The 144,179-nt window shown below is 44.4% G+C and overlaps 1 protein-coding gene across 2 annotated transcripts; it reads left to right on the top strand.

Annotated features, from left to right (window-relative positions):
• Positions 1-41,034: 41,034 nt before the first annotated feature.
• AMPD3 (adenosine monophosphate deaminase 3) lies at positions 41,035-142,551 on the top strand. Of its 2 annotated transcripts, none has more exons than XM_069223619.1 (15): positions 41,035-41,123; positions 60,281-60,506; positions 70,431-70,644; positions 75,165-75,330; positions 77,383-77,602; positions 82,047-82,176; positions 91,203-91,397; positions 92,826-92,957; positions 96,379-96,542; positions 99,130-99,256; positions 110,115-110,278; positions 114,468-114,588; positions 126,734-126,907; positions 135,128-135,238; positions 138,581-142,551. In XM_069223619.1, exons 2-15 carry the CDS (start codon positions 60,286-60,288, stop codon positions 138,758-138,760), a joined length of 2,319 nt encoding a protein of 772 aa, XP_069079720.1. In that variant the 5' UTR covers positions 41,035-41,123; positions 60,281-60,285; the 3' UTR covers positions 138,761-142,551. The 2 variants fall into 2 exon arrangements, with proteins under 2 accessions (XP_069079720.1, XP_069079719.1); XM_069223618.1 differs by lacking the exon at positions 41,035-41,123 and adding an exon at positions 50,139-50,620.
• The last annotated feature ends 1,628 nt before the right edge of the window (positions 142,552-144,179 follow it).

Here is a 144,179-nt window from a genome sequence, read left to right as displayed (position 1 = left end):
TTCAGTGAAACAAGCTGCCGTCATCTATCTTACCGAGCCCTGAAGGCGGAAGAGGACATGGGGGGCTGGACCTGGAAGAGAGGTGGGGGACAAAATCGATCTTTCCTCAGTGTGGAGGCTTTTCTTGGTAAAATCTGCATAAACCCTTTCCTGGCCTTTCTGCATAGGCAGCTTTTGTGGAAACAAGGACAACACGCCTTTCTTGGAAATGTGAAAAGGTCTACATTTTCTACTCAGCAAGATGGCTTTACGCGTTGCACACTCGACCGTGTCATCTGCTTTAACAGGAAGGCCAGGACGTCTGGGAAGGCCAACCTAGCCTTCCATCCTCCTGAGGTCAGGATGTTGAATACTGTAGGAAGTTGGCGCTGTATATACTATCTCAAAGTAAGAGATAGTGTGCACAGAGTCCAAGGGTTCCCCTTAGAGGTAAGATAGTGGCAAAATTAGATAATTCGAATGCTCTTTTTTGTGGTAGTGTGGTTGAGCAGTAGGCTTATCAAAGGGTAGTGTTAAGCATTTGTTGTACACATACAGGCAATAAATGAGGAACACACACTCAAAGACTTAACTCCAGGCCAATAGTTTTTATGTAGAAAAATATATTTTCTTAATTTATTTTAGAACCACAAGATTCAAGATTTGAAGTAAATACATAAAATGCAACGTACTCCACACAGGAAAGTAAGGAACTTTGAATTAGAGCAGTAACATACATAGATTTAGTTAAAATGGCAATAAGCTATTTTAAAAGTGGACATAGTGCAAAAATCAACAGTTTCTGGGGGGGAGGTGTAAATAATGGTTAATGTTTCAGGTAAGTAAGGCACTTACAAGTTTAAGTTTCTGGGCACAGGCAGCACACCGTTGGGGGTTCAAGGCAACCTCAAAGTCACTGCACCAGCAACACAGGGCTGGTCAAGTGCAGAGGTCAAAGGAGGGCCCAAAACACATAGGTGCCTATGGAGAACAGGGGTGCTCCCCCCCTGGTCTGCCCTCCAAAGACGCAGGTACTTACCTGTTGGAAACTCCCCTGGTTGTGGCAGGCTGGCAGAAACTGGTCAGCCTAGCACTAGGAGTTGGACTGGTATTCAGGGGGCATCTCTAAGATGCCCTCGCGGTGCATTTTACAATAAATTCCACACTGGCATCAGTGTTCATTTATTGTGCTGAGAAGTTTGATACAAACTTCTAAGATTTCAGTATAGCAATTATGGAACTGTGGAGTTCGTATTTGACAAACTCCTAGACCATATATTCTTTATGGCTACCCTGCACTTACAATGTCTAAGATTTTGCTTAGACACTGTAGGGGCATAGTGCTCATGCACATATGCCCTCACCTGTGGTATAGTGCACCCTGCCTTAGGGCTGTAAGGCCTGCTAGAGGGGCGACTTACCTATGCCACAGGCAGTGTGAGGAGGGCATGGCACTCTGAGGGGAGTGCCATGTCGACTTAGTCATTTTATCCCCACCAGCACACACAAGCTGTGAAGCAGTGTGCATGGGCTGAGTGAGAGGTCTCCAGTGTGGCATAAGACATGCTGCAGCCCTTAGAGACCTTCCCTGGTATACAGTTTAGGGAAAGAACACTGGTGCTGGGGCCTGGTTAGCAGGGTCCCAGTACACTTTCAATCATAACTGGCATCAACAAAAGGCAAAAAGTCAGGGGGTAACCATGCCAAGGAGGCATTTCCTTACAAATACTATCTGATTTACCATACAAGCACTTAGAACGGCAGCCCGAGGGTGGTAAAACACTACTTGAAAAGTTATTCCGTTTGTTCAGGGAGACAGCGCACTGCGCACCGTGAGCTGCATTCTTACAACTGAGGCAGGTAACAGAGGTACTTCTTCCTACACAGCACCTGGGGTACACATTCTCTCACACAGTGGCTTGGCTTGGAGTGTGCCCGCAGGAATGCGGCAGGCACTTCTGAGGCTAGCACGGTTTCACTTACCCACCCACTGGAAGTACGTTTACAAGTGACTTAACAGGGCCCTCCTTTCAAACTCCCCGAGCTTCAAAGAAGAGCACATTGTTTGTGTTCGAACCACTGTGACCGTGTGAAAACAGGCCGCCACCAGTGGCTAAACTTAGGCCATAATGCACAGCTTATCCATTTACCTGCAGAAGTTGAGGGCACTCCAGTTTAGAATACATTGCCGCTCATTATTGGAAACACAATGTGTTCCTGTGGTATGAACACAGAGAGGGTGTGCTGGCTCTCAAGAGGCATGTGGCAAGAAAACGAAACAACTGATGTAAACATTGAAAATAAGCAACTGTGAAGGAAAAGAGACGGCCTCATAATGACGTCAATGATGTCATCGCGCATGACATGTCGCGTCCATCTTAAATTGGGTGAATATATAGTAAATATTGTAACAGTAGCGATTTTCTCTGCGCATCGGCAGCGCGCAAGAAAATCGATGTAAACATAGTCATGATTGTCTTTGCACCGTGGCGGCAGGGGTCGGAAATAGGCGCCCTCATATACAGCCTCTAACATTTGACCTCCCTTTGAATGCTCAGCACATGTAACCAGAGAAGAACATGATTTAGAGCCCTGTTAACAGAAACAGACTGGAGCTACTGAAAACATCCAGCTCTCTGGTCAAATGCTATTAGCCTTTGAAAAAAGTAGTCCCTAAGCATATGCTACATTGCCACAAGTGGAAGGGTACAAGTACTGGGGCCATGCTCTTGGGGAGTGTACAGCTGTGGAAAAGGTGGGACAAAGAGGTAGGATTGACCACTAGCAAGCAAGGATTTTTTAAGGGCACTGAAAAAACGCCAGTGAAAAAGCAGAGAGTCCACAAAGAAGTATATACTAAAGTATATACAAGAGGTCTCAAATGCTCGACCTAAAAAATTAAACTGAGTTTTCCGAATGCCCGACAATATATCAGCCAATCCTATAGTGGCTCGAGCCCAGGGGATAATTCCAGAGTAGAAGGAGGTTGTGGGCATAAGAATATAGGCTCCGGGTGCGACAATCTTCATTTTTACCCTGCTGTGATTTTTAGGGATTCCCTCACTACCACACTCCAACTGCCCCCCATCTCTCCAGAGCCCCTCTCTCACATGTATCTAATTTCTTTTATGGTTGTCAGGGCAATTTATAGCACACAAACATTAAACAAAGACAATGAATCATAAAAGTGTGCAAATTGTTGCATAGGAATTGTTACATGAGATAATGAGGACTACAAGGTGTAGGAGTTACATGTAATCTATAATGGTAAGAAGTATATTTTTAAGAGGGCTTGATCTGGAGAAGCACCTACTCAGGATTTAACACAGTGGTTGGGGTTTATTTAACCAATAAGAATTTATTTTCACCAAAATTATATAGCATTTTTCGAAATATGAAAAATGTGCAAATGTTGTGTGAAAATTGTTTTTGAAATGTTTTAGTTCTAATGATTTATAGAGTTGTAACTGATAAACTGATGAAGCTGTGCTTAAAATATGTTATCTAGGTCATTTAAAGATCTATACAATGCTATGAATAGTTATACTACATTTTCGTGTGGTACACCATTATTTTTTTTAATGGATGCAGTTTATTGTCTTTTTCCCAACTTCTGGTCATTCCCCATCCCAATCATTATCCAGCCGTAAAGCCATCTTCTCCTTGTTTTCTGCAGAGCATTAAGGGGATGACATCAATGTACTAGCATTGTATAATATCTTGTTAGAAAGTGTGTATTGTGTATTGTGAATGAGGTTTCCAAAATGTACCAAAAGAGTTATTTTTAAGAATGTCCGATGGAAGATCCGCTGAAGACGTGTTAGTTCTGTGATCCATTGTTAAAGAAATGTCTCACTTGCATTATACATTGCTGGCGTACAGTTGCTGAAGAAGCAATTAAAAAGTCCTTTTGCCTTAAGAAATGGGTTACTACTAAATATTTGAGAAGTTTTATTATTATTACCTTGTTGTTCCTGATTTGCCAAATGTGATCCTAACCATGATCATACCATGCTTATATTGCAGAATCTATTAAAATATTGTATTATTTTTCCAGAAAACCTCTGGGATCAAGAGTCTTAAAGAACTCTCACTTTGCCATTTTCCTTGTGGGTGTCCTGTTATGCTGTTGGTGCTCTACATGTGTCTTTATGATTTTGCATTTATTGTGTACTTTTGTATTGAGCCTTTATGGTGAGTCATGCATAATTCTCCATCATATCACTTCTTTGATTAATTTTGACCTAGAACTCAGTCCTTTGTGTCCAATATTTTATTTCAAATCAACTTTGAGGTTTGTATCAGAGTATGCTCTTTTTGTTTAAATCAGCAATAATCTGTAGGAAAACAATAGAGGGTGGCTAGTAATGATCTTTATGCTAATGGGCTTAATGAAGACCGGGTAACTGTGTGATTTCTGGATTGCTTTAATCATTTTATATTTCTAAATTGTTATTGTGTTCTTTGCTGGCTTGTTCCAAACCAAACAAAGATTGTTTAATTAATTGCTTGATGAGTACAAAATGCCACTAGACAAAACTCAGATCTCTCCAGCGGGTACATTAATTACTAAAGTTACTGTGGCTGTTTTATTACTGCCTGAAAATTACCAGGTACACAATGAACTCTCCAGCATGTGTTTTTTTAACCTATAAGATATTTCAAAATGCAGCATCCCTTGAGCTCCACACCAAGTTGGTGGCATCGGCACAACACCCTAAAGCTGGCCCTGTACGTACATTATAAATCACCAACAAAAACCTGCTGTTTGTGGGGTAGTCGTGCACCACAACTTAGTGGAGCATAGAGCAGAGGTTCCTAACCTGTGGAGTGCAGACCTCTGGGTGCCTGTGACCCCTTCTTAGATGGTCAGCACTATTTACAAAATTAAATAATATCCGTACACTAATAAACTAATTATACAGAAAAAGCAAAATTGACAATTTCACAACTTTCTCTAAATATGAAGAAATTTGGAACTGGAGATTAACAATTACACTGATATCCTTAGCATAAATCATGGGAGTGAGTACAGCAAATATAACCTAGTATGGATGATTGGTGCCCTTAATTGAAGCACTGGTATGTGCTGACAAAAACAGAGCATGAATTAGAGCAAAATAGACAAAGTGGAATGTGAGAAAGTTTCATATTGTGTCTTCCTTTAAGAATAAAATTAAAGTTTTAAAATGCAGATTTTCTATATTTTTTGTTTGTGGATTACAAACCATATTTCCTAATTTGTGTATTAATTTCATGTATGCTTGTTTCTGTATTTTTGTGTATTATTTTTAGGTTCAAATTGTAGGACTTTCTTAGGCTGAGGTTCCCCGCATCCAGTAGTGATTGAGTGGGGGCCAGATAAGTCAAATGTTAATAATTGCTTAGATAAACCTTTGTTTTTAAAATAGGTTCTTCCTTATGATACATGGAAACACAGGTGACATTACACCAGAATTTCAGTAGTAGAGCAAGTGGCCTCTCCATTCACTGGCCACCAATGATGTCCCTATTTTCTATAACTTGAAACATTATCAAGGGCCCTTCTGCTGCCTTCTGTTGTGATCACTAGTACATTCATTCACTAAAAGTCTTATTGTTCAAAAGTTTCATAGTAGCTAGAACATCTTTGAATGGCATTAGCATAAAGAGTGTTGAATATGTTTTTCAGAAAGGGATGATGTTTATGTGTTAAGGTAATGATGTGTATTTTTCTAGTGTTCTGATTTGCTAAAGAAATTATACTCTTGCTCACACCACAATACTATCATTGTTTTTCTAGATTGTTATGCAAGATATGTGTACAGGATCCCCTTGATTTTGAGGGGTGAGACATAATTCTTTTGGAGATTTTGAGAAGACTTTCCTTTGCTGCTAGGGATGCGGTCCGATTTCTTTCTAATTTTGGACTTAATATAATTTGTGTTATTATGTACTCTGTATAATTTTGCAATTGAGAGCCTTCATGAAAGTGACCCCGTATCATTTATTTTTGAATTTTGTAGTAAAACTCTTTAACTTTTATTGATCTAGGACTCAATTATTGTGTGGGTCCCATTACTTATGTGAACTGCTTTACTCTGCTAATTAATGTTTAGGAAGTATTCTACCGGGCAATTCAATCTGTGGGAGAACTAGATGAGGGAAAATTTTGGGGTGTCCGAATTTTGGGGTACAGTTTTGCTCCACAATCACAAGAGACCATCCTCCTCTGAAAGCAACACCCCGAATTGTAGCCACTGGAGAAATGCCAGAGTGGCAGAATGGCCTGTCCAGCTCTTCAGACCTCCAATGAGGAAGCATTATCATATGCTGTTCGCTCCTATGGGTTACATAGGGTAGGCAGTAGCAACTCCCACCAGGTGACATATTCCCTGTTCTTGTACACATCATAAGAGACCCATTCTAGACAAGAAATATTTGAAATGACAAAATACACATTTCTTTTGTGTCAGAATTATGGAGCTATTTGAAACATATCCTAATTTAAAAGAATACGTATATCTATATATCTATATTGACATTTGTCAAGCTGGTGCAAAGTGTGGGTGCCGCCCTTGTGTAATATCTATCTATCTATCTATCTATCTATCTATCTATCTATCTAAATATATATATATATATATATATATATATATATATATATATATATATATATATTACCTACTGGCAGTTGCCATTAGGTAGTTATAGTTAGGACCACGATTCCATAGGGAAAGTGTTTTTTGACTTGTTTATATCTTTGGCACCATTTGACGAATCTTCACGAAATTTTCCAAAAAAAGTGTACCAGTGATTCTTGATGCACGTGGGAAGCTTCAGGGTGATCTGTCAAGCAGGGGCCGAGAAAAAGGGGGAGTCAACAAATGTGCATTTCCCGTGTTAATTCCCATAGGAGTTTCAAACTGCTGGACGGAATTACACTAAATTTGTTAGTAAGCTAAATTGTGCTCGGCAGATTGTGCTTTTCGTTATTTGGTGTGTTCAGTAGTTTTTTGAGATATTAAAGGAAAAATAAATTTGTTTATCCTTGACCGCAATGACTTTGCGAATAATGGCAAGCTCGTGCAAAGAGCTTCAAAGCTTAGATTGGCTGCCAATACTTCAAACCAGGAAGTGTTGGCAGCCATCTTGCTACTCGGCTTCAGCCAAGCTCGGGAAAAAAGTGAGGACAAAAGAAAAAGGGCCAAGATAGGTAAACTATGGCCCCTTACCTCTGGTGCTGGAGTGCCAGAGGAACTCTGCCAGGGCAAAAACGTACTTTTTTAAAGGAAAATTTGCTGCAAATTTGCGACAACATTGTAAATTCATAGCAAAAATTAAAAACAAAACAAGCCTGGGCTCCCACGCTTGTTTTTATGAAACCTCTGTGTGGGCCAGGTCCTCGGGGCATTTTGAATTAAAGGAGTGGAATGCTCAGGGCACCCCCAGGACATTTTGATGCCCTGGGGACTACCACCTCCCTTGGGCTTATTTATGATGAATGCACTGATAATTACCCCCACAAATTACAGCATTTATGACATCTTTGATAACATAATTGATAATATTAATGTAATATTTGCACTAACATTTTTTACAAAAAAACTGTGCATGGTGGGGGCGCGAGTTATAGTTACCTTAGGGCATGAGTTATAATTAATTGAGATAACTCTAACAGGTGAATTTCTATGGTTTTGTACTGTTAAAATGTGAGCCTAACTATAACATCCCTGTAACCTGTGTTTTTTTCAGTGAATATACTGTATATATAAGTAAATATAGGTAGATAGATAGATAGATAGATAGATAGATAGATAGATAGATAGATAGATAGATAGATAGATAGATAGATAGATTGTTGCATCACTCAAATATTAAAACTCACAGAAATTGTATATTTCCACCAAAATGGCACAATTACTTCAAAATAACGGAACACGTCTCAGTCAGTTAATTGCAGCCCGGTTCCTTGTCATCTACGCAGGGTGCAGTTGATGAATCGTTGCTGCCTTCAACTGTCTCTTCTTCTTTTGATTCAATCATTCCCTAATTAGAGTAAGAAGCACATCTATTTTTAATAACGTCTGTTGACAAATGCAGACTTTGGCTACTTTCTTTTAGATCATTAGTGTTAGTCAGTTAATTAAGTAAGTATTTTTGTGGTGGGTCGATATTAACTCGGAAACAACGCACCCTTGCTGTAATGGCTCCTAGTGCCCAAGGAGATGCTGGCCTGCATGTCTGCTTAGGAATCTCCGCATTACTTTCATATGTAGGAGACAGTATTATATTTGGAAAGAAGTACTTGTTTTGTCCGTCCATTTTGTGATTGATTTCTTCTCCTATAGTCTACAATGATTGTTGCATTGTTTTCTCATGTTGTTCCATGGTAGAGAGGAAGTGACTCTTGCCACCCATATGCCTTGCTTGTGACTAGCGCTGTATTCAGCAGTAACAGGGGCTGTGGTGCGGCAAACATAGTCCTTAGCTCAGCGCCTCTTCTTCGCAGGGTGCTAGATTGCTCTCTAGCAGCTCAACTGCTGGCTCTGTGTGGCTGGGTAATGGGGAAAGGCTAGAATACTTTCCATTCTATCAGTTTGATCACGTCTCACAGCTCGTCTCTTGATAGGTGGGGCTGTAAAAACATTGCAGGAATACCCTTGGTATTAGGGCAGTGCTAATCTGGATAGATGATGATGGCCTTGCCGTTCCACCGTGGGTTGCTGTAAGCTTCATACATCTAATGGCTGCAATCTAGACGAGAGTACGGGAAACGCTTTGCCGCCGAGCCAGGCTCTTTTTAAATCGGGAATTCCTAAGAAGATATTAAAGGACCACGAGGACCCAGGTGGACAGGGCCACGTTAGGTTTTTGTGCAATGACATAGGGAATTTACGAAACAGAATTGTGTATGTCAAAAAAGTTCTAATGAAAGTTCTGACTGGTATGGGGAGTAAGTGTAGGATTTGTTCTCAGAATAGGGGACTCGCGACTGAACTTGGGAATTTGGTAATAAACTTGGATAGCCCATCTACAACTCCGGCGGTATGGTTCACCAGAATCTTGAGTCATTGAAGCAAGCCTTTGGCCTAGCCAATGTACGCAGCATTTACATAGCCCAGTGTGGATCCTATGAGAGCTAACGCTGTCTTACGCCCTCTCTCCAGAGTTCAACAAGTTAAGATTACTCAACTTATTTCGTTTTCCAAAAGACAGCATCATATTTAACCCCCAAGTTCTTTACCACTTTAACAGGATGTAGCAGAAACACATCTCTGTCCCCGTGAGTTAGGGCTCCAGAACACCTCACTTCCACCTACTAACAGAGTCTGTGGCTTTTCTGAGTTCAGTTTTTACCATTTTCTCCTATCCATTAACTTACTTTCGGTAAGCTACATTGGGAAGTATCTGCAGATGAAGCATTTGGCTCAGGCTGGAAAATAAACTACAGGAGAAACCTTAATGATTATTGCAGTTGTGGTCTGTTCATATTTAGGGGAGGTTTAGCTAAATCACAGCAATTTCACTTCGAGCCAAAAGTTACAAATATAATTTTTGACTACTCCTTAATTGTATGTAAACATAGGTAAATAGCAGGAATTTAAAAACCCACCTACAAAGTGCATGGTCTCTGCTGCGAGAAGAATTGTTTGCAATTCAGTGGGCTCAAAAAACATCCACAGCAAACAGTTAGTTGTTTTCATTGTCACTCAGATTTGCAATCTTTTGATCGCTTAGCTCCCATTGGGTTCCCTTCCTTTCTTGTGCTAACTCCTCACTGGAGCATGGACCAACTACATATATTCTTCCTCATCTTTTTGTAATGCACTTTTTAAAAATGTTATGTATGTATCAGTATTATTCGTGGATGTGCGATGTGCTTTCCTACTTTTAATACAGGCACGCACCTTATTTATGTTGCTTTCAACCTATCTATTATCTCTAATGAAGATTTAGCTACTTACACCCACACCTGTACCACTCTATGCCACTCTACTCTGCTACTACACTCTACACCATTCCACCCCACTCTATACCACTCTACACTACTTCACTCTATGCCACTCTACTCTATGCTACTCTATGCCACTACACTCTGCTGTAGCCCACTCTATTCCAGGCCATTCTACTCTGTGCCACGCCACTCTACTCTATGCCACACTAATCAATATCGCTCCATTCTACTCTACAGCACGCCACACAATGCCACTCTATGACACTCTACAACACTCCACTCTATGCAACTCTATGCCACTCCACAATATGCCACTTAACTCTATGCCACGCTACTCCACTACACCACTTCAATCTATGTCACTCAATTTTATGCCACTGTACTCTACACTATTCCAGTCTATGCCACTCTAAATCACGCCACTCTACTCTACTCTATGCCACTATACTCTATGTCATGCTACAGTATGGCACTCTACTGTACACTGCTCTACTCCACTATACACCACTCCATGCCACTCCACTCTACTCTGTGCCATTCTACCCTATGCCACTACACTCTACACCACACCACTGTGGGCCACTGTGCTCTGCACCACTGCACTCCAGTCTGCGCTACTCAATGACACTCCACTTCACGCCACTCTAGCCGCTCCACTCTACGCCACTCTTCACCACTCCTTTCTGCACCACTTTCCTCTATGTCACTCTGCACCACACTGCCCCACACCACCAACTCTTAGCCATGCTGAACAGCAGCCACACATTGCGGACAACATGGCCAAAAGACACTGGAAAAGCCAGTAGCTCTCAAATAGGTCTCACTTATTTGAGAGGTATTGGTTTTGCCAACGCTTGTTTCTTAGGGTGACCGGGGAACAAGTGCAATCATCAAATATGCTTTCTTTTTCAATCTGTTCCTCCGCCCACCTCTTGAGAAGGAGCCCTGTAGATATTACTCCACCGAGACAAAGCTGCATGCATTTAAAAACCCTTCAGTTAAGTAACTGGACTAATGAACAGTGAGTTCTTAGCACCATACTCATGTTCACGACGATCCGCCTTTCCATTAATGCCCCCCGTCACAGATGGCAAAGCTTTTTCAACATAAAACCATTCCTTTTCCGATCAATAGCGTGAATATTCACAGTGGTTCCATTTGTAGGCTGATCTCAGGAAATGTATTACTGAATAAAACAACATTACTTCACAGTTTAAAAGTGAGATAAATTGCTCAGTGGCTCAGCCTGCAAATGAACATGCTCTGAAGAGGAGTCATGTTCATGTTCACGTTTACGAGGTTTCTACAGCGCTGCACATGCCTAGGGGGCTCTATGAGGGTAGCCCACTGGATAAGTGGCGGAGAACTTTCAGATACATGCTTCTCCTGCCATTATGAGTGGTTCCAAACCCCTGTAGATGCGCTGCCTCAGAGAGATTGTCACAGCAGAAGAGTTAGCTCTCTGCATAATCTGCCAACACAGGGAGAAATGAGGCCCCAATCTGCTCCCCACCACTCTTACCACTTATCAAATTACCTTTAAACGTGGTGGCACTCCAGTGAGCCTTCAAGCATGAGACAGGGACAATCCTTCAGAAGATCCCAGTAAATCATATGGTAAACAGCTTGGCTGATCATCTTGTGGCAGGACTATAGGTGAGCGGACTGTGAATGGCTTGAGCTATTGGTCTAAATGGTCTGTTAGGTGAAGTGGCAAGGAGCGCCCGTGGAGCTTGGCATGAGGGCCAGCCACTATTGTGTAAATTGCCTGTAGCAGCATGAGCCCCTGAAAATACCATCCATACAAAACATTGATCTCAAACAAATCCAGCGTCTGAAGACAACTCCTCCGTGAAGGTTGAGTCACCAACATGGGAGAAGTAGCAGAAGTGACATCAGATCCATTTTCACTCTGCATGACATCAAGTAAAGTGACATAATATGACAAAGTGGTGTCACATGATCTTTGAACTCACTGAACTTACAAAAAAACTAAATTAAGTGATAAGGAAAAAAGGATATTAAAAAAGATAAAAGTGCAAACATAGCTTCAAGTGCTCTTACAGAGCTATCATGTGCTAACCATAACCATCATTTCTACAGGCACAATCACAATGTGCTTAGATTTAGCTTCAAATGCACACATACTGACTTAAAAGCCCAAGCAGAATATCCACGTGTAAAGCCAATATTCATCTAGGGCACGACCCCATATGGCTAGTGCTGGTCCATAAGAGCCTTGTCCTTAAACAAACTCTCAACTTTGTACACATTTATGATCTTTTTTCAGAACCAGTTTGTACACAGACTTCAAAAACACAACGTGGGACACAGTTGTGCAAACCAAAAAATCCAGCTATGGATTTCAAATACAATTCCCAATATTTTTCACTTATTCTGTTGTAACTGTGTGCCTGCGAAGACAACATGGTGTGTGTTCTGTGCAGAGCATGTTTATCTTATAAACTGATTTGTGTGCCATGTACCGAACCTTCAAATGCCAATAATTATGATTGTTTAGATTGCTATAAACCAGGAATATATAAAAAAGGTCCATGATGGCTTGATTTATGTCACATTTTCAATACAAACCATTGACTCTGTAAATATATTTAATGTAGATCAATTCCATTTAAATTTATTATATGCACTTATAAAAATCTGATATAGATCAATCTTTTTTGGGCCTGCATTGGACACCCCTTCTCCATACTACGTTTGTTAGCCATCTATGTAGCTCATTCAACAAAGTTAATTGGTACTTAGTACTTTATTAATAGCTTTCTTTCAACAGAATATTTTTTTTGTTTCAAATATGTGTCTGAACCACCTGTACACCTAACTATGTTTGAAATGTGCACCTATGCACTTCTTGCTTGTCCTAGCTCGCAGACAGTTGTGTAACGTTAGCCCACGCAGCCTTCGCAGTCTGGAATGCCCGAGCTCCAGGGGGTCCCCTCAGCAGAGTACCCTGAGCTGTGGGTCACACTCTCACATGTGTGCACCTAGCCTCATCTGACTTGTGTGTGCCTTTCTCCCTCCTACTTGCGCACACCATGTAAGTTTTAACTGCATAGCTAGTGGCATTACCTGCATCCATCTAACACTGCTCGTTTGTGTGCACAACCTTCAACTGTGTATCTTGGTTGGTCTCTCCTGAATGTGTCTAGCCACTGGTATAGTTTCCACAGAGCCGCTCCCACCTCTAAAACTTAAATTGGACATATTAATTTTTTAGGCTCACCTAGCTCTTCTCACGAAGCCCTATCTATCCCGCGTACACCCAACACAACTCTCTTGATAACTAGGTTTCCACCCAAACTCCCTTCATATGCAGGCACTTAGCCCTTCTTACTTATGTGCATATAGCCACTGTTAACCTGTAAGCACCAAGCCTTCCATGGACAGTTTGCAACTTGCCTCCATCACCTGGGTTTACCTTTTTATGTGCAGATATCCCGATATCACTTATGTTGTCGTAGTCCACAATCATAGGTATGCACCTAGTGTCTTTTCATGTGAATGCTCAAACCCTCTTCTAACCTATTTGCATCAATCCTGTTCATTATATTCTTCCGCAAGTGCTCCTTTCAGTAAACAGGCCTGAAAATCTTATTCTTATCTTGTTACATTTGCTGTGCATTCAAAGATAGAGGTCAAATGTTAGGCTGTGTCTTCTAATTAAGCTTGGTTTTTAATTTTATTCCTCTGACTTCAAAGTGAGGGGGTTTATGTCACACTCTAGCTGGATACAGGGGGTTGGAAAGATTTTTTTTCCTAGCATTCAACAATATTTAATTGAACTGCACGTATTTAGAGATTATATCAGAATTTGGAAAGCACAAATGAAACACATTTTTGTTAATTGTAACCGGTGTTGGAAACAAATACTTTAACATGATAAAAACAAATCAATGGACTAGGTGATGCCATTTCCACACATTATCATTTGTGCACTGTAGTTTGTAATGTGTTGTCTGTGATGGCAGTGTGCTACCAAACCATGTATACTCCACTCTACAGGGAGTGCAGAATTATTAGGCAAATGAGTATTTTGACCACATCATCCTCTTTATGCATGTTGTCTTACTCCAAGCTGTATAGGCTCGAAAGCCTACTACCAATTAGGTGATGTGCATCTCTGCAATGAGAAGGGGTGTGGTCTAATGACATCAACACCCTATATCAGGTGTGCATAATTATTAGGCAACTTCCTTTCCTTTGGCAAAATGGGTCAAAAGAAGGACTTGACAGGCTCAGAAAAGTCAAAAATAGTGAGATATCTTGCAGAGGGATGCAGCACTCTTAAAATTGCAAAGCTTCTGAAGCGTGATCATCGAACAATCAAGCGTTTCATTCAAAATAGTCAACAGGGTCGCAAGAAGCGTGTGGAAAAACCAAGGCGCAAAATAACTGCCCATGAACTGAGAAAAGTCAAGCGTGCAGCTGCCACGATGCCACTTGCCACCAGTTTGGCCATATTTCAGAGCTGCAACATCACTGGAGTGCCCAAAAGCACAAGGTGTGCAATACTCAGAGACATGGCCAAGGTAAGAAAGGCTGAAAGACGACCACCACTGAACAAGACACACAAGCTGAAACGTCAAGACTGGGCCAAGAAATATCTCAAGACTGATTTTTCTAAGGTTTTATGGACTGATGAAATGAGAGTGAGTCTTGATGGGCCAGATGGATGGGCCCGTGGCTGGATTGGTAAAGGGCAGAGAGCTCCACTCCGACTCAGACGCCAGCAAGGTGGAGGTGGAGTACTGGTTTGGGCTGGTATCATCAAAGATGAGCTTGTGGGGCCTTTTCGGGTTGAGGATGGAGTCAAGCTCAACTCCCAGTCCTACTGCCAGTTCCTGGAAGACACCTTCTTCAAGCAGTGGTACAGGAAGAAGTCTGCATCCTTCAAGAAAAACATGATTTTCATGCAGGACAATGCTCCATCACACGCGTCCAAGTACTCCACAGCGTGGCTGGCAAGAAAGGGTATAAAAGAAGGAAATCTAATGACGTGGCCTCCTTGTTCACCTGATCTGAACCCCATTGAGAACCTGTCGTCCATCATCAAATGTGAGATTTACAAGGAGGGAAAACAGTACACCTCTCTGAACAGTGTCTGGGAGGCTGTGGTTGCTGCTGCACGCAATGTTGATGGTGAACAGATCAAAACACTGACAGAATCCATGGATGGCAGGCTTTTGAGTGTCCTTGCAAAGAAAGGTGGCTATATTGGTCACTGATTTGTTTTTGTTTTGTTTTTGAATGTCAGAAATGTATATTTGTGAATGTTGAGATGTTATATTGGTTTCACTGGTAATAATAAATAATTGAAATGGGTATATTTTTTTTTTTGTTAAGTTGCCTAATAATTATGCACAGTAATAGTCACCTGCACACACAGATATCCCCCTAACATAGCTAAAACTAAAAACAAACTAAAAACTACTTCCAAAAATATTCAGCTTTGATATTAATGAGTTTTTTGGGTTCATTGAGAACATGGTTGTTGTTCAATAATAAAATTAATCCTAAAAAATACAACTTGCCTAATAATTCTGCACTCCCTGTATGTCACTCTGCTCTACACCACTCCATGTCACTGCACTCTATTCTGCACCACTCCACTTTACACCATGCCACTGCACTCTGCACCACTGAACTCTACTCCACTCTGCAACACTGCACTCTACACAACTGCACTCTTAGGGCCAGATGTAGGTAGCTGTTTGCATGTCGCAAACTGCGAAAAACGCAGTTTGCACCATGCAAACAGCTTAACGCGATGCACATCCCCAAATTGCGAGTCCGTACCGACTCGCAATTTGGGGATGCGACTCGCAAATAGGAAGGGGTGTTCCCTTCCTATTTGCGACCGCATTGCCATGCTGAGTTGCTTTGTGAACGCGAATGCGGTCGCAAACCAACTCGCAGTTACCACCCACTTGAAGTGGGTGGTAACTCATTTGTAAACTCTGGACCACTGCCTACTCTGAAAAAAACAAAACCAAATGGTTTCGAAAGTTTTTCTTTTTGCAACTCGTTTTCCTTTAAGTAAAACGGGCTGCAAAAAGAAAAAAAAACTGCTTTATTAAAAAAGCAGTCACAGACATGGAGGTCTGCTGTCTCCAGCAGGCCACCATCCCTGTGAGTGCATGGACTCGCTATGGGGTCGCAAAATGCGACCCATCTTATTAATATTCATGAGGTGGGTCTTTGCGACCCCATAGCGAGTCACAGAAGGTGTCTGAGACACCTTTCTGCATGCACTTTTGTGAGTTGCAATTTGCTAGTCGGTATGACTCGCAATTTGCAAGTCGCAAAATGTATTCTTGCTACATCTGGCCCTTAGCCACTTAACACTATGCTCTTCTACTCTATTCTGCATCACTCCACTTTAATGTACTCTATGCCACTTTGTACTGTACACTAATGCACTCTTCACCACTGCAGTCTACACCATTCAAGTCTATGGGGGTCATTCTGACTCCCGCCGGCGGCGGTAACCGCACGCCCAGCAGGAGCCGCCGAATGACCGCACCGCGGTCAAATGACCGCGGCGGCCATTCTGGCTTTCCCGCTGGGCTGGCGGGCGACCGCCAGAAGGCCGCCCGCCGGCCCAGTGGGAAAGCGCCTTCAACGAGGAAGCCGGCTCCGAATGGAGCCGGCGGAGTTGAAGGCGTGCGACGGGTGCAGTGGCACCCGTCACGATTTTCAGTGTCTGCTTGGCACAGACACAAACACACACCCACACACACTTACATATTCTACATATTCTACACACACATATGCAGACATAAGACACACATACAGAAATGCATTGCTTACACAGAAACACACACACCAAAACACATAGGCCAACATTCATTCCAAACATGCATCATAGTAAAATGCACATTTGATCCAAGCACAGATACTGTGAGTGTTCAGGACAGAAAACAAACAGTATTATAATATTCAATCATGAAGCCAAGGATAACAAGCAACACGCTCGCTAGGGGTTGCAAGCTGAAGTCCCTGATGACTCACAAAATGAGACCATCCTTTTCTTTGGAGAAGGGGCTGCCTTTGCCTGTTGGGGGTCTTCACCAATGAACGGAATCTGTTTCAGTATCTCAAGGGAGGTTTTTAGATAGTTTATTGAGATAGTGATTAGGGTATTGAAGTACTTGGCCAGGCTGCCCTTCTAATGATAGTGGAGGCCTTGCAGGGAAGCAACCACTGACACCAGGGTCTTGCTAAGATCCCAGGAAGGCCACAGTTATGCCAAAAGCCAACGTTGATACTGATGCTGTTGATTCCTACCATAAATGGTGGTACTTTCTGTAGATCTTCAGGGTGAGTCAATGAAAGCAAGCTTCTAGCAGATCAATGGAACAAAACCATTTAGGCAGTCATTATGAACATGGCGGGAAAGACCGCCGACCGCCGTGTCGGCGGTGAACAGAATCCCGCCAGTGGCGGCGAATGGAAACCCGCCATATAATGATAGAAAAACCCAACCCCGCCAAAAATTCCCAGACCACCGCTCCCTGCCAGGACCCTGTCGGCGGGAATCCCGGCCCACCCCACCCCGCCACCGCCAAGCACAACCACATCCCACCCTTCAAATAATGATGCACCATTGGTGGCTGCGACTGCCACGGTCGGCAAGTGGGCCCAACAGCAACAAGTGCACACATTGGCTAGGCCTATCACCCACACAGCTGACACACATCCAGAACACAATAAAACACCCCCAGACACACCCCATAATCCCTTGCAACAAAACCAGGACCAGGAGAGCACCAGAGCCAGACAGAGAACGCCAGCAGACAGGACACGCATATCGACCCACACAGGAGCACCCATACCTCGTCCCCAGTCCCGACGCCATCCACGCCCCTCACCATGTCCCCCCCCAAAAATCCACACTTCACCGAAAGGGAGCTAAGGACCATGGTGGATGAGATCCTGAAGGTAGAGCCACAAATATTCGGGTCCGAGGTGCAGCACACACCCGTAGCACGGAAATTGGAGCTATGTCAGACCATTTTCAACAGGGTGAATACAGTGGGACACCATCCACGCACCAGGGACGACATCCGCAAGAGATGGAACGACCTGCGGGGGAAGGTCAGGGCCATGGCATCCAGGCACCACATCGCAGTGCAGAAGACTGGGGAGGACCGCCACCAACACCACCCGACTACACTGACTGGGAGGAGAAGGTGCTCGCCATCCTGCACCCAGAGGGACTCACTGGACTCACTGGAGGAATGGACTTGGGTAAGTCATCAACAATTACCCCATATACAACACATCTGCAATGCATGCCCCTCCCCACCCCACCCACACCCACCTAGACCCACACCCCTCCAAGCCATTACCCACCACATCCACCACCCTGCATTACCCACAACTCACTAACAGGCCCACATCACTCCCGGTGTGCACAGCCACCCACCCCTGCACGTACCCACAATGGAATAATAACCCCCACCACAATGTAACCCCACCACTGCCACTAAATGCAATGTCCACCTCACAAAGGCACCCTGGAAGGCCACTAAAAAGTCACACCAGCACAAAATTGCACAGTTCTGTACACCTCAAACCCTCAGGCATATGAAACAGACATGTCTATGTCACCCAACAGGCACCACCACCCATCCAACCCTAATGGAGGGGACAAGGAGTGCCACAGCACTCCAGGGAGACAGAGGCACATCACAAGACCTTGGCGAAGGAGCCCTGGACACTGATGAGCAGGCAGGCCCCTCACACAGCCCTGGATGCTCACCATATAGCAGCCCCATCCAGGAAAACAATGTCACCCATAGCACCCAGTCAAGACCAGCAGGCCAGGGGACGGGCACCCACACCAGTGGACCCAGGGCACAGACAGGTGGAACACAGCTACAGAGGCCACAGTCTCCCACTCCCAACATGCAGGAAGGAGAGGGCCCCAGTACAAGTGGCACGTCAAGACCTGCGCAGGGGACACAGGCACAGGGGGCCAGGGCAAGGTCAAGTGCCCCAGTGGGTCAGGGGTTAGGGCACCGGGTGGATGCAGCAGCCCAGGACGTCATTGCAGAGGTATTGGGGGCCTACCAACATACCCAAGACAGGTTGGCACAGATTGTGTCAACCCTGAAGCAAAGTCAGAGGATGCAGCTGGAACAACACTAACAGACCATGGATCAGTGGAAAGAACACAATGCCACAATGGCCACCATTGCTGGAGCACTGCTGCAGTTGGTCAACAAACAGTCAGACACCAACCCGGACAATAGGCCCCCACAACAGCCCTGGACAACCAGCAACAGATGACCCAAGCAGCAGAAACAGCACAGTGAATACCCTCCCAGGAATCACAAGGGCCAACCATGCCACCCCAAGAAGCTCCACAGCAGGCGCCCAAACGTAGTCTCAGGCCAAGATATGGCACTGGAAACCCAGCTAAGAACAAGCCCCACTCCAACAATTGACACTGATACTACTGCAAAGCAACCATCCCACCCATTAACCAACTACACTTAGCTGAGGGCTAAATAAAGTACCATACTACATAATGGACCCACCTATGACATCCAACAGGGCTGCCACCAAGCCGGTTTAAAGGACACCCAACCCATACGACTTCCATCACTGTAAAAAATCAATTTCACTGTATTCGACCAATAAACAACATTTCTCACCTGTAACACTGTCCCCTGTCTTCAATGTTGAACAAAGTGGAGTATGGATGCAAGTGGCAGGTAACATCTTTATTGTCAATTTGTGCTTGGTGGTGGTAATGTATGTTTCAAGTTTTGCAAGGAGGGAATGCATATATTGTCTGTCAGTACCATGCTGAAGAGGTCCATGTCTCGCCTATCATGACCAATCCCCCGTATATGACATGACACACTTACAGTATCAGTCACTAACCACAATTACAGGCTTAAGTCCCCCACAGTTATTGGAAGTAGAGTTGTATCAGTTGGTTCCTGGAATTTACATCTTCCCCTTCCTCATCCTCACCATCACTCTCCTAACCTCTCTGAGGTAACTGATCAGGACCTATAGCACCCTCCACCTCCAAAAGGGGGATAGAATGTCACACAGCCACGTTGTGCAGCATGCAGCAGGCCACCACTATTCTAAACACCTTATCAGACCCATAGGCCAGGGAACCCCTAGAGATATGTAGACACCGTAATCTAGCCTTCAGGAGACCTATAGTACGCTTTATCACCCTCCTAGTACGTCCATGGGCCTCACTGTATTTCCTCTCTGCATTCGTCCTGGGATTCCTCACTGGTGTCAGGAGCCAACGCAAGTTTGGATAGCCAGAATCACCTGGAGAAATGGTCAATACAGAGTTGTCATTGTAATGTCCCTTAGTCAGACAGGCTGGTTTTCTGCAATGTGTCAGTGAGCGACAGGCAAACTTACCTATGATCCATATGTAGTTGTTCCATCTTCTGTGGCATACTACTGTTCCTCAAAACAAATGAATCATGGACTGAACCCAGAAACATGGCATTCACATGGGAAATGTACTGGTCTGCACTACATACCAATTGGATGTTCATGGAGTGAAAGTTCTTCCTGTTTCTGTACACCTGTTCACTCACTCTTGGGGGGATGATAGCTATGTGGGTGCCATCGATGGCACCTATGACATGAAGAATGTTTGCAAAGGCATAGAAGTCAGACTTGATGGCAGGGAGGTCAGCACTTTGGGGGAATCGCACATAGGACTGCAGATGTTGCACGAATGCATTCAGAAACCTTGTCAGTACCTGGCTGAACATTGGCTGTGAGAAACCAGCACCCATGCCCACTGGCACTTGAAATGAGCCTGTGGCCAGGAAATGGAGTGCGGAGAGCACCTGCACCTCAGTTGGAATTGCAATTCCCGGAGTCAGTGCAGGATCCAGTAATGCAAATAGGTCCTGAATAGTTGCACGTGTGAGTCTGTAAGTGATAATGATCTGACGCTCCACCATGGTCCCCATATCCACAAGTGGTCTGTACACCGATGGTGCCCTTCCTCGCCACAAGGGTCGGTACCTATGAGGGGTAAGAAAAAGGAGTGATGTGCACACATACATTGGCATATTTGCTAAATACATGCAGTGCAGTGTTCCTAGTAGTGTCTGTACAATAACTGCAACCTGACAGATGTACATGTACATCACTAGGAGGGAACAGAGTTAATCATGTGTGATTATATACTCAATGGATAGAGGCCTAGGTGCTTAATATGGCTAGTAGGCCCAGCATTGTGAGTATAATGAATTTCAAGATGCGTAGGTGATGGCAAAATGTCTGCCCACTGTACCTCTGCCCCTTTGTTGTGGATGTGACCTAATACCGCTAGCGGTTGACGTCACAGCGTACAGTGGTGTTCACCGCACCCTCATTGGCTAACATGGATGCCAATGGGGAATCATGGCGCATCATGATCGCCGCCGGCGGTGACGGTGCATACCGCCGCGGAACGTACACGCGTTCGTCATCGTTTGATGACTTGACTCCCTGATCTTGTGCGGACAGGTACTCCACTCTGTGTACTGCTGTGGCCTTCCTCTGGCTATGGATGTTCCATGTGGTGCAGGGGAAAGGGACCCGGCCTTCACCCAGGAAGAACTGGAGAAACTAGTGGAAGGGTTCCTGCCCCTGTACGACAGACTCTACGGCCGGCCAGAGGTACAGGTGAGCTCGGGTTTGGGGGGCACTGTGTGAGTAATGGATGGAGTAGATTGCACAGATGTGTGCTCCTGTGAGCCAGGATGGGCCATGGTGCATGGAATCCTGTGTGCCAGTGTCCTGCATGTCTGGGAGTACTGTCTGTACTATGGTTGACAATCTGCCAGCTGTTGCCATCGTGCAGGTGCCTGACCTATGTGTTCCATTTCTGTGTCACCATACTAGGTCAGCGCCCAACAGAAAAGGGCACATTGGCATGCCATCACCAAGAAGGTACGAACCCTGGGGGCCTACAACCGGCGGAGCACCCACTGTCGAAAGAGGTGGGAGGACCTGCGGCGCTGGCCGCGAAAGATTAGTGAGGCCCAGCTGGGGAAGTCCTCCCAACGTGGAAGGGGTGCCCGTCGGGCACTGACCCCCCTCATGCGAAGGATCCTGGCGGTGGCGTACCCAGACCTGGATGGGCACTTGAAGGCTGCACAGAAGTCACAAGGTGGTGAGTACTCACAGACCATACTTCAGCCTGGAAGGATGAGTGTGTGTGCGATAGGGCTCATGGTGCTTAGAGCAAGGAATTTGACTGGTGTCCATCTACTATCTGTTCCCCAAAGGGTGTAGGGGTGTCCCTGTCAGATTTCACCTACCTCAGTTCCAGTACTATTTCAGGGGATGGGTGTAGGTCAGTATACTGCTCAGTAGTTAGGGGCATGGCTATGGGCATAGTGCACAGTGCTGCCTGTTGGGTGTGTCTGCTGGGTAGGTGTATGTCTGGCCATTGTGTATCAGCATTCAGCTATTTACAAGTGTCTCTCCTGTTTTGTCTCCCCATCCCTGTTCTCTTGTGTTTGTTTGGTACAGCATCAACATCAGGCGAGGGAGCTGAGGCACAAGCAAGTGGGGAGGCAGCGGCCCACTGATCCTCAGAGGCAGAGACAACGGACGCCCAGGGGACCTGTGGGTGGGAGGGCGAGGGGACTTCCACCGGGGGAAGCTACTACCACAGGAGGTAGTGACTCTGAGACCTCCTCCGACGGGGGTCCTCTGGTGGTGGCGGACCCTAGTGGGCACACCACTACTGTTAGATCTTCCGCCACCACCCATACCTTCTGCTCCCCACCGAGTTGCCCGTGCCCGCCTACCCAGAAAGGTGGATGTCTCCTTCGCCCCAGGCACCTCCTCCCCTGCCCCAGTCAGCCCTGCTGCCCTCACAGAGGAGGCTATTGACCTCCTGAGAACCATCTCTGTAGGGCAGACAACCATTGTCAATGCCATCCAGGGTCTGGCTTCTGAGGTGCAGCAGACCAATGCCTATCTGGATGGCACTCATGGTGCCGTGTCTGCCCTACAGAGATCTTTTCAGGCTCTGGCCTCCTCTTGGATGGCAGCCAGTTTCCCTTGCCATTCCGTCCCCTCTCCAACCTCCTCTACCCCTTCCAGCACCCCACTCCCTTCACCCGTCCAAAGCACACAATTAGACCCGCTTACAGGCACATCAACAAACAAGAAGCACACTTCCAAACACAAGCACCACACCTCCCACCACAAGCATTCACACAGCCAACAGACACCTGCACACACAACAACGTCCACTTCCCCCAGTGTTCCCGCCTCTTCCGCCTCCCTGTCTGTCCCCTCTACATCCACAGCCTTATGCACTGCACCTTCACTCACTGTTACTGCTCCTCTTCCTGCACTCACCACAATAGCAGACAGCCATACATGCACCTCATACACCACACCTGCACTCACCACCTCTACTGTAGTTGACACATGCAGCACACTCACCAGACTTGTAGACACCCACCCAACATACATCCCCACTAGTTGTCTGTCTTCTCCCACTGTGTCCACCCCCACCTCCCAAAACACACAAACGCACCATGACACCCACCCATCAGACATCCACCACACCACAGCATACTGAGGAGTCACCTGCACCCACTATATGCACACCTACACCCCATACATCCACTCCCTCTGCCTCAACTCCCACGCCCTCATCCATGCCCACCCCAATTGCTCCCAAGAAACGTTTCCTCTCCCGTGCAGACCTGTTCCAACCCACTGGCCCACCCCATCTTGTCCCTAAACGTGCCCACCTCCTTGCCCTTTCCGCTCCTTCCACATCACAGCCCACCCTGGTCCAGCCTTCCCATTCCCGTGCCCCTTCTCCAGTGAAGAAGAAGGCCCGCTCAGAGCCTAAGGCATCCAGCTCCACCCAAGCCAAACAGCCTCCACCCCCTTCAAAGGAGAAGCCCACCCTCCCTCCAACCTCCTCACGCAAGTCTAAGTCCCACCCCGTTGGTAATCCCCTCCCCCCTACCCCCCTTCCGTGAGGTGCCTGGATCCCCATATGGTGTCCCGTTCGGTGGAGTACCCAGCACTTGTGGGAGTCAGGTGTGGCCAGTTGTGGCCAAGGGCAATTAGCTTTTTATAGACTGGCCTTTGGCCCTGTTGGCACTGTTTTGCTCAGTGAGCTACAAATTAAAGTTTCTGTGTGGCCTCTGTTTGAGCTGCACGCAGTTCCACCCTGGTGTTTGTTTTAATTTTTTATGGGTGTGGGGCTATTGTATGTATTATGGTCAAGTTGCAGTGGCCTTCGGTCTGGTATGTCCCTCTTGGTGTGGGGTGTCTGACTTGTGGTGCTGGGAAGGGTTTGGGGGGGCGTTGCAGAGTGGATGGAGTGGGTGGGTATGTATCTTTGCCCTTTCCTCCCTTGTGTCGTAGGTTGCAGTACTTACCGTCGTCGTCTTAGTCGGCGTCTCGGTGGTGTAGATATATGGCAAGGAGCAAGGCTGGCATGATCAGCAGCTCTTTGTCCATGGCTGCCGCTGCACATTTTGTGGAACTCCGGTGAGTCTTTCCTTCTATTTGTTTCTTTTCTGCCTGGCTTTGTGTGCCGGCGGTTCCCGCCCTGGAATTGACGGCGGAATGGTGGTTCATAATTTGATGGGCGGGTTGGGCCTTTCCGACGGCCTGTGGGCAGACTCTGCTGTCGTCAGCGGGACTCCTTTCCTGGCGGTGGGTGGTGCGCGGGATGTGTGTGTTTCGTTTGGTTCATTATTTGGTGGTCCGGCCCGCTCCTCTGTTGGTGGTTTCTACCACCACCGCTGGCGGAGCGGAACGGACCGCCATATTCATAATGAGGGCCTTAATGATTTGCACAGAAACTAGGATATGGGATAAGAACTTTGAGGTCCAGGATGAGCCACAGACACCAACCTTTTTTTGCTTAGAGCGAAGTAGAGGGATTGATATCCCTGCCTCGCTTAAGAGAATAGGACTGGCTTTATTTCTCATAAATGGAAGAGCCACCCTGTCTTCTGCAATGGTTCCCAAGAAGCCAAAGGAGGCAGAGGTGACTTGGTTGCAGGCAGGGCCGGCTTTAGGACTGGTGGTGCCCAGTGCAACAGTTTATTGTGGCACACCCCCACCCCATGACCTCCTCCTCGGTTTCACTCACTACCATCCGGCAAATGTGCACCTCATCTCTCAATCACTCCCCTTTTACATACATTCAGGTGTCTTAAACCACTTATAAACACTGGCTTTGCTAATCCACTTGCCTAGCCACATAAAATATAGGGGCATATTTAGGAGACCCTAGTGCCATTCTAACTCCACGTTAGGGTCATTTTTTGTTCTCGCCAATGTAGCGTTATAGGGCCAAAAGCACCGTGCCATATTTACAGAGTGGCGCAATGCATGCATTGCGCCACTTTGCATCCCTTTGAGCTATATTATGCGTGCGCCAGGCATAATGTATGCAAAGGTGGCATTCCCCAGTTATGGAGGGCCAAAAAAATGGTGCAAAAAAATCTGACAGATTTCTTTGTGTTCATTTTTTCTGGCAATTTTAATGCCTGCTCAGAGCAGGCGTTAAAAGGAGGCGTCTGTTGGTTACACCGGGCCTCTGGATTCTTTGCAGGATCCGCATCAACATTTTTTACGCTAATCCTGCAAAGCACCAGATTAGCATCAAAAATTCTGACACTAGTCTCTGTAACGGGGATGTCCTGACAAGTGAGTTCCCGGCACTCCCGGCATCACCCGTTACAGAGAGAGCGGAACCAGGAGAAGGAGCGGAGCAGGGAGAGAACTGAACCAGGAGAAGGAGATAAGCGGGGAGAGAAGGAGCAGAGAGAGAGCGGAACCAGGAGAAGGAGAGGAGAGGGGAGAGAAGGAGCGGAGAGAGAGCGGAACCAGGAGAAGGAGAGGAGAGGAGCGGGGAGAGAAGGAGCGGAGAAAGAGCAGAACCAGGAGAAGGAGAGGAGCACAGAAAAAAGGAGCAGAGTAGAGAGAGAGCAGAGCAAGGAGAAAGGGTGGAGTGGGGAGAAGGAGCAGAGCGAAAAAGGGGAACCAGGAGAAGGAGTGGAGTGGGGAGAAGGAGCGGAGTGGAGCGAGAGAGTGGAACCAGGAGAAGGAGCAGAGCGGAGAGACAAGGGACGGAGTGGAGAGAGAGCAGAGCAAGGAGAAGGAGCGGAGCAGGGAGAAAGAGCAGAGCAGAGAAAGAAGGAGCAGAGCGGAGACAGAGAGATAGCAGAGCGAGGAGAATGAGCGGAGAAGGGAAAAGAAGAAAAAATCCAGAACTCTACAGGCCCACAGCCCAGCCACGTTCCAGGAGGAACGTGGCTGCACAAGGTACAAGTGAGTTTTGGGCTGAATTCACCAATTGGGGAAAACAGGAGTGAGTGAGTAATAACGGAGGGGGAAAAAAAAGGGACTCACACCTATAGATAAAGAAGAAAACACCCCCACAGACACTTATGCATGTCTTGGACACATGTGAATGCACAAGACTTGTATCACCAGTGTGAACCCCCCACATCGCCACCCACTCCCTTCCCTATTATCCCTATCCAACCATTCTAGTAAATTCACGTCCCTGAGACCAGAATTCTTTCTTTTTTTTTCTATCCCAATGTATAATGAATTTCCCAGAGGAGACTGGTACTGGATTCAAGAGATGTACTAGTGAAAAGAGAACCTGGAGCACAATTGAAACGATGTATAAACTTTACCTATAAGATCCCTAAATCATTAAAAATCTATTAAATCATATGGCACCTAACCCTATAGTTCGTGTTTCATAAAGCAAAACTCCTTCAATTCCGCTACAGTCCCCTAACTACCGCCATGTTGCACCGTATTTTAAGTACAGCACACACATGGTGGCATTAGGGGAGCGCTAAGGGGCACAAGAAAAGTGGTGCAGCACTGTGTGCAGTGCCACTTTTTTTTTAATATGCCCCACAGGGGCTTATTTAAGAGCCCCTAGTACCATTTTAATGCCACATTAGTGTAATTATTTTGTAAGCTAATGTGGCTTTCGAAGGCCAAAATCGCTGCGCCATATTTACAAAGATGTGCAATACATACATTGCACCACTTTGTAACCCTTTGCACTACATTATGCCTGTGCCAAGCATAATGTATGCAAAGGGGGCATCCCCCTGTTAGGGGGGGCCAAAAAATGGTGCAACGAAATCTGACGGATTTCTTTGTGTTATTTTTTTCCGTCAATTTTAACGCCTGCTCAGACCAGGCATTAAAAGGAGGCTTCCATTGGTTACAATGGGACTCTGGGTGCTGTGGAAGATCAAAATATTTGATTGTAATCCTGCAAAGCGATGAACTAGCGGAAAAAAGTCTGACGCTAGTCCCCTAACTACCGCCATGATGTGACGTATTTTAAATATGATGCACACCTGGTGGCGTTAGGGAGGCACTAAGGGGTGCAAGAAAAGTGGCAGTGCACTGTATGCAGCACCACTTTTCTTAAATATGCCCCATAGTTCTGTTTCTTGCGGCAGGCAAATTAACCATCCATGCTACTTTATGTTGAGTCAAAGCTGCCACTTGACAAAACTCCCATCCCTCTCTCTAGCAGGAACATTAGTCACAAGAGGTATCTTGACATTTGAATTGTTTCTTAAAGACTAAACGCACAAGGAACTTTTCAGCAGGTGCTTTTAAATTGCAAGTTTCGTAAGTAATTGCTAAACACAACGCCCAGCTGAGGTCAGCGTCCGGTGCGGTTGCACCGCTCGCACAGCCCAAAAGCCAGCCATGCAGGAGTGTAAGGAAGAAGTAAATAGTACTGTTTCCATATCACTGAAAGTTCCATTTATTAATGATGATCTGACTCCAGTGGAGGAAAAGACCTCTTCCACACCAAGGTTAATGGAATCTCTTTAGATGAAGTGGAGGCAGATGGTGGGTCCCTGGGGAAGTTATTGGGATTTTTTAGATCTTGAGGATTGGCTTAGCCTTACCCTGAAGCATCTACGCTTGGAGTAGAATGGCAAGGCAGAGTGAAAGGTGGCCGATACTGGAGGCTTCCAGTGAATGAAGACAGTTTTCTTGAAAAGTGATTTGCATACTTTTGTTGGAAAGCAAGCCCATCTGCACTATTTTGATGGTGTTCACCAATTTGTATCTTATTGTTTGTTATACTGGGGGATCTAATTGGTGGAGGGGATGAAGAGGTTTTTATGGTTTATGAATTTCTCCTGGGCCCAGTCTTCAGATCCAAAGACAAAAAACAACTATGCAAAACCTTGAATGTAGAGAATGGTGTTCACGGCCTGGTAGAGATGTAAATAACTTTTTAAGATAGCTGCTTCCTTACCTAACTTGAACTTACACTTCTCCTGAACATACCTTGGAAGGAAGAAGGTGCATTGGCTGACATTAGGCCACAGTTGAAAACTATAGTTCCCTTAGATGTTTTGGGTTTAGCCTCACCAAGCAAAAATATCCTATACTGGAACAATACCTTGCTGTAGGTTGCCACATAGTTTGACTCATTTCAATATGAGAGAATCCCAAAGACCTTTTTTAACACTGAGCAGTATGGTGTATTTGGGTACAGATACTCAGGCTCACTTGTACGGGCACTGATACAGTTTCAATCAGCTTTGTACCTCGTTTGCTTTGAGAGGATTCAAGTTCTCATTCCAAGAGGCATGTAATTCACAATTCATCTGTAAGCAGGATTAGAAGACAAGCATTTTTGATGTTCCCTCCAGACATTTCTGCCAGGAGGTAACCAGCTAGAAAGTGGGGAATTACCATGGGAAATTGATTTGGTAATCCTGATTTTCACTGTAGTTTCCCATGTCACAGGGCACCCAAAGGGGAGAACAAGGGTACAGGAGTCAAAGTCCCTATTTCAATGTCCGTTGGTGATTTTGGCTACTACAGAGAATAGGCTTCATCATCCTTTGGATGTCTTTATTCATTGTTATACCAACTGGGGACATGTGCTTAATCCCTCAAATTGAGGGTGGACTGCCCACGTTATGAGGAGTGCACGAAAAGTAGGGGTGGAAAGGCTGGAAAATGTAGCTCTGTAACCTGGGGTTATCCTGTTGGACAACTTTCACTTGGACAGGCAAGTTGATAGTGCCTAAGGCTATCTGAGATTTTATATCTAGTACTGAGGGATGCAGTGGGATCAGCTCTGGCTATCTGTAATGGTAAGACAGTAAGGCCCATATTTATACTTTTTTAGCGCCGCATTTGCGTCGTTTTCTGATGCAAAAGTGACGCAAACTTACAAAATACAATTGCATTTTGTAAGTTTGCGCCACCTTTTCGTCAAAAAGCAGCGCAAATGCGGCGCTAAAAAAGTATTAATATGGGCCTAAGTGCTGTCAAGTACAGAAGAATTAGTTGTCATCAAGGGCTTGGTAAACTGCAAATAAAGGAGTTATGTGTGGGACCTCGTGCTGTACAGTATAAGGATATTGCTAGTCACCAAGGAGTTTTTGACAATAGAGAGGAACAAGGCTTTAAGAAAATGGATTATAAGTTGGGGAGGATGGTAGTCCACAACAAGTAATAATGTCACTACTCTTGTTAGGACCAGTAAAGGTTTCAGTAATTTAAACCTGAGCTCAACCCCTGATAGCTATGGCAAGGACCAGACAGACTTAACTTTGGAAAATGTGTAAGGCATCTAGAAGTACCACAACACAATAAAAATCCCACTCCAGTTTATAAAATGGAGCATATTTTAATAAACAAAATGACACCAAAACCACAAAAATTCAATACAGGGAGAGGGAGTTATGAATTTGTAATGTTTTTGATAAAAATAGTGTCAAAAAATGTAAAGCACCAACCACATGCAAATGGTTACTCTAGAGCGGGACAAAAGTAAGGTGTAAGGCCAACCACGATGAAATGTGTGTCAAAAAAAAGAGAAAAGTTTCATCTCAGTTAGAAATTATACTCCCTGACTTGTAAATAAAAAATGGTGAGCAGGGCAAGGCGGCAAGCTGTGCTGAGATGGTTCCAGGAGGCCAGATAGCCATCAGCCGACGTCTCAGTGAAAGTGTTGACTTTTGGCAGGAAAGCTCTGAATGGGAGAAAGTACAATTTCACACCAAAGCAAGGTTCCTTGCGGGTCGGATACTTTTGGCGGCCTCACCCAGTGAAGATTTCTACCTTTGGACTTAGTCACTTTTTTTGAGCTAGGATTCCTCCAGGGGGGTACGACTGTAAGCTGTAGCCAAGCATGGCTCATGAGGCTGGATACCTTTGCCACGAAGTCCTGGTGAACCAGATTTGCTGCTGCGAAAAAGCTCCGAGCTAGAACAACCTGATTTTTTTGGCCCTGTGTCAATGCTCTTTTGTTAGACTGACTTTGCAGGTTTGTCCCAGGTTTCAGCTGGTTCTCCAGGCAAAACATCTTGAAAACAATTTCAAGTCCCAGGTTTTAGGGTTAGGCACAAGGAGTATACTCTGACACCAGCAAGGGACCTCACAAACAGTAGTTGGGGGTCAGAACTCACTCACAGAAGCCACCAAAAGGGTCCAGTGCAGGTCCATTTGAAACTGGTTAGCTGGACTCCTCTAGGAAAGTGGTCTTCTTGCAGCTTTCGTGTCCCTGTAGCTTAACAGAAGTTCAGCCATCTGACCCTTGGAGTCCACTTTTAAGTCCTGGGCACTAGTGGAATAGGTCTAGCTCTTATGGTTTTCATAGGTCACAACAGCCCTTCTTCTGTCTTCCACAGGTCCTGTAGTGATATTTGGAACACTACAGGACCTGTGGAACACAGAAGAAGGACTGAAGAACAATACAGGACCTGTGGAATGGGGTGTCACATTTATACTTAATGCCTACATGCGGGTGGGGGAAATTCCTTACCACTCCCTAACTAACGGGGTAAATATTCACAGGGGTGACCCTGCCCACTTTTGCAGCTCTTCCTGTGTGTTTTGCCTTAAGCTATACCACAGTGTTCCTCGCTACCATAAAACCAACATAGCAGAACCGTTTTTCCCCTTTGCAGAACTCCCTCTGCCTACCGATAGATGTGACTATGCTAATGGGAAAGCCCTCCCTTGTGATGAAAAACCAGGACTCTGGTTAACTCCCCTCCCACTGCATTTGGAGATTGGCTAGTTAGCAAAAAAATAGAGGTGACAGACCCAGGTGTGAGCTACATTTGCCTGTGACTAGTTAGGCATCTTTTGAAGCTAATTAAGTTCCTGGGCACAGCCCATATTATCATCTTGTCAGGGGAAGGTCAGCCTCTCTCCCTTTGCCTCAGCTCTCTGACCTCAGTTCCTCCCTGAACCAGGACACAAATAATCCAAGAATAGTTTTACCCTTATTAGAGCTTATTAGTGGAGCGTAGCTTGGTTCCAGTAGCACACTGTGGATAGGACCCACTGGTGCCACTGAACTAAACTAAACCTGATTGATGAGCCCTAGTAAGAGCAGAACTGGTCTTGGGTTGCTTGTGTTCCTTTTAGGAAGGAGCTGGTCTGGCAGTTTGGCCTGGACCTTTTCCCATTGGAGCAGGGTTAAGACTGATTTGCAAATGGCTGGGTCCCAACAGAGGTGTGCAAAATAACAATGGACTAGAATGTGGCCTGAGTATTTACCAGTGGCTGTGATTATTAAAAGCACTCTTTCCCTCACTGTTTTGTAAACCTGTATGGCTTTTCAGGCCTACCTTAGGGGTGACTTATAAGAATTAAAATGGAAGATTTAAGCCTGGCAAAAGGTTTATTTTGCCAGATCGAATTGGCAGTTTTAAAACTGCATACCAAGTCTACAGGGGCAGGAATAGAGCATGCTTTGCATTAACACTGATGGGTGGCACACTCAGTCTGCTTAATTTACAGGCCCATACAACACTTTTGTACAATGTACTAGAGACTTATAAGTAGGTTAAGTGCTGCCAATTTCATCACATTTTAGGGGTCAGAGCACAGCACATGCACTAGGCGAGGTTATCAGTGTCCCAGTGTGCAGCGTCAAAGAATAAGCAGCAATATCAGTCCAGAAAAAATGGGGGCAGCAAGGCATTTTTTTTAAAAGGCTGAAGGCCAAATTACTTTTTACTACCCATTCATGGAATTTCCCGGTGACTTGCAATATCCTTTTAATATATGACGGAGTGTATTTAATTTCTTGTAATACAAGGTCACTCCATCACCCTTTCACAAACTGCTTAAACCCTTGGTGCCCAGTTTCTTTATGTGATTGCAGGCACAAAGAATAAATGTGGAATGTGTAAGGCAAAACCAAAAAGAAGCAGCTAATTTGTTAGAATCTGATTAACTGACTTGGAAAAATTGGCGGGGTTGTTAGAATGGCAAAATCTTAGCATGCAGATAGAGAAGAGGTCCTGCAATTAATCCTTTGAATTTCAGAGTTTTGTAGTGAAACAGATGTTTGTTCATAGAAGACAAACTCTGCCAGTTTTTGACAATTAACGTGGGCAATTGCGTTTCATTTATTATTCCTGAGATCAGCTGACTGGAAATTTGAACTCTGCTCATTAGAACCAGTGGAGACATATCCAGATTGGACTCATTTACTAATGGTGGCCAGTGCCTGACATCAGGTCAGTATGTCTTTGAAAGGTTATTCCTGTAGTTACTTGCCCAAGTCTAATTAGCTCTTGCACTCTGAAGCCTAAACATGTAGCCAAATCTGTTTTTTAATATTGTGAAATCTTTAGCTAATCCACCCTCTCTTTAAATCCAGGTCACCCTGTCTCAGGAATTTTCCAGGTATTCATCTGATTCTTCCATAAAATTGAAGCTATTAGTACTTGCTATTCCAGTGACTCATCCATTCCCACCTCACTGACCTCTGCTACCCTTCAGGGCCCCTCCTTATTCTTCTTACTTTCTTCACTCCACTGTGCCTCTGTGAACGCTGAATTTATTACTAATAATTGTATATACTGTGACTTAAGAATTTGCATAGAATTAAGCTAAGAGGAAATAATGTGCGACTTTGGAAATGTGCCTACTTGAGTGACCTCTATAATATACGTGATGCTTTTAGTGAATGCATATTAATCATTATTCAAAGTGTATGTGCAGAGAAATTATAGTAGTATGTTATAATAATTATTTTATGTCATGTATTTGCTGATTAATCATAGACCTTAAGTTAGTGAGGTTTGGACCTAGTTTGCACAGCCTCATATCAATCTGCAATGTCTGAATAAAATCCTGGGAATTTATGTCCAGAAAACTAATGCATTTATTGTTCACACTATGTTGACCAAACATTATCAGATTTCTTTAGCTTTCTCATGAGAACTGCTTACTAGAATGTCTTGTACTAGAAGTCGCTACTTTGTAAAGTTTGATGCGTGAGACAGGGATGTTCCCAGGAACCAGCAATGGATGCACTGAATGGAGTATGGATTGTTACAAGAAAGTTACCTGAGGAGTCAAACATGGAACAGGAGAAGAGGGTTAAATTCTTATAGGACTGACTGTTAACATATGAGTTTCTTGACTAATGGCAATGTGGGAAGCTCTTTTGGTAATTTTAACTTAACCCGACTGCACTGAGAAGAAGCGCACCTTTTCTACCTTGATTTTCCCTGTAGAGGTTTTGTTTGAGGAGCTGAACAGTTCCTGGGGACTTTATTTTCAAACTTTAACTCTATAGCTTAATAGCTAATAGTGGATGCTGTCCCTTAGAGATTGCTCTTAAATGGTTCAGATTGCTTAGAGTCCGCTGTACTTGAACCATTTCCTTTCATTGCCTTTTGCTGAAGATGACCAGATGGATGTCCAACTGATGAAGAGAATCGCAGCTTTCCAATCCATATTGAGGAGAGGTATAACAAATGCTATTGTCTTGGCAGTAGATTTTAATCTTTGTTTCTATGTACCAATCGCTATTTTGTTAGAGCCATAGTTAGATGTTTTTCCAAATTAACTTTTGACTAAATTTGTTTTGCATGAAGTCCAAATATGCTATTCTACTCAGAAGGTTAGTTAGGGAGACACAGAAAATGCTAACAAATTGTTGCTAACAAAAGAGTTGATGTTAATTTGCTGAATCTAGATGTATGCCATTTCTAATGCACAGTTATTCTTGATATTTAGTTGTACTGTGATCCTTGAATGGCTAATAGTCAATGCTTTAGCTAAATTGAGATTATTTAGAAGATTTGGTCAACCAGTGATGTTTGTGTATGTCTGTCAGTTGGTTTTGAGATTAATTTACGTAATATTAGCATTGTTAATCTAGGGAAATAAACATTTTAACGTTTACTAAAGGTATGGCTATTCATGGCTGAATGGGTCATGGTGCATGACAATCATTGAATCCAGGGATATTTGTTGATGATTATTCATTGCGATGTTGTGTCTACATTAAATAAGGGCTTATGGTGGAATCGCTCTAAGGATAGTCAAAAGCTCTATCGAAGCCTCGAACCTGTCCCTTATAAACCAAACAATAAAAGACCAAATAAGGACTGACGCGCTAACACCTCTCTGAGACCTCTGATCACTGTAATCTTATCAAATATCGCTGTCCATCGGACCCTGGTCCAGTCCATTTGTTTTTTTCTTTAGCCCCAGTTATGGCCCCCTCACTAACTGACCTGCAATATGTCACCAACCTCAGCTGAGATTGCCAGCATCTAGCAAAAAGCTAATTCATTGCTTCTTCTTTTAAACAAAAGTCTATAGTGGATCCTTCTGCTCTTGCCAAATTTTATTTTATTTTATCTCCTTTCTCCTCTCTTCAGCCAAAGTCCTAAAAAGAATAGAAGAAACAACTGTCTCACTTTGTTAAAATCAATAATATGCTCGACCCTTCCCAATCAGAATTTTGGTTGTTTCAAAGTACTGAGTCTGCTCCTGTCAGCCGTCTCAGATGAACTCCGGATGACCATTGGTCAGAGTAACATGACTGCCCTGATCCTCTTAGACCTTTCAGTCACATTTCACATGATGTCTCATTCCATCCTTACCACCTGATCATCCTCAGTTAGCATCTAAGGCACTGCACTCAAATAGCCCCAACCAATCCCCCACTCATCGTTCGCAGTTTTTTTCTCTCTCCGTGTATCAATGTTCTGCAATGTTGCTCCTCCATGGTGTCAATCGGGCCTCCTCGCGTAGTAAATCACTCTCAATGTTTATGCCATCCACCTCACTCACCCCATTTGCTCCTTTAGCCTTCCCCTCTTTTCTTACGCAGATGATTTTCAATTGATCATCAACATAGACAGGGTCACAGTGCCTAATCCTATTTCCATTTCTGTCTATCTGATGTATGACATTGGATGATCAACAATTCTCTTAAATTAAACTCGGAGAAGAGTGACGCTCTAATTTTCAGAGTCCCTATCCTTCTGTCTGGACAGATAGGCCATACTTCTACCTCTTGCTTCTACCATATTCACCTGCTATGGAAAATACTTCCTCCCATTCCCAGGAATTGTAGGAAAACTATTATTCAATCAATCTTTTTTTCTCAATTAGATTATGGCCACACCTTTTACCTGGGCCTCTCAAAGGTTTCTATCGCCTGTCTCCAGGTAATTCAGGAGGCTGCTCACTGATTGCATACTTTATCCAGACAATCATCACCTACTACCCAAACTGGCAATCAAGAAATTGATCCTACTCACAACTGTCCATACCTTCCACCGAGCCTGCTATAAAACTGTACCTCTCTATTTTCAGCATGTTTCCACCCTTACACTTTGAGGAACCACCTCCGTTCGTCCCATCTCTATTTTCTCTGATTACCAAAATATAAATAATTGTTACCTTTGGGGCTGCGTTTTCTTCTAGTTAGTGGTCCAACATTGGGATCTTCTTTCTGTTTCCATTAGGACTCTGTGCCCACACATAGTTAAGTAAATTTTAGAAAATTTTAGAAAGATTGGCTTGTCTCCCAGTGTGATTCACACATAATTTTCCCTTTTGCCTCTTTTCTAATGATGAGTGAAGAGCACCAGGACAACCTTTGGGGTAACTGCCATGCTTTAAAACAAATCTATAAAGACAGACAATGACATAATTGGGACAGTGTAAGAAGCTGACCTGGTGTGCGGTGGGTACCTATGGTACTTAGACCTTACACCAGGTCCAGGGTTTCCCTATTAGTGAAGTGTAGGCGGAGTCTAGACGCCAGGCTCTCTAGCGGTAGCTGTGGATGAGCAGCCAAGGCTTATGGAAGACATGCAAAGTTCATCCAATACCACTATAGTGAACCAACACTTACACACATGAAAGAACCACACTGTTAACAAATTAAGGTATTTTAGTGACCCAACTACCAAAAGTACTAGCTAGGCAACTCTCCAATAGGAGGTAAGTAAACACACTAAATATGTACACTAGTAATCGGAAATAGGCATAAAAAGCAATAGAAAACAGTGTAATAGCAAATGACAAAAGTGACCCTATGGGGAGCCCAAACCATATACTAAAAGAAATAGAATACGAATGCAGGACCCTCACCTAGGTAAGTGGAATCTGTTGAGGGAAGCTGGAGGAACTAGGAACCCCAAAAGGTAAGTACCACGGTGCCTCCCTGCGACCAGGAAGAAAGGAGTAAGTTACTGTTTTTCCCTAAACCAACAAAATGACTGAATAGAAGGATAATACACCACCCAGACAAGACTGCAAGAAACCAGAGGTGGACCCTGAAGAAGGAAGACCTGAAAAAGAAGGAGACCAAGTCCAGAACTCGTAGAAGTGTCCGCTGGTTGCTGGAGCTACTACCCACCTGTCTGTGGTTGTAGGAGTTGGTTGACGGTAGGACGAAGACTGTCAGCAATGCAGCCCTGGAGTTGGTAAAGAGTTCTAGAGGATGCAGTTGATGTCCCACGCCAGATGGAAGATTGCAGTTTATCTGTGGCATGGAAAAGCGACCAACAAGCCTTGCAAAGGCAAGAGTCGAGGTAGACGAAAACTGGATCTGCCGGGGAACAGCAAGGTCCCCCTCAGCAATGCAGAGAGTCCACAGAAGAAGAGTGAGCCCCCACAGAAGACCCACTGGATGAAGACCTAGGAGTTGCAGAGGAGCCCATGCAGCACAATTGAACAGAGGTCCCAAGCCGCAGGAGAAGCACACATAGGAATTTGTATCGCAGGAAACAGTGATGGTAACTGGGGCTATACGGAGCTTGAAGGTCCTTTGGGGGACATGCCAACAAGCCTTGATAGCTGCAAGAGATGTGGTGCACGGGGGTATTCTACTGCTTGGGAAGGCAAGTGCTTACCTTACCCAAAGTTGGACAGCTGGCAGAGAGGACCAAGGGGACCACTCCAGACCACCACCCGTGATGCAGGATCCATGCAGCTCAGGGTGAGAGGAGATCCACGCAACCGATTGTTGTTGCAGTTGTTGCCTGCAGAAGCACGAGAGTGACTCCTTCATTCCAAGGGAAATTCCTTCTTCCTTCTCATGGAGACCAAACACTTGCTGCCCCCAGAGGATACCCAGCCAGGGAAATGTTGCAGAAGCTGGAAGGAGCCGGAGAAACAATGTTGCAGGGCGAAGTCATCACTGGAGCTGCAGATTGTAGGTTCCTGTGGAGTCCAGTTGTGGTTTCAGTTGCCAGAAGTCAAAGTAGATGTTGCAGAGGAGTCCTGCTGGAGTCTTGCAAGTCAAATCTGCCGACCCACCTAAGAGGGAGACCGTCAATAGCCTTGGAAGGGGAATTGGTCACCTATCCAGGTGGCCACCTCTCAGGAAGGTGCTCTGATGTCACCTGCCTGACTTGGCCACTTAGATGGTCTCAGAGGCCTCTGCCCATCTTGGATCCAAGATGGCAGAATCAAGGGACCCTCTGGAGGAGCTCTGGGTACCAACCCTTGGGTGGTGATGGACAGGGGAATGGTCACTTCCCTTTCCCTTGTCCAGTTTTGTGCCAGAGCAGGGACTTGTGGTCCCTGAACCGGTGAAAAACTGGTTTATGCAAGGAGGGCACCAAATATGCCCTTCAAAGCATACCAGTGGCTTGGGGAGGCTACCCCTTCCAAGCCTTGTAACACCTATTTCCAAAGGGAGAGGGTGTTGCCTCGCTCTCCCAAAGGAAATCCTTTGTTCTCTCTTCCTCAGCATGAACTGTTCAAGCAGCAGGAGGGCAGAAACCCATCTGAGGGGTGTCAGCAACTTGGGCTGCACAGAATACCCCAGAAAGCTGGTAGGAGCAATACTGGGGGTCCTCTAAGGAGCCCCCAGAATGCATGAAATCATACTTCCAATACTGACAACAGTATTAGGAAATGATTCTGACATGTTTGATACCAAACATGCCTACGTTCGGAGTTACCATTATGTAGCTGGACATAGGTAGTGACCTATGTCCAGTAAACGTGTAAAATGGTGTCTTCGCACTCACGAAGTCCATGAAAATGGAGCTGGAGTTCGTGGGGCCACCTCTGCTCATGCAGGGGTGCCCTCACACACAGGTACCTGCACCCTGCCCTCTGGGCTCAGAGGGCCTACAATGGGGGTGACTTACAGTGACCTGGTGCACTGACCTGTAGTAAAAGGGTACATGCACCCTTACACGCAGGCTGCAACGGCAGGCCTGCAGATACTTTGCATGGGCTCCCCATGGGTGGCATAATACGTGTTGCAGCCCATGGGGGACCCTGGTGCCCCAATGCCCTGGGTACCAATATACTAGGACCTTTTACTGGGAACCAGTGTGCCAAATATGGGGTGTTTGTGGTCCAAGCAACCAAGTTTAAAGGGAGAAAGCACAGTCACTGGGGTCCTAGTTACCAGGATCCCAGTGAACACAGTCAAAAACATACTGATAACAGGCACAACATGGGGGTAACCATGCCAGAAAGAGGGTACTTTCCTTCAGACAGCACTAGTACATTATCCCCTTGTACTAGTCCTATAAAAGGTGGTTCAGGTGGTGTGGGCCGCTGGGGTACATGATGTGACCTGCCATTTGGGAACTAAAAACGTGACCATCCAGAAAGGCAGGTGTGTCAGAGAAGCCTTTGCAACCTGTACAATGTGGTTCCTATTGTAGTTTATTTTGTATCACTGCAACATGAGGAGGACTGTGTGTGTTCTTTAATTGCCTGTGTAGGTGACCCATAGCTGCTTAGTGGCTCTTTTGGATGCATCCTTGGATAGCAGTTTATTCCCAGAAGGCTCTTCTGAAGAACATGTCATTCTCAAGGATTCAGCTTTTGGGGCCTAACTGGTGGGCCTCATGTTTCCCAGCAATAGACCTCTGGAAACGCCCCATGTAAAGGAAAATTCAATTCATAAGACCTGACACAAGGAAGACTAGGGCTTGAACTAATGAAGATTACCTGTAAGTAATTGTGCACTTACACAGCTGGGCAGGTCATTTGACAGAATGTATGTTTCCTCTTGTTTATGTAACATTTTTGGCTTGACTGCGTCAGAAGTGGGATTCTGAGCTATTGCCTTGAAAATTTGAGTTTTCCTTTGACATTGTATGGAATTTTCTCAGGGATCTTTGAATGGTGTACTCCGGTACTTAGAGGATAACCTCAGCGCAATAATTGCAAGTGTCTAGATTATTGATAAATTTCCCCTCTGGTTACGAATCTCTAGCACTTCTGGCTACTTAATCCTTTAATGAAAGCACATTCATCTAGCAGGAGCAAGGGAATTGGGAATCTTTAGGTCTTACCCATATTGCGGCCTGAGAGGCAAAGTTTACCGCTTGGCCCATTTAAATGTTATATTTTGTTCACTGCTTGATGTTTCTAGGATTACTGCTCTCAGTGTTAGCCTTAGTTAAATAATGAGGGTAAGAGGTAAGAAGGAAGTGGTTTATCACATGGACCCTTGGCATACACATCAACAGCTACCTCTGACCACTGAGTCATTCTTAAATCACCATTAATATATGCTCCAAAGGAATGCGACCCGTCCTCTCATCTTTGTACAGCATCCCCAAATCATGCATGATACTACGGATAATGCACAAAAGGCATAAAACTCCACAATCCATCATTTATGCTCGTTTGCCGGTTAATCTTGCATTCATGCCCATGTTGCAAATCTGTATCATCTAAAGGGTCCCAGCTTTGTTTTATGCTTATGGACAAGCCAAAGGCAGTCGTGGTTTATATATGGTCAACCATGGACGACCATTGACAAACCCTTTTTTAGCTCTGGCTTTACAGCACAGCTGCTTGCAGACCCATTGTTACCAAATCTTGGAAATATACCCAGAGTGGGTTTTAGCTTCGCCCAGAGGAGTATTTAACTCTCTAACCTCATTCTATTGGCTGTTTGGTGTGTCATCCTAGAGAATGTTTTATTGGAATACATTAGGGGCTGTTTTACATCGCCAAGCTATTCTGAATCATGACACAGTATCTAGATAGATGAATTGTATACAGAATTCACTCATGCTTGTATTCTATTTTATACTGTAGCGGGGTTTTTGAACATTTTACTCAGCTCTCACAATACAAGCCAGACCTATTTGCTTTGCCAATGCTTGCTGGCTGCGCATTTGACCGAGCCAACGTCCACTAATTAATATTAAAAGCACTGGCACGTCTAGTGGGGCGAGTGGGTTCCATTTGAAGGGAACATGCAAATAAGCTCAGCCTCGCACCCACCAGGACCAGGAGGGCAGGAAAGGGTTTGCTTTGAAGGAGTGCAAACGGTTAAACGGCACTTTGAACCACACACAACTGGCGGGTGTTGGAGCAGAACTTTAGTGAGGGTAGAACTTTCACTGTGGCAGGCAGAGAGAGGCCTTGATTTTCCACTAAGTGCGTTTGGCACCGATAATTGTAACTACGCGCCGCCACCAATGGCCCCTGGGTGCCTCGCGGTGGCTGTGTGTTGTTATGAAGTCACAATTTTAGCAGGTGAGTACAATTAGCAGGGCCTCTTGAAATGCCTGGAACAATCATGCTGGCACCGTCATGTCTGACGAACCCTTCTCTGCTTTCAGCTGTCTCCCTGGACGGCGGCTATCGAGCTGATAACGAGGGCATTAAAAGGGAGAAAGTTATCTCCAGTTTCAACACTCGGCCAGACACGCCTGAAGAGTCTGGCAGCGCTCTCAGGGTGCCTGGGCGATACCGCGTCCACTGAAACCCGGAGCCTGGCAGACGTCCCCTGGCGCGGTAGTTAGGGCGGGGCAGTGCAGGTGTAACCTGACCCGCTCTGCAGCCGGGCGGATTCCCACAGAGGCCTGAGCGACTGGAGGAGCGCAGAGATCTCCAGAGGAAATCTACAGGATCGTGGACACAGGCTTTCCAGGTAAATCTTTCGTAGCAGAGATCTAGTCGGTCCTCTCGGAATGGGGCAAATGCGCGATCAGTCATAATAATGATGTCATATTAATAAGCACCGGCGAGGCAGTCTCACAGGCCCCGGGTACAGAAGCGCGTGCAGGTAGCTCGTTCCTCGCAGGTCATGCAATGTCATGTTTGGCATATTTACGGTTAATAAAAAGGAATGCATTTTTTCTCCATTCGGCACTGAGGTTGTTGCAGTGGTGGGCACATTGATGTTCGTACATGCCCTTAGTTGCAAGCCTCTGTCCGTGGCTTGATAGGTCTCGCTTTCGGTGTTTATTATACATACAATTACTTCTGTTTTGTTTCCTTGGGGGCCAAGATGCACTATTATTGTAAAAATATGCGGTGCTTTGGCATGTACCCACCTAATTGTAACTCTGCCATCAGTGGTGTAACATGCATCGCAACAGGTGCCACCTCAGAGGACACCGCGTAGGTGACGATTCTTCGAATGCCGGGGGAAGCACAAGTGACATCCTGTACCCCTTCACCGCAGATGACTTTATGGTCGACGACGTTTCCTAGGTGCAGCTCTTCAAGAGTCTCTGAGGGTCAGGAGAAGAGGAGTGAGTCGAATGTAACCAGAGCCGCTTTGTGTCCCTCCCTCAGCCTATCTGTCCTCTGAAATCAGCCACACCAAAGGCAGTGCCGGGAGTGCCAAGCAGCCACTACTCCTGGTTACCCCTTAGTGATGTCCAGGAGATCCTGGCACGATGTTATCTCCCGAAGGCCTCAGACTCTGCTCACAGGCAGAAGCGCATTAAAACGTAAAGATTTCTGAGAGGGAGTTGGGGTGGCACTGTTTGTGGGTGTCAGGAAGCACAGGGCACCCCACCGTATTTTGTAGGGACCTCATCATTCTGTGTAACGTCGCTGCCTTCCCTGAATGTGAGCTGAGTTTCTGGGTCCTGTGGCCTATAGTGATTGGAAGGGTCAGTGAGTTCCCACTGATTTGCCACAGCCTATTTAAACAAGCAATGGCAAAGCCAATAGGTCTTGCCTACACAAGAGCTACTGGCTTTGGCAATGCAGTTTTGTCATGTGGTACATCAGTGTGACTGCTGTTCAGCATGGCTAAAGGTTAGTGGTGTAGAGTGACCTATAGTGGACTGGGGGAGTGGAGTACCTTACACTTGATATGTTCATGTATATATATTGAAGTAGGGGGTGTAAAGTGTTAAAGAGTTAAGTAGAAGGGAGTAGAGTTCAGTGGTTCAGTGGCAAAGAGTGTTGTAGAGTGCAGTGTCATAGAATGGAGTGGAGTGGGGTTGAATAGGGTGGAGTGGGTTGGAGTGGATTGAGGTCGTAGAGTGGATTGAATTGGAGTTGATTGGATTGGATTGGATTGGGGTAGAGTGGGTTAGATTGAATGGAGCGGGATGGATTGTTTGGATTGGAGTGTGTGGACTGAATGTGGTGGATTGGAGTGGGATGGATCGAAATGGGGTGAGGTGGATTGGATTGGGGTGAATTTGAGTGGGCTGGATTAGATTGGTTTAGGGGTGGGGTGGGGGATTGGATCGAGTGATAGGGCTGGGGTTGGATAGTTTGGATTAGAGTGGGGTGACTTGAAGTGGAGTGGATTCAATTGTACTGGCGTGGGGTGGACTGGGCTGTAGGGGGTGGATTGGATTGGCCTGTAGGGGGGTGGATTGGAGTGGACTATAGTGGGATGGATTGGAGTGGGGTGGACTGGACTGGGGTGGGATGAATTGAATTGGATTGCATGAGTTGGACTGAAGTGGGGTGGATTGGAATGGGGTGGATTAGATTGGATTGGGTGGGGTGGACTGCACTGGGGTGAGGTGGATTGATTTGGGGTAAAGCGGACTGGACTGTAGTAGAGTGGGGAGATTGGAGTGGGGTGGAGTGGAGTGGAGTGGAGTGAGGTGGACTGGCGTCAGGTAGACTGGGGTGGGGTGGGGTGGACTGGATGGTGCAGATTAGATGGGAGTGGGGTGGATTGCAATGGGGTGGGAGGATTGGATTGGGGTGAGGTGGAGTGGTCTGGAGTGGGGTGTATTGGAGAAAATGGGTTGGATTGGGTTGGAGTGGGTTGGATTGGGATAGGGTGGGGTGGAGCGGGATGGATTAGAGTGGGGTGGATTGCATTGAAGTGGGGTGAAATGGATTGAATGGGGTGGATTGGATTGGAGTGGGGTGGACTGGTGTTGGGTGGACTGAAGTTGGATGGAATGGAGTGAGGTGGAATGGAGTGGGGTGGAATGGAGTGGGGTGGATTGGTGTGAGGGGGGTGAATTTGAGTACGGTGGATTGGATTGGAGTAAGGCAGATTGTTTTTGATTGGAGTGGAGTAGATTGTTTCAGATTGCTTTGGGGTGGACTGAAGTGGGGCTTATTGGAGTGGAGTAGATTAGAGTGGGGTGGGTTGGGAGGCTTGGAGTGTGGTAGATTGAAGTGGATTGGATTGGAGTGAGTGGTTTGGATTGATTGGAGTAGGGTAGGGTGGGGTGGATTAGATTCGGGTAGGGTGGGGATTGCTGGATTTAAGTGGGGTAGTTTGGATTTGGCTAGATTGGGGTGGATTGGATCGGTGTGGGGTGGGGTGGATTAGAGTGGAGTGGTTTTAAATTAGAGTGGGGTGGCTTGGATTGTGCGGATTGTTTTGGATTGAAGTGGGGCAGATTGGCCAGGGGCAGCTTGTTTTGGATTGGAATGGAACAGATTGGAGTGGGGCTTTTTGGACTGGGACATATTGTTTTGGATTGGAGTGGTGCAAATTGGAGTGAGGAAGATTGTTTTGGATTGGAGTGAAGCAGATTGGACAGGGTCACGTTGAATTAGATTGAGTTGTGCAGATTAGAGTGGGGTAGATTGTTTTGGAATGGAGTGAAGCAGGTTGGAGTGGAGTAGGTTGTTTTGGGGCAGATTGGTGTGGGGCAGAATAGAGTGGGGCAGATTGGGGTGGGGTAGATTGTATTAGATTGGAGTGGGGTGGATTGTGGTGGGGTGAAGTGGGTTGGAGTGGGGTTTATTGAATTGGTGTGGATTGGTGCGGGTGGATTGGATTGGAGTGGGGTGGCATGTGATGAATTGGAGTGGGGTGAATTGGGGTGGAGTTGATGGACTGGGGTGAGCTGGATTGGATTAGATTGGGAGGCTTGGGGTGGGGTGGATGGGAGTGAGGCATATTGGAGTGGGGCAGATTGTTTTCGATTGGGGTGGGACAGGTTGGAGTGGGGTAGATTGTATTGGATTGGAGTGGGGTTGACTGTGGTGGATTGGACTGGAGTGAGGTGGATTGGATTGGGGTGAGGAGGATTGGATTGGAATGGGGTAGATTGGATTGGTGTGGACTGGATTGGTGCTGTGAATTGGATTGGAGTGGGTTGGATTGTGTTGAATTGGAGTGGGGAGTATTGGGATTGAGTGGGTGGATTGGGGTGAGGTGGATTAGATTAGATAGGGCAGTTTGGAGTGGGGTGGATAGGAGTGAGATGTATTGGAGTGGGGCAGATTGTTTTCAATTGGAGTGGGGAGGATTGGAGAGGGGCAGATTGTAGTGGGGCAGATTGTTTTAGATTGGAGTGAAGCAGACTGTAGTGGGGAAGTTTGTTTTGGATTGGAGTGGAGCAGGTTGTTTTGGACTGGAGTGGGGCAGATTGGTGTGGGGCCGATTGGAGTGGGGCAGATTGTTTTGGAGTGGTGTGGATTGGATTGGAGTGGGGTGGCTTGGGTGGATTGGACTGGGGTGAGGTGGACTGGGGTGAAGTGGATTGATTGGATTGGAGTAGATTTGATTGGGCTTGATTGGGGTAGAGCGGATTTGTGTGCGGTGGACTGGATTAGAGTGGAGCATATTGGAGTGGGTGAGTTGAGATGGAATGGGTGGATTAGGGTGAGGTGAACTAGATTGGATCAGAGCAGATTGGACTGAGGCAGATTGGAGTGGGGTGGATTGGAGTGGGGAAGATTGAAGAGGGTTGGACTGGAGTGGGTCAGATTGTTTTGGATTGGAGTGGGGCAGATTGGAGTGGAACAGATTGGTGTCGAGCAGATTGGAGTAGGGCAGATTGAAGTAGGATGGATTGAAGTGGGGCTGATTATTTTGGACTGCAGTGGGGGAGATTAAGTGGGGCAGATTGGAGTGGACAGATTATTTTAGATTGGAGTGGGGCAGTTTGGAGTGGAGCAAATTAGAGTGGGGAAGATTGGAGTGGAGAATATTGTTTTGGATTAGAGTAGGGAAGATTTTTTTGGATTGGAGTGGGGCAGATTGGAGTGGAGCAGTCTGTTTTGGATTGGAGTGGAACAGATTGTTTTGGATTGGAGTGGGGCAAATTGGAGTGGGACAGATTGTTTTGGATTGGAGTGGGGCAGATTGTTATGGATTTGAATAGGGCAGATTGGATTGGGACAGATTGTTTTGGATTGGAGTGGGGCAGATTGTTATGGATTTGAATTGGACAGATTGGATTGGAGTGGGGCTGATTGGAGTGGGGTAGATTGGAGTTGGGTCGGTTAGGAGGTTGGAGCGTGGTGGATTGGAGTGGATTAGACTTGGGTGAGTGGTTTGGATTGGAGTGGGGTAGACTGAATTGGTCCTGTGTGGATTGGATTGAGTGGAGTGGATTAGGGTGCACTGCACGACTATGTGTTAAAGCATCATTTCAGATATTACACATAAGAAAGAAGCAATGCCGCTTTGCAATATTTAGAACGAGTTAATTGTCATCTTTTGAGAGAAGCACCCACAAGTAAAAACAAAAAAATATGAGTGCAAAGTGAGAAAAGAAGACTTGGCAAAATAAAAGAAAGTTAGCTATTGAAAATACATCTTTGCAATTTTATTTGTCCTGCTGGGCACATTTTTGCCAGTCACATGTCTTCTGTTTGCATGACACCAAAAGTGAAAAAAAAGAACAAAATCGTACCTCAGTCACGTCAGGAGCAGAGGACAGACACAGATTAAGTTGGATCAATCTGTGCTTGGTCCCTGCTTCACTGTAAGGAACAGATGTGGCGTTTGCAGTGCACTAGTCAATTAGAAGGCTGTAAAGAAGAACAATAAAAGAACTTGCACAGAAAATCCCACCCATTCCACCCACAATTGAAATGTCAGGATGCATACCCTACCACATATATTCAATTATCATATGTAGCAATCTCTCAGTGTTTTTGCCCCATGATCATGTATTTCCTTCTCAAAAAGGGCCCCAGGGGAACACACCGAGCCCAGGATGTTGCCCCAATAGTCAGCCCACCTCTGACAGATTTGGGGGTGTTTCTGAGGGCACTCCCTCTTGTGGCTAACAGCAATCTCCAACCCCATGCAATTGTCCAACCCTTTCTTCCATGCACCGATAGTATAGGGTAAGTCTGCCTTCCACGCCCGGGCTATGCCCCCCTTCGCTAGTGTCAAACCCAGAAACAAGAGTAAGTGCTTGGACCTATTCCCTCCTATACCATCTGTGGTATGCAACAGGATCAGCTTGGGGTCTAGTGGAATTACCCAGGAAAGGACCTCCCTCAGTCAGGCCATCACCCTTCTCCAAAAAGAGGCAAGGGCTGTGGAGCAATAAACTGTATGAATAAAAGTGGCCCCTCCCCCACACAACAGAGGCATGTCGGGGAGTTGATCATGCCCATGCACCACAATCAATGTCTTAGGTAATATACTCTGTGAAGGTATTTCCATTGAATCAAGTGGAGACGGGCCGAGATCGCCGCCTCACACGGCGCACCCAAGGCCTCAGACCAGTCGTCATCATTGAGGGCTCTAAGTCGGTCTCCATGGCCGTTCTAAAGGCAGACAACATGCTATTACTGTTCGTAATAGGTGTTTGACATATTTTGGCTGTTTTGTGAGCGCCCAGATCCCCTTAAAGTAATTAGTACTCTAGCGGATTATATTCCAGAAGAATCTCTATGTCTTTAATGTACGGAAAAGCGCATGACAGAGTTGTAAGTAGCGATTAAATTGACTATGGTGCAGTTGATATTCGACCTGCATCTCCTGGAAGAATTTCAGAATCATGCCCTTCGTCACGTCCCCAAGAGTGATATTCCAATAGTTTCCCACCTACGAAAGCCCCCAAGTTGGTTCACCTGCCGTAACATATTGCCCCGCCACAGCGGCGTCCACTCCGTAAGATTCCCTCACCAACCCATCTGCTGCAGGGAATGTCACCATAGGGTAAGGACCACCTGTGTGGCAGGCAAGAGGAACCGCATTCCCCTTCCTTTGTACAAATAATCAAGTAAGGCGGTGGAGCCCATCGCCCTTTTCGCCACTGTATATGCTGGTCCGCACTGACTGTTGTACCACCATTCACTGATAGTCAGCAAATGTGATGCAGAGTGATACGAGTAGACATTCGCTGGCGCAATACAGTCGTGTCACGTAGATTGGAAACATGTCCTCAGAAACACACGAGCTTACGAGGGAAATTCTGTAGTTGATACAGGAGGTGGAGCAGAGAGACCATCTTAAAGATTGCTGATCTGCCCATCAAGGACAACCGCAAAAGGGACTTAACCCGTACTTCCTCTTTTACCTGTGCAATGGCTGGTGCTAAGTTACGGGACCATGACAAAGTTGTCCCCGAGGAGATGTATACCCTCAAATATTTAAAACCTCCTTCTGCCATTGACGTTTCCGATGCCCATTCCTCGAAGCTGTTCCTTTACATTGTTATCAAATAAAGTTATTTAACCAAGACACAAGGGACTCAATAAGTGCTAGTGAATAGACTTTGTGAATATTAGGAGAGCTGTTTCCCTCTATAAAGTCATGATAACATGCAATCAATGAGGCATATCCAGTGGTTTCTCTCATCAATGAAGCTGTACTTTGATAATAACATGGTATTCTCATGTAGTTTTAATGCACAAAAGTAAACTCATGAATGCATTTGTTCTTTAAGAAACATGTTTTTTTGGCCCTTCCAGGCATCCACAAAGAGTACCGGTTTAACCCCCTCACAAGGAGTGCCACCCTAATACATATATAGACTGTGTAATGGATAACCGTGTAACAAGGTCAAATATTGCTATCAAGGGGTTCTTCTGCTATTATATATCGTGAGGTTGAAGGCCAAGTGGTTTGGAAAAGTCAGAAGAACCCGGAGATGGAAATATAGGCATATATGTTTCTATTTCAAATGGATGAAACATATTGCCAGATAATGTGCTGCATAATTAGCATTTTGGTCACATAATTTAGATAACCTTGCTGCATAATTCTATGGGCTTTGATAATTGTAACACTCTACAGAGTGGCTTGGGGTTGTCATTATGATGATAAAACATGTATTTAGCAGGAACTTGCCAAATATTTTCCACATTTCATGGTACTGTGAGCAAAGCCATTGCCTGAGCTGAAGCGCTTCGGGTTGCTCAAAAAAGGAATTACAATAAATGCAATTTGCACGAGCAGAATATATATGTTTGTGTGTGTATAGAGCAGCTGCACTAATAATTACATGTTTACACAGATTTCATTGTAGTCCAAAGGTACTATGTACAGTAAATGGACAAAAAAAGCATGATCCCTATTTTGTATTGTATTGCATGAAACAGTTACCTTACGCAGAAAATCAACTTTCCTAACAGGCACCAGGCTTCTTCAAAGAAATCTTACCCTTCTGCACAAATAGACCCCCTAGCATCCTGGTTTTGGTTAAACACATTCTAAATATATACATGAAACAATTCCAAGGCTTAAACTATACATAGAAATATCCTATTTATTACCATTGTTGAGGGAGGTGAGGAGCATAAAGATCCACTTGAAGCTTCATCTATGGAGTCATGGCCCCTGCACAGCTTCAACAATGTCACACATAGCCTTTTACACTCTGAACATCTGTCTATACGCCACCCATGCCATGGCAGTGAACTCATCCAAAACCCCTCCTGCTACTATCATCTCCTTAACCCTTTCCACAGACTCTTCCCTCCTCCATCCCCCCTTTACTCATCCTAAGGCTAAATCCTATTACTATAAACTCACAATTAACACTTCTGGATTCTTCCCTCCTCCACCCCTCCATTACTCCAGTCAATCCAACTAACAAACTCACATATCCCCAGCTCAAATTAACTCATAATAATACTAAAACTGTACTCATATTTCCCTATTCTAATCCACCACTAATTCCTTTTGGGTTCTGGAGGAGTGTGCTACTTGACAAAAAGTGCTTTGACGCCTCGGCAGGGTTAGTAAGCGCTATATAAATACTATTACAATATAATGCAATACAATAAATGTGGCTCCATAACATGTTATGTAGAACACATCTAGTAACGAACACACATCCACACATGTATTAATAGAGTGCAGAAGTCAAATTTGAGTTTATTGCCATTGTAAAGCATAGTTATGATTAAAAAGGACTTTTGACTGTCTCACAGATAGCATGTAACACTTACTTTACACACGGACACACCTCTCCTAATAGCCACAAGATCTTATCAGTATGATTTTACAATACTACACACAACTAATCCCCTTTCATCCTGGCTGTTCATAAATAAATGTTATTAAAACAAGAAAAGACAAGTAAAGTAAAGAAGAAAAAATACATTTTTCACAAACACTATATGCAGATGTGCAGAGTATATTATGTTATTTATTACCATTGTTAACGGAGGGAAAGGGCATCATGAGGCGGACCTCCCCACATTCGACAATGGAAATATATAGCATATTACACTATATATATATGAGTGTGTATTAGTATAAAATTAAATTATATAACTATATATGTATATATATATATATGTATATACATACACGCGCACACACATATATAGTTGCACTGTAGGTAGTGGTGGTCTCAGGTGCCCGTCACTATGGGGTCGCCAGCACTCTTGAGTTACACCGCTGTCTTTTAGCCATCAGTAGGAAGGGCCATATCCTGCCCTGTGCTCCCACTCGTATGGGCACCATCGCCCTGGCTCCCAACCCATCACATCCTCTGCACTACATTCTCTGACGTCACTCGCTCCCACCCTGGGTAATAGGATGCGGACTGCACCAGCTCTCTACAGTGCAGGCCACTGCTGAGGATGAGACAGCAGTTAATCTGCACTAAAAATAGCTTCCTTTCCTTGGAGTGATATTTATCTGCGCATCCTCGCCGAGGACCGGTGCGCGTGGATGTTCCGGGTGTTTGGTGCATGAGCTGTCCGTGATGAAGGTGCACATGTGGGAGTGCGCCAGATGAAAACACACGTCCGCGCTGCAGGGCGAGTTAGTGCGCCGAGGCAGAGGGAGAGGAGAGGCGGCTCTGCGGAAAGCACAGACGGGGCGCGCTCCTGGCCGGCGAGGGAGCATATTCAGCTCAGAGCACCGCACCGCGAGGGTGGGTGATCGTTGCCGAGGATCGGATTTCTGACTGATCACACCCCGCTCGCACCGGAGCAAAGGAGAGGCAGCCGCAATTCTTCCAGTTCCAGCCAAGGGCACCATGGCTGTTCCAGGGACCGTAGGTAGGTGCCGCACTCCACCGGCTGAGCCAGGTCACTTAGCCTCCATCACAGGAAACCGTTAAAGCAGTGCACTTAGAATTCAGTTCTATTCTATTCCTGTGCACCTCTATGTTATGACAAATAGTTCTATTTCACATGTATGCAAGTTTAAACATTCGTCTGATTTCCTGCTAGTACAGTTCACCTCTATCACATTAAATAGCTGGAACTTTAGCGGACACGTTAGGTAAATGAAGGCGTGTCTGTTAAGTGCATCACAATCTTCTTACAGAGCCGCCAGGCCCCAAACAGCCCTTAAATATCAATTTTGGCGGGGCCGTTGGTTGTCCTCGATGCATCTTGGGCTATATGTGTGGGCACTGGGATTCAGCTATTCTCCGTTGGTTCTGCAGGGGCGATGACTGATGCTCAGCACTGCTCCAGCCAGCTGCGGTGGTCCTGATGCAGGGCATGTCGAGAGCAGCTCATCTCCCGTATAGTGCAGAGCGCCTCAAGGTGTGTGCACTGACAGTACACGCAGTGCAGCCGGATGTCTCATTATTGTTTTCCTTGTCAGCTCGGCTGCCTCCACCCCTGTCAATTATCCAATTAATTTGATATTTTTGCGCAACTGCGGGTGACACCAGATCACGGAGAGCTATGACCGTATCGAATTGTCCCAAAAAGATCACCAAATTTCGGCTTTCCGTCCTTGATGTTCTGTTTCCGCTCGAATCTGAATCATTCTTTCCAGTTTCTGTCCCTCCCATCCTATCTCTTTATCTTTCTGTCTCTTTCCACCGTGTCTTTCTAAGCCTGCCCCGCCCCCACCCTCCACTGCCGGGCACGCACAAGTGTCGCTCTCTCCCACCGCCTGGTTGCCTCTCTATGGGCCTTCCTCTGTTTCTCTTTCTCTCAGCTGCTGTCTCCTGCTCTTTATGTCTCACTCTTTCTTTCGCCTTCTTGCCCTCGCTGTGTTTCTCCCTCTACTTTGTTCTTTCTTATTGGAGATAGAGAAAGGATTGTAAAATAGATAGAGCAAAACAGACACAAAGGAGCATAAAAGATGGTGAGAGAAGGAGCACGTGACAGAGAAAATAAAAGAGACGACATAGAGCAGTGTTTTTCAAACTTTTTGATGCTGCCCCCCCCCTCCCCCCCCCCGGGTGGAAAAAAATCGTACAGTCCCCTCAGAATTCTTCACAATTTCTCTGTCGCGTGCTCCTTCTCTCTCGTTTTCTATGCTCCGTTGTGTCTGTTTTGCTCTATTTTACATTCCGTTCTCTCTCTACGTTGCCCTGCCTTGCTTTGTTTTCTTTATCTCTTTCTCTCCATATTTCCGTTCTCCCTCCCTCTTTCTTTCTCACTCTATCTCACTATCACTCAATCTCAGTGCTTGAAATGGAAAAACAGAAGTTCAGGTACTCTGTAGCACAGTACCTGCTTATTCCTGAGAAGTGCCGGAACTCTCCAATTAAAAGTATCCCGTTTTTATTGAGAAGTACTCTCCCTCTTAAAACAAAAAGTGCCGGTACTCCGTACAGGACAGCACCGGCCCATTTAAAGCACTGCTCTATCTTGACACTGCTTTAGGAGTCATGCAGGGAAACGTGTCGCGGTGATTTTCTCGAGCAGCCTAATTTCCAAATTGTCAGCAAAGGATGTTAACATTCTGGGAAGTTTGTTTAACCCACGTGATAAGATGCAGCAACATTCCGCCATGGCTGGCACATCAATGCTGCGCTAGTCACTTTATTTCTAACTCACTCATGGAACTACGAAGTAGAAATAAGAATTGCGCCGGACTGCAGTCTTTCATTTCTCTGTGCGCCTATGTGCTCTTCTGTTTACATGCCCCTGCTGCTCAGCATGGCGCACCGGTTCAGAAATAACCCTGAAGCTGGTAGCACTGCAAAGCTTTAGCCACACTGAGAGGTGACAGGGGAGAATGCACTCCATAAACTGCACCCACGACATCAGCAGCCCCTGCCAACATGCCATTCAAAGCAAGCTGTGAAGCACCCGAGAGGAGTGATGCAAGCCCCCACCAGCGCTGAAGGCTCACTGGAGGCCCGGAGACACCAGTCATCACTTGTTGGAAAACGGATCTGATTTATTGGCTATTTTTGTAGGCGTTCTCAATATAGACGTGTCGGTACGTAAAGTACATGTCCAGAGAACATTATATTCCACCTCCGAGGCAGCTCACTTACACGCAAGCTGAGAAAACTAGACTAAGTAACTTCAGGTGATGTCATGACTCCTCCCGCGCTACACATTCTAGACACTTGCAGAACGTAGACTTTTATCATTGTTATGTAACTGCAGAGACACTATTTTCTACCGAGTTCTAAATATATTATAGAAAAGCAGTGGCACTGAGCAGGTTGGTGTTAGTTTATTTTGAGTGGTAGATGTTGTAACAGAACTTTAGACTTGGCTGACCCTACTGTGAGTATAAGAGGCAGAATCTTGTATCAAATAACAATAGCGTCAGCAGATGCAAAAATAGTAAGAATTATGGCTCTTTATAATATTTTGAAATTTCAAGGTTTGGAGGCAAAAATCTTGATCTTGACTATGGTGCCGTCTTTGATGCGGGGCAATAGCAGGCTGGATACAAAATGCACAGAATGCACATTACTATTAGATGAAGGGAAATTAGAGGAAGCTTTCCACGGACAGAGGAAGTTTCCCCTGAGCCATCTGAGTGGGAAGAGAGCGGTATATGTCAAGTTGACAAATGTCATACAGAGAGCAATGGAAGATCACAGCATTAACAGGTGTGAGCATTAACTGGTGAAAGGAGAAGCGATGGCTTAATGTTTATGGGATTTGACAACCTGGTGCGGTGTCTGAGGGTTCCACTCAAGCCAGGGATGATTTTGTAGTCAATGAATAGATGCAAAGAGTAAACATGGCCAAGTTCCAATGATGAGATCTGCATTTTCAGCTCTCTGTATGATTCATTCAATGAAATCTAGCTAGGAACTTCAGAGAGGCAGGAGGATTTGATACTGAAAATATGAGCAGTGAAATGAGATAAGACTAGGTAGTTTGTGTATAGCAGTGGTAAATGCCCGACAGAGAAGAGACAGGAGTGATACAGGTGTGAATATGTGGCATTGAAAAACAGGAGGAAAGGATAATACTTGGCGATCGCTGCTAATGAGTGTATCGCAAAAGACTTTTCACAAAAATATCAACCTGCAACAATATCGATTGTAAAATATTGACTTGCTCAACATTGTCAAGTTAAACATATGCAAACGAGTAGAAATTTATAATTCTTTTCCCATATCCACCTACTTTGACAGTAGTTTGCAAGTTGATATCTTGTAGTTTATATGGTTGCTGGTCTTCAATTAGAGTCAGTATTTTGGCAGGTCCTCAAAAATATATGAGGAGAAACAGACCAGGACCGCGCCTTCAACTCTACAGAACAGAGAACAGTCTGAGATGCAAGCCCATTGGGTGGTTAGCACATGTGGGTAAGCAGTTGAGAACAATGTGATTATCAGTTGTTAAATATAGCACCGGCATTTGTGAGGCACATTTATAGTTTAAAGACAGCTAGAGAGGTCCCCTACAAAGGAGTTAGCAATTACTCTAAACCTAAATGTGGGTTTTTGGTTCAAGTGCAAGGAACAGCACTGGGTGGGATACACAGAGTACTTACAGGTTGAGGTCTAGTTTTTTATGAGTGAGGCTTTAATGCTTAAAATCTCCAAGGAGACTTAAAACAGTGAATATCTCATGAGATTATGTTTGCTAACCTGACTATGGACAAAGAAGCATGTGCCCTCAGAGAAGAACATGATATTATGGAGATCCCCATTTGTGTTTTTGGGTGTTTGTTGGGGGAGTTGTTAATGAAATCCTTCCTGTTATTGTATCACAATAGGTTTGTTTTCAATGTGTAATTGGCGTGACCGTGTGGCATGTGATAAATTAGGGATGGCCTGTTTAATTTAGCTTAGTTTCTGATTGTCATTGATAGTCAACCTTTTAATTAGGCTTTACATAACTAGGTGTCACCTTACATTTAGTGTTCTCATCTTCCCAGAATTATTATTCCGCTCCTTGCATCAAGGTCATGTCATAGGCAGTTCCTAAGAGTTATATGTGCAAATATTGGAATCCCACTGAAAAAGACACAATAGACAAGATCACTGATAATATTTCCATCCCATGGACATTTCTAGAGAGCGGTTGCTCATTTATTCTTTACAAAACTCATCCACCCGACTCCTGAGTGGCGATCTGTAGAGTGAGTTGGTTTGAAGAATACCTTATATGGATGACAAGAGTGGGTTTTATGCAACGGGAGCAGCCCACTTCCATTTGTACTCCCACCGAGGGAATGGAGCTCTCCAGCTTAATAAGCAAGAATTGTCTAAGGAAAGTATAAAAAAAGTATAAAATTGGTCAAACTAAGCTGTCCTTCCAGATGCACATCAAAGATGTGCGGCACTGTGCTCTGTAACCGACTTTTTACAATTCCTAAAGTTACCGTCTTATGATATTTTGCCTATTAAACACGTGACTAATCAGCTAGGTCACTTAAAAAAATCACTGTGGAAAACCTAAAAAACATTTGCTATTATTTACAAATGCACATTGCTCTATTTTTATCATTCTGCAAATAAATCTTTCTTTGAATTGTTTTTAAAATTTACAACTTTTCTCTATTAATGGACAACATTTGGTCCGGAAAACGTTGTTAATACTTTTGAGTGAAGCGAGATCGGAAGGATTATGTGAGTTCTTCGAAAGTCAGGGTGATTCTGCTCTTTTGCCACACAATATGTGAATAAGTCACCACCCCTTTTCAGGCTCATGGCTTAGAGCAGGCTTCTTCAGTGATTAGTTCATGAACTACAGGTAGCTCTCCAGCGATGTGTAAATATCTCTTCTGTTGCCAGGCCAGCCTACTAAAGTAGATGTTTTGCTTGGCTTAATTAATATATGAATAACCTAAATTGAAAAGTGTGTATTCTAGAATTAAATGTGTGTGTTTTCAGGACTCAGAAGATGATGTTTGGAGAAATATCGTAGAATTCTCAAATAATGTTTACAGCTGACATTTGAAGGATAAATCGTCACATCGGGGATACGGAATACGAATATTTTTTTGGTGCTAGGGGGACCAAAGTACATGTTATATATAAACCATGTAGAAGAATGCCAAATTGACAAAGTATTTTTTACATTATAGCAGGCAACCATGTCCAGTGCACTGAGATGATTACTGCTGGTAATGTTGCTTATGGTGGCCACTAATATAAACTTCTCTGATGTAGCCACTACTGCAGCACTAATGATATTAGTAGATAAGGATAATTATGATGAACCACATACACACACACACACAAATGGTTGGATAACAGCGCAAAACAGAGAGGTGGTGTGAGTACTACGAGAGAATATTGGGGCAGACAATGGAACTAGTCACGGTGTAATGGATGGAAGGAGGGAATTGTGGTAGTAAACTAACCACTAAAGCAGGAGGTGAGCTCTCTGGCTGATAAAATATCTCAGGTGATAGATAATGGAGGAGATCAACTTACAAATATTTTAATGGCTGTTTTGATATATTTGATAGAGGGAATTGGTTTTGTTTGTCACCGGATTGATGTATATGGGAGGATGGAGTGTTCTAGGCAAAACTAGCCTTTTGTGTATGAACCTGACCCTGGTAACTGTAACATGAGATATTTTACTTGCCAGATATTATAAGAGAACCAGGGTTAAGGTCTGATCAGAGTTTCTGAGCTATTGTTGTATATAGAGCCAATGAGGTGACTGAGGTTGTAGTTTCACTAACAGATCATTGGTCTTGTTTGGATGTTTTTAGGAAATTTGGCTGCCATGTGAAGTTTTGAATCTGTGACTGTTGAGCTGGAGTTGGGAGAGAGGTGAAGAACCAATAAAAAAGAGAAAGTACACCTGTGATAATGACCCTGGTTTGGAAGGAAGATCCTTTGTGGATTTGAGACTCAGCACCCAGCGAATTAATTTAAGTTATAGTAAAACCATACAGTGGGTAAAATAAGATGCCTACAACATATGTAATAAGAAGCAGTGAGAAGTAAGTGCTGAGCACAAGCAGAAGAGCCAGAACTGGTATAAAACACTATTCAGATGATTAAAGAACAGTGAGAATGACTGACATTGGTAACTAGGCTTCAAAGTTAGATAAGAAGATTGTAAAAAGTGTAATGGAAAACTGTGTACAATTCCCCTTCAAAATAGTATTAAGAGGAACAGGTAGCAGAGGGAAATTAGTGGGTGAGGTAAGTGTCCCTAGCGCTACCCCGAGGACTGCACTCACCTGCAATCCTGACGTTTGCCACAGTGGCATTTTACTGCCCCTCGGTTACACTAATTTCGAGCATTTCAAGCATTAAAAATGAGTGCGAACCCAATTACCGCACATTTTCCAGCTTTAGTTATGTGGTAATACTATAGCAAAGTAAGGATACATGTGTTGTTCTCTGCTCACCAGAAATACGCCTGGTGGAAACAAGATTGAAAAAATGCACAAACATGAGAAATACCAATATTACACCTCATTTTTTCTGTCAGATGCAAAATCAGGAGATAATACCCGATGATGAAATACCTAACATTACATTTTTATAACTTTTTCTCCATTTCCTGTAGGACAGAGTTTTTTTATGATAAATGTAACTCATATTTACTTCCAGTGAAATGGTTAATGCAATTTGTTTATGTGCTGCTTTATCCACTTTGTGGCTTTTTTGTGGTACTCTCCTAGAGCATTTTTCCATTTAGGAACATACAATCAACCTGAAAACTTGCATTCCTCACTCTTTTAATTATGTGGCTTTTTATCACTGGAATCCTTGCACACCGTCATCGACTCCCTTACAATAGAATTTGAACGTTGTCCCCTCTATTTATGGGTGAGACAAGGAGTTTGCTTCTATAACATCTGCCTGGACAGGTAAGGTGTCGTAACACTCGCAAGGGTCTTTCGTCATTTCCTCCCCTCAGCCTGGTGGGGAGATTTCTTACATGCCTCATGAGAATGCACCCACAGCACCGGCATCCTCCTTGTTTGCAAGCCAAGTGCAGGGACAATACTTTCCGTCCAGGTCTGATCAGTGTCACAGGGCAGACAAGTATTACTGAGCCTACCTCTGTTGGCTGAGTTAGTCTCAGGTGCGTCTCAGAGTAGCGAGCAGTCAGAGTCTTCTCAGAGAGGTGGTGTGGGGAGCAAGAGCTCAGAACTCCACAATCAATCAACCGACAGAATAATGCAATAGTTAGTCCAGTGCTTATCTTTTATGACAAAACTAAGCGCTGTTTCACACAGCAGAACTAAATACAAACACAATTAATGGAAGACACAGGCAGGGTTGAAAACTATGTTGTGATAGACGGCGAGGTGCTACACCCTCTGCTTCTCTGTGTCTTCCTGCTAACCCCCTATTTCTATCTGTAAATGTTCTCGGCAAGCATAAGGCACAAGCAGCTTTACTTCCCTCACAGGTTAATTGGACAACTTAATTTCAATGTCTCTTTACCCATTCTTGACAAAAAGACGTAGCAAAAGCTACAGACCCTTCTGCGCATGTTCAGTCTTTAGTCCCTCGTGGAGACTAGCCTCATGTTTTTACTGTCAGTCTCCTGTAGCAGTTCATGCAGTGCAGCAGTTGGAGGGATCTGGCTCTTCCCTCATGGCAGCTCTCCAGCGTGGGCCATGCCAGCAGCCTCGCTGAGGACGACGGTCTTGGAGTTAATCAGGAGCGAGCCTGTGTAGCAACATTCAGTCTCAGCAGAGGCAGGTGTCCTGACCATCTATGGCAACATCAAGCCCTGGTGATTGCAGTCAGAGGGCTGATTAGGGCTTCTCACTCGTCAGTGCCAACCACATCAATAGAGGCAGTACCAGTCTGTCAGCTTGCAGCATCTGACAGGTGACACAAGTAGTTGTCCAGGTACAGTCTTAAATTTAACTTACACAGAAACTGGACAAAGCGTCCAGATGGCCCCTTCATGACACTAGTGACTCCTAGCTCCATGCTCATGGGAAAGTCAACTTTCCCTGGGTCATTCTTGTGCTGGGAACATTCTGAGCTTCTCCTCCTGGTCAGTCTCTGTTCCTGTAGGGCCATGCACACTTCTTCCCCCTCTCAGTTGGCAGGAATACTTCCAGACACTTCAGCCCTTCCAGCATAACATGTAAACTTTAGGTGCTGTGCCCTTGCTTCTAGGAAACTGGCTGTCGGACAGACACTATCTCCAACTGCACAGAAGCCCTACAAGACCTCTGTGGTGCACTCCCTTTCTTGGTGATGGAAACAAGGTGAGGTGGGATGTCCATCCATACATCATTTTATTTTGTGGTTTGCTATGTTCGCCCTAAGTGGTGAGGTTATGCCCAGATGTGGGTCTCCTATTCGCTGTGCCACTGGATTGAAGCTAGCCTGGCTGATGAGGGGTGATATCCCGAAACTGGTCCCAGGATGCGTGTTTGTGGTCCAGGGAGGACCAGACCTGGCAGGTCAGGCTGGACTGTTCTCCTGTGGAGTAGGGTCAAGATTGATTTGCATATGGCTGGGTCCAAACGTGAGTGGCATGGTGAGCAAAAGAATGATGGGTTAAACCCAGATCTGTTACCAGGGGTCAGTGTTTGAAAGGTTTCAGCACTCCGTTCATCATCCTTTTGTGTTGCTCTGCAGACAGCCTATGTGCAAAGTGATGATTTTAGCTGCAGGTAGCAATGAGGCTGACTCCAACCAGGACTATCCAAAGCATAATTATTACGTGTGAGGTTGCTGCACGTGGCCTGAAGCTGTAATCAGAGACAGATAAAAAGTCAGAACTTCCCTAGAAATTTCCTCAAGTTGAACAACAGAAATTGCATTTCTACACCTCACTCCAACCATCCACCAAATGGTAATGCTCAGGAGGAAATAATCAGCTGTCTTCTGCTAGCAACATCCTCATTAAGTTTCTAATTGTAGCTCTGTATTGATCCTCCCTACCTCAGTGCCTGGGTCTCCACCCTCCACCCTTCAGCCTCAGAAATGAAGGCAATATGTTCCCCTTGTCTGGGTAAGGTAATATTATCCTCCATCTTTTCCATAATAAACCAGAAGCATACAAAATGGATCCCATTCACACCAGTACTCAGACTAATACACTTACTGTTGTACTCCCATACATGTGCTACACACACACACACTGCACATACATCCATTCAAGTTGTACCAGGCATGTCAGCGCAAGGTGTGGATTTTCACATAACAGCAGAACTTCATACAAGATTGGTCAGTAGACCGTCCACTCCCTGACACAACAAAAAAAGTCTGGTCATATAACAGATTTTGAAAACATGGTATGCTGCCACCATTGCATTATGTAATGTGACCCAGGAATGCACAGCTGGTAACTACCTACTGTGAGAGAATACAAGGTGAACCCCTTCCCATTACAGGTCTGGTCCTCAATCTTGCCTTACCAGTGATAGACCAAGGCCTCTGTGCACATGCTAAGGTAGCATGATCCCAGAGCCAAAATAAGTCTGGATACAAGATTCTCGTAGGGTCACTTTTGGATTAATCTGCCTATCATGCCTCATGGTAACATACTAGTGTTGAGCAAGATATTTTTATACACATTAAAGTAACTTGTTTATTCTATTCATAGGCGAGATGCCACGACAGTTTCCAAGGCTCAGTATTTCTGAAGCGGACGAGCATGTACGGCTTCTGGCGGAGAAAGTGTTTGCCAAAGTTCTCAGAGAGGAAGACAGCAAAGATGCCTTTTCTTTGTTCAGTGTGCCTGAGGACTGCCCCATTGGCCAGAAGGAGGCCAAGGAAAGGGAACTGGAGAAGGAGATCTCTGGACAGAAGTCTGAGGAGACATCCAAAAGGTAGGTTTAATAATCCACAGTGGGAAGTATGAACATTCTTTTCACATCAACACAGTAGACGATACTAATAAACCAAAGACACAATGTATGTCTATTCCATGCCTCAAACTGTGTCCAAATCAGACTGCAGTAAAAGTTGACATCTTCTTTATTAGGTGGAACTCTATAAAAATAGCATTCTTGGTGCATGGAAGCTGAGGTATTATGATCGCTTTGGTTGAAGTTGTCTTTAAAGACTGTCTTGAAGTTAATCAAAGGTGTAGTCCACTTCATGCTATCATCAGAGAGTCCACAGTGAACTTTGAAATGTATGTCCCCTGAGAGACTAAAAGAATGCTGACTACTGTGTGACAGATGTGACTGGTGAGGGTCCTTGTGCATTGGGAAATCCAAGTCTTGACATTATAAATTGCCAAAACACATTAACTGGCTATAAATGCTCTCCCCTTAAGTTTTACCTCTTGCTTGTTAGGGCATGGATTATAACTATGGTTTTATAACATCCAGTAATGTTAAAAGGTCTGGCAGCAATCAGAGACACCACCTTCTAATATACTAATTACATCATACCATGCTTATTACAGCTTTCAAGCCTTCGATTGAAACAAGTGGAAAGAAGTGGCCCACAACAAACATGCAAGGCATATAATACATGTTATATGTTACAATGTTATTAATAGACAAAAAGTTTAATTAGTTTTGTACTATTTCTTTTGCTAAGGAAAAGGGTATAAGTTTGTTTTATATATACAATACTGTTTTTTTTGGGCGCAGCCTATCAAACAGCACAACTGTCTGCGTATGCTAAAGACATCCTGGGGACTTTCAGAAGGCTGACCTAGGAATGCATTCTGCTTATTGCTTGCTAGTGGCTTTCTGGTTTGTAACTCACATTTTCTTGCTTTCCATTTGATGGTTTATTTGATTTAGGTTGTTCAGGTTCAGTTCATTCCTCCCTTTGCCAAAGTCGTATTTACTATATTCTTCCCCCGGACTCGTTCTCTCATCAACAGGTCTTTAAATCATGTTCCTATATAGTCACGTTTGCTGGACATCCAAAGACAAGGGTCAAATGTCAAGCTGTGTCTTAGAGGGAGTCTGGTGTTTGCTTTCAACTGACTTCAAAGTGAGAGCATTTATAGGAAAGAGGAATTCAGATTAGCTGTTGAATAGGGCTGTCACAGTTCTTTTAATGGCTTTCTCATTAGATAACAATGCGTGGTCCTGGTCAAATTGCTTTTATCCGTCATCTGAGTGTCACCCACACTTCTGTTAGTTTATGCTTGTCTTTATGTAGTGTATATGTGTAACTTTGCCCCACAAACCTCCCTAGTTCCCTCTCGCCACCTATACTCTTACTTTCTTCTGTTGGAGACCTTTTTTGCTTTATCTTGTAAGAATAGCATTATATATACAAAATACTCCATTATGGCATTATGTGCTCGACCATGTATAACTCCTCTCTGTTAATGAATAGATGTGGACAGTGCGCAATTACAGTTTCTACCCACAGTGATGTTCCTTTGGGTTTGAATTATCTTTTTTTTCTTAGTTCCTATCCCAGTTTAGCTCTCATCACGTAACACCTGCCTTTACCATCCCTGTGACCTCTCAGTCACATTCTTGATGCACCTCTTTTTTTTTCAAATGGCTTGTGTGAGTGCCTCCTTTTGTCATGCGTCCTCCCAAATTAAATGTGTCGGGCACTACTTCCTTTATTTTCTTCGCCTCCATGCCCTCAGATATGCCACACTTGACCCTTCATCTTCCTTGTGTGTATTCCGCCTCAGGACCGGGTAAGTCTTTAAATGGGACTGTAGAATTGTAGTCGCATGCTACCTTAGTGTACCCGTTGTTTTTAATTTTGGGGGGCGGGCTGGGGTGGGGGTCGGCTAGTTTAGGTTTTGTAGGGGTGGGTGGTTGTGGTAGTTTTAGGGGCGGGGTCGGGGTAGTTTAGGTTTTATGGGGGTTAGGAGGGTGCGGTAGTTTTAGGGGTGGGGTGGGGTGGGGGGTCAGGGTATTTTTAGTTTTTGGGGGTGGGGGTTGGGGTAGTTTAGGTTTAGGGGCAGTGGTGGGAGGTCGGGGTATTTTTAGTTTTTAGGGACGGGCATGGGTGGGTCGGGGTAGTTTAGATTTTAGGGTTGTGGGGGATCGTGATAGTTTCAGGGTGGGGGGGGTGGGGTAGTTTTAGGGGTGGGGTTGAGGGTGTCGGGGTATTTTTAGTTTTTGGGGGTGGGGGTCGGGGTAGGTTAGGTTTGGGGTGGTAGTGGGGGTTGGGGTATTTTTAGTTTTTAGGGGCAGGCGTTGGGTAGTTTAGGTTTTAGGGTTGTGGGGGGTCATGGTAGTTTTAGGGGTGGGGGCTGGGGGGAGTTTTAGGGAGGGGGCAGGGGCTCTCGGTGGGGGTGTTGGGTTTTTAGGGGTGGGGTTGTGGTTTCGGGTAATTTTTGGTTTATTTTTGGGGGTGAGGGTTGGTTATAGGGCTCAGGATGGGTGAGGGGTATTGGGTTAGTTTTTAAGTGTTTAAGGGTTTTTAAGGGAGGTCGGGGTACTTCTGTTATTAGGGTGGGAGTTGGCATGCGACAACCACGCATATCGTTTCCACACATGCCTTTACTAGGCATGCCTTTACAACGAAAAATCATTGTAAAAGCATGCGTGGTAAAGTCATGCGTGGACACAACACGGTCGGAGTTCCGACGGTGTTGTTCACGCATGTGTCATTGCCACATGCGTGGCTCCATCATACAACCGTTCTGAAGCGCTTCCAACGAGCGTTATCTCAATGGGGACCCCAGCTTTGTTTCTGCATCCTGTGTCTGCTTGTGCGATGGCCAGTGCAGTGCAGCGTTGTCTACACACCCTGTTCCCTGTTTGCAGGCTGTGCCAGGTATCACACTGCCTGTCTGCTCTAGTGACTTCCTCGTTGCCCCTCAGCTGCCAAAGCCCTGTACCGAGACACCAAAGCGATGTACCATTAAATGCCTTTTGATAGGCACTAATGCACATCTGTTTACTAGATTTGTGCAGTATACGCAGTGCTATTGCAATTACAGATTTGGCGATGAAGCAGGCGGCTAAATCTGTCCTGGTGCTAACCCGGATGTCACACTCGCCGCTTGAGGCACTGTGACTGCACACTGCCACTGGCCGAGCTGCCTGCTTAGGACACGCAGCTGTACCACTTGTGAACGCCGTCTGGAAAGCAGTGCTTGTGTCTGTTTCAGTGTCCAGTGCACTGCTCCCTGAGTTAAACGCTGCTGTTGCACATTTTCCCCCGCCTATAGATTAAAATGCACGTGCAAATGTTACTCTTGGGTTTTTCTGGTTATGGGTGAGCACAAAGCGCTCCGGCCATTCTGTAATCTCTCTTTGGGCTTCAAACCACGCCCATGTCACATCAGTCACTTACATTGGTTCGTGGGCTTGCCTTTTAAAATCTGCTTGCTTTCATTTGTGAAAGGCATGACTTTTCTGGTGTTTAGCCCACCTACACAGCACCAGTAAACTACTAAAAACATACGAGGCTCAATGTTTTCAGCCTGGGTTCCGGACTACTTTATCTGTTTATTTTCCACCCAGCGCGATCACGCTGCATTTTACATAGTGTGATCGCGCTGCATTTTTTTTCCTTACAACGGTAATAGTTCTTACTCGAGAAAATGCGAGACCCGTTGCATTGAAAATGCTTGTTAATTAAGTCACTGATGGGGTCTGCACTTTTCATTACACTAGGGAGCTACTGATTATTAAACGTCATGTGTCTGGTGCTTTCCCCAGACTTTGCACCAATATATTTTATCTCTGCACCCCCAACTTTAGCTCTCTTACTCGCTACCTTTTTGTACGCAAGTGCACAGCTTATCTTAGTGGGTGACCCTACAATCGTGAGGTATACATACATTGAGTTGCATTTATCAGGGAGCTGGAATCTTGTAAAATATATACTTGTTTAGGGAGGCAGGGTGTGCCTGACATCTGCGTTTCCTGTAAAAATACCACCATCCCCTTTTGGTGCCAAGCAGTGAGGTGACAAACTATGGCCACGTTCTCATTATGTCAAAGCTGTAATATCAAGAACTCACTGATTGTTATAAACACATTGCCAAAGCCAATAGCTCTCGCAAAGACAAGACATATGTGTCTCCTTATCCTTTTCATTTGTTTGTTGTTACAAACAACCAAGTTGCTCAGATGCCACTTAAATGAAATGCAGATTACCTGAGTCCGGCATCTCCTCCTACCATTCCATGTACACACATTCTGATGACAAGTCTCATTTTTAAACACTCTGATTTATATTTATTTGGGTCACTGACTTGGAGAATATCACGTTCTACCAATAGAAGGTTTGACATTGTCTATTTTCACTGCTTCTGTTACTTACCACAAGAAAACACACATTAAATGTTACCATGGAAGAATGGTTAACGCTCTTAAGCAGGCGTTAAAAGTGCCATAAAAAATGGAGCATTGAAATCTCACAGATTTCCTTATGTCATTTTTCCGGCTCCCCTAATGGGGGAATGCCCCCTTTGCATACATTATGCCTGGCGCAGGCATAATGTAGCACAAAGGATTATAGAGTGGCGCATTGCATGCATTGCGCCATTCCCTAAATAGGGCGCAGGGATTTTGGCCTCTTTAGGCCACATTAACATAAAAAATAATTACGTTAATGTGGCGCAAGGTGGCGCTAGGGCATTATATACATGCCCCTTACTTTTGCTAATTCGTATTATCTTGAGCTAAATGTGTAAATCACACATGCCTTTGTATGGGCAGCTTAAGTGATTTAATCAAAATAAAAACTTCTTTTAAATTTTGGATCTTTTAAATTCCAATTGCGTATGGCCAAGGAAAGTGATGTGGATTATTTTATTAGTTTTCCATAAGAAAACTTCATATTTATATACTGCAATTTCGCTAAAACTGCAAAGTATGACTTTTTTAACTTTCTTAACAATCTCCTCTCCAGTTGCAAACTCTGGTCTTTAAGTGGGGATGTATTTTTTAGGAAACACTCATTTAAAAAAGCGCTGGCAAAGCCAATAGGTCTCGCCAATGCAAGAGCCATTGGCTTTGCCAATGTGTTTTAGCCATGTTGTACAACAGTGTGGCGGCTGTTCAGCATGGCTTGAAGTTCGTGGCATAGAGGAGAGTGGTGTGGTGTGTTGTAGAGTGGAATGATGAAGAGTGTAGTAGAGTATTGTAGAGTGAAGTTGTGGAGTTGCTTAGCGTGACATAAACAGGAGTTGTGTAGAGTAGCGTGGACTGGTGAAGAGTACATTGGCTTGGAGTGTTGCAGAGTATAGTGGTTTAAAGTGCAGAAGCATTACATTTAGTGGCATTGAATTCAGTGGTGTACAGTGTGTAGTAAAATGCAGTGGCGTAGATTGCAGTGGTGCATAGTAGAGTGCAGTGGTACAGAGTGTAGTGGTGGAGAGTAGAGTGGCGCAGAGTACCGTGGCATAGAGTAGAGTAAAATCGAGTGGCATAGAGTGCAGTGGCAGAAAGTAGAGTGGCATAGAGTGGAGCAGCTTGGCATAGAGTTAAGTGATGCAGAGGGCAGTGGCACAAAGTAAAGTTGAATGGCATAGAGTGCAGTGGAGTAGAGTGCAGAGTAGAGTTGAGTGGCATAGAGTGAAGTGGCATAGAGTGGTGCAGAGTAGCATAGAGTTGTGCAGAGTAGAGTATTGTGACATAGAGTGCAGTGGCATAGAGTGCAGTGGAGTAGAGTGGAGTAGTGTAGATAGGAGTAGTGCAGAGCAGAGGGGCATAGAGATCAGTGGCGGAGAGTGCAGTATTGCAGAGTAGAGTGTCAGAGTGCAGTGATGTGGAGTGGACTAGAGTGGCATAGAGATCAGTGGCATAGAGACCAGTGCTGCAGAGTAGAGTGCAGTGACATAGAGAGATTTAACATAAAGTGCAGTTGTGTAGAGTGCATTGGCGTAGAGTGCAGTGGTAAGAATAGAATGGCGTTGAGTGCAGTGGCATAGAGTAGACTTTCAGAGTAGACTTAAGTGGCATAGAGTGGAGTGGTGCAGGGCAGAGTGCAGTTGTGTAGAGCAGCATAGAGTGTAATGGCACACAGTAAAGTGTTGTAGAGTGCAGAGGCATAGAGTGCAGTGATGCAGAGTAGATTAGAGTGGTGTCCAGTGGATTGTGGTAGAGTGCAGAGGCATAGAGTTGAGTTGAGTAAAGTGCATTGGCGTTGAGTGTATTGGCACACAGTGCAGTGGCGTGGAGTGCAGTGTAGCAGAGTGACATAGAGTGCAGTGGCATAGAGCAGAGTTGTGCAGAGTAGATTGATGTGGCCTAGACTGGAGTAGTGTAGTGTGCCTTGGCGAAGAGTGCAGTGGTTTAGAGTAGAGTAGTTAAGAGTTCATTGCATAGAGTAGAGTGATACAGGGTAGAGTAAAAAGGCATAGCGTGAAGTGGTGTACAGTGCAGTGGCTTAGAACGAAGTTGCGCAGATTGCAGGGGCATGGAGTGGTGTAAAGTGGAGTGGTGCAGAGTAGAGTGCAGTGGTGTGGAGTGGTGCAGAGTAGAGTGGAGTGTTGTAGAGTGAAGCATTCATGGTGTGGTAGCACTCTGCCATTACAGACAACATGTTTTCAATTGGCGTGATTATTACATTTGCACAGATATACAGTTTACTAATAAAACTGTACAGTGCACAGGCAAACATGTGTGGAAATCGCATCACCTAGTGTAATGATTTGTTTCGATCATATTAAAGTATTTGTTTCAAGCACTGTTACGGAAATTATAACAAATGTGCTTCAATTGTGTTCCTAATTCTGATATATTCTGAAATACTTACACAGTTCATTTAAATGTTGTCATGTGCAAGAAAAGAAACAATATTTCCTATACCCAGCATCCAGCTAGATTGTCACATAAATCCTCTCAGTTTGAAGTCAGAGAAAGAAAAGTAAAGAAGCACCCTTATAAGACAGTGGCTGATATTTGACCTTGGCCTTTGAATGCACAGCAAATGTGAGGACATAAGAAGAGCCTGTTCACAGAAAGGGAGCACTCCGAAGTATACTGTAAATAATGTATGGGCAAGGGAAGCTACAAACTCAAGCTGGACAGCCTAAAACAAATAAAGGCAGCAAGTGTAAAGAAAGAAATTGTGAGTTACTAACCACAAAGCCAGTGGCAAGCAACAGGCAGAATGCATTCCTAGGCCAGCTTTCAAGATGTCTTTAGCAAATTAGACAGCTGCGGTGTCTGGTAGGCTGTGACCTCAAAAAACACAATTGTTTGGCCCATGTAAAATGTTTCACTTACAGAAAGTTGAAACGTACTTTACTACGAATATAAGGAGCAACAAATTGTGTGCTTTGGAATTTCTTCATTTGTGGGTGTAGATCTTCATTATTACTGCTTGCCCTTTGCCACTCTTTTGCCACTTCTGTCACTATAAAGTGACAGCAAATTAAGCCTTTTTGTCCTGAGTCTCAGAAACGTAGAAAACGCTGACAAGTATAAATATGTGCCTACAATTTACGTATTTTTGTGCTTTAAAAAAAAAGATTTACAAACATGCCAGGCAAATCTATGACTTTCGTAGACCACCAGGTACATGCCTATTCCATTTAGCCACTGAAATTACACAGACGCAGGCCTTGTGTAAATTTGCATTTTCCCATAATTCCTCTTTTTCTTCAAATAGAATCATTTTTATGAAATCCTTTCTAATGCACGCCTTACACGTACAGTTGGAGGTGGAGGTTTGGAAATGCAGGTAGCATGGGAAACTCAATGCTACTGTTTGTGAATACTGAAAATGATACAACATGGTGGCTGGTCACCATAGTTGTATGCCACACTTTCATAACCGTCCAAATAGCACGTTTTATTTCCCCTTCTTTGTCTGAAACAGCTGGAGACAAATCTGCGTATTGGGTCTATATTTTAGTGTCTTGCTGTCATCCGTGCACTGAAACCCCATACATTTTGAGAATTTGAATTGTGGATTTATTTCTGCTTTAGGTGACTCTAACGGGGGGAAATTATTTTGCTCATCAGCTTAAGGCACTCGTGCACATGAAATTTGGAAATACAATTGTTTTGAGAATTGGGTGAAGTGAATACATTTGAGAGCAAATTTTCCTTTTGTGTATTAGCCCATTATTAGATAGTGAGTCACCGTTTTTGTGAATATGTACAAAATCACTTCTATGTACATATAGGTAACCACCTTTTAAATACTTGGTCATCCACCATGATGCCTGTGTTAAGTAACGAAAATATCAATTATTTTACATCCACACCAAATCATAAAAGGTGTAAATCACAACTGTAATAACAGTACTTGAGGCCAAATATTTTGTGCTTTGGTGAGGCTTTGAAGGCATGCAGTGCAGCACAAGCACTGTACTTCATAACATGGCATCATGTTGCCTAAACCTGGGTATCCTCATGAAAAAACACCTAACTGTAAAATGGAACAAGTATATTCAATTGCACATTATAAATGAATTCTATTCCTAAATTTTAAATACATCTTCATGAAAATTGTTCAGAGATCACAATTCTTCATCAAGCCAATTATTCCATTCTGCGACCCACGCTTTGGCAGTTCAGTTAGAACAAAACAGAAGCCTAGAGGTCTAAAACCTTTATTTTTCAATGCATTTACTTCTAGCACACAGATTTTGCTTACTCTCTTTCATGCAGAAATGTCAAAAGGGCCATCTCCATCAAATGCTGTTTGATCTGCAATTACAGACACATTTTCAAGGGAAGTACTTCAAACACCCATCGTACCTTTTAGGACACTTAAATGTCAAACTAAAAGGCCAATTAAACGAGCATGGCTAAGTGCAAAGACTCTATAATTTAGTGTGGCTGATAGACAAAATCATTTACAGAAATTGAAATCCTTCAACCCTATGCCCTGGCCACCGTAGTTTCAATTTATTACTAACAGCAGTTTAAGGATTGGTGAAATGTATCCTCACAACAAGCAGTTATTGCAGAATGCATGGCCATGCTACTCGTCTGCACAGATGCCAACAATGTGACATAGTGAAAGGCCGTTTCCATCTATGCACCCAGGATCAGGAACAACATCCCTGTATCCATCAGTACGGCCCTCAATCTGCTCAAATTCTCAAAAGAGTTGAAGATGTATCTCTTCAAAAAGCACTACATCATGATGCAATAACGGTCAACAAAACAGCTATATCGCAAATGACTTGTTGACTTTATCTTTGCCTTTGACCTTGTGCAGTGCTGTACTGCCTCTGGCTAGATTCACTTAATACAAATACCACATACATACAGATATACATTTCTTCACTTTGTCTTCTCATTGCTGATTGACGGGAGGGTTCAGATCATACTGGACTCATGCACCAGTGATGTCAACCCACAAACAAGGCGAAATGAAGGGTGATATTTCCATCCAGTCACAATAGATTTGTAGTTCCAGAGGCTACTTCAGGTAAAGTATTTTTTCCAAACAGCTGAGCCATAGTGTTAAGAGTCTAGAGGAAGGTATGTAAGTCTGCTGACATTGTTAGGTCAATTTTAGAGTTACACTAGGTGTAGAAAAGGAGCACAGACTAGCTTCTGCCATTTTTACATACAGCCTCAATTTTTACACAAACAGCTTTTCTCTGATTAGTCTGGTATTGGCTTTTAAAATGATGAAACAGGTAGTTTTCTATAACTATTCAAAATATATTATTATAACAAGTATCTTCCAATGTTCGAAAGGGAGTAACATTGTGAATGTCTGCAGTGCTTGACACAGTAAACCGGTAAACTTTGAGCACCTAGCTGTTTCTCTTTTAGGAATGAAGCATGCAGTACATACTCCTTAAATGTCTGTGTCCGAAAGTGGTCCCACACGTTTCCCACCTTTACTGTACTCATTCATGATTGCATTCCTATTTCTTTGAATCATAGGAAGAAAAGCTTCAAGATGATCCGGTCCCAGTCCCTGTCGTTGCAGATTCCTACGCATGAATGGAAGGCTCCTTCCATCTCTCCAATTCGGTCTCCTGAGTCGGCAGATCAGCCAGTCATTGCTGATGTCCCTGATTCAGCATCAGCCCCTGCAGCAGAGAATGAAGTACCAGAGTTTCAAAGAGTCACAATTAGTGGAGACTACTGTGCAGGGGTTAGTATATGGATGAGCACCTCTCAACAAACAAGATTATATTTCTGAAAACATTATATGTATGTGAGATGTGTGTGTGTAGGTATGTTTGTGTGTATATATGTTTGTGTTTGATTGGTTATTATTACCATGAGGGACTGCCAATTTTGTTTTTGCTGTGTGAGGCCTTAAAACCATTGGGGGTGGGGGTGGAGAGGATTGCTAAACTTCTGCTAGAAGTGATGTACATATTAAAGGCCAATGCCTCAGACCAAGTAGAGTCTTTCCTTTCTGGATACATCAGAACTACTCTATGTACAGAAGAAAGTGCTGGGTCAGTCTTACACTTGCATTTAATGCTTGTAAGATATGTTTCACATCAATATGGGGGTAGGGCAGCTTTTCATGTCTATATAATGCATGCAAAGAAATCTACTGGTTAGCAGTGGTAATGCAGTCCTTATCCTCCATGCATTTTCAAGATATCTGCCTACTGGATTTGCATGCATGGCTCTCTAAATAACTTCTGTGAGAGTATCAAACTGCAAGCTTGCACATATATATATATATATATATATATATATATACTACTGTGGAAGGTTTCATGTACACTTGTGAATCAGATCCGATGTGATGTGTGATCAAAGAATTTGCTTTTCTAAGGACTAACCGACTTAGTCATAACTACAGCCAGTAACACGTGGTTGCTAGGCTCAATAATACATATTGATGTGATGTTTGAACTTATTAACTCTTAGTGTTAAAGTTAATGAGTCTCAAATTGTATTGCAAACTCCTTGATTCATATGTGCTGAAGGATTTGCTCTTAGGGGCTACAACAGATAAACAATGTTCATCCTATATATATTCCTAGATGGAAAATGACTTATGTGACAAGACACCTTAATATCATGGAAGAGGGATTATGGGTGTTTGAAGGTCACATAATTAGGATTTTCCATCACAAGGAGGTCTTCTAGGCACCCTTTTCAATCAAGAATGATCATTTCAATGTTGACAATCTACCGGATACAACTACAGGTTTGCCTTTCAGCCAGTCCCCACTGTAGAGACATTCCTGAGCAGACGTGAAGTCAAACTACACACTGTGCTTGGCGACAACGAAACCTCTCAAACAACTAGAAACCATTTTAGAATTAGTTCTCTAGCATTGCCTCAGTTGAAGCAGGCCTTTCATGCTGCTGGTTGGTGTCCTGAGGTGAAAGTGTGTGAAGAAGAATGTAGTGGTGTGATGCTCTTGACTGATATTGACATACATTGTATGCCAAGAGACAGTAGCAAGGTAGTTGGAAGTTACATGTGAGCTGTGGTGATGGCCTTCTGAATCACATGGGTGTAATAGAGGAGATGGTCCTTGGCAGTTGTCTAGAATGTCTGAGATCTGTGGCTACCAGTATGAAAGACATCCTCCTGATTGCTTGGGGAATTTTGTGTGGGTGTGACCGGGTAGAACATTTTAGCCCAGTGGTTCGCAAATTGTTCCTTCTGGATTTCTTTTCTCTTTATTTGGTTTAGACATGCTGGTTTGTTGACTCATGTTGTTGTCATTGCTTAACTATATGTGTTTCTGTATTTCCTAACTAGTTAAGGGGAAAACATGTGTTGTAGCTTAAAGGAGAAGCTAGAGAATGTTTGTACATTCAATTTGCTTTATTATCCCTTGTGAGGAAATAATCTGACAGTTGCAAGCAGCTGCCAGGTGTGAGGGGATTATCTCAGGTGTGTAGTCCTATTAAAGACTTAGGGGGTGATTCCAAGCTTGGCGGGCGGCGGGAGCCGCCCGCCAAGCGGGAACCGCCAGAAGACCGTACCGCGGTCAAAAGACCGCGGCGGTCATTCTGGGTTTCCCACTGGGCTGGCGGGCGACCGCCAAAAGGCCGCCCGCCAGCCCAGCGGGAAACACCCTTCCACGGGGAAGCCGGCTCCGAATGGAGCCGGCGGAGTGGAAGGGGTGTGACGGGTGCAGTAGCACCCGTCGCGAATTTCAGTGTCTGCTAGGCAGACACTGAAATTCTAAGTGGGGCCCTCTTACGGGGGCCCCTGCAGTGCCCATGCCATTGGCATGGGCACTGCAGGGGCCCCACGACACCCCATACCGCCATCCTGCTTCTGGCGGCCGAAACCGCCAGGAACAGGATGGCGGTATGGGGGTCGGAATCCCCATGGCGGCGCAGCAAGCTGCGCCGCCATGGAGGATTCCCCTGGGCAGCGGAAAGCCGGCGGTACACCGCCGACTTTCCGTTTCTGGCCGCGGCTGTACCGCCGCGGTCAGAATGCCCAAAGGAGCACCGCCAGCCTGTTGGCGGTGCTCCCGCGGACCACGGCCCTGGCGGTTTTTACCGCCAGGGTCAGAATGACCGCCTTAGAGTCCACTGTTGTGCCTGTTACGTTTATTTATAATACATCTTAATCCGATGGAAAAGGTATGATGGGTGCTTGAATGCCACAACATTGTGATTTGTTCCATCACAAGGTGGCCTTGTGTACTTGAGACCACCATCTTTGGGATTTCCCAGATAACCAATAAGCAATGTACTCTAGAGGACTCCATATTAGTGATTGCTCCAGAGGTCCACTTAATGAGACTTAGTGCATTGTAGAGGTCTACACTTTAGTAGTTCCCTGGATGGAAGATGTGCTAGATTTGGCAGCTATTCAGGACTTAATGGAACTGTTTAGGTTTTGTCTGAACTTTTTATGTCAGGTGAAGAGAGCCATGCAGTAACACTAAATTATATATGTTGCCTAGACATGCGTTGCAACTCAAAAGAATCCTCATGAGTACAATAGCTTCCATTTTAGGGATTGTTCATAATAAGGGAAAGGCCTTCATCATGTTTAATTCTCAAAAGGAGTGCAGCTCCCTGCTGCCGAATAAACTCTGCTGTTAGGCATTTTCGATTTAGAGCTGGATGGAAGTGCTACATCTGGAAGAGATGCCACCGTTGGAATTTCCTTCACTGTAGCTGTTTTCTCTACCAAATATGGCATTTCCTACAGAAATCAGAGGATATTCCGTTATCCTAACTCTAAATCAGATAACAATCTTTGGAATAGCCAGGCCTTCTTTGCAACACAAAATCCTGCAGTTGTGCTAGGTTCTTTATTCATATTTATGTGAAGAATAAAATGCACAGAATGTTTCACTTATTCTTCCGTGTGTTTTGACAAGTTACAGGTTGGAGTAGACTTTTTCATGAATAACATATTGACTATTAGTTGCCTGAAACAGTGCTTCATGTTTTTACTTTTGTTAATCTTTAATAGATTTGAGAACATTTACATCAGAATTAGGAACATTAAGGAGTTGCAATTATACTAAAAGTTACCTTTTCACCTTTTATTCATTTGTTCAACCACACAAAATTGCATGGTTCAGTACATCATGATGTGGAAAGTACACAGTGACCTTGGAAAGTGTTTCGTGAAAACATGTCTGGCTTACTAAGTCTTTACAGAGAATCAGAGGAGCCCAGGATGTGTAAATGTTGTTAATGCTATTGCACACGTCACACCCACTCTCCTTCTGCTCATGTCATCTTACCCTAACTATGGGATTTTCATGATTCATTAACATAATCAAATTACTCTCACCATAAGTGTAATTATACTGTTCTGTAACTAATGGTCTACTTCCAACTCTGATGCTGTTGCTACCACTCCGCTGCCTTTCCGCTAGGCTCGCAATATATAAATACCACAGACAGGTGTGCCCCCTGAATATCGCATCAACAATATCAGGGGGACAGAATATCGAGAACAGAATATCAAAAATAAAATATCAACAGGTAAGTAAGTATAGATTTGCAATCCCTAACTCCACATATTCATACCTATGCAGTACATATTTCTTCAAGGTACCCTTTGTGGAGTTAGAAACAGTAAATCTACACTTCCCTAAATGAACATAGCTTTTGAAATTTTGTTCCTCTATATTTTCCTCGATATTAGTATGCCACAGTATTGCTGGTGTTGATATTCAGTAGTGCAATCCCACATGCATACATATATATCAAGCTTCTCTGGCCTGGTTGCAAACTGGCCACATACCAATCTCATGTGATGCAAATGTGCTTCCATCACGTTAGCCTCAGCATACTTTTTAGTGTTGCACCTCTTCTTGCTTTAGAGCTGAAAGGTGATATGATGTGAACATATGAGATGTTAATGCTCTTCCATTGACAGGCATGCTTATCTATGGTCAACACAGTGGAACACCACTTCTAAGGTCATTTACATTGGGACATTGATGATGATAAGTTACTGTCTTGAAAAGAGGGATGGGTCTTTTGACATGGTATCAGGGTTTGTATCAATACACCAACATTCAGAGACCAGCTTCCCACTGATACCTAGTGTAACTGGACAGCCATGTTTTCACTGTATGCCACACTCAGAAGTAGCATCTTTCATTGTCCCTGTGTAGCAACAGATTTCTCTGGCAACCAAGTTTGTCCTTCAATCTCCAGCTGAAGCGCGTGCCCACCATCTCTGAAAGTGTGTCTATTGTTTTCCCACAGGTGACAGTGGATGATTACGAACAGGCTGCCATTGGCCTAGCCAAAGCTCTCCTCATCCGTGAGAAGTACACACGACTGGCCTACCATCGCTTTCCTAGAACCACTGCCCGATACCTGTCCACCGTGAATAATGAGAGTTGGAAAGTTGAAGATGAAGTATTACCAGGTGAGCAGTTTTCTTGCTCTACCTTTGCAGCTAAACAAGAGAAAATATCAGCCTTAAACCTGCACTGCAAGGACTTTCTCCATTCTGTGATTTTTTCTCAATAGATTTTTTTAATGCACAAGTAAATGATACCTTTCGAACGTTGAAACTCCGAGAGACACGGGGTTAATAGTTCACATCACATGTCAGTAAATCTATTTAGTTGGGTAAAAAACAATGATATAAGAGAAACTGAATCTTGTAGTTCATTTATATAATTTGCTATAACTTTTATCACACAGGTGAACTGGTCACATGGCCATTTCTAAGCAACCTGCTACAAGGTATATTTGTGTCCTTGGCAAAGTAGCAGCAAAGAAAAAGTGGTCTGCAGATGCTGACTGCTGGGGTTTTGTTAAGGCGAACAAAAATGGTGGGTTACAGTTTAGAGGACATTCTTTTCTAAACCTTGCATATAAGGGGGCAATTACATATTAGTTTAGAAATACCTAGATATGTATGTATTTGTACATATAGACATGTAGTGATATGTTCTGTTTATAAACAGCACTCATTAAGTGTGTTTGGGGTTATGCATATATTCCTGCATTCGGCTAATAAGACTCATGTTTTTGCGGTTGTTATTTGGTATACAATGAATTCTTACTAAGGATGTACAGCTCTATTTGTCCTAAGTGGCATGTATTTCACTTTAAAATATGGTGTGATTAATTTTTAAGGCAGGAGTATGCCCCTCTTGAAAAAGAACAGATCAGTCAAAATAATGTACAGAAATCATCAGACTTATGAAGTTGAAGCTGAATGAAAAAGAAACGTTTCTGGGTGTGAAACAGCTAAGCAACTATTGCGCTTGTCTGCCCTGTTTTCTATTCTTTTACTTTCAACTCCAGCTATACATTTATTTTTCGTGGGTGAAGTAGTGAAACATAATTACTTACTATTTGTTGGTTTCATTGTCTTTCTTTCTAGCTGCCGCCTAATTGGCCAGCATATGCCTCACACCACTTCCTTTTATTTCTCCAGTGCATGGACCAAGTACTAATTGATGTTGATGTATTTGTGTCCTTCCGCTGTCTTGGAAAATCTCATCAAGGTCGGACAGTGTGCAGTATGATAGCAAATATGCTGTGCAGCAACAAACGCATACCTGCCCTGGGAGCAGTATATTTGTGAAAGTAAAACTGGCAGTTTGAATCTGACAGTCTACATTCCACTGTGCAGGCTGCAACTAGCCTGACCTCAAAGGGGGCACATATACTCCTGCAGATGGGTGCTGTGAGTAACATCACTTGCCTGCAGGGGGATGCTCGAGAGCCCCTAAGACTCCATTTTCCCTTTTGCAATGGGCACCATTGGGGGACATACTGACTGTGCACCACCTCTTTGAAGCGACCAGTCAATGCCCCTCCTGACTGCTTCTTTGCCTTTGCATCCACTTAATTAACATAGCGTGGCACAAACGCAAAGGATCTCTCTTTTACATAGGACCATACCCTCATCAAAATGAGGGAACACTCCCTTGAGACTGCACACAGGCACATATTTAGCACCAGTGCAATTTGAATTGCAGAAGGAGCGGTGCAAACGCCTGTGGCCTCCTCTGTAATACTAAAGTGCCCTGGGGACCAATTAAAGCAGGGACAAAGGGATCAAAAATCATCTGACTTTATCATTATGCTTATTTGTGAAAAAAGAAAGCAGGCTTTTGGCTATTAGAGTTTAAATGAAAACATGGCTCATTATATTAAAGCGAGCAGAGCAAATTGTGAAATCTAGGTGAAATAGCAATAGACATTCCAATGTCCTACATGATATTAGATCCCATGAAGACTCATCATCAGTTTAAAAAAAAGAAAAAAGATTATTGTGTGCAGTCTGTTATAGTGTCCCTCATTTTATTCCAGGAAACCCTTGTCCTCAGTACAGATTATGGGATCAATATGTTGCTCAAAACTGTACTCACCTTATCACAGGTCAAATGTAGTCTAGAATGAATGGTATGAGGACACAGTCTCACCTCTCTGTTTGCTTTGTTCTTCCCTCTTTGCACAGATTTTCACTCACCCCCAGGTGAGGGACAGGACCCATTCAATCTTGAGGATGAGCACGCAAACCTGAATTACATCGTAGCTATGAAGGAGGGCATTCCCTTTGTATACGACAACAAAGAAAAGTTGGAAAAGGATGAGCCACGGAGTCTGCCCTACCCACACTTGGAGACGTACACCGTAGACCTCAGCCACATCCTGGCTCTCATCACGGATGGCCCAATGTAGGTTATGCCTTGATAAATCAAGCTTGTATTTGAAGATGGTTGCATCACTAATGCATTTATAATCCAATTCATTCATTGGGCTTCCTCCTCCTATCAGCATTGTGTCAGATGTTTTACTGTGCTGTATGTGAGATATTTTATCCATGCATTACGAGTAATGCATGATACTGTTCAGATCACGTGCCTCAAACTGGAATGGCTTTTGAAATTGAGTGCTTGTCCTATATTGTGTAATAATGGATGCGTCACTTTCATTTGGGAAACCCCATTAAATCATCCACATCCATTCATTCAGAGACAATTAATGGCTACTGTGAGTCAGACCAAAGCATTGCTATGTCACAATCCTGTTCTGGGTTGTTCGAGTAGTGAACTAAAGAAGGCAAACACTACAACAGAGCGTTAGACATGCACCGCAGAGATGGCAGTCACAGAGGGCACCCTTTAATGACTTCCTGTAGGCTTTCATTTCTGGCATAACTAATCTCGGTTATCACAATTATTTTTTGAGCATTAACTGAAGGCCCTCACATATGGACTCTACCTTGACATTGTAATTGTTTTATCAGGGATAGTTTATTTTGGGAAGTGCAACATACTACACCTTTTCTTTTGTAATGATGCCAGAATATATTACGTTTTCTTTTGATTCATGTCACTTTTGAGTACAGTTTTTTATTTCTACAGTAGTTTATTGCAGGGGAGTCTAATGTAGGTTTTGAGGGCTATGTCCATGCCAGTTTTTAAACAAAACCGCTTGCTGATGATGGAAATCAGTTCAATTTAGATTCTGTGCTGTGTTATCATTTGTGGAGCTCCTGAAATTCCAACACTGATTCTGCCAACCTAACTTTACCCTGGCTGACATCAACTACTTTTTTTTCTGCTGTGCGTTGATGCCACGTCTCCTCTCACATGTCCCTGAAATTGGAACACTGCTTGATTTAAGAGGGACGGCACAGAACTGCAGTGGCCAGATACATTTAAGGACTCATCATAGAATACATTAGACCAAACTTCTAAAGGACTAGGAAGGACTCATCTGTCATGTCTATCAAGTAATGAATGAGGAAGTTTGTATGAGATATCCATCTATGCGCTGATGCCATGTCCCCTCTCAGATGTCCCAAAGAGTGGAAGACCACTTTATCCTAGTACCTTGTGTAGGAAAGTACCCTCTTTTTTGCATGTTTCCCCCAATTTTTGCCTGATGTCAGTGTGTTTGACTGTGTCACTGGGATCCTGCTTATGCTTTCTCGCCTCTAAATGTTGTCACTGCATACTGGTAACCCAGTATTTCACCCAAAACTGGCATACTGGTCACCCTTTATAAGTCCCTAGTATATGGTACCTAGGTACCCAGCGCATTGGGGTTCCATAGGATCCCGCTGGGCTGCAGCATTTCTTTAGCCACCCATAGGGAGCCCATGCAAAGGCTTCTACAGGACTGCCATTGCAGCCTGTGTGAAACGGTGCATGCACCCTTTCACAGCCACTTACACTGCACCAGTTCACTTATAAGTCACCCATATACCAGGCCTTCCAACCCTGAAGGCTGGGTGCAAAGTACCTATGTGTGAGGGCACCCCTGCTCTAGCAGAGGTGCCCCCACGTCATCCAGGACCATTTTCCCAGACTTCGTGAGTGCAGGGACGCAATTTTACGCGTGCACTATACATTGGTCACTACCTATGTACAGCTGCACAATGGTAACTCTGAATATGGCCATGTTTGGTATCAAACATGTTGGAATCATACCTCAAGGCTTTTGCAAGCATTGGTTGTATGATTCCATGCACTCTGGGGGGCTCATTAGAGGACCCCGAGTACTGCCATTACAGCCTTCTGAAGTTTTTTAGGCAGCCCCAGCTGCTGCCACCTCACAGAGAGGTTTCTGCCCTCCTGTTGCTTGAGCAGCTCAAGCCCAGGAAGGCAGAACAAAGGATTTCCTTTGGGAGAGGGATGTTACACCCTCTCCCCTTGGGAATAGGTGCTACAAGCATGGGGTGGGTAGCCTCCCATAGCCTCTGTAAATGCTTTTGAAGGGCACAGATGGTGCCCTACCCAGTCTACACCCTATCAGGTACCCCCAATCCCTGCACTGGACCAAGGAAAGGGGAGTGGCCACTCCCCTGTCCATCACCACCACAGGGGTAGTGCTCAGAGCTCCTCCAGAGGGTCTCTGGCTTTTGCCATCTTGGATTCCAAGGTGGTAGGGAACTCTGGGAGCATCTGAGTGGCCAGTGCCAGCAGGTGATGTCAGAATCCTTCCCTGATAGTTGCTTACCTGTGAAGCTGACCTATCCCCCTATCGGGGCTATTTAGGGTCTCTCCTCTGGGTGTTTCCTCAGATTCAGATCACAAGACTCCAGCAGGAATCCTTAGTATCATTTACTTCACCTTCTTACTGAAGAAACTGCATCTGGACCCTCCAGGAACTCTACAACCGCAACAAAGAAGCAAAGACGACTTCTGCAACATTATATCTTCAGCTCCTGCCAGTAACTGCAACTGTTTCCCAGTCGTGCATCCTCAGAGGTCAGCCAGTCTTCAGCCTGCACCAGAAGAACAAAGGAATCTCCCTTGAAGTGAAGGAGTCACTTCCCTGCTTCAGCAGACACCCCTCTGCAGTGACAACTGGTGGATTGGGTCCCCTCTCTTGAAGAAGGGCGTTGATCCAGCAACACAGGTGGTGGATTGAAGTGGTCCTGATGGTCCTGATGACCAACTTTCCAACTTTGGTGGCGGTAAGGGCTTGCCTCCCTACCCAAGACAGTGCCACCTTGCACTGCATATTTTGCAGTTTCCAAGGCTTGTTGGCATCCTTCCATAAAGTTCTTCATGCACTATGCAGCTCTGGCCCCCAGCACTCTTTCCTGCAACGCACAGCCTCCTGTGTTGTTCTCCGGTGGCGTGGGATCCCTTTGTGTAGTGCTGCGTGGGCCTCCTTTTGCGCCTTCTTTGCCCCATTTGCTGTGGGACTCCTGTGCATGCTGCCTGGTCTTCTGAGGGCTCTCTGAGTTGCTGAGAGCCTCCTCTTTCTCCCCCTCTTGGGTAGAGGCCACCAAGTCCCCCCTGCTCCTGGGCAGCGCCATTTTCCGCTAACCACAAGCTTTGCGTGTGCCAAGGCTTGTTGGCAGAATCTAGCGACGCAAACTAGACTGCAATCATCCATCCGGCGTGGGACATCATCTGCACCAACCAGAAACCCGCATCTATCTTCTTGGGTGTTGTACTGACTGTTCTTCTTCACTGGTGGTTCTTCTTTTGCACCTTCATCCAGGTTAGCAGGGGCTCCTGTTCTTCCTGGACTATTCAGTGCTTCTTGGACTTTGTCCCCTTCTTCCACAGGTCCTCAGGTCCAGGAATACATTGTTGGTGTCTTGCAGTCTCTTCTGGTTCTTGCATAATATTCTTTCACATGTTCTTGTGTGTTCTAGGAAAGTTCTATTACTTACCTTTGGTGTTTACTACTACTCCCAGTGCCCCCCTACACACTTTACTTGCCTAGGTGGGAAATCGACTTTCGCATTTCACTATTTTAGTATATGGTTTGTGTTCCCCCTAGGCCCATTTATAACTAATGTGATTTTTACTAATTGCACTGTTTTCTAACTGTTTTTACAGCTAATTCGGCATTCTAGTGCATATACTGTGTATATTATTTACATCCTAAGGGATTATAGCCTCTAAGGTATTTTGGGCATTTGTTTCACCAAAATAAAGTACCTTTATTTTTGTAATACTGAGTATTTTCTTCCATGTGTGTGAGTACTCTGTGACTACAGTGGTATTGCATGAGCTTTACATGTCTCCTAGTTCGGCCTTGGCTGCCCATCCACACTACCCCTAGAGAGCCTGACTTTTAGACACTGACTACATTTCACTAATAAGGGATAACTGGGCGTGGTATAAGGGGTAAGTACCTCAGGTACCCACTACAAACCAGGCCAGCCTCCTATACCTTGGCTGAAGAAGGATAGCATAGAGCTTCAGTGATAAGATAAATGTACAGACTCACCCTAGAACTTTGATTGTAGTCGTTCATGTCATGCCTCATTATTTCATTCAGTCTTGGTAAAAACATCCCTAATATCTTTTTTGCTATTAAATGGTAGCTTAACGTATTTAAAAAATAGCATGGTGATGACTTGGGTTGCAATTATTATATACAATGACCTTCAAATCCTCCCCATAAGACTTCTAAGACAGCCATCAAGTTATACGTGTAGCCATTAAGAATAATTGCAGCACCGTCACAAGCTGGTGGACATTTACTTATAATTAGACATAGAATATGGGACACCATTTTGTAAAAAAAATCTGCACCTCTGAAATCAGTAGTGGTGCAACAGAGCAATCATAAGTGTGCATTTGTATGGAACTCATTTTTCCTATGTGTGTTCATTATTCAAGGTGGCCTTTGGATTTTGTTTTGCAGAAAAACTTATTGTCACCGCCGGCTGAACTTCCTAGGATCAAAGTTCAAGCTCCATGAGATGCTGAATGAAATGTCAGAACTAAAAGAGTTGAAGTGCGTTCCCCATCGGGATTTCTATAATGTCAGAAAGGTATGGTATGTCGAAGATTGATTGATAATATTGTTGTTATGGTGGAAGTTTACCAACTGCTGAGATATGATTTTGCAGCTTACCAGAGGAAAGGGATAGCTCCATGACTTGGCACTGCTTGGAAGTCAGTAGTAAAATGTTGGAGGGTGCCTAATACTATGACATCCAGCTAGGGCTTCTGTAGCCATGCTGCCAATAGCCCTATGTAAAGGCTTTTAATGGGGCACAACAGAATTTGCGCAATATTCTCCATTTGGTGCACAATGAACTTAAACTTCTTTGAATCATTGCTCCCTTTGCACTGATAAATACGTTTTATCAGGCTTTGAAGCTGAAGAGAACCCATCCAATGTGTTTATTTTAGTGCATTTTGTCCCCATGGGCTAATTATTAATAGAACACTTTGTGATACAAGCTATGCCTGATTTGGGGGAATACTCGTAACACATGTGTTACATTGTGTCTGGTGAGAATTGCAACGTTATATTGTGGATTCATAATTAGTGCAGTATTTTGCTAAGCACCCTGATCACTGGATTTGCACAAGATCTGTCTAGCAAGGAAATAGCTGGCTTTAAATGTGAGACCTTATCAGCTATCTAAAAAGTGAGTCGTACGTGTTCAGAAAGGATTTTCAGTTCAACATAAAGCCATTGGGGGGAATGAATAGTTAAATTATTTCCCACATGGTCTACAAAACATTGACACTGCAACCTTAAGGATGATGTAAAGTGGTAATGGTTCTAAATCATGGGTTAAGTGATATGTCCCATGCCATAATGCATGGCCTGTTGGTGTTTTACACTTCTACACCAGTAGGTAACCACACCTCCAATATAGATTTCAAATTTGAAGTGATACAGCACTTCGAAAAAATCAGAGAGGCTGAGGACTAGTTGGATTGAAGTGTTCATCTAGCATGTGAAGAGACACCTCAGAATAGAATAATACCACAGCAAAGGCCTGTTGTGGGGAGCTAAGTATGGTTGGCTGTAATTGGCTGTGGCTGCTTACTTGTTCTGTCGGGCAGTGTTGATTGGCCAAGTATTTATTGTGGGGACTATGCCAGTCCTTTATCTGTCAAGATAATTATGGATTTTACAAAAATTAAAAATATATCTTATTGCTACGAACAACCCTAAGGGTACATAACGAGGGGGTTTAATACTAGTGATTTCTAGAACAGCATTTTTTTTACAGAGTTAAGTGATGCAGTTGTGAGAGTGGCTAACTATTAGGGAAGTTCCTAGTAGCAAGCATTGGCCTCTAGCTGAGCTGTAAGAATTATTAGAATACATGAGAACTCTCACAGACGTTATTAGAATGTGGGAATACAGCGTTAAAGGCATAGCAAAAAATAGGAATTATGGAATACTAATTGGCGAAGTATACTTTAACAGTAATAACTTGAGTTTTACATTGTACTTGAAATCTAGGGTTTCCAAGGGTTGTAGTAAGAAATTTTACTGTTAATCAAGTCTATGCTACTCAATTAATCGACTATGGAATTTTGAAAGACAGACTAATTCCTGCTGGAATTTTAACCTGTATCATGCAAGTTACATACAGATCTGCCTACTTGGTGCACTGGCCAATTGATGTTTTCAGTTCAGATTTTTGGAGAAATCAAAAGAAGTTTGTTGGCTACAAGGCTCACTGTCTTCTTTTAACATATCTTCATACCGTGCTACTTACTTGCACACGTATATATGCATACATTTATACATACTCATAAAGCCACATACTTAGCTAAGGCAACGAATATTTACATGCATACACAGCATATTGCGTAGCTTAATACATACATAGTATTAGAAATGGGGTCTCTAGTTGGAAGTCGGTTTGCACCCTGTCCAAGTAGGGACCCTCACTCTAGTCAGGATAAGGGAGATACCCGCTCAGATAACCCCTGCTCACCCCCTTGGTAGCTTGGCACGAGCAGTCAGGCTTATCTCAGAAGCAATGTGTAAATCATTTGCACATGACATACAGTAATAAGTGAAAACACTACAAAAGGACACCACACCAGTTTTAGAAAAATAGCCAATATTTATCTATATACAACAAGACCAAATACAATAAAAATCCAACATACAGTAATAAAAATATGAATGCTGCAAGATGTACTTAACAACACAGTTCCTTGAAGTCGATAACTCCACCTGGGGCTATCACGGCGTCGTGAACAACAAAACCAAAAGTTCAGGCTGGCCTCGGCGTCGCGGGCCAGCTACAGTGTCGGGAAGACCCACAAACAGTACCTTGGATTCGCAGGGCGTCGTGATCCTCTCGGTGAGCTCCAGAGAGCGGCGTCACCAGCGTCGCTTCCGGAGTCAGTGCAGGAGTCGTCGGGACCTTCAAGTCACGCACATCGGGAATCGAACTCCGGGCTGATGAAATCAGGTGCGCTGGCGTGGATGGTGTCGGGGCAGTGTTGTGAAGCGGGACGATGCGACGTGCGGTGCCCACAGGTCACGGTGCAGGCAGCGGCTCGGTGATGGCGTCCAGTGGCGTTGGTGAGACCAGGGCTGCGGTGTGAAGCGGGCGGTGCAATGTGCAGTGCCCACAGGTCACGGCGCAGGTAGCAGCGTTGTCGTTGCGGAAGCGCTGTCGTCGGTAGGCCCAAGCCAGCAGTGCGGGATAGGACGGTGCTTCGTGACCTTCACGAGCAGTGTCCACAGGCCACGGTGCAGGCAAGGATGCCTGGTGACGACACTGGAGCCGATGGTGCTGGCGTCGGAGGACCAGGGCTGCGGCGCAGGACGGGACGGTGCTTCGTGCTCCTCACAAGCCGTGTCCACAGGCCACGGCGCAGGCAGCGGCGCCGGTGTCAGCAGGAACAACGTCGTCGGGGAGGCCCAGGCTGCGGTGTGAGCAGGTGACGCCGGAGTGCGGAGCCCACAGGTCACGGTGCGAGCAGCGGCTCAGTGAAGTCGTCCGATGGCGGCGTCAGTGAGACCAGGGTCGCGGAGCGAAGTGGGGCAATGCGACTCCGTGCGGGGTCGGCAGGTCACAGGGCAGGCCAGCGGCGTCGTTGGCAGCGTCGCAGTGGTTTCTCCTCTGGAGCAGCACAAAAGGCACAGTTCCCAGTGCTGCAGGTCGAGGAAGCTGAAGTCTTTGGTGTCCCTGAGACTTCCAACAGGAGGCAAGCTCTACTCCAAGCCCTTGGAGAATTTTCTCAAGCAGGACACACAGCAAAGTTCACCCTTTGCACTCTTTTCAGGCAGAAGCAGCAACTGCAGGCCAGTCCAGCAAAGCAACACAGCAAAGGGACAGTACTCCTCCTTCAGCTCTTCAGCTCTTCTCCTGGGCAGAGGTTCCTCTTGATTCCAGAAAGATTCTCAAAGTCTGGGGTTTTGGGTCTGCTTCTTATACCCAGTTCTGCCTTTGAAGTTTGCAAACTTCAAAGCAAAGTCTCAAGAGTTTGCAAGATCCTTCCTTGTCCAGGCCAGGCCCCATACACTCACCAGGGGGTCGGAGACGGCATTGTGTGAGGGCAGGCACAGTCCTTTCAAGTGTGAGTGACCACTCCTCCCCTCCCCTCCAGCACAGATGGCTAATCAAGATATGCAGGCTACACCCCAGCCCCCTTTGTGTCACTGTCTACAGGAGAGGTGTGAACAGCCCAACTGTCAAACTGACCCAGACAGGGAATCCACAAACAGGCAGAGTCACAGAATGGATTAAGCAAGAAAATGCCTACTTTCTAAAAGTGGCATTTTCAAACGCACAATCTTAAAATCAACTTTACTAAAAGATGTATTTTTAAATTGTGAGCTCAGGGACCCCAAACTCCACATGACCATCCGCTCCCAAAGGGAATCTACACTTTAATCAGATTTAAAGGTAGCCCCCATGTTAACCTATGAGAGGGACAGGCCTTTCAACAGTGAAAAACGAATTTAGCAATATTTCACTGTCAGGACATAGAAAACACATTACTAGATGTCCTACCTTAACCATACACTGCACCCTGCCCTGGGGGCTACCTAGGGCCTACCTTAGGGGTGTCTTACATGTAAGAAAATGGAAGGTTTAGGCCTGGCAAGTGGGTATACTTGCCAAGTCGAAGTTATAGTCAAAACTGCACACACAGACACTGCAGTGGCAGGTCTGAGACATGATTACAGAGCTACTGATGTGGGTGGCACAACCAGTGCTGCAGGCCCACTAGTAGCATTTGATTTATAGGCCCTGGGCACCTCTAGTGCACTTTACTAGGGACTTACTAGTAAATCAAATATGCCAATTATGGATAAACCAGTCCACAGTACAATTTATATGGGGAACACTTGCACTTTAGCACTGATTAGCAGTGGTGAAGTGCTCAGAGACAGTAAACCAGCAAAAACAGAGTCCAAAACCAGGAGGTCATAAGGCAAAAAGACAGGGGAGACACACCAAAAAGCTGCCAGGTCTAACACATAGATACATATATGTATACATACAGAGATTGCTACAAACACTAGCTACGCACATACCTGCACACTTGCATAAATCCCAGCAGTCATACACACATGCCCCGTTTAATAAATTACGTAGCACCTTTTGATCCTCTTCTTATCACTATCCAAAATCCAAAATGTTATAGATCCCTGAAAACACCATGTTGCATTCGCCATTGAGGCTGCAAGAGACTGATTGAGGCAAACACTTTAAAGAGCAGGCGATTCACCCCATGGAAAATTGCTAAAAATCTATTTGTATGATAACCTTACTAGAAAAGCTAGGACAAGGGGTCCCTGCACTGATTTACAGTTAATTTATTTATTATATTTTGGTATATGTTATATGCATTGTCATATTGCCCAGCAGTGCTATATGCCACTCCATATCTAGAGATAATCTATAACAAAGTCCCTTATATTATCACAGGAGCAAGGGACAAGTGCCAAGTTCAATTAATTCCCCAACGCCATGGCGTCTAGCTTCATAATCAGGAAGGGACCTCAACGGTAAAGTAAGGGGTGTTTACTCCCAAAGAACATGCATAAAGCATGTGTCAAAGAACAGCGCATATGTAAAAAATAAAAAAAGTGTAGCTCCTCCTGACTTTCATAGCGTCTTCTTAACACCAAAAGCCACCAATGCTACATAAATCATAAGAACTTTTTTGAAATAAAATAAGAAAACACAATATTTTCTCTGAACTGTATTGGAGATTTTTACTAGATTTTGTTTATTTTAGCAAATCTATTTTGAGGGACTCATATTCATTTATGGAGAACACTGTGTGACTCCATCAAATGTTGCCACTGTACAAAACCAGTATCCCTCATTTTAGTCCATCTTAAGATATTGAGAAAGTGAATTTATTCTTCAGTCAGCAAGCAATAATATCAGAGAAACTGGCTGTCTGCCCTACACTACTCATTTCCTTGTTGGTCAAATGTTTTCACCTTGTTATTTTTCTGTTTTAGCATTCTTAAGTATGGTGTTGCAGCTCCATGTTTATGGTCAAACTGTATATCAAGTGATGGGCCAAAGTCACCTATTGTATTGAGTCTATTGACACAGGAAATGTTTGAGTTAGGATATTATGAGATGACGCTCTGCACTTTCAGTTCCTATTGGGGTAAGATTGAGCCAGTTTAAAAAACATAACATGGGCGAGCAGCCGCTGCCACCAGATATCCATACAATGGAAACCAGAAACAGGTTCTGCATCCTGTTGCCAACATGCCTGCATTGGCTTTTTCATTTGTAGCGCCTTGCTGTGACATCAGCCTCAGGTCAGGCGATAACCAAACAAATAGAAGAAATCATAGCACTGCCAAGTGCAAATACAGGTAAATGGAACCAAGATGGAAAGATAAAACACAAAGGGTGGTTTTATGAATCACTGATCAGGCACTGACACTTTTAAGTATGTTTTAAGTATGGTTTAAGAACTTGCTTAGAGAAGCAGCGAAGCGCTGCCCAGAAAACAGAAGAGAAGATGTACAAATCAAATAAAGAAGTGTTCAGAGGAAAGGGGGACAACTTTTGTACCACTAACAACAGTTGGCAGAAGGGAGTCAGGCGTGAGAGGGTTAAGAAGGGTCAGTGTTTTAAAAGCATGTATTGATTTATTGGTATTTCTAACACACTCCTGTTTGAAAACAGCTGCTTCCAAGCACACTGTGGAAGAGGAGAAAGCAAAGATTATGCAAACATTAGGTGCAAAGGCAAGGGGAAGCTAAAAGACTTTGATGAAGGTGGGAAAAGGGGCAAGTCTTGACAATCATGTTATATTCATCTTGGAGTTTCATCTTCAAGAATCAAGCCTCACTTGTTCTCAATTGTGCTGGAGCAGGGATTACTTGTTGGGTGGAGGTGGGGGAATAGCAATAACTTAAATTAGGCAGCAGTGTGAGCATCAAATGGAACTTATACTGATGCTCTAATTGGATACTTACAGACACAGAGAATAAGCGTCCCCTGCGGTGCCATAGACAATGCTGCTGAATGGTCAGTAAATGGTGGTGGTGGAATCTGGGCGGTGATGTAAAATTGTGCTACATAAATTGTCCAGTGGCCACGTTAAAATAGCCCATTGCGAGGGGCACAACATACTTCACATATCAATGAAGTCCAGCATCTATTGGTACCCACAGTCCAATGGGTGGTGATGCTGCACCATTGTCTTGGGTGACACACTGAGAAGGTACGCCACCAGTGTTTGCTGTTGCAGTTTTCTAGTAGTAGCCTGATGAGTTATTGACTTCTGGTGTTTGTAGCCTTAGGAGTGCAGATACGGTACAGGTAGGGTGACCAGAGGATATTTGCATTCATAGCCAGGCAGTAACACAATATATACGGTATAGTGGTATCTTTGATATACTGTGTCCACAGTGTGTGCTACTCGTGATGTACATTGCTCTGTGAGCTTCCTATTTTTGGGGGGAACATTTTCTATGACAACATTGAAATTAAGATTTAGGAATTTTGAATTTCAAATATTGTCTAGTAGCGTCTCATCAAGCAAGAGTTATTCCTCAGCTTAGTAGCCTGTTCTTTCAAGGCTGGTGGCCATGTTTGAATGTGCCTCTTTTTGGAAATAGAGAAGCACCACAGACATCCCCCATTCTGGAATGAGGTTAATGAGTGCTACTGTGGTTTGATGATAAATAGTTAGCCTCACTATTGAAAAGAAGGGATTTATTCCACCCCTAGAGCTACCTCAGCTGTTTACCACACCAAGGGCAAAAAGCAAATAAGTCAGTTGTTGGTAATGTCACAGTTTCACCTGATTGTAGGTATGGGAAGGGTGAGTATCAGCTCACTGAAAGGTCTGAACCTTCATTCATGTCACTCATAATTCAGTCATTCTGCCCGGCTGCGGCCTAGGAGGTTTGTAGAAGGCAGAATGAATGACATGATAATTTACGAAAGGGTTATAAAAGAATGATGAAGGATGAAGAAAAATGATCAACTGAATATGCAAGAAGAAGTGGCGACTGGGTTTTAAACAAATAGCAACCATAGATTGAACATAAAAGACATGTAGAAGTGTGGAACTATACAAGATGCAAATGATTGGCTCTTGGACCAGAAGAGAGTGTAGAAAAAAGGATACAGGGAGTACTATAGAGCAAATAAAGCACTAGAGCTAAGCAACTGTCCTTAGGATAGTAAATCCGACTTATGTGATGTGGAATAGGAGATTATTGCAGATCACACATTCCTCATGCACAAGCAGATCATTATGTAAAAACATATTTTATCCTAATGTATGTGGACCTATATGCTGTGGGCACTTTTTATTCCCATAACAACCACGTTAGCACCAAGTGGGAGTACTTCTAGTGCAATAAATGGGTATTTAGAGCAGTGGCGACTGACACAAATTAAAATTGGAGGGGTGGGTGGAGAGGGCACAAAGGGACCGCGGGGTGGGGTTAATAATAAAAAAAAAACACTTACCTGGTGCTTCCTACCGTCTCCCAATGCTCTGCTTCCTGGTCCCAGCAGTGACTGGGACAGCATCAGACTCCCTGTGCAATCCTCGCGGTGCTTTCATGTGATTACCAAGCCTGAGAGCAACACAGCAATTGGCCTGAGTTTGCTGCTCGCTCAGGCACGGGGAGTCTGTGCTTTTTCTCCAACATGGCTGTGCAGTACAGCTGGGTTGGAGAAACCTAACTGTCCATGTCTGTTTGGCTCACCTAGAATGGCTGGCCAAACTGACTTGCTCATTTAAGTGCACACCACTAATCCATTCTGCCCCCCTCATGGCCCAGCCCCGAACTCCCTGCACATGCTGTCTCAGCCAGCAGCTGAAAAATAAAATAATTATAAAATATCGTTCTATTTTTTAGGTGCTTGCTCTGAGCCAGTGGTGGCGATGCTCCTCCACCATTGCGCAGGAGCCACCACTAATTTAGAGGGGTCAACAGCAGAGGTATAACTTCTGCTGCATATTGGTGCCACACATACTGCTACTGAATGGTCATTACTACCAACACTGTGTTTGTTCACGGGAGGAGTCTTTGCCAAATCAATTACCATTACTACGCTGTATCAGGGCACTCCGCAGGGGTATGAATCTCTTTTCAAAGAAAACTATAATCTTATTTGACACAGTATTGAAGCAATGATTATCAAGGGATGCTGAGACATCAGAATGCTAGTGACGCTTGTGAGATGAACATTTCCTCAATCATAATTGCATTTCGTAGTCAAAAAACAGGATGGTTAAACAAGCCAACCAGCATTCCTGAGGTGTGTTTACATTCCCCGTGACCTTGCATCACTACAGGCAGGTGATCAACAATCAGGACAGGACCTGACAAACCTGTAGTTGGCATTGAAAAAATCTGTACTTTGCTAGATTAGTATAACACATACATTGCATTTATTGGAAGTAATGTTTTACTTCCTGATGTTGAGAGGTATAATTGTACGGCAACTCATTTGAGGGAAAAGTTCTTGGCTGCACACAAGGAAACTTACATTGAGTACAAACTATACAGTACACCGACACAGTGCAGCTCAGCAAAGGGAGATATAAGCCGAAGAAGTAATGGCTAAGGTTCTGTTTGCAGGTTGACACCCACATCCATGCAGCCGCGTGCATGAACCAAAAGCACCTCCTGCGCTTCATTAAGCACACCCACCGCACCGAAGCCGACAGGGTTGTGGTAGAGAAGAATGGCAAGAAGATGACCCTGAAGGAGATGTTTGAAAGTCTTCACATGGATCCCTACGACCTGACTGTAGACTCGCTGGATGTCCATGCTGTAAGTACTGCCCGCCATCTTGTTATCCAAATACTGGGAGTACAGTACCTACGAGGGATTCCTTCATGTACTGGAGGAGGGTTTAAAACTCGAGAGAATTATAACCAAAGGTTTAAAAATCATTTCTACTGTTTCCTGGGTGACACCAAATAATGGCAAGTGAGAGAAGCGGACCTTACTAGCACTTAGTGAGGGAATTGTATATGCATCATGCAACCATCCCCCTCATAGGCATGGCTTTGCTTCTGGGGCATTATGAACCTTACTAGTTTGTCCTGAAAAGAATACAAATGCAGTTCCTAAGGAGGTCTGAGCATTTTAAGACATAATAGGTGGTAGCATTACATTTAGAGTCTGTTTTGCCCTTGGGGCAGGCAATGCCCAATATCCTGATACAATGCCGTCCCTGATTTTCCCATGGATCCATCAGGTCCTCTCTGGTTGTCAACAAATAGATCAAAGAGTCCAACAGAAAAATCGTAAAAATCGTATGTATGTGAAATATATGTGAAAAGGTTTTAGAATGTTTTGCTAATGCTCCATACCCAAGCTGAAATTAGCCATTAAGATTCTTGTTTAACTGAGCACAATATTTATTTTAACAATGCACCTGTGTGATGGGGAAATGAGAGATATATGAAACCATTGCCAGGGAAGGTCAGTGCCCCTAAAGCAAATAGACTGATGTGGTTTAAGGGGGAACAGAAGTTGACAGCCCTCGGATAATTGGAAATATACAGCAGAACTTCAAGGTTACAGAAGAGCTGTGTTAAAATCATAATCCACGGATAAAAGACCCAGCGCTATGTCACGGAGCCATTTACTAACACAATCCTAGTGATGCCTTTAAAGCAGATCATGTAGTCACATGCAGTCTCTAACCATGAAATCAGAACACATCCTTCTTACCAAGAAGCCTCTGCTTCCTAGAACTAAACTAGCCCAGCTGTGGATTCAAGGAGCAGGCATCTAAAGACCACTGTCCAGATCGATATGTAAAACAATCGAACTCCAATGAAGTAAGAAACAAAGAAAAGTGTATTGTTAAAACATTTGGCTGAATGTAGGATAAAGAGATAAAATAAATGTGGAAACTGCAAGAAGAGGTCACCTACGTGATAACATGTAGGCTTTTTGCTCTCTCATTTATCACTGCTGTATCCATTATAAATCTGTCAAATAACATGTTGGTTGGTTAAGGCAGCATGAGCCTAGTAGGGTCTGGCTCTGAGGGGGATGGGGGGAAGGGGGGTGTGTGTGTGTCTTTGTGTGTGAGGAGAGAAGCTGAAGGTAATTGTTGTGACCCAGGTAACCCTCTCGCCTCTATCAAGCTCAGTAGCATACCTACAGCCACCTCCATTTACACCAAGAAATACTTTCAGCCACAATGAAAGAACATGGAGTTACCAAATCTTTTCTTCACTATAGGGCCGTCAGACATTTCATCGATTTGATAAGTTTAATGCCAAATACAACCCAGTTGGTGCCAGTGAGCTGAGGGATCTGTACTTGAAAACAGAGAACTACCTCAATGGTGAATACTTTGCTCGTATTATCAAGGTAAATATGTTTCTGCCGGTTTGTACCAATTACGTATCTTACGTGAGACTTTCTAATTCAGTTGCCTTACAGAAATGTAATAATGCCTAACTGCCACTTACCACTATCTCTCGTGACAGGAATACCCACCTCTGCCTTTCATCTTTCTGTCTGAATGCCAATTTCCCAGTTGTGTGAGGTCTGTGAAGGCCCACTTCTCTGTTGTGAAATGAATACCCACATTCCACTCATCTCTGATTGCCCTTTGATACGCAAGTGCCCTCGTTCTCATTGTCTCGAGTAAAATAAATGTAAACTGTCCACTTGCTGGTAATACATTCCTACTTCCTCCTTGTGTTTGGTCAAAGGTTTGTCTGACTTCTGCTTGCCTGCTGTGACATGAGAAGTCAGTTTTGTATGGGTCTGCTTTCAGAAGCAAGTGCACTTTACATACACTTCTTGCTTGTTTGTTGAGAACTGTATTCCACGTGTGGCTTAATTATGACTTTTGGCGGTCTGACTGTCGGACTGCCGATACAGTGGTTGCCAAGCTGGCAGCCTCCCGACCTCCATAATGTGAGTTTCCTGCCGGGCTGGGCGGTGGAAAAAGTATGGCTATATTAGCTTATGCTTTCAGGGAGAGCCAAAGCTAATGCCACCGGACTGTCTGTGCCAGCAGTGCACTCAGATTGTGCAGACAGTGCGCTGCCCAGGACAAGCACATAGGCAGGACAGGGGCCCCCCGTTACCCCATCTCTGCCTTTCCACCATCATTTTCATGGTGGTGACTCCTCTATGAAAAGGCTGCTGGAAAGGCAAGTTGTGATCAGCACATCGGTGCCAACATCGCATCCATGATCCTGGTGGTGGCGGCGGTCTTCTGGTGGTCGAACTGCCAGCATTGTAGTCTGGCGGTCGGACGGCCAAGATTCCGCTGGTCGGACCGCCACCACAGGTATGGCAGTCACAGGACCGCTGTACTCGTAATGAGGCCCCTGGTGTTTTTTTAAGTGAATGCTGCATTCCTACCTTTCTTTCTAATATCAGTATCTATAGCCTCTCTTCTAAATATGCAAAAAACTGTCTATATATTTCTGAGTAGCAGTTAGCATTAGAACATATTGCACATAAAATATTGGCTTGCTATCAGGAAGATGACACTCAAAATCATGTACACCATTTCAAGCATGGCTATGTACCTTCACAGTGATGTTCCCCACGCATTGTGAGCACGGAGTGATTCAGTCTCCAGTCTAAAATGTGTATTACATGCAGTGATTTCTTAATGCGATTAATATTATGTGAACAGCTTGGTAGGAGCCACGCTTCCACTGACACACTTTGTATTCAGATTACCTGCAGTTATTTTCGGGAAAGTGTAAATGTTTCTGAAATGCACTTACGAAAAGTAGCACCAACAACTATGACAATTAAAATGAAGTAACAAACGAATACAATAATGTAAAATGTGACTCACACCATAACTCTAGGTTTCAGATAAGCAGTCCCAGACAAATCTACTAGCTATAGATGGTCTCACTACTCACAAGGAATGTAGACTCCCTGATCTCAGCAGATTTCTCAATGACTCAGCAAGGAGGAAATGGGAAGGATTGTCAACAAAAAGAAGTCTAATTCAGGGAAACATATTCCATTCTCATTGGCAATGACAACGACTGTACCACAATAATAGCATCAGGTTGATTACTGCAATCAGTGTTCCATTCGTAATTTGGTGACACCCTTGAAGTGATGTGTAGTGTGCCATGGTTTCGTGCCAGGGACATTGAAATACACACGTGATGCCCGGACTGTTAAGGATGTTTATGTAAAAGACCAATTATCCTTGGTGAATGCAACAAAACAACAAGATTCATTTGGTGGCGCGTTCTGTTATTCGTGGGGTGTTTATTAGGAACTATGCATCCAATGTACCTGAAGCCCTTGGTGGGATCCAGTGCCTTTGTGGTGACAAGACTTGCGCCACCAAAGTAATGCCGATGCATGCAGCTGCACATATTGTCGGTGAATTAATTATGCTGAAGTCATCTTCAACCCCAGAAAAGCAGAAAGAATCTCTCTCCCATCTCGCACTCTGTCAAATTTCTCTGGTGATTGAAAAGACCTGTTACAGCTCCTGTGCACACTGTGTTGCTGCTCGTTAGACTCATTTATTGCAATTAATGTTGTAAGTGTTTATTGGGCTCTTTGATTAGGCAGTTAGCCGCTGATGAGGATGAACATCTGCAGCACAATGTGCTCCTTTCAGGCTGTTGAATTCATACTGTGCAGGTTCTTTAGTTTTTCCACTTTCTGATATTCTATGTTTTTATGATGACAATGCATTTACTCAACCTCTTGCTCGCTTTCCTCCTTGAATAGCTAAGCCTTGCCCCTTCGATCTTTGGATTTCTTGGCGTTAACATTAGTCACGTGCACCATGCTCTCCTTTTGTAATGGTCTCGCCTAAATGCAGAAGCCTTTAGAATAAACCCAACATGGTGGAAAACAGGCCTCTGTTGTCCTCTCACGGAGACAGGATTCAATAGCTGCATGCCTCACTGTCATTGCCCTACTTAACTGTGTCAAACAGTTGTAAATGGTCTGCTTTGCCCTTAGTCCAGCCACAAGCATTCACGATTTTCATCTGATCCCTCTCGGACTAGTTCCTTATTGCTTAGGTATGGGCTGATGTTGACAGCTTGGCATAGTTGTCATGTTCCCTCAAGCCCCACTGCCCCAGTACTCTGCTATTATTGGCAAAGTGATCATTTTCAATCTTCCAACCCAACTTCCATCTCTTTATAGATGGCACTCACAGAGGACTCCACTATCAAAAAGAATGCCCCTGGACGAATATAATTTGTCTCTGACGTCAGAGTGTTTCTCTTAAAGTGACCAGCTCTCTCAATATCATCACGGCCTGCGCTTCATGAGACAACCTACTGCGCTCTGTGTGTTGTAGTCTTGCTTTACTTCCATTGACCTAATTAGATTAACACACCCTACAGCAATGACTGGAATCATGGAAGCAGACTCCACCATGACAGGGCGTGAGATGGTCGCTCTAGTTTCTCTGTTTATAATCTCAGACAGCAGGTGCATTGCTAATGCATTCGCTATTGGCCTCATTGGGTTTTGCAGTGCTCATTAATTGTGAGCAGGACCAGACACTTTAGGGAACCCGTAATGCAATCATGATGCTTGTTAATGCTCCTTTCCAATGTTGGCAACTACAGTAAACAGCACTCTTCCATTAGGAGTTTCATATGGGCAGAGGCAGCCAGTAACCCACTTTGTTCATTACAACACCCGCAGTAGAGCTCCATGGTTATCTCATCTGTCAAGTATGTGGCAAACCAGCTGCAGTGGGGCCAGTGCTAAGCATACGCTGTCTTCCTGCCCCTTCCGTTCTATTAACTGATCTATTATGTTCACACAGGAGGTGGGAAAGGAGCTGGAAGAAAGTAAATACCAGTACACAGAACCACGGTTGTCTATCTACGGACGTTCGTCGAATGAGTGGGACATTCTGGCCAAATGGTTCATCAATCAAAAGGTCTATTCCCCCAACATGCGATGGGTCATTCAAGTTCCAAGAATCTTGTAAGTATCGGGAGGCATGAACTACAAAGTGTCATTGAAATTATTCAGAAGTAGTCCATTTCATGGGTGTTTTTGTTTTTCCTACCGGTTCTTCCTGTTTCCTATCACTTATTTCATGGAAATTGTTTGGCTTTCTTGTGCCGTTTTCACCTCTTCCCCCTTACGTCCTTGTGGACTACTGAGAAAAAAAGGATGTGCATTCACTGGCAAAAACAAGAATAGATATTGTAACACAACATGGAGCTAAAATAAAAATATACCTAATTACAGCAGCTGAGCTCAATTCTATAGTGCTGCGTCACAAAAACACTATAGTACGAGAGTACACTTTTTGGTGCAGTTGGACCTCTGACCTTATGGCTTTACTCGCACATTTTGATGGCTCTGTTCAGATCAGTGGCTCCCGTTAAATAGATATTTTTCTCATCCCAGGAGGAATCCTTCATACAAAATGTATAAATATAGGCCCATATTTATACTTTTTGACGCACAACTGCGCCAACGCAGTTGTGCGTCAAAAATGTTACCGTCGGCTAACGCCATTCCAACGCGCCATGCGGGCGCCTTTTTTATGGAATGACGTTAGCCGGCGCTGCGGACTGGTGTGCGTAAAAAAAAATGACTTACACCAGGCAGCGCCGGCGTATGGGGGTTGTGCGTCCAAAAATGGGGCAAGTCAGGTCTGAGGCAAAATTCAGGCCTCAAACCGGATTTGCGCCATTTTTTTTGACGCCCAACCTCCATTGACCTGACTCCTGTCTTAGCAAAGACAGGAGTCATGCCCCCTTGCCCAATGGCCATGCCCAGGGGACCTTTGTCCCCTGGGCATGGCCATTGGGCATAGTGGCATGTAGGGGGCCCAAATCAGGCCCCCCTATGCCACAAAAAAAATCTGAAAATAATACTTACCCGAACTTACCTTTACTTCCCTGGGATGGGTCCCTCCATCCTTGGGTGTCCTCCTGGGGTGGGCAAGGGTGGCAGGAGGTGTCCCTGGGGGCAGGGGAGGGCACCTCTGGGCTCCTTCCGAGCCCACAGGTCCCTTAACGCCTGCCCTGACCCAGGCGTTAAAAAACGGCGCCCATCAGGCTGTGTGTTGTTTTTTAAGGCCCACCCCCTCCTGTGCGTCAAAATGACGTCAGAGTATAAATATGGGGCACAGGCCTTAAAGTCATTTTTTGGAAGGGAACGCCTACCTTGCATATAATTAACGCAAGGCTGGTTCCCCCTTCCAAAAAATGACGCACATGGTGGAATTTTGACGCCCGCGGGGTCGGACGTCAAAGTATAAATATGGGGCAGGGTTTGCGCTGATTGTGCGTCAAAATTTTTGACGCACATTTGGCGCAAACAGAGTATAAATATGCCCCATAATGTTTTTGGTTCCTTAGATTTGAAAGTACAAAGCTGTGTTCTTTCACTCAAAACGAGAATAGAGGTGATTGTGTATGACCCAGTGGCTTATTTGCAAACTGTGTGCTTGGGCATCCAAAGCCACATCCAGCCCCGGCCATGTTCACGTTGGTGATCCTGCGGCACGACACCTTACTTCATTGTGCCTCATTTTCATTATCTACCAAACTTGGAAACACCTAGAATTGGTTCAATTGAAAGACTGCACTAAATTGATATCACTCATGTGTGGCTTAATAGGCCACCATGTTTTCCGGTATATAATACAGATATAGGTTTTCTGTGTAAGGGAAACCATAAACTAAATTGTCGCTTAGTTCACTCTTGGAATCACTGGTGCGACATTCTGAGGAGTATTCTTTTTAAGAACCCTCTTTTTTGTTTAGGTATTATGAACTATAAAAATATTACTCAATTCGGTATGGCATCTAATATATGTTATGCAAACAGAAGAGTAAAAATGCCATATTCCTACATAACATGTTGCATGTTCTGCATTCCATTCCATACAATGGCGTGACCTTGCTTGTGCTTTTCCTCTCAGGGCTTGGTCATACTTCTGTCTCTGACTGTAGCTCTTCACTGCCTATGAACTGACTGCCATATACAGACCTTCAGTCCACAGAACATACCTTTAGACCTCTCTGCAACCCTGTCTGATAAGACATTTACATTTTCCATAATATGTGTAAATCTCTACTACATAAACAAGGGTCCCATAGTCTCAAATTAAATTACCAAGAAATTCCTAACCATGAATTAGAGGTCCAGGCTAGGAGTTAAAGGATACGAAGTCACCTTTGGAGGTATGTGGGGTGTGAAGTGTTTATAAGTAATGAAGTCAAGGCAGTGGACTTCAATATTTTCACAGAAATATAGAAAATGGCATAAACCCAGTCTCAAAAGTTTTTATGTTGTATGGACTTGATGAGTTATAGTGAAATAGGGTGGTTTTTAGCTCTTTAACCACCAACTCAGTTCATTTTGTGTATTTATGGAAGTAATTTCAATTGAATAAGAGAACTACAAGCACTGGAAAAAGTGGAACAGTTAAAAAAAGATTTGCTTATAAATGCTGAACTGATGAAAGAACTACTGATGAAAGATCTACATAAATATATACCCTCTGAGAAATGAACATTAACGAAAGTTGTTTCTTTTTGATTTTTTTCAGTGATATATTTAGCTCAAAAAAGATTTTGCCTAATTTCGGGAAGATGTTGGAGAACATATTTCTGCCGCTGTTCGAGGCTTCGATCAACCCCAAGGACCACAAGGAGCTTAATCTGTTCCTGAAATATGTAAGTACAACTGGATCTCAGATTCACGAATGTTTGAACCTGAAAGAGACTCCACTTAATGCCGTGCAATTTAACCCCGGAGTGTCTCTCATACATCTAACCCTAATCATGGTCTTCAAGAAATATATTTTGACATTTCCCTTTTTAATCACAATTGCCAAATCATCAGTCAGATGTTTCTTGGTGGTTTATTTCATTTTCTGAAATGTTTGCCAAGATTCCACTGAGCAATCCTAAGATTTGTCTGAGATCACTGTTTAGTTCTGACTAGTGTGTATTTTTTTATTAACAAGAAGCTGTTAGACTGAGTTACTTACTTACTAGCATTGCCATGCCAGCCAATTAACGACATACTTTTTTATCATTGTGTAGAGAGACTAATAATCTGGAGGAGAAGGAGAGGCAATTGCAATAAATTGTGGAATTACAGAACTTGCTCCTTCCAGCTCACTCCATTTTTGTTGTGTGTGCCCTGGAGGAACTGTGCCCGTTTGCAGATTTGCTACAACAGAGGGTCTAGAGGATGAAGGTTTAGATGCATTGGCAGAGCTATGTTGGTTCCACTGATGAAATAGAAGGGCATTTTACAGAGAGATGATCTTCTGGTTTATGGCACAGAACCAGTTTCAAGCAACATATGCTGTTAGTCACAAAGCTATAGAGGGGCAACCTTTAAAAGCATTCACCCAATTTCAAGACACATTGGACATCATTGCAGTCCTTCAGAGACAGATTAAGAAAACAGTTAAAGGAGTCTGCTAATTGGTTGCCTTAATCATGCCATAGGGACGTACGACAACCCACTCGAACAGGCAGATCTTTAGAGGTTCTCTAGCCTCAGTCCCTTACAGAAGGACCCTTTGGGCAGGAATCCTCCCTACAACAGGCTCATCTTGACCCAGGAACACACTGTAATGGTCTTACAGTCAGTCATCAAAGTCACAGTACTCCTGCCAGTGATTTTCCTATTTGCTCATGATTTGTGGTATATGATGAATTACACACAATACTGAGGTACGTTCAGACCAAGCAAAACTAGAAATCAAAGCAGAGAGGTTGATCAAGGCCTAAGCATAGCCAAGTAGCACTCTTCAGCCTTGAAGAGAGGCATTACAGAGAAGAGATCCTTGGATAGCCAGACTCTGACTACTTTGATAGCTTGCATCACATTCTAGGTGTCACTTAAGTCCTCCAAAGTGCAAATATTCCATTTCTAATTCGACTTCCCCTGTCATCTGCATTAACCCCATTCTTCCTGAAGGCCAGCTGTAGAAGAGCTAGGGGATCCTTATATTGATTAGAAGATGTTTTCACTGAGGCTAAGATTTCAGACAGATCCCAGATTCTTTTATATACCAAATAACTATTGGTTCTGCCTGCCCTTGAGATTTATGCTTGGACAATGTTTTCCAGCACTTAGGCAGTAACCCACGGGAATACAGAATGCTTGTCTCCAAATGCACAGTCAGATGCAAGCCTACTGACACATAACATCTTGTAAGAGAACCGTTTCCTTAATAGGGTGTTCCAGCAGTAAAAACATAGGAAGAGACATGCTTAAAAATATGAAACATGGCTACTTTATTACCAGCAGAGGCACTTACATCTGTCCTACTTAGGATATGGTCGCCGTGTCAACAAAGTACTGTTTACATTAAAAGCAAACTATAAAAAGTCTGTTCACAGCACTTTTTCAAAATTTCCCATGTTGTAAATTTGAATAATTCGATGGGATACGCTTTGGTTTGGTTTGTTTTTCTTATTCACAAGCTGGCCCTGCGTCATTGAACAAGGATTTCCGGCTTCCTGCTGTGTTTCCCCACACTCTGTTTCAAGACAGAGTAGGTACTTCAGGGTTCCCAACGCTCTCTCTCCTGCTGCCACAAATGCTCCCTACTGTATAATGCTATTGTGCCACCTATTGTGACAATGTGGAGGAGCAGCTGAATTTGACCTTTTCGACTCTTTCCGTTTAGATGCCGATGTCCCTCAAATTCACCTCTACCCTCCACCACCAGTTGATATTTCTTTCTGCCTCTGGTTATTTCGCATGTGGTACATGTTTTACAATTTGTATGCACGTTAAAATTATTTTGGGTCCCCCAAAAGCAACTGCCATTTCATTTTCATATTGAGACACCAATTAAAATGTAACATATTAAATAATAATTTAATTCCCCATTTTAATAACTATTCCAACAAATTACATACATAAAGAGAGCTGATTCTTTCTTTATTTCACTTGATTAGCGGCGTCATTCCATGGAAGTCACACAGCATGTGAAAGGAACGTCATGGAACTGACATCACCGGAAGTGACATCACATAACAATTTTTAAAGAATCATTGCTAAATATTTTTATTTTAATAAATTAAATTTGATAACTAACACAACCACTAATTTTCCAAAACGAAGAATATCTAAATTAGTACTTGTAAAAAAAGAGTCTGTCAGATCTATCAAATCAATGCGCTTGCAAATCAACCCACTGGGTTTAAAAGCAGCAACATATGGGTAGGGTTTGCTACCTCTGACAACTCTTAAACGATGCCCCTTCATTTGACTGCTATATCAGGGGCCACACATTACGCGGTCTGGAGGCCAGGGATTCCAGCCTTTGAGTTCAAGGAGGCAAGGGAGGCACTGTCAGCACTGGCGAACGCTACTTGAGGCCATGCAGTTCCCCATGGTGCAGGATGCTCCGACCCTATTTGGGTGCCAGGAGTTCAAGTCCTAGAATTCAAGGAGGCGGCGGGGAAGGAGCTATCCTTGCTGGTGACCTCTACTTGAGGCCGTGCTGTTCCCTGTGGCACGGGATCTGCCTAACACTATTTGGGGGCCAGATCTTCAAGCCTCAGAGCTCAAGGAGTCTGGGGAGGAGCTGTCAGCACCGGTGAGCACTACTTGAGGCCTTACTGTTCCCCATGGCGCAGGACATGTCCAGTGCTATCTGGGGGCCAGGAATTCAAGCCCCAGAATTCAAGGAGGTGGGGGAGGAACTGTCAGTGCCAGCGAGCGCTACTTGAGGCCATGTTGTTCCGGTGATATAGGATGTGTGCGGGCGTGACATGGTGCACACAAGGGCCATAGCCCAGCCAAGACAAGGCCAAGAGCAGGTCTGTCTGCACCTGTCCACAGCAGTACAAGGCTGGGCTGGGCCCACCTCTTGGCCCCTGGACAGGGCATACTACCAGAGTTTCGGATCAAGGTAGGATAAACATTTCTTAATTTTTCTTAGCTCCTTCATGCTGCATGCCTTATCGATGAGGAAAAATAAGTTTATCCAATAGAATAAAGGAGGCGATAGGGGCAATCTCTCAACCTCCCCAATAACATCATACCTCTCATCAGCTACGAGTGCCATCACTTCTGAGTTAAAGCTAGTTGAGGATTGCATAGATGCCATTCAAAGGCTGATCAATGACCGAACCACCCAATCCAGTGACCTGACAGTGGAAACTCACACTGAGTCATCAGCTGGAGAAAATGTTACCCACCCAAGAGATCCTTATCCTTTACTTATGAACTTCAATCAAAAGGCATGGCTAAACCATCGAATCCCTGTATTTGACATGATTCTCTTGCTCACATTACTATTGCAAGTCCCAACAGTCCCCAGCTTAGTGCGCAAAAGCCTCCGCCTTCCAAACTAAAGCAGAAGAAAGAAAAAGCCCAGAGGGATGCAACTGCTGGAAGAAGGCCAAAGCCCGATGTCTCTGTAAAAAATGTTGGCTACTTTGGATGGGCTCGTTCTCAAGATGGGATTATATAATATATGTAAACCCTTTTTCAATAAAATGGAGGCTTATATTGAGGGATTTCCGAGGTGATGTCTCTGAGCAAATTAAAGCGCTGGGTAATAAAGTGCAAGCTTTATCAGAAACCCAGTGTAATCTCTTACAGATTCAGTTTCTGGACCAGCATGCATCCCATGCAAAAATCCTCTGCAAACCCATCCCCACATACTCCAGTCTTCCCATATCCATACCTTCTTCAAAAGCAGATCACAATAACCCCATACTCGACCTCGCACCTTGCACTGCCTGATATTATCATCCTTCCAACACAGCAGTTGTGTGGAACATCTGCAGTTACCATCTGATTGCACCCCATATATTATAGTCCTAGAAGGTGTCCCTCCTCTGAGCAAGGAGGCACACGAAGACTAGTGGGAATACAAATCTAAAGTATCCCATTGGCGTTAGAACAACTCAGGCTAGCTGACAGATTTAGCTGATGAGATTCTTATGGTTCAGAGGGTTGGATCGCTTGGCTACTCACCCAAAACCTCAAAGGGCCACTGAATAGTAGTAAACTTTAAAAATACATGGCTGGTAAGCTCTATGTTACATCGCCTAGACCTGTTAGTGAACCAACATGACAAGGTTTGTTTGCTCCCATTGGACTTTTTCTACCGTCCACCCATACCAAGAACTTCTGAATCTAACAAACCCAGGCCAAGACATATAATGGCTGAAATGCCCGCCGACCCCTTGCCCTTGAGAATCAATTTGCACATTTGTCAGGTCTGTCTGATATTAAATGACTGACTCTTCCCTTGGTCCCCATCTAACTCCATTATTATCTCCCCCTGTTGTTAGACATAACAATAGCAAGGGAGTGATGTCCAACGTAGACTTTCTTCAAATGGATGCCAATAGGGCAGACAGCCTTCGCTTTTTTCATGGAACATTGTGGGTATCCGCCTACAAGTTGGCAAATGAAGACTGCTCACAAATGGTTAAATAGTACGATGTTGTATGTTGTTGAGAGCCCTGGGCATTAGAAAACTTTTATATATTGGTGGTTTCCAATCCTTTTGTACAGCAGCTATGCCTTCTACATCAGGCAGACCAAAGGGGGACATAAGGGTTCTCATTTCGTTGAACTGTAGGAACGTCAAAGCTGAAGAATCCTTGTGTATGCCTTGCAGCCCAATTCTACATCTGTCATTTCCAGGTTTTTTAGAAGTCTTGCTAATCAATTTCTATTTTTTTTTTCACCAATCTATTGAATAAATTGACGATTTTGATTTATTTATATCAGAATATACTGAATAAAGCTGAGACAGGATGGCTATCATCTGGACGGGCAAATTCAATATTTCTAGCTGTCCCTTCACGTTTTTGGTCACACTGACTGGCAAGGGGAAAATATAATATACTTTGGGGCATATTTATACTCCGTTTGCGCCGGAATTGCGTCGTTTTTTTTGACACAATTTCGACGCAAAACTAACTCCATATTTATACTTTGGCGTTAGACGCGTCTAGCGCCAAAGTCCATGGAGTTAGCGTCATTTTTTAGCGTGGACACCTACTTTGCGTTAATTATATGCAAGGTAGGCGTTCCCGTCTAAAAAATCGACTCCGAGGCATGTGCGTCGGATTTATACTCCCGGGCAAAAATCACGCCCGGGAGTGGGCGGGTCAAAAAAAATGACGTACGGCCGCTTTTGCGCCGTTTTTTAGCGCCTGCAAAAGGCAGGCGTTAAGGGACCTGTGGGCTCTGAAGGAGCCCAGAGGTGCCCTCCCATGCCCCCAGGGACACCCCCTGTCACCCTTGCCCACCCCAGGAGGACACCCAAGGCTGGAGGGACCCATCCCAGGGACATTAAGGTAAGTTCAGGTAAGTATTTTTTTTTAAAAAAATTGTGGCATAGGGGGGCCTGATTTGTGTCACCCTACATGCCACTATGCCCAATGACCATGCCCAGGGGACATAAGTCCCCTGGGCATGGCCATTGGTCAAGGGGGCATGACTCCTGTCTTTCCTAAGACAGGAGTCATTTCTATGGGGGTTGGGAGTCGTAAAAAATGGCGCAAATCGGGTTGAGGCGAAAAAATTGCCTCAACCTGACTTGCCCCATTTCTTGACGCCCAAGCTCCATTTTCCCCTACGCCGGCGCTGCCTGCTGTACGTCGTTTTTTTTAACGCACACCAGACGGCGCCGGCGGCTAACGCCGGCTAACGTCATTCAATAAATACGGCGCCCGCATGGCGCTTCAGAATGTCGTTAGCCGGCGCTAATTTTTTTTACGCAAAACTGCGTTAGCGCAGTTTTGCGTCAAAAAGTATAAATATGGGCCTTTATGTATACTCCATACAGGGGTGCATTAAACCTGATTATTGTTAAACAAAATCTGCTCTTCACTTCAGACTTCTATAAAGATGGTGTGATTCATCCACCAACATTTATAGTCAAAGACAGTGGAAACACAATCGATTTTATATTGTGACCATCAGACGGCAATATCAGATTCTGATGTTCTCTCTTCCAATGTCAGTGACCATAATCCTGTTACAGTCTGCCTAAACTGCTCCCTTATTAAGACACAAATGTCTGGATGCCCCCTCCCCCCAATCTTCAGTATTGCCCCAACAGGGGAATTCACATTAAAAGGGAAAATATAGATCACACTAAACTTTTCAAGGACCTATTAGTAGGAAAGCAAGAAGAGGTAAAGTGCTGCTTATCAGAAGAGGCTAAGCCCCGGGAAGTCCGAGAAAGTTTTGATTATTGTTGCAAAATGGCATCTAGTATGGTGACCGCAAAGAAATCACATAGAAACTGCCCCATTTATAAACTGTTTAACACCACTTGCACTGTTGCCGTGGAGAACTGAAAATTGGCAGCCAATTCTTTACCCTATAATATCGAGGGCATTAGACAGGAAAGACATATAAACAAAATGACCTTAGAGGAGAGAAGAAAGGAGATAAGAAGGAGGTTTTGGGAAGACAGAATTAAACTACAACGGGGCATTTTGAGGAGTCATCAACCAGCCTTTTTTTCAGAAGACAAGCACCCTAGAATAGAATGCCATATCCCAGAATACCCATTCAGCCCCTCAGATTCATCTAATATTAACTTGGATAGAACATTCATCTTAAGTGATTATAATGATGTATGTGATTTTCCAAAATTGTCTTAAGGTGCCCAGCCCTGATGGTGTATCTATTGACGTTTTCAGGCAGAATTCCTAATTTTGGGCACCATTAATAACAAATGTGTTATGTGTTTCGAGAGGCAAGCAGAGGAAGCCTCCCAAATCAACCGACTTGGTACCACCCTATCTCCCTCTTGACTTCATCCACAAAGATACCAGGGAGGGTAATTCTTCAACAAGTGGAAAACTCGGTAGAAGAAAAAAAATATTTTCTGATGTACAATATGGTTTTGACCCAGGTGTGGGTACAGTAGAACAATAACTGAACCTACTTTTATTAATGGGGAAAAATGCCAAAGCTAGGAGGGGTTCTTTACACATAATATTCATGAGCCTGTCCAGTGTTTTGACCTGGTGGATAGGGGGACGTTATGGGATATGATGGGGGAGGCAGGTATTGAAAACTCCCTGATAGACCCCCTCAATCGTCCGCATTGGAGTACAGCCGCTCAGGTTAGATAGGGTCAGAACGGAGAACACACTCCCTTTTTTAGGTCCAACCGAGGGATTAGACAAGGTTGCATTTTAGCCCAATTTTTATTCCTTTTCTATGTCACTTCTTTTGATTCAGTGCTGGTGTCAGAAGGGAAGGATCTACCCAAGGGCGGGAGACACCCAGTTCCTGTCTTACTCTACACTGATGATGCAGGCTTAATTGCCCGCACTGCTAATGGTTTGCAGATGTTACTTGATTATTTTAATGAATTTATAGGGGATTGTAAGCTAAAGATCAGTCACCAGAAATCTTACATCATTATGTGTGGCCCTTAAAATATACACTCATAAAAATCTAAAATAGGCGAGACTGCCATTACAAAGGTTCAGAATTTTAATTATCTCTGCATCATGTTGGATGACAACTTAAGGTGGGACCAGCTCTTAACCCAGAGAGCACATTAACTCGCAGGGGCAGTTGACCCAATTTTTTAATTTGTGAAGCACCTTGATCACAAGCTTGTGAAAAAACTAATTTTACTCAACAAAAGTAAATGCCTTTCTGTGGGTATACATGGGGCAGCTGTGTGGGGTTATACCAATTCAGGGAGTCTGCAAACTTTAGAGAATACATTTTTATGTAGGTTGTTAGCAATCCCCAAGTATACCACAAGCCACATTACCCATTCAGAACTAGGCCTTCTTTACCTGGAAGATAGTGTGAAGATCACTCCCCTTCTTCTCTTGATAAAGGTGTAGCATTCTCCCCAGACCAAATTTTCCCAATTAGTTCTGGAGGACTGTATTAAACAAAACCATATGGACCCTACCCTATAGCTAGCTTATGTTAAGCACACTTTCCTTGATCTTGAAACTCTAAATGTATTCCATTACCCTAATGGAATAGATAACAATTCCAATACACAGGTGAACGCTTTATTTTATAAGCGCAGAAACTATACTACAGCCTCTAAAACTCTAACAGTGGATTCTGTTCTTCACTAGGGATTATGACTACGGAAGGGATAGAATCATATTTATGGTGCACAGCTAATTCTTAATACAAATTGTATCTGACCCACTTCAGGTTAAGCACAGTGAGTGCACTTTCTGGTTTCCTTTCCTCAGCCAGGCGCTTGGTTTTCTTCTCTGCCCTGTCGCCCATGTGATAATATTTCCTAAAACTCTAACAGTGGATTCTGTTCTTCACTAGGGATTATGACTACGGAAGGGATAGAATCATATTTATGGTGCACAGCTAATTCTTAATACAAATTGTATCTGACCCGCTTCAGGTTAAGCACAGTGAGTGCACTTTCTGGTTTCCTTTCCTCAGCCAGGCGCTTGGTTTTCTTCTCTGCCCTGTTGCCCATGTGATAATATTTCCCAGCAATCTTTAACCCATTTTATGTCTTTCTCGCAGATTTAATATCACACCGAGATACAAATTTTTATGCCCTATACTGCACGCCAAAGGTCTTAGGGGCTTATTACGACACTGGTGGTCTCACCATGGGACTGCCAATGCCAATGCCCCTGAAATCGCATTACAGTGTTCCTGCTCGACTGACTGACAGGAACATTGTATTACAATGTACCCGCTGCTACGGTATTGTTCTCGGCTTCCTTAAGGGAGCACTACAGCACCCTTGGAATGTGCACTGTCTGCAAAGCAGACAGGGTGCATCCTGAGGGAGCTGAGCAATGGAGCTCCTGCTCTGCCCATGCCACGGGTATAGGCAGGGCAGGGGCCCCCTTAGGGCCCCTGGCACTGGCCTTCCACCAGCCTTTTCATGGCAGGGTAATGGAAAGGCAGGCGGAAAGGTGAGTTGTAATCAACACAGCGGTGCTGAGTTCACGCCGCTGTGACTTAGCACAACTCAGATCGCCATTGGGTTCCATGTTCCTGGCAGTGATGGTAGCCCCCTGGCGGTCAGACCGCCAGCGTTGTAATGTGGCGGTCTGGCTGCCTGGAGTGCAGCGGTCCGACGTTCACCACGAGTCTGGTGGTCCTCGGACCGCCAGACTCATAATGAGGCCCTTAGATCTTACAAATCAAGCTTGCAATTTTCACAGCGCTTAGACCCGCAGCCTTTTTGCCATGCAGTTATTAGTCATATTTGGCAAGCATGAAGGCTAAGGAACGAAAATGACAGGGCTTTTTAGCTTTTCTACGTGTGGTTACTGTTGAACAGTTTTATTGAAATCTTTAGTATTTGAATATTTACCAGTATTTTGGCAGTTCCGGATGAACTGATAGTATTTGTTTTGTATCAGATATTTATAATTTGCTGTGCTGAACCTATTTTTGGTAATTTGTAGAATGAACTGATAATATTTCCTGTATTCGTTTATTTAAAACAATATTGTACTGATGCACAATTTGGTATATAGTTTTCTGTTTTTCTGTGTTTACTTAATGATATCATTATCTTTTTATGGTAATAGTGGAATAACGTTTTTTTTTAACTTTTTTTTTAAAGTAAGAAAACAGTTTAACAATTCAAATCTCATCACTTTCCAGAATGGAAAAACATCGGATAGATCGGATTTTGCTTGGACACAGTCTCCCTCTCCCCAAGCCTATCCCCAAAACTAGTACAGAGCAATGCATTTTTTATAATTATGCCCAATCTGATTTGCCAACTGAAGGGGGCACACAGGCCTCCTCAGTATTCAGAAATAAAGGTTTTTGACAGATTGACTGACTGTGTGAACCTAGTATTTACAGTCTGATGTATGCATTGGCACTGAAGCCGGCAGGCACTTCTGCTATCTGCTTTTTCAATAGCACTCGCTTATAGCTCAGCTAAAGCTCAGAGCCTACAAGGGGGGAATCTCTGCTTCTGGCTTCTTCTAGTCTGCAGCTGTACTTTCCTCCTCTGGTTGCTGCTCTTTTTGTGCTGCCTGTTGTCTTTGCTCTGCAGAGATTGGCACTTAAGAGGAGTTGTTCCCGTTATTGAACTCAAGGTGGTGGTATCACCTTCTCCCTAAATCTTCCTGATGTGCCCTATCGGAACAGGAGCTGAAACTGTACTCACAAATGAGACCCATAGATCTGATATCCACATTGTCTCTCCTCTTGGAAGCCTGATATACGACCGTCTCTTCCCCAATCCTACTTGACCAGGGAAGACTGATTGTGTGAACATAGTCTTTACAGTTTGAAGTAAGGTGCAGGATCCATGCCAAAGTTGTAGAGGCCCCACATTAATGTAAATTGTACTCAGTTGAATAGTCAATGGTTATTGTGATAATCTGACATGTATCTGGCCCTCAGGAGCTTACACTAGACAACCCTATGCTAGACTCTCTTACTTTCGTAGGTTTTCTTAGCAAATCTCTGTACACTAATGGTTAACCATTGATTGTACCCATTCTGATCCAGGCAGTAACCTTACCCTTTCATGCACTTCCATTTTCATTGTTATTGATTTAGGATTGTAGTAAACTCAATGCTCTTTCATTGCAGGTAACCGGCTTCGACAGCGTTGATGATGAATCCAAGCACAGCGACCATATGTTCTCAGACAAGAGCCCAAACCCTGACTTGTGGACGCATGAGCAGAATCCACCCTACAGCTACTATCTATACTACATGTACGCCAACATCATGGTGCTCAACAACCTGAGGAAGTAAGTGACGAAGGGCGCAAGGAGTAGATCACCTCCAGTGTCATTATTTTTAGATCAGGTGTCATGTTGGATGGAATCTGCAGTGCACGCAGCCCAGAAAACCTGCTTGTTAACTCAGCAGTATTCTTTCGGAAATGGAAATTTACAAAGGTCTATTCTGTTCCAAAATTGTTTGGGGCCCTCAAAGTGGTCAACAGGAGCAGCCAGTTTCCTTTTGGTCCTCCATCACTTGACTGGCCTCTGTCTAAAGGGACCTGGGCAAATAAGCTTTTCCTCCTAAGACAGTAGGACAAATATACACACCCAGTCATTCTTTGGCTATTCATATCTTCTAAATCACCAATTCCCTCCATTGGGTTAAAAGCAGTATTACACGTTGGTAGAACTTTCCAAATCAGACATCATTCATGTCCTAATGATCCTTAGACATCTTTTATTTCTTTTAATTGATTTAGATTGCAGTACATTCCTTTCATTCAGATGCCCAACAGATTGGCATGTATGATTGCATATTCTGTATACCCAGGAGAAGCAACGTTAATGTTCTTGTTTTTGTTTCTGTGGGCTTAATAATTATTTAAAGAAAGAATTCACAAGTTGGCATGATAAATTTGTGTTACCTTTGTTTAAAAGAAGGTGTATTCTTAATTAATCAACATTGTTCCGAAATTCATTCAATGAGTATGGTTAAGCCTAATGACACAGTACTGATTTGTCCCATTATTGAACAGAATTTAATACTTGATGATTATAAAATAATCAAAAAGTGTAATTTTAAGGATTTTTAATGCTGACGAAATACGCTTGTTTAAACAATTTGGGGGCAGATTTAAGAAAAGTGGCACTGCACATACTGTAGCGCCACTTTACTTTCACCCTTTAGCTCCCCACTGCCGCCACCATGTGTGTGCTGTATTTAAAATACGGTGCACCATGGCGCAGGGTAGGGGGACAATAGCGTCAGAATTTTTTGATGCTATTGATATACTGTTCAGGGTTAGTGCCAAAATGTTGGCGCTAACCCTGAACAGTACATAGAGGCCCATTGTAAACAATGGTGTGCCCCTTTTTAACGCATGCTCTGAGCAGGCATTAAAAATGCTGAAAAAAATAACGCAAAGAAATCTGTTAGATTTTTTGGTGCCATTATTTTGGCTCCCCTAAGGGGGAATGCCCCCCTTGCAGAAATTATGCCTGGTGCAGGCATAATGTGGCACAAGGGGTTACAAAGTGGTGCAATGCATGCATTGCGCCACTTTGTAAATCTGGTGTGGCCTTTTTGCCATAATATCACCACATTAGTGTAAAAAAAATGATGATAATGTGGCGATATTATGGTGTAAGGGGCTCTTAAATCTGCCTCTTGGTGTGAATAAAAAAAAGTGGAACCCGATCAGAATTTAACAATAAAGTATTCGAATTTGAAAGGGTATAAGGGTAATTATTGTGCCATCTCATAATTTTGAAATAAGAGCACTGTGATTCTGGGCAAATCACTTAATTTCCCTGTTACTATAAAGAAAAAAATTGACATTGTATAATGTTATTGTGTGCTCTTGTAAGGTGCTCTGATGACCTTGGGCCAATTGCTCGTTATGTAAAACTGCAAAAAAAGCCTATTGTGAATCAGGTTTTACAAACAGTGCTTCATGTAATAGCCCAGATTTTCCAAGACTCACTCAGTGCTTCTTGGTGATGTTTAAGCTTTGATCTGAAACAATACACGGTCCTATCATGTAAATTGTTGTGCTACGAAAAGTTTTCTATTGCTTAATTTTGATGCTAATACCTTAAAAGTGCCTTGGGCTCTTTTCCTATTAGTATACAGCCCATATTTGCAAGTCCTCTTCAACACCTGCACCACACTTGGATTGAGCAGAGCAAGAAAGCAGAGGGATTTATAATTAGAAGTCTGCACCCCTGGCTGAGCCATTTTGGTTAACTCTGTGGCTTGTACTGTCCCACACGTTCTCCTGAATCCCACAAAATCAAATACTGCACAGATAAAAGGGCTGTTACAAATGATTTCATGAAAAGCCGTCAATGCTATCTATGGGTCTGTGCACATGCCCCGATACTAGACTCGCCGACGGAAAAAAGTTATGATATTTTTAGATGTGAAGATATAAATACATAGTTTCCATTTCGGCTCAGTAAGTAAATAATCCACTGTTCCCGGCAGTAAATGACAAGCATCCACCTGTACAAGGGGAGAACCTAAATAGGATCTGTGTGTGCCTTCACTGGTGTAACAAAGGCTCCCGCAGCCCCCATGGTCCGGGGGACGGGAGAGGGGGAAGGGGGTAGAGGGGCCTGAGGTCCAGAGGGCCCTCAGTACAGTACATTGTGTACGGGTGGCAGGCCCCCGACTGGATCCAGGGGAGAGCGGTCCCCTCCAAGTATTTTGCAGGGGGCCCCCTCAAGTTTCTTTACGCCACTGTGTGCCCTGTACCCCTCTGTTAGACAGGAGGCAGTAAATAATGGGCACACATGTCCTGACTTCTTGCAGAAAGTAAATGCTATTCAGGCTTGGCTTGGTTAAAATTAAAACATGTCAATGTGTACATTGCATCTACTTCTATCAGAGGAGACAGCAAACATTGAGCCTTGTTTCAGCATCCTGTGGTAAAGCAGAAAGAAAAAAGCATCCACACGTTCCCTGCATCAGTTGAGACTGTGAATCGTGCGCATGTGTGACCTTCATCCCCGGGTATCAAGGAAGACAGTAAATAATACCCGAGTGTGTTATAGACCACCAGGTGGCAGAAGAGACAGTATATAGCGTTCATGGTTCATGTGTGTTCTGCTTTTTAGGTTAAACAGTAAAAATTCTCCATGTGCGTGTTCAGCATTCCCAGTGTCTCTGAGACGGTAAATATTGTCCATGTGTGTGCACTGCCTTAAGCGGTGTCACCGAGACAGTAAATAATGTACGTGTGTGTTCTGCCTTCCTCGGTTTCACTAGAGACATAAATAATGTTCATTTGGGGGAGGCAGGGAGCAGCAAATATTGGTTTTGTAAGTCCTGCATATTCCTCTGCCAGAGAAGAGAGTAAATAAGGTCAATATCTCTTTTCTGCATTTCCTTATGTCATCTGAGACAGCAAATAATATCAATGTGTGTTTTCTGCAATCCCTGATGTCATGTGAGACAGTTGTCCATGTGTGTGTTCTGCATTCCCTGGTGTCACTGACACAGTATATATTGTCTATGTGTGTGTTCTGCATTTCCCTGTGTCACTGAGACAGTAAATAAAATCAATGTGTGTGTTTGCATTCTCTGGTGTCACTGACACAGTATATGTTGTCTATGTGTGTGTTCTGCATTTCCCTGTGTCACTGAGACAGTAAATAAAATCAATGTGTGTGTTTGCATTCTCTGGTATCACTGACACAGTATATGTTGTCTATGTGTGTGTTCTGCATTTCCCTGTGTCTCTGAGACAGTAAATAAAATCCATGTGTGTGTTTGCATTCTCTGGTGTCACTTACACAGTATATGTTGTCTATGTATGTGTTCTGCATTCCCCTGTGTCACTGACAAAGTAAATAACACCCATCGATATGTGTGTTTTGCATTCCCCAGGGTCACTTGGACAGTAAATAATGTTCACGTATGTGTTCTGCATTTATCAGTGTCCATAAGATAGTAAATAATGTCCATGTGTGTGTTCTGTATTCCCTTGTGTCACTGAGACTGTAAATAATGTCCATGTGTGTTTTCTGCATTCCCTGGTGTCACTAAGACAGTAATGTCCATGTGTGTGTTCTGCATTTCCCGGTGTCACTGAGACAGTAAATAACATCCATTCAGGTGTGTGTTCTGCATCCCCGCAGTGTCAGGGGAAGACAGTAAATAATTTCCATGTGTGTGTTCTGTATTCCCTTGTGTCACTGAGACAGTAAATAATGTCCATGTGTGTGTGTTCTGCATTTCCCGGTGTCACTGAGACAGTAAATAACATCCATCCAGGTGTGTGTTCTGCATCCCCGCAGTGTCAGGGGAAGACAGTAAATAATTTCCATTTGCTTCCATCGTTATCCACCCTTCGTGTCTGGTTAGGCATTAAAAACGTTCATGTATGTAACCTACACCCCCTGTTGCCAGGGATACAATGAACTGGCTCCGCTTCTCCTCTTACAGCCATCGAGACTCTTATGAAACCAGTGGCCTCTTTTCTTTCTGCAGGGAGCGGGGCATGAGCACCTTCCTCTTCCGGCCTCACTGCGGGGAAGCCGGCTCCATCACTCACCTGGTGTCTGCCTTCCTTACTGCTGACAACATTTCTCATGGCTTGAATCTGAAGAAGGTAACGCTGCATCTTTGTTGTTTTGGAAAAATATCTATCACTCCTTCTCCCACAAAACATGTGCTGTTAAACACCCATCAAGAGATGGATATAGTGGCGGGGCCGAATGCCAGACCAAATTAATGAAGTCCTCGTGCCCAGATGTCAAGTGCTCGCCTTTACGGTTAGCAGACAGAATAATTGCAAAGTGATGGAGACCTTGAGCAGATCACGTGGCAATGTACGTGGAAAAATCCAGGATTTTCGTTAGGTGTGGCTGACTGAAATCTCAGGAGTCAGGGTAAAATGACTTTTTCTGTCGAAGTACATGTGTAAATATAGGGACCAGAAAGAGTTATTTGTTCCATGGCTGGATCATGATTATTCAGTATTTTACCTACTAATGTGTACTGACAAATCAGACGTCACAAGTAGTAACATAACACTAAGCTTCGGATATCTATCTATCTATCTATCTATCTATCTATCTATCTATCTATCTATCTATCTATCTATCTATCTATCTATCTATCTATCTATCTATCTATCTATCTATCTACCTGTCGGTCTATCTTTAGATCTAAATGAAAGGATGGATAGGTGAATGGATCGAAGAATGCAAAGATTGGTGGATGGACAGAAAGATGGGCTGATGAATAGACAATGGTGAATGAATGGTTTGGTTGAAGAAAGGGTGGATGGATAGACTGACGGACTCAAAGATGAATGGTTTGAAGGATGGTGGATTTAGGGATTGATAGATGGACTGAAGGATGGGTGGATAAATGGGCAATGGGTGGATTGGTTGAAGAATGGGTGGATGGATGGACGATGGGTGGTTTTTTTGAGGGATGCACAGATGGATGGTTTGATGGAGGGGGGATGGAGAGAGTGATGGACAGACTGAAGGATAGGAGGATTAATGGGCAATGGATGGATGGATGATACATGGATGAATGCATGGGTGGGCTGGAGAATAGGTGAATGGATGATGTCTGGTTTGGGAGATGCAAAGATGGATGGTTTGACGGATGGAGGGAGGAAGGGATGGATGGATGGATGTACTATAAGCAAATAGGCACACATACAGGCACGTAAGCAGGTAGCTAGCCAATTTGGATTTTTTGGCGATGATAACGTCCTCAAAGCACCGAGAAACTAAAGTTATTCCACGGTAATGAGGGAACTGATGTTGCTGGGTGGATCCAGAAGCTGAACACACTGAAACTGGTGGAAACATTGAATAGGTGCAGCCTGATGCTACAAGGGACGCTGCGAGAGAGTGAAAACAACTTTTGAGAGAGCGAAAGGGTCAGAGGGTGAACGACTTTTAGGTTGTGTGTTCGGCTTAGTGGAAATGTTAATGTACGCAGTGGATTGGTCATGTTGACTAGTACAGCTGTCTTTAACCAAAGCCTACGTCGAATCTCTCTGTTTCATAAGGAATTCAACAATGCCATAACTGCCCTGATGCCCCTTTAGTTGTCCCTAGAAGATTAATACAAATGTAAACATATACACCCTTCCTAGGGGGAATTCTATAGATAGGGTGTAGGAAGTTGGCTCTGTATGTGCTATTTCAAAGTAAGGAATAGCATGCACAGAGTCCAAGGGTTCCCCTTAGAGGTAAAATAGTGGTAAAAATAGATAATACTAATGCTCTATTTTGTGGTAGTGTGGTCGAGCAGTAGGCTTATCCAAGGAGTAGTGTTAAGCATTTGTTGTACATACACATAGGCAATAAATGAGGTACACACACTCAGAGACAAATCCAGCCAATAGGTTTTTATATAGAAAAATATCTTTTCTTAGTTTATTTTAAGAACCACAGGTTCAAATTCTACATGTAATATCTCATTCGAAAGGTATTGCAGGTAAGTACTTTAGGAACTTCAAATCATCAAAATTGCATGTATACTTTTCAAGTTATTCACAAATAGCTGTTTTAAAAGTGGACACAGGGCAATTTTCACAGTTCCTAGGGGAGGTAAGTATTTGTTAGGTTAACCAGGTAAGTAAGACACTTACAGGGCTTAGTTCTTGGTCCAAGGTAGCCCACCGTTGGGGGTTCAGAGCAACCCCAAAGTCACCACACCAGCAGCTCAGGGCCGGTCAGGTGCAGAGTTCAAAGTGGTGCCCAAAACGCATAGGCTAGAATGGAGAGAAGGGGGGTGCCCCGGTTCCGGTCTGCTTGCAGGTAAGTACCCGCGTCTTCGGAGGGCAGACCAGGGGGGTTTTGTAGGGCACCGGGGGGGACACAAGTCCACACAGAAATTTCACCCTCAGCAGCGCGGGGGCGGCCGGGTGCAGTGTAGAAACAAGCGTCGGGTTTGTAATGGAAGTCAATGGGAGATCTAGGGATCTCTTCAGCGCTGCAGGCAGGCAAGGGGGGGGTTCCTCGGGGAAACCTCCACTTGGGCAAGGGAGAGGGACTCCTGGGGGTCACTCCTCCAGTGAAAGTCCGGTCCTTCAGGTCCTGGGGGCTGCGGGTGCAGGGTCTCTCCCAGGTGTCGGGACTTAGGATTCAAAGAGTCGCGGTCAGGGGAAGCCTCGGGATTCCCTCTGCAGGCGGCGCTGTGGGGGCTCAGGGGGGACAGGTTTTTGTACTCACAGTCTTAGAGTAGTCCTGGGGTCCCTCCTGAGGTGTTGGATCGCCACCAGCCGAGTCGGGGTCGCCGGGTGCAGTGTTGCAAGTCTCACGCCTTTTGCGGGGAGCTTGCAGGGTTCTTTAAAGCTGCTGGAAACAAAGTTGCAGCCTTTCTTGGAGCAGGTCCGCTGTCCTCGGGAGTTTCTTGTCTTTTCGAAGCAGGGGCAGTCCTCAGAGGATGTCGAGGTCGCTGGTCCCTTTGGAAGGCGTCGCTGGAGCAGGATCTTTGGAAGGCAGGAGACAGGCCGGTGAGTTTCTGGGGCCAAGGCAGTAGTCGTCTTCTGATCTTCCTCTGCAGGGGTTTTCAGCTAGGCAGTCCTTCTTCTTGTAGTTGCAGGAATCTAATTTTCTAGGGTTCAGGGTAGCCCTTAAATACTAAATTTAAGGGCGTGTTTAGGTCTGGGGGGTTAGTAGCCAATGGCTACTAGCCCTGAGGGTGGGTACACCCTCTTTGTGCCTCCTCCCAAGGGGAGGGGGTCACAATCCTAACCCTATTGGGGGAATCCTCCATCTGCAAGATGGAGGATTTCTAAAGGTCAGAGTCACCTCAGCTCAGGACACCTTAGGGGCTGTCCTGACTGGCCAGTGACTCCTCCTTGTTGCTTTCTTTGTTCCCTCCAGCCTTGCCGCCAAAAGTGGGGGCCGTGGCCGGAGGGGGCGGGCAACTCCACTAAGCTGGAGTGCCCTGCTGGGCTGTGACAAAGGGGTGAGCCTTTGAGGCTCACCGCCAGGTGTCACAGCTCCTGCCTGGGGGAGGTGTTAGCATCTCCACCCAGTGCAGGCTTTGTTACTGGCCTCAGAGTGACAAAGGCACTCTCCCCATGGGGCCAGCAACATGTCTCTGGTGTGGCAGGCTGCTGGAACTAGTCAGCCTACACAGACAGTCGGTTAAGTTTCAGGGGGCACCTCTAAGGTGCCCTCTGTGGTGTATTTTACAATAAAATGTACACTGGCATCAGTGTGCATTTATTGTGCTGAGAAGTTTGATACCAAACTTCCCAGTTTTCAGTGTAGCCATTATGGTGCTGTGGAGTTCGTGTTTGACAGACTCCCAGACCATATACTCTTATGGCTACCCTGCACTTACAATGTCTAAGGTTTTGTTTAGACACTGTAGGGGTACCATGCTCATGCACTGGTACCCTCACCTATGGTATAGTGCACCCTGCCTTAGGGCTGTAAGGCCTGCTAGAGGGGTGTCTTACCTATACTGCATAGGCAGTGAGAGGCTGGCATGGCACCCTGAGGGGAGTGCCATGTCGACTTACTCGTTTTGTCCTCACTAGCACACACAAGCTGGCAAGCAGTGTGTCTGTGCTGAGTGAGAGGTCTCCAGGGTGGCATAAGACATGCTGCATCCCTTAGAGACCTTCCTTGGCATCAGGGCCCTTGGTACTAGAAGTACCAGTTACAAGGGACTTATCTGGATGCCAGGGTCTGCCAATTGTGGATACAAAAGTACAGGTTAGGGAAAGAACACTGGTGCTGGGGCCTGGTTAGCAGGCCTCAGCACACTTTCAATTGTAAACATAGCATCAGCAAAGGCAAAAAGTCAGGGGGCAACCATGCCAAGGAGGCATTTCCTTACACAACCCCCCCCCAAACGAAAGAGGATGAGACTAACCTTTCCCAAGAGAGTCTTCATTTTCTAAGTGGAAGAACCTGGAAAGGCCATCTGCATTGGCATGGGCAGTCCCAGGTCTGTGTTCCACTATAAAGTCCATTCCCTGTAGGGAGATGGACCACCTCAACAGTTTAGGATTTTCACCTTTCATTTGCATCAGCCATTTGAGAGGTCTGTGGTCAGTTTGAACTAGGAAGTGAGTCCCAAAGAGGTATGGTCTCAGCTTCTTCAGGGACCAAACCACAGCAAAGGCCTCCCTCTCAATGGCACTCCAACGCTGCTCCCTGGGGAGTAACCTCCTGCTAATGAAAGCAACAGGCTGGTCAAGGCCATCATCATTTGTTTGGGACAAAACTGCCCCTATCCCATGTTCAGAGGCATCAGTCTGCACAATGAACTGCTTAGAATAATCTGGAGCTTTGAGAACTGGTGCTGAGCACATTGCTTGTTTCAGGGTGTCAAAGGCCTGTTGGCAGTCCACAGTCCAGTTCACTTTCTTGGGCATTTTCTTGGAGGTGAGCTCAGTGAGGGCTGTCACAATGGATCCATATCCCTTCACAAACCTCCTGTAGTACCCAGTCAAGCCAAGGAATGCCCTGACTTGAGTCTGGGTTTTTGGAGCTACCCAGTCCAGAATGGTCTGGATCTTGGGTTGGAGTGGCTGAACTTGGCCTCCACCTACAAGGTGTCCCAAGTAAACCACAGTTCCCTGCCCTATCTGGCATTTGGATGCCTTGATAGAGAGGCCTGCAGATTGCAGAGCCTTCAAAACCTTCCTCAGGTGGACCAGGTGATCCTGCCAGGTGGAGCTAAAGACAGCAATATCATCAAGATAAGCTGTGCTAAAGGACTCCAAGCCAGCAAGGACTTGATTCACCAACCTTTGGAAGGTGGCAGGGGCATTCTTTAAACCAAAGGGCATAACAGTAAACTGATAATGCCCATCAGGTGTGGAGAATGCTGTCTTTTCTTTTGCTCCAGGTGCCATTTTTATTTGCCAGTACCCTGCTGTCAAGTCAAAGGTACTTAGAAATTTGGCAGCACCTAATTTATCAATGAGCTCATCAGCTCTTGGAATTGGATGAGCATCTGTCTTGGTGACAGAATTGAGCCCTCTGTAGTCCACACAAAACCTCATCTCTTTCTTTCCATCTGTGGTGTGAGGTTTGGGGACTAAGACCACTGGGCTAGCCCAGGGGCTGTCAGAGCGCTCAATGACTCCCAATTCCAGCATCTTGTGGACTTCCACCTTGATGCTTTCCTTAACATGGTCAGACTGTCTAAAGATTTTGTTCTTGACAGGCATGCTGTCTCCTGTGTCCACATCATGGGTACACAGGTGTGTCTGACCAGGGGTTAAGGAGAAGAGTTCAGGAAACTGTTGTAGGACTCTCCTACAATCAGCTTGCTGTTGGCCAGAGAGGGTGTCTGAGTAGATCACTCCATCTACTGTACCATCTTTTGGGTCTGATGACAGAAGATCAGGGAGAGGTTCACTCTCTGCCTCCTGATCCTCATCTGTTACCATTAACAGATTGACATCAGCCCTGTCGTGGAAGAGCTTAAGGCGGTTTACATGGATCACCCTTTTGGGGCTCCTGCTTGTGCCCAGGTCCACCAAGTAGGTGACCTGACTCTTCCTCTCTAGTACTGGGTAAGGGCCACTCCATTTGTCCTGGAGTGCCCTGGGAGCCACAGGCTCCAGAACCCAGACTTTCTGCCCTGGTTGGAACTCAACCAGTGCAGCCTTTTGGTCATACCAAAACTTCTGGAGCTGTTGGCTGGCCTCAAGGTTTTTGGTTGCCTTTTCCATGTACTCTGCCATTCTGGAGCGAAGGCCAAGTACATAGTCCACTATGTCCTGTTTAGGCTCATGGAGAGGTCTCTCCCAGCCTTCTTTAACAAGGGCAAGTGGTCCCCTTACAGGATGACCAAACAGAAGTTCAAAGGGTGAGAACCCTACTCCCTTCTGTGGTACCTCCCTGTAAGCGAAAAGCAGACATGGCAGGAGGACATCCCATCTCCTTTTGAGTTTTTCTGGGAGCCCCATGATCATGCCCTTTAATGTCTTGTTGAATCTCTCAACCAAGCCATTAGTTTGTGGATGGTATGGTGTAGTGAATTTATAAGTCACTCCACACTCATTCCACATCTGCTTTAGGTATGCTGACATGAAGTTGGTACCTCTGTCAGACACCACCTCCTTAGGGAAACCCACTCTGGTAAAGATACCAATGAGGGCCTTGGCTACTGCAGGGGCAGTAGTCGACCTAAGGGGAATAGCTTCAGGATACCTGGTAGCATGATCCACTACCACCAGGATATACATATTTCCTGAGGCTGTGGGAGGTTCCAGTGGACCAACTATGTCCACACCCACTCTTTCAAAGGGCACCCCCACCACTGGAAGTGGAATGAGGGGGGCCTTTGGGTGCCCACCTGTCTTACCACTGGCTTGACAGGTGGGGCAGGAGAGGCAAAACTCCTTAACCATGTTGGACATATTGGGCCAGTAGAAGTGGTTGACTAACCTCTCCCACGTCTTGGTTTGTCCCAAATGTCCAGCAAGGGGAATGTCATGGGCCAATGTTAGGATGAACTCTCTGAACAGCTGAGGCACTACCACTCTCCTAGTGGCACCAGGTTTGGGGTCTCTGGCCTCAGTGTACAGGAGCCCATCTTCCCAATAGACCCTATGTGTTCCATTTTTCTTGCCTTTGGACTCTTCAGCAGCTTGCTGCCTAAGGCCTTCAAGAGAGGGACAGGTTTCTTGTCCCTTACACAGCTCTTCCCTTGAGGGTCCCCCTGGGCCTAAGAGCTCAACCTGATAAGGTTCAAGCTCCAAAGGCTCAGTTCCCTCAGAGGGCAGAACTTCTTCCTGAGAAGAGAGGTTCCCTTTCTTTTGCTGTGTTGCAGTTGGTTTCCCAACTGACTTTCCTGTTCTCTTGGTAGGCTGGGCCATTTTTCCAGACTCCAGCTCTACTTTTTCACCCTGTGCCTTGCATTGTGCTCTTGTTTTCACACACACCAGTTCAGGGATACCCAGCATTGCTGCATGGGTTTTTAGCTCTACCTCAGCCCATGCTGAGGACTCCAGGTCATTTCCAAGCAGACAGTCCACTGGGATATTTGAGGAGACCACCACCTGCTTCAGGCCATTGACCCCTCCCCATTCTAAAGTAACCATTGCCATGGGATGTACTTTTCTCTGATTGTCAGCGTTGGTGACTGTGTAAGTTTTTCCAGTCAGGTATTGGCCAGGGGAAACCAGTTTCTCTGTCACCATGGTGACACTGGCACCGGTATCCCTCAGGCCCTCTATTCTAGTCCCATTAATTAAGAGTTGCTGTCTGTATTTTTGCATGTTAGGCGGCCAGACAGCTAGTGTGGCTAAATCCACCCCACCCTCAGAAACTAGAGTAGCTTCAGTGTGGACCCTGATTTGCTCTGGGCACACTGTTGATCCCACTTGGAGACTAGCCATACCAGTGTTACCTGGATGGGAGTTTGGAGTGGAACCTTTCTTGGGACAGGCCTTGTCTCCAGTTTGGTGTCCATGCTGTTTACAGCTATGACACCAGGCCTTTTTGGGATCAAAGTTTTTACCCTTGTACCCATTGTTTTGTGAAGAGGCTCTGGGCCCACCCTCCTGTGCAGGTTTTTGGGGGCCTGTAGAAGACTCTTTACTATTTTTAGTTTTGGTTGTCTCATCACCCTTCTGCTGGGGAGTCTTTGTGACCCCTTTCTTTTGGTCACCCCCTGTTGAAGTCTTGGACACCCTTGTCTTGACCCAATGGTCCGCCTTCTTTCCCAATTCTTGGGGAGAAATTGGTCCTAGGTCTACCAGATGCTGATGCAGTTTATCATTGAAACAATTACTTAACAGGTGTTCTTTCACAAATAAATTGTACAGCCCATCATAATTACTTACACCACTGCCTTGAATCCAACCATCTAGTGTTTTCACTGAGTAGTCAACAAAGTCAACCCAGGTCTGGCTCGAGGATTTTTGAGCCCCCCTGAACCTAATCCTGTACTCCTCAGTGGAGAATCCAAAGCCCTCAATCAGGGTACCCTTCATGAGGTCATAAGATTCTGCATCTTGTCCAGAGAGTGTGAGGAGTCTATCCCTACACTTTCCTGTGAACATTTCCCAAAGGAGAGCACCCCAGTGAGATCTGTTCACTTTTCTGGTTACACAAGCCCTCTCAAAAGCTGTGAACCATTTGGTGATGTCATCACCATCTTCATATTTAGTTACAATCCCTTTGGGGATTTTCAACATGTCAGGAGAATCTCTGACCCTATTTATGTTGCTGCCACCATTGATGGGTCCTAGGCCCATCTCTTGTCTTTCCCTCTCTATGGCTAGGATCTGTCTTTCCAAAGCCAATCTTTTGGCCATCCTGGCTAACTGGATGTCCTCTTCACTGGAGTTATCCTCAGTGATTTCAGAGTTGTTGGTCCCTCCTGTGAGGGAACCAGCATCTCTGACTATTATTTGTGGAGTCAGGGCTTGAGAAGCCCTGCTCTCCCTAAGTAGGACTGGAGGGGGGGAATTTCCCTCCAAGTCACTATCTTCATCCTCTGAGTTGCCATCCTCAGAGGGGTTGGCCTTTTCAAACTCTGCCAAAAGCTCCTGGAGCTGTACTTTGGTAGGTTTGGGGCCCATTGCTATTTTCTTTAGTTTACAGAGTGACCTTAGCTCTCTCATCTGTAGATGGAGGTAAGGTGTGGTGTCGAGTTCCACCACATTCACATCTGTGCTAGACATTATGCTTCTAAAAGTTGGAATACTTTTTAAGAAACTAAAACTGGTTCTAGAATCTAATTCAAACTTTTACCAAACTTTTAAACTCTAAAAGAAATGCTAAACAGGATCTAACACAAGGCCCTAGCAGGTCTTTTAAGAATTTAGAAAACTTTTCAAATTGCAAAAATCAATTTCTAATGACAATTTTGGAATTTGTCGTGTGATCAGGTATTGGCTGAGTAGTCCAGCAAATGCAAAGTCTTGTACCCCACCGCTGATCCACCAATGTAGGAAGTTGGCTCTGTATGTGCTATTTCAAAGTAAGGAATAGCATGCACAGAGTCCAAGGGTTCCCCTTAGAGGTAAAATAGTGGTAAAAATAGATAATACTAATGCTCTATTTTGTGGTAGTGTGGTCGAGCAGTAGGCTTATCCAAGGAGTAGTGTTAAGCATTTGTTGTACATACACATAGGCAATAAATGAGGTACACACACTCAGAGACAAATCCAGCCAATAGGTTTTTATATAGAAAAATATCTTTTCTTAGTTTATTTTAAGAACCACAGGTTCAAATTCTACATGTAATATCTCATTCGAAAGGTATTGCAGGTAAGTACTTTAGGAACTTCAAATCATCAAAATTGCATGTATACTTTTCAAGTTATTCACAAATAGCTGTTTTAAAAGTGGACACAGGGCAATTTTCACAGTTCCTAGGGGAGGTAAGTATTTGTTAGGTTAACCAGGTAAGTAAGACACTTACAGGGCTTAGTTCTTGGTCCAAGGTAGCCCACCGTTGGGGGTTCAGAGCAACCCCAAAGTCACCACACCAGCAGCTCAGGGCCGGTCAGGTGCAGAGTTCAAAGTGGTGCCCAAAACGCATAGGCTAGAATGGAGAGAAGGGGGGTGCCCCGGTTCCGGTCTGCTTGCAGGTAAGTACCCGCGTCTTCGGAGGGCAGACCAGGGGGGTTTTGTAGGGCACCGGGGGGGACACAAGTCCACACAGAAATTTCACCCTCAGCAGCGCGGGGGCGGCCGGGTGCAGTGTAGAAACAAGCGTCGGGTTTGTAATGGAAGTCAATGGGAGATCTAGGGATCTCTTCAGCGCTGCAGGCAGGCAAGGGGGGGGTTCCTCGGGGAAACCTCCACTTGGGCAAGGGAGAGGGACTCCTGGGGGTCACTCCTCCAGTGAAAGTCCGGTCCTTCAGGTCCTGGGGGCTGCGGGTGCAGGGTCTCTCCCAGGTGTCGGGACTTAGGATTCAAAGAGTCGCGGTCAGGGGAAGCCTCGGGATTCCCTCTGCAGGCGGCGCTGTGGGGGCTCAGGGGGGACAGGTTTTTGTACTCACAGTCTTAGAGTAGTCCTGGGGTCCCTCCTGAGGTGTTGGATCGCCACCAGCCGAGTCGGGGTCGCCGGGTGCAGTGTTGCAAGTCTCACGCCTTTTGCGGGGAGCTTGCAGGGTTCTTTAAAGCTGCTGGAAACAAAGTTGCAGCCTTTCTTGGAGCAGGTCCGCTGTCCTCGGGAGTTTCTTGTCTTTTCGAAGCAGGGGCAGTCCTCAGAGGATGTCGAGGTCGCTGGTCCCTTTGGAAGGCGTCGCTGGAGCAGGATCTTTGGAAGGCAGGAGACAGGCCGGTGAGTTTCTGGGGCCAAGGCAGTAGTCGTCTTCTGATCTTCCTCTGCAGGGGTTTTCAGCTAGGCAGTCCTTCTTCTTGTAGTTGCAGGAATCTAATTTTCTAGGGTTCAGGGTAGCCCTTAAATACTAAATTTAAGGGCGTGTTTAGGTCTGGGGGGTTAGTAGCCAATGGCTACTAGCCCTGAGGGTGGGTACACCCTCTTTGTGCCTCCTCCCAAGGGGAGGGGGTCACAATCCTAACCCTATTGGGGGAATCCTCCATCTGCAAGATGGAGGATTTCTAAAGGTCAGAGTCACCTCAGCTCAGGACACCTTAGGGGCTGTCCTGACTGGCCAGTGACTCCTCCTTGTTGCTTTCTTTGTTCCCTCCAGCCTTGCCGCCAAAAGTGGGGGCCGTGGCCGGAGGGGGCGGGCAACTCCACTAAGCTGGAGTGCCCTGCTGGGCTGTGACAAAGGGGTGAGCCTTTGAGGCTCACCGCCAGGTGTCACAGCTCCTGCCTGGGGGAGGTGTTAGCATCTCCACCCAGTGCAGGCTTTGTTACTGGCCTCAGAGTGACAAAGGCACTCTCCCCATGGGGCCAGCAACATGTCTCTGGTGTGGCAGGCTGCTGGAACTAGTCAGCCTACACAGACAGTCGGTTAAGTTTCAGGGGGGCACCTCTAAGGTGCCCTCTGTGGTGTATTTTACAATAAAATGTACACTGGCATCAGTGTGCATTTATTGTGCTGAGAAGTTTGATACCAAACTTCCCAGTTTTCAGTGTAGCCATTATGGTGCTGTGGAGTTCGTGTTTGACAGACTCCCAGACCATATACTCTTATGGCTACCCTGCACTTACAATGTCTAAGGTTTTGTTTAGACACTGTAGGGGTACCATGCTCATGCACTGGTACCCTCACCTATGGTATAGTGCACCCTGCCTTAGGGCTGTAAGGCCTGCTAGAGGGGTGTCTTACCTATACTGCATAGGCAGTGAGAGGCTGGCATGGCACCCTGAGGGGAGTGCCATGTCGACTTACTCGTTTTGTCCTCACTAGCACACACAAGCTGGCAAGCAGTGTGTCTGTGCTGAGTGAGAGGTCTCCAGGGTGGCATAAGACATGCTGCATCCCTTAGAGACCTTCCTTGGCATCAGGGCCCTTGGTACTAGAAGTACCAGTTACAAGGGACTTATCTGGATGCCAGGGTCTGCCAATTGTGGATACAAAAGTACAGGTTAGGGAAAGAACACTGGTGCTGGGGCCTGGTTAGCAGGCCTCAGCACACTTTCAATTGTAAACATAGCATCAGCAAAGGCAAAAAGTCAGGGGGCAACCATGCCAAGGAGGCATTTCCTTACACAGGGTCTTACAAATATTGTGCTGTGTCGCTGGGAACGCTTTTATGCACAAGGCACTGGAATCTATTTCTTGTTCTTGGCCGCATTCCCTGGCTTCCGAAAGCACGAACAGTTACTTGCTGTTAGCCTTGTCTCTGTTAATAAGCATGATTGTTGTTATGTGTTTGCAGAGTCCAGTTCTCCAGTACCTGTACTACCTCGCCCAGATCCCAATTGCCATGTCTCCACTCAGCAACAACAGCCTTTTCCTGGAGTACTCTAAAAATCCGCTGCGGGAATTCTTGTACAAAGGTCTTATGGTCTCCCTCTCCACAGATGACCCCATGCAGTTCCATTACACCAAGGTAGGTCTCAAAACTACTCTAACTTCCGGTCATCTGCCCTTCTTCGCCTAACCTCAGAGTATACACTTTCCCTTCAAATTACCTTAATGTCAGAATTGTTGCATTTCCTGGGATAAAAGAACCAGGATTGCCCACCACATTCTCGCCTTTTTTCACTCTGTGAGCTTGTTTCATCTAACATTACGGGGAGCTGACCTTTTCCCTCACTAAAACCAAGTCTAACTCATGACTGCCTCCATTTTCTTATACTCTTTAACCCCTTCGCTGCCAGGCCTTTTCCCCCTCAGGTGCCAGGCCTTTTTTGACTATTTGGGGCAGTTCGCACTTAGGCCTTCATAAGTTTTTGTCTTTTTTTGTCCACATAAGCTACCCATGCCAAATGTGCGTTCTTTTTTTCCAACATCCTAGGGATTCTAGAGATACCCACAGTTTGCGGGTTCCCCTGGAGGATACCAAGAAACTAGCCAAAATACAGTGAAAGTTTTGTTTAAATAAAAAAAAATGGGAAAAAAGGGCTGCAGAAGAAAGCTTGTGTTTTTTCCCCTGAAAATGGCATCAACAAAGGGTTTGTGGTGCTAAAATCACCATCTACCCAGCTTTCATGAACAGACAGACTTGAATCAGAAAACCACATTTTTCAACACAATTTCGGCATTTTACTGGGACATATCCCATTTTTACTATTTTTTGTGCTTTTAGCCTCCTTCCAGCTAGTGACAGAAATGGGTGTGAAACCAGCTGGATGCTGAACAGCTAAACATTTCTGAAAATCAGACAACATTCTAACTTCAGCAAGGGGGCATTTGTGTAGATCCTACAAGGATTTCCTACAGAAAATAACAGCTAAAATAAAAATATATTGAAATTGACATAAAAAAACAGCAATTTTTCTCCACGTTTTACTATGTAACTTTTTCCTGTGATGTCAAATTTTCAAAACGTATATGTATAGACGTATATACCGTTACGTCTGCTGGACTCTTCTGGTTGTGGGGATATATAGGGCTTGTGGGTTCATCAAGAACCCTAGGTACCTAGAGCCAATAGATGAGCTGTACCTTGCAATGGGTTTTCTTTGTATAAGGGTATGCAGCAATTTATTTGGTAAAATATAAAGAGTCAAAAATAGTTATCAAGGAAACCTTTGTATTTCCAAAATAGGCACAAGATAAGGTGTTGAGAAGAAGTGGCTATTTGCACACCTCTGAATTCTGGGGTCCACATCCTAGCATATGAATTACAGGGCATTTCTCAAACAGACGTCTTTTTTACACACTGTCTTACATTTGGAAGGAAAAATTGTAGAGAAAGACAGGGGACAATAACACTTGTTCTTCTATTCTGTGTTCCCCCAAGTCTCCCGATAAAAATGGTACCTCACTTGTGTGAGTAGGCCTAATGCCCACGACAGGAAACGCAACATGGACACATCACATTTTTACATTGAAATCTGACGTGTTTTTGGAAAGTGCCTAGCTGTGGATTTTGGCCTCGAGCTCAACTGGAACCTAGGGAAACCTAGCAAACCTATGCATTTTTGGAAACTAGACACCTAGGGGAATTCTGAATGGGGTCACTTGTGGGGCTCTCGCCATGTTCTGTTACCCAGAATCCTTTGCAAACCTCAAAATTTGGCCCAAAAAAACACCTTTTCCTCAGATTTAGGTGACAGAAAGTTCTGGAATCTGAGAGGAGCCACAAATATCCTACTACCCAGCATTCCCCCAAGTCTCCCGATAAAAATGGTACCTTCCTTGTGTGGGTAGGCCTAGTGTCCGCAACTGAAAATGCCCCAAAATGCAACGTGGACACATCACATTTTCCCAAAGAAAACTGACCTGTTTCTTGCAAAGTGCCTAGCTGTGGATTTTGGCCTCTAGCCCAGCCGGCACCTAGGGAAACTTAGCAAACCAATACATTTGTGAAAACTAGACACCTAGGGGAATTCAGAATGGGGTGACTTGTGGGGCTCTCGCCAGGTTCTATTACCCAGAATCCTTATCAAACCTCAACATTTGGCAAAGAAAACACTTTGTTCTCGCATTTCTGTGACAGAAAGTTCTGGAATCTGAGAGGAACCACAAATTTCCTTCTACCCAGCATTCCCCCAAGTCTCCTGATAAAGATGGTACCTCACTTGTGTGGGTAGACCTTGTGCCCGCAACAGGAAAGGCCCCAAACCACAACGTGGAAGGATCATATTTTCCCAAAGAAAATGTTTTTTGCAAAGTACCTAGCTGTGGATTTTGTCCTATAGCTCAGCCGGCACCTAGGAAAAGCTAGCAAACCTGGACATTTATGAAAACTGGACACCTCGGGGAACCCAGGATGGAGTAACTTGTGGTGCCCTCACCAGGTTCTGTTACCCAGAATCCTTAGCAAACCTCAAAATGTGGCACATTTCGGTGCTGCAAAGTTCTGGAATCTGAGGGGAGCCACAAGCTTCCATCTACCCAATGTTCCCCCAGGTCTCTCGATAAAAATGGTATCTCACTTGTTTGGGTGGCCTAATGCCCACGAAAGGAAATGCCCCAAAATACTATGTGGACTCATCAAAATTATCAAACACAAAACTACTTGTTTTTGCTGGGGGGGGCACCTGCATTTTTGGTCCTGGACTCCGCAGCCATCTAGGGAGCTCAACCAAATCCAAACATTTCGGAAAACTAGACAACCGAGGGAGTCCAGGGAGCACTCGCGTGGATCCTGCAATGTTTTCTTACTCCGAATCCTCAGCAAACCTCAAATTTAGCTAAAAAAAAATCAAAATTCTCCCACATTTCTGTGTGGGATCACCACACAGGCCCACATTTCCTACCGTCCAACGTTCCCCTCCGTCTCCCGGTAAAAATGATACCTCACTTGTGTAGGTCGGCCAAGTGCCTGTGACAGGGAAGGGCCAAAAACATATCGAAAATGAGGGGATACCAAAGTAGGTCCAAAAGGGCCGTTTGAAAAAAAAAACATTTTTAGGCTGACAAGTGGGGCAGAAATTTTATTGGTATTGAAGGGACAATGCTGGTGGTAGGAATTTTGTGGATTCCTGCAGATTCTGGAAGGTTCCATCACAAAAATGTGTGATTTCAAGCAAAGTTGGAGGTTTGCAGGGCATTGTGGGTAAGAAAATGGTTTGGGGTGCATGAGAAGCACACCAACCTGGACTCACCCAGATGTTTAGTTTTCAGATTTGTCTAGGTCTCGTAGATTTTTCTACATGGCAGCGTCCCAAAGTCCAAAAAGTGCAGCCCCCACCATTCCAGGTGGGATGATTTTGAGACAAGCTCTCATGGCCCAAATGTAAAACCAGAACCCAAATAATCAAATGTCCTCTTGCTTGCCGTTGGGACCGGGGGTAATTGCCCCATCTACCCACCGGTAGGCAGAACAACTTTTTCCCCATTTATTTGGGGTGGGGGTATGGCTATACCCCCACTCTCTTTTTTGAAAAAAATCTTCCCTGGTCTCTGTGGGCTTTCTGCCTCCCTTGGGGGCAGATGGGTCTTACAAAAAAAATATGCTGATCTGCCCGCACGAGGGGTGGAAATGGGCAACAGTAATGTGCCCCCATGGGGAGTGACCCTTGCCCAAGGGGCTGCCCCCCAAACAAATCACACACACACCAATCCCTGATGCCTAAGTGGTTTCTGTTCCCCCTTGGGGCAGATGGGCCTAACAGAAATAGGCCAATCTACCCCCATGGGGGGTAGAAATGGCCTATAATAAATTTGCCCCCCAGGGAAGCGACCCTTGCCTGAGGGTTCGCCTTCCCATCTGTAAACAATTAAAAAACATAAAAGTCCCTGGTGCCTAGTGGTTTCTGCCCCCCTTGGGGACAGATCAGCCTAATAAAAATAGGCTGATCTGCCCGAAGGGGGGCAGAAATAGCTTAAAATAAATGTTCCCCCCAGGGGAGCTACCCTTGCCAAAGGGGTCGCTCCCCTTGCGTGAAATTGTTGTAAATAAAATCCCTGGTGTCTAGTGGTTTCTGTCCCCTTGGGGCAGATTGGCATAAGAAAAATAGGCCAATCTGCCCCCAACGGGGGCAGAAATGGCCTAAAATAAAATTACCCCCTCCCAGGGGAGTGAATCTTGCCTAAGGGGTCGCTCCCCATCTGTAAAAAAAAAAAAAATAAAAATCCCTGGTGCCTAGTGGTTGCTGCCTTCCTTGGGGGCAGATCGAGCAAATTAAAATAGGCTGATCTATCCCCAAGGGGGGCAGAAATGGACTTAAATAAATTTGCTCCCCCAGGGGAGCGACCCTTGCCTAAGGGGTCGCTCTCCTTGTGAGAAATTGACCTGAAAAAAATCCCTGGTGTCTAGTGGTTTCTTCATCCCTTGGGGGCAGATTGACCTAATAAAAATAGGCCATGGCCTAAAGACAATCCCCCCCGCCCCGCAGGGGAGCGACCCTTGCCTAAGGGGCGGTCCCCTCCTGTAAAAAAGTAAACAAAAAAATATATATCCCTGGTGTCTAGAGGTTTCTGACCCCCCTGTGGGCAGATCGGCCTAATAACAATAGGCCGATTTGCCCACAGGGGGGCAGAAATGGCCTAATAAATAATTGCCCTCCAGGGGAGCGACCCTTGCTCAAGGGGCAGCTCCCCTCATACATAAGTAGTAAAAGAAAACATCCCTGGTCTCTAGTGGTTTCTGTTCCCCCTGGGGACACATTGACCTAGTTACAATAGGCTGATCTGCCCCCAGGGGGGCAGAAAAGGCCTATAATATATTACCCCCCGGGGAGCGGCCCTTGCCAAAGGGGCCGCTTCCCTCATACATAAGTAGTAAAAAAAACAACAACAAAAAACATCTCTGGTGTCTAGTGGGCATTTCTGCAGCCCGATTGCTTCACGATTGGGCTGCAGAAATGCTCACAGAGGCATGAAAGGAAAGGCCTTTCCTTTCCTTTCTTGTCTCTGTGCCATCCCCAGCCCCAGGATAGGAAGGGAAATGCAAAGCTCAGCTTCCAGCACAGTGGGGGCGGCCTCTGATGAGGTCAGTGCGCAATTGTGCGCTGACATCATCAGACATCACTGTGGGGGTGTGGGGAGGGCGGTGATGGAAGGGGAAGCAATTTCCCCTTCCATCTCTGTCCATGGGAGAGGAGGGCCAGGCCAACGGGGGAGCGCTAGCGCTTCCCCTGAGGGCCCATACAAGAACGTAACAGTTATGTCCTGGGCACCCGAGCAGTGCTGCCCAGGATGTACCCGTTATGTCCCGGGCACCCAAGGGGTTAAACATTTGATGTATATCATAGTCTGTAGTTGTTGACTGTTTAATAATCGTGATATGGTCTAAGTGATTTAAACTATGTCACGTTTCTTGGGTTAACATGTGGCTCAAAATTACCAGAATGTTTCCAGGTGAAAAGGAAGATTAAAAAAGCAGACTCTAAGGTACAGATTGCCAAGATATTAACTTTTTGTAATTATAGCACAACAAAAATGTGCAAATGTTTTGAATTCATACATTCATCCAAAATCACCACCTATGGACTAGGTTCACAAAGTGCTCTAATTCTAGTCCTTGTTTATTTTGGGGCAAATGCACAAGAGTGGGTATACTTTACTATACATATACATATGGGTTTAAATTACTATACATATACATTAAGCATTGAGAGGCAATGTGATAAACCCACAAAACAATACTCCATTTAACAATATACGGTTGAGGCTAATCTCTCACAAATGTATTCATACAAACGGTCTGATTTACAGTTAGATGGAAGGATTATTTACTATCATCATGGTAGAGTACTTTACACCCACCAGCGTGGGGGTACAACGCCCACCAACTTTAGAGATGTCCAGCAGATAGCTCTTGCATTTCCTGGAAGCACCATTACATTGGTTCCTGTACATTCATTTAAAGTTTGACGGACAGCTCCAACAATCTGAAGGAGCTGTACACCAAACTTTCAACTTTGTTTTTTAATTTTCAAAAACAAAATCTCACAGTGAGATTTTGTTTTTGAAAATAAAAAAAAAGTAACGACCCCTGGGAGTTTTCTCCCATGGTGTGAGGGTCATTTGGTAGGTTTCACTGCTCCTTACTGCCAGGTTTTACTTGGCAGTGATGAAGAATGAAAACTTTCCATTTGTTTGCTCACTCCAAAAAGGACGGGCAGACAAATGGCAAAATCTAAAATGGGCACTACTCTGTTGTACCGTCAGTGGTGTATGTTGGCGGTGGAGACGGAGTATTCTCCTTAGTTGACATTCCAAAGGCCCACCTGATTCTAAATGTAGTGGGTTGACCTTCAGTTTGGCAGAGAGGGTATACTGTTGCGACAGAGTACTTTCTCCTCCAAAGTTTAGAATGGTCTCAACGTTCTGATAAAGTTTGCCAACACAGTATGTTCCCAAAATCCTGTGGTGGGGTAAGGGAATCCAAGCAAATACTATATGTAAAAAAGACAAAAAAAATCAAAACGTCATTGACTAGGTCATCTTGTCCACGATTTAATGTCTCACAGAAGTAGCTCAATAGTCAGTCTGAGCTCTTGTTTGCTTCTAAAAACAACAATGGATTAGACAGCTGTGCAAGTTTCATTAGCACATGAGCAAGAGTATAAAAGGTATGAACCATAGAGATTAAATAACTGAAGGAAACAAGAACATGAAATAGAGGCAGTGTGGTTAGACAGTATAAAACGCAATCAAAAGTGATGTCAACATTACAGGCTGGTGGTGGTGAGGAAATGAAAAAGATAGGTGGAGAAATGGCCAATAGGTGTGGCGAAGTGCCACGAAGAAAAGGCTTTCTGTTTACAAGGCATAGAACTGGCTAGAATGAGGAGACTTCCACAATTGAAGAGCGGAAAAGGCAGTCAGAGAAGGTATGATGAAAGGGAGAGACATGCTGTGAATTATCAGCACACAGATGAGGAGATCATAATAATCAAGAAGAAGGATGTGCTGCAGATAGACAAGAGAAATTGGCCTAATACAGGCATCGTAAATCAGAGGAAAGGATAGAAGTGATGAGCCACACCAGTCTACCAAACAGGAATGGCTAGAGGTCTGTATAGTCATTAAAGAACAATCCAGAGATGAAAGAATATCAAAAATAACACCTACTTCATAAGAACAGGAGAGGTTGAGAAGAATTAGAACAGAGGAGAGAAGACTTTATATTAGCACCTGGAAGTGGGGCTAGGAGAAGACGTGACAGTAATTTCCATATATTGAACCAAACAAAATCCATTTTGGAAGGGGGAGGGGTTGTTAAGCTAAAAGTAGAGCTTGAAATTAACCAAACATTTATGGAACTTAGAGAGAAAGAACAGAGTAATAAGAGGTAAATGAGTATGGTGAGATGGGTCATTTAGATATTCTATGCGGAGTGGGCAAATGGAAGTTTATTTAGGAGAATTTGGGATGAAGCCAAAACACAGCAAATGGTGAAGCTGAAGGAAAGTTGCAATGTTGGGATGAATGAAAAGGTATAGAGAACATGTGTGTTTGGTTGAAGGTGATCCAAAGTGAGGCTTAGTGGTTAGTAGAAGAAAGGAAGCACTGGAATTCAGCCTCAGATTCTACAGCAAATTTCAGCAAGCATTGATAATGCCAATAGGTCTGGCTTTAATGGAATTTTGTATGGTAAAATGAAGCATTACAAAAATAGCATAGGAATAGATATATATTTGCATGGAAACGATTGGTGCAGGTTGACAGGTCAAGTGACAGTTGCTCTTCCAAGCCAGACCTCAAATCTAAGTAGGTTAATGACAGCCCTTCTCCCATCTGTGTTGAAGCCTGAGAAAAACACCATAAATTATCTAGCTAGCTAAGACACTTTAATAGCATTACAATGTCACGTGGATGTCCCTGAAATTTGAAGCTCAGACAGCTGGATAAAGAAACACAATGGTCACAGCTGTGTGGAAGGCAAGTATTCTTTTTGGGAAAGCACACAACATATGCCCAATCAAAATATGTACTCCTGGCTCCCAACATGTGTGCGAAGCCAAAGCTCCTTTCTAGTGAAGCTCACATAATTGTTTGGTGACAGCTGTGCATCAAGCCGGACCATAAAAGGGAAAAGTGGAACTTAGGAGTCGGGAGTAGGAGAGAAAGAAGGAAGGATACATGAAGACCATTAAACAGATGACATAGTAATGGGGAGTGACTTCACTGCTTGATACTATGTGCTGATTAACTTAAAGAACATATAGTTTATAGTTTCACTTATGTTGTGACTTTGTTAAATTCACAGGAAGCCTTGATGGAGGAATTTGCTATAGCAGCTCAAGTGTGGAAACTAAGCACCTGTGACTTGTGTGAACTTGCCAGAAACAGTGTTCTGCAAAGTGGATTATCGGATAAGGTAAGAGCTTTCCTGTATGAAAGAGCAGTTATTAAGTTATTCATCGTCAAAGTAAAACTTATGTACAGTAGGTAGAAAACATGTTCATGTAAAGCGCCTTTCAACGTCAATAAAAATTAAACATGTTCATGTAAAGTGCTTTTCAACTGCAATAAAAATGTAAATATACTACCCTCGCCACTTTCGTGAAGCTTTTCCAAAACATCTCTAACTTTGTCAGTTTTACTAAGTTAGGAAAGTTAAAAATGGAGGCAAAATTACATGCACGAAGTAGGTTTTTCAAGGGAAAAAATGCCTATGAAAACACCCCACTCCAAAACGTTTTTATTTCAGTGAAATTTCACAGTCAAGTAGACTTCTGAAACAGTATCGAGCAAAATTGATATATTTTATACTTTCATCGAACGTTGTCTCTGAAATTATATCCTTACTCCCCCCTGTTAAAAATGACGTTGACACTTGACTGGTGTGATGGAAGGTCAATGAAAGGGGTTATATTTCAAAACAAACTGAGTCCACATACCGCTCCCGTATGGGTTGAGGAAGACTAGTAAAGCCAGATTCACAAAGCCATTTCTGGCTGTAAACATACATTTATGGTCTAAAATGGCGCCTTTTATGCCTGTCATGGATCCGCACAAGGATACCAAGGAGGCATAAATCCCGATAATACTGCATGATGTTGGTCCAGGGCTATGTGTAATTATGCAATAGCAAGCCCCATGAAAGTAGAGAGAAGAGGAAGGAGCAGGGTGTGGATTGCCTTGAGACTTTGTGAACACCCATAATTTTGTGAACTTGTGGCTATTGAAAATCTCCTTTCTGACCCCTTACCACCCAGGAGATGATCAGATTTCCTCCAGCAAAGGGCTGTACCAATTCCCCTTCCAAGGTGGGAAAGGGTGCAGGACAATCCACAACTTTTGTATCAGTGTAGATAAAGGGAATTCTACAGGAGGAAAAATACTTACCCACACTAAAAGAAATATAAAATGTTGCGCAGGTGCACAGCGGGGCTGCCTTTCCCACAGTGTGAAATTGTGTTGTGTGTACAATTATGCACAGGGTAAGTACCACTGCGAACAAATGCCACACAACATTACCACAAGTATGCCTGGAAAACTGTAACTGGCATATGTTTCCATACATACAGCTGGACATGACTGAATTGCAAAAAGTAGTAAATCTGCACTCTACCAGTGCAGATGTATTCCTTTTTTGTGAATCTGGGTTCTAGTGCCTAGTTGGCATAACAAAAACATTTGCAAGGCTTTAACTTCATTGCAAGGGAGTTGGCAATATACTGTTTTATCATGGCATGGAATTAATCTGGCGCTAAGATACAGAAAGCTAGGGAAAGCAGAGAAGCCACCCAATTAGTATATAAATAGGTAGGTTTTTAGAGCTTTACGGAAGGCCAATTGATATCGGATCTTGCGCAATGCAGTGGGAAGATGACTCCAAGCCACCACAGCCAGTAAACAGAAGGACGGGCCACCACATCTTACCTGCCAGAATCTGAGGACAGAGAGAAGCACGGCAGAGGTGGCACAAAGGTCTCGCATGGGCATCTAATGTTGTAATTGTGATTCACAGCAAAAAACCTAGATGGTCTGGGGGATGGTGGAGCCGCCGCTCTCCACTCTGGGTACTGGGTCAGTTCAAGAAATATTAAAATATTTAATTATTCTCTTTTTACACATGAGAGTAAAACCAATTGCTTTTTAGCCACTGTATTTGGAAAATCTGGCAGTAGACCACGTTTAAAAAAAACATCTCCTCCCACCCTCCATTGCCCTGAAACGTTCCCTTGTATAGTCAAATAGGGACTGATATTGAAATATTTGAAAAGACTCCTTTGAGCTTCTGTTGTAGTCCTATGATCCATCCTTGTGTTGTTATACTCACCCTCTGCGAGACGGTGATCAAGCTTGTTGCACAAAATTATGTGTAAAAGTGCTTTTCTGCAATGCCGGTGGCTAATGAATAATCAATATCTTTATCAATTCAATTTCCTCTTATGAGACGGTAGAGAGGTTACTGCTATCCTATTTGCAGCTATCCTGCAACTGTTGAGTTTGAACATGTGGTTACAATTAGTAATGTTCACACACATGCGCACACACACACACACACACACACACACATATATAAAATCAAAGGTTACAGGCATGTTATAGTTAGGTTCACATTTTAAACACACAAAACCATAGAAATTGAGCAGTTATAGTATACATATAGTGACGTTCATAAACAATAACTTACTTAAGTGCACAAGTTATGGTTTCTTTAGATAAGTATAATTATATGTAGGACTATAACTTCTGAATATCTATGGTTTTGTGTGTAAAATGTAAACCTAACTATAACGTCCCTGTAACCTTTGATTTTCTTAGTGAATTTCTGTTTTTTTTAACGTAAAGTAATATATAAATACCAACTCCCCCATACATGCACCCAACCCATGCAGCAGGGGTTTGGTGTGTGAGTGGCTGTATTTTTTTTCCAATGGGCATTCGGATCCATCGCAGAGTTACACCTGGGGATCACGCTGAGCACTGTGGTGGATCTGCAGGTCAGCCCCCCCCCCAAAAAAAGACCAATTTTTTGCCTTTTAGAGGTCCCTTCTCTCTATCCTGACCCCTTATCTGGGTTTTTATTCATATTTTCTTCCTGGAGCTCTGCCGAGAAACAAAATGGAGGCCACAATTTTTTTTCCAGTTGCGGCCAGCCAATCAGGGCCTTGCTTTTGGGTTCAGCTCCCCAGCGGATGGGTCCGCGGAGGATTAGTTCCCCGAGGTATGCAATTTGCTTTTTCCTTTAATAACTCCAAAACTACTGAACAGATTTAAACCAAATAACAAAAAGCACTTTTTCTGTACTAAGATCTAGCTTTTTACCAAATTTGGTATAGTTCCGTTCAACGGTTCGGACTGTAGTCATGTCTTAAAACTTCAAAATCTCCATAGACATTGCATGAAGTAAAAAGTATTTTGGGACCCTCCTTTTTTCTTGCCCCCCACGTTATGACTCTATATATATATATATATATATATATATATATATAGAGAGAGAGAGGGAGAGAGAGAGAGAGAGAGAGAGTGAAATATAATGTCACAGTTTAATTTGCACAATGAAAGGTTTATTCTTTACATTTTTGATGGTTCCCAGAAGGCGGCAGGGATTTACAAATAACAATGCTGAGTATGTTTACATCAAACTAAGTTACAATTTGCAAGAAAACTAGTTTGCTGATTGTGTAGATTTTCTTTACCAGATATATGTAGACGTGAAAGCTGCTAACAATTGTTTTTTTTTAAATGAAACTTTATTTGCCAACAGGAAAAACGACACTTCTTGGGAGTGAATTACTTGAAAGAGGGTCCGGAAGGAAACGACATTACCAGGACAAACGTTGCACAGATCCGCATGGCTTACAGGCATGAGACACTATGCAACGAGCTCAGTTTCCTGACTGACGCCATGAAATCGGAGCAGGTTGTGGATGCAATATCCAAGTGAGCTGCACGCGAGAGGAGCAGAGCCCTATCACCGGGGACCATTCACATCCTGTTCGGAAGCGTGTTCACATGATAAAGATCAAAACCCCTGAGCAAAGACTTCTGCACAACACACTTTGGTGGAGCACTCTTCAGTGACTGTATGCATATGATTTCAGGTGCTGAGACCACACCACCTTGCATGAGCCCAACACCGAAGGTCTGAGTGCCAACTGAGTTAATGCTGCCATCCTGCTGGTCTTTCTCACAGAGTGAGGTGCTCATTAGGTTTTCATTTGTTCCATGTCCAAGTCCTCTATCGAAAGAGTACTCTGTGACATATTCTATTTATAAATAATAGCCAGTGCCAGGAGAACAAGAAGTAGTGCACAACTCCAATACCATCTTCTTTTGTTGCGACTGAGGTTATTGAAAGGTGTTGGAAGCATGGGATGTCTCATTATTAACTGCTTCAGGTGTTGACCTTGAAGGACATTTCATTATTAGCCACTCCGTTGTGCTAGACCAGAGGAAAGATGTTTTTTCCATCTCAAGAATGTCACTCTCAACTCATAGGCTGTGACCTGGAATGTGTTCAGAGATCCCTCATGCAGCAGAGCTGACTTGTGACTGATCCTTCGTTCTAGGTGACTTAGAGGTCGTAGTAGAAAAATGCAAGCCCTGCACCACCAATGGCAACCTACAAGTCCACAAAACCCCGCCCACTGCCGACCAGCCACATATCTATACTGAAGGGATTGGGCCACAGTACAAGTCATTCTCAAAGGGGAACCTTGGCCTGAATGTTTAAATGGCGACTACACGGGCAATGAGCCAAAATTATGAGCCCACCTTCATCAGGAGGGCTTGTTGATACACAGGATTTGCTGTAAAATGATTAAAAGTGAAAGCACTTATGTTTGCTTATATGCAGGTAATCACTTGTCACCATGAAGCGCTTTAGGGCAGGCGATGCACGAGAATAGCCCTTCTCTTCTCTGCAACAGCCATCAGCCATTTATCGGATCTTTCTGAAGTGCTTTACTTGCATTGTCTGCTTTTGTAAAGCTGTATTTCCATTGCACATTTCATTACGTTGTCACGTACCTGGGATCACACATTTCCAGGACACAAGCCAAGCTCTTCCAGAAATTTAAAACAGTGCCATTGCTCTTTAGACTCTCTTGAAAACATATTTCTGATTTAAAAACAGAAATATTAAATGTTGAACTTCTGTGCTGAAAATATGCATGTGTCTGTGAAGCTATATAATTTCTTCCCTGTCCCCAATTCAAAGAAACAAAATCATAAACTTACCCAAGACAAGGATTAGGCACATTTTGGCATGCCATTTTACATTCAAGGTCAAAAAATTCTCAAAGACTTTGCAGAACATGGACATCATATGATTGTTGTTGCGAGGTCAAGCAGCAGATGTAGTTGAATAATGTTTGTAACAGTGGCTGTTGCTAGTCTATTGGAGGACAGCAAAACCTGTTAGCACTGAGCCGCCGCAGTTACAGTATGAGCTTAGGCCCATATTTATACTTTTTTAGCGCCGCATTTGCGTCATTTTTTGACTCAAAGCGACTTAAACTTACAAAATAAAATCGTATTTTGTAAGTTTGTGCCGCTTTTGCGTCAGAAAATGACGCAACTGCGTCGCTAAAAAAGTATGAATATGGGCTTTAGTCTCATAAAGATACTTGCCTTCTTAGGGTGTGGTGCCTAAACCACAGGATTTTATTTGAGAATGAGTAGGGCATTGTTAAAACCATTATAGGCAAACGCCACTACAAATGTCCACCGGAGGTCATCAGATTGCAACAAAGGGCTTCAAAGATGTATTTTTTGGGAAAGAGCAGGAAACATCCACAGCATAAGATTTTGCCAAGGCTCTGGAAATTCTCGCAAAGGGCACGATTTCAATTCTGCCCTCTGCTTCCCAAGTAATGACTTAATCTCAACCAGGTTTGGCCCCCAACTCCACAGCCACCACTTTTATATTTCCCTGGGTTTCCAGCTACATAGCTTCCTACTCTTTTCTAATTCTCACAATAATTGTTTGAACACACTCTCACTCAAGGCCTTCAAGCTGAAATTCAAAATTACATTTACAGCCTCCACCTACCACCACAACTTCCTGATGGACCTCGCTTGCTGGCACCACTGTCATGCCATCATCCTTGAAATGTCACTTTGTGCATGCCCTGTTACCCGTCCGTCTACCCTGCTGGACGATCTCCGCAGCAGTCATGCTGGGCATGCTGGGCTGGGCCCAGACCCCTCTTCTGCACCGTGACTCCTGCATGACTGTATTGTTAAAAATGACCTCACTTAAATTACAATGTGCTTCATGAAGCACACTCAAGGCACTTTATGGATATAGAGCATAAACCTAGATGGAAAATTGTCATATGTATACTAAAGAAGCCATATCTTGGCATTGGGTGTTACTTAGAGCTGTGTATGTTTTATTTAAATGATAAGCACTTTGCATCAACAACCTATTTTATCAAATAGAGAATTTATTTCTTTAATAAATATGATGTACATTGTATATGGTTAGCTGCTTTGTTGCTGTTTTGCACATTTAATCAAGAACGGTTCCTCATTGTAATAAAGTGTGTGCTTCTGCTGCACAAGGCTCCTAGAGTGTGGCACCTGAATGCTACCGGTGGACCTACATGATACATGGGGTCCTGGCACCTCACTGGAGGCCCCATTTAGTGCCAGTACAGGCCATATTGGGACCTAGACCTACATCTTAGTTTGAACGCAGCTCTCCTGTCCTCCTAGTGGTAATGGAGGGTCCTACTCTTTGAGGACCATTTATGGCCATTAATGCCCAGTGGGATCTGGTTCAAGTCTAGTGACCCTGGCATGGAAAACCAAAGCACTGAGCGGATTTCTCTTGGAATAAACTTCACTGTGTGAGCAAGGTGTGCCCGAGGATACCCGCGCCATGCTGTGTCTATTATATTTATGTTGGAGTATTCATACCATGCTCATAGAGCCGCAAGGCTATGTAACCTCGAATTTTGATGAGTTTTTTCTCTATATTGTGCACTGTCTGTTCAAACAAATGCTCTTCCCGTCTGGGAAACACAATTTGCATAATACACTGTGTAAAGATAAATAGTTCTTCCATAGTTTGCATCCATTTCAATCTTTGTACATTTACTTTATGTGTTAACAGGCAACGTAATTATTCAATACTTTTTATTGTTTTTTCTAAATACTTTTTGAAAATGTTTTTAACGAACATACTGTGAGCGAAAATGATATTGTTTATGCTATCTTTATCATAATGTATTTTTAAATAGCAGTTGCTATTGTACATCTACAGCAGTGTAAAGTTCGGGTGTTACCGTTAGCCAAGACATTTATACTCACTTATCAACCTTTGAAAGATTAAATGCAGATTCAGCCATGCAGGGTGCACACAGTTATCAGTATGAAACGCTTACCAAACTCGTTTATGTTTCTCACTGGGCTAACACAGTGAGTACTTGAAAAGCACTAATGTAGCCAAAAGGCCGTATTAAAACACATGCTGCTAAGACTGGGACACAGGCGAGGAACATAATATATTTATGAAGGTTGATAACAAGATGTGCCCTAAGGCAGATGGAGTGTAAAATAACAAAAGTTTCATTAACTATGTTTAACCACAGTGTTTGTTTTGTTGGAGATTTAAGTCCATGCGTAGATTTTGTTTATTTTTTGACAAACACAACATGCAACGTAACGACTCACTGCGTGTATGTCGGATGTTTGGTTGTTGCTGCCAATAAACACTGTTCTACCAGATATCAGGGTTAAGGTGGGTGATGTATCGCCTTTGGAAAAATGTCAGCTTTTTGTGTTGTGTACAGGTAATGGCACAGACTTTGTTTTCCAAGTCCCTGTGTCATCATCATCCCATTGACAGTGGCCAGATTCTGGGGCAGATAGAATTCTGCAAGTTATAAAGTCAGTGTGGCAGAACCACCATCTTCGCCACCGCCATGACTGAGAGTGGCAATGACGGCCAGAAGTCAATAGATACATTGAATCCCCGTATCAATCTCCCTATGTTGTACTCATGTTGTTTTTTCACAGAGTGGGCTATTACCATTCCCAAATATCAAAATGTTTCAGTCCGAAAGATCTGTAAGAGGTCGGGATGTGAGAGTTCCCAGGGAGAGGAGGGGACTTTTCTGAATATTTGTTTGGAGCCCCAAGACAAATCATTCTGAGCAATGCAGCAACATGGGAACAGACAACCGTGGGAGACCCAAATTAAACAACTTGTCATACAGGGACACAAGTGGGTGACCTCCCCCACCCTGCGTGCCCACTCCACCATTTTGAAAAGAAATTGGAAGGTCCAATGGCTCCGTAGCCAGCGCAAACAACAGTGGGGACAGTGGGCACCCCTGTTGTGCCTCCCTCTGTATGCTCCATGCATTAAAGACTATTCTGCCCTTTCTCACCCTGGTCATGGCTCGCTCATAGTTCCATTTACTGAACCCCCGGGCCTATTCCCATGTGCTGCATCACCTGCCATAGATAGTCCCAGCTGAGTATATTGAAGGCCGCTCCTAAATCAGTAGCTACAAGGGCTATTTCTTCTTCGTGGTCCTGTACCAAGTGCAATACATGTGTCAGATACTGTATGTTCATGGGCATGTTCAGAAGTGGTAGGAAACCACATTGGTCTTACTGCACTAGTCCTCCCACCACCCGGCTCACTCTTGTTGCTAGAGTCTTACATATTATTTTTGTGTTGGAATTAATTATGATGATTGGCCGGTACAAGGTAGGTTTCAGTTTCTCTCCCCCCGGTTTTAGAATCATACAAATTATCCCCTCCCTCATTATAGGCGGCGGGATCCCAGCCATAAGTGCCTTCTGGAGAGTTTCCAAAAGTTGTTCTATTACCTGGCTGGAAAAAAAAATCATACAATTCAGCCGGGTAGCTGCCCACTCCGTCCCCCACCCTACCGGCGTTCTATTTTTGTGGTAGCTTTCAGAAGGCCTCATGGAGCACATCCAGTGTGAACTCACTTTCAAGGTCCTCCTTCATGGGGCGTGTATCTAGGTATTGAGTAATGAGGTTAGGCACTACCTATGGCCCCTTGGTCTATATTTATTGTAGCAGACGACAAGTGCCTTGTTGACAGCAGGTTGTGTGGCAGCTATCTTCTTGTCTGGATTGCATAACACCAATATTGGGGAATATTGTTTCTATTTATTATCCAGGCCAGGAGCCTGCTAGGTTTTGCTCCCTTCCTGTGAAGCCTCTGCTGGTGTTCCTCAAGAGTATATTTGTCTAGTCTGTTGATTGTTTTGCCAGGTGCCCGCTCTGCATCCAGCAGCACCTGCCCATATAAAGGCAGAATGGGGGAGGCCCTCTGCAGCTTTGCCAAACATTTCTCCCGATTCTCTTTTTGCAA

Source organism: Pleurodeles waltl, chromosome 3_1 (genome assembly GCF_031143425.1).
Source record: "Pleurodeles waltl isolate 20211129_DDA chromosome 3_1, aPleWal1.hap1.20221129, whole genome shotgun sequence".
NCBI classification, from domain to species: domain Eukaryota; kingdom Metazoa; phylum Chordata; class Amphibia; order Caudata; family Salamandridae; genus Pleurodeles; species Pleurodeles waltl.
The sequence above is the reverse complement of the archived record's forward strand: the minus strand, read 5'-3'. Positions and strand labels throughout refer to the sequence as shown.

Bases quoted from the DNA above. Each gene is read 5' to 3' on its own strand.
- AMPD3 (XM_069223618.1), top strand. From the start codon at position 50,599: ATGGCTGTTCCAGGGACCGTAG. The intron at 50,621-60,280 runs GTAGGTGCCGCA...TTCTATTCATAG, and splicing joins GGCTGTTCCAGGGACCGTAG to GCGAGATGCCACGACAGTTT. The intron at 114,589-126,733 runs GTAACGCTGCAT...ATGTGTTTGCAG, and splicing joins ATGGCTTGAATCTGAAGAAG to AGTCCAGTTCTCCAGTACCT.